The 134,801-nt window shown below is 36.8% G+C and overlaps 1 protein-coding gene across 3 annotated transcripts; it reads left to right on the forward strand.

The window, feature by feature from the left end:
• The first annotated feature begins 8,668 nt into the window (after window positions 1-8,668).
• Window positions 8,669-76,387, forward strand: BARD1 (BRCA1 associated RING domain 1). 3 transcript variants are annotated; one of them, XM_014558885.2, is made up of 11 exons: window positions 8,669-8,942; window positions 18,039-18,095; window positions 22,400-22,548; window positions 35,276-36,237; window positions 45,281-45,361; window positions 47,255-47,427; window positions 58,471-58,579; window positions 64,465-64,597; window positions 65,158-65,250; window positions 74,683-74,780; window positions 75,934-76,387. In XM_014558885.2, the coding sequence occupies exons 1-11, from the start codon at window positions 8,800-8,802 to the stop codon at window positions 76,264-76,266; spliced, it is 2,331 nt and encodes a 776-aa protein (XP_014414371.2). In that variant the 5' UTR covers window positions 8,669-8,799; the 3' UTR covers window positions 76,267-76,387. The 3 variants fall into 3 exon arrangements, with proteins under 3 accessions (XP_014414371.2, XP_032335817.1, XP_032335816.1); XM_032479925.1 differs by lacking the exon at window positions 22,400-22,548 and having other exon boundaries at window positions 8,862-8,942; XM_032479926.1 differs by lacking the exons at window positions 18,039-18,095; window positions 22,400-22,548 and having other exon boundaries at window positions 8,824-8,942.
• The last annotated feature ends 58,414 nt before the right edge of the window (window positions 76,388-134,801 follow it).

A 134,801-nucleotide genomic window follows, 5' to 3' on the forward strand; every position in this document is an offset into this window, starting at 1 on the left:
ATTATGTGCTCACTGTAATATATCAGCATGGTAATATCACTCCCCACAGGTGCCATGACAGTTCCCAGGCTAACCATAAAAAGTCAAAAAGTGGGCAATGGTCCAGTTCCTGGGAATCCCAGCCCATTCCCCAAAGTAGTTGGAATAATCCTCCAACTTGGATAAGAAATATGAAATATGAAATAAGCATATGAAATAACTGAGCTCATAAAAACTAACAACTCCGTACCTCGTGGCCTCTCTGACCTGAGAAGCCCGCACTCTATGGAGTATGTGTCTCTCTGAATAAATCTACATTCATTCTACTATGGCTCACTCTTCAGTTCTTTCCTGAGTGAAACCAAGGACCCTCACTTGATGGGGCACATCCCAGGGACTCCATCGAGACCTGGGATGCAGTCATCCTCTCACGTACCATTTCCCTGTGTCAGTTACAGACCATGTAGGGCATAAGTCATTTAGGAATCTCTGGGGGGAAAAAAAACCCAAAACTTATCTTAATTAACGAGAAAGGAGAGAAAGTTTTGTCCAGAAATAATAGCCCCAGCATTAAAATGCCAAACTGATTCTGACAGCTTAATAATTGTCATTTTGTTTTCATTCATTCATGTGATACCTGTTATGTCCCTGGTGCTGTCCTGAGTGCTGAGGATATAGCAATGAATAGACAAAAATCCCTGCTATCCTTGAGTATACGTTCCATAAGGAAATATGGATAAGTTAGATAAATAAGTGAACTATATAATGTATCAGCTAGTGATACCAGCTGGAAACAAATAGACAAGGTAAAGTGTTCCTCCATACCAGCCCCTAATAGACCTGTGATGTGACCATAAAAAGCACAGCAAAACCAAAGAGCCAATTTCATACGTCATTTTTGAGATACTGAAGGCATAAGGCAACACAATTAGTCAGAGCAGGTACAAGATTGGGGAAAAGAAAATCTCCCTATTTGTGGAGAGCAGAGTTGACACTTCCAAAGGCAGCAGTTAGAAACAATTCCAGACTTGTAGGATCTGCAAGCTCAGAGGAGTTGTGGGGTCCAAAGGAATGACGATCTTAAGACCTCAGAGCATTTCTAGGCAGCAGAAATCACTGTGAGGCTCAGAATCAGAGCCTGGGAAGAGGGGAAGTCTCGATGCCATATTGTAGCCAACAGCACTGTGTTTCTAAGTAAAAGTGAAATACGGCCTGAAGACTTCCAAGGGGGCAAGGCAGGGAAGACACCAGATCCAACACGGTGGGAAAGTGCACTGATGTGTTGGCAAATGTCACACAGCTGGCTTTCTGAGTGCAATTCTGACACGTGGAGGTTGGTATTCATGTTAAATTGATGAGTAAGACAAAAGTGAAACTTGTTCGTCCAGTGATGTGAGTGAATTGTTTACTGAATCAGCTTGAATACCAGAAGAATAAATCATCACTTTTTTGTGCCCCTTCGTAATATAAGAGCTACAGACATGACATATTAATCTGTCTTAGTAACATAGATTTCAAGCCACCAAAGTGATGTTACTGAACATCAATTTAGCAAGAAATGTGCAAGGACACATCATTACATACTATAGCATGTCTATTAGAAAGTTTTTAAAAATGTAATTCACTTCAAGAGGATTGATAATAAGAAAATATAGTAAAATATTTAGGAAAGGATGAGTTTTAAATACTTTTGCTTTAAGAAATAATTTATTTAATTCCAAGGTTACACAGTATAAGTTTTTAATAATGGTTATGCTTAACAAATAGCTACTAAAATTCCTACAAATTTAATGTTGGCTTTTGTGAGCCTGTAAAATCAGCTACCATACATCCCTGGTGGATGCCAAAAATATATAAATATGGGTTGTTATTATTAATAATGTGACTTAATTTTTATTCCCAGGCTCAAGTTGCCCTGAAAAGGCAAGTTAAAAAAAATTCAGTCCTTTAATTTTACTCTATTTGCTTTGATTGGCCTGGGGCTTTTCTTTGAATAGCTAAGCAACCTGTTTCCAAATCTCTCTTACAGTACATAAATGAGCAGATAATAATCTCAGCCATTATTTGTTGATTCCTGCTAGCTCCCCTCTCATGAAGGTGACTTTTCACTGATTCCTCCCCAAATTGCAGGAGTTCCTTATTGCATTCAGCTAGGTACTGTCTGTAATCACTACTGTCTAATATGCCTTAGGTTGAGCCAGATGAAATTGCTGTTATCTGACCATTTTTGACCTACAGAAACAGTAATTTCATATGCTTCAATCTAATATCTTTGCCCTTTTCAAACTACTGCTGATTTCCCCCCATCATTTGTCTCTGTGTTTATATAATTTTGCTCATCTGAAATAATCTTCCTCCTCCTTTCTACTCCTTCAAACCCTGTTTATCTTCCAAGACTTAACTCTCACTTTCATGTCTCCTACAAAGACATCCATGAACACTCCAGTCCTCTTAAGCAATATTTTTGTCTTTTTTTTAATTGAAGTATAGTCAATTCACAATGTTTGTTAGTTTCTTGTGTACACCATAGTGATTCAGTGATACATATATATTCCTTTTCATATTCTTTTTCATCATAGGTTATTACAAGATATTGAATATAGTTCCTTGTGCTATACATAGAACCTCTTTGTTTATTTTAAGCAATTTTAAGCATTCTCTCCTCTGACCATTTGTGATACTTATATGTGTACCACATAATCGAACACCTAATTATAAGCTGTCTCATATTATTTGTATTAGTTCTTGTATTAGTCTTGTCTGTAGACAGTAAATTCTCTGAGGGGAGAGACTGTAAGTTAAACTTCTTCTGTAATCTTACAATGCATAATTGTTCTGAAAACCAGTGTGCAATCTGGTATTTAAACTGATTTGGACTTAAAGTCCTTGGAAGTTAAATTTAATTAAAACTAAGTTATGCAGGTGCTTAAAATTTGGGCTTTGAAGTCAGGCAGACCTGGATCTATTTCCTTGCTTTGCCACTTATAAGCTGTGTGTCCTTGGGATGGTTACTAAGCAACCTGAAGACCCACTTCCTCTTCTGTCAAATGAAGAGATAATGATGTCTGTACCATAAGATGATTGTTAGGATTATATTAAGTCTATGGAAACTTAAAACCAATGGATACAGTTGACCTTTGAACAATAAGGTTTTAAACTGTGCAGGTTCATTTATAGGTGGAATGTTTTCAATTAATACACATACAGTTGGCCTTCAGTATCTGTGGGTTCCACATCTGTAGATTCAACCAACCCTGCATCACAAATTTAATACATGACTGGAAGTTGGCTGAATCCTCAGATATAGAACCTGTGGATACAGAGGGCCTACATGGGACTCGAGCACCTTGAATTTTGGTATCTGCGTGAGTCCTGGAACCAATACCCACCTCCCCACCCCATGCCAAGGAATGACTGTATAGTTTTCTTAGTAATTTGAGCAATTCAGGTAAAGGAAAGATTGTCATTGTGTACATTTGGCTGAAGAATGAAAAGTGTTTTTATAGTTAATTTTAAGCTAATGTTTTTTGGTCTGACACAACTTTCCAATCTCCTGATTAACACCTAAAAATGTCATATATGTATATATATGTATTTGGCATTTTGAGGCTTGCGGGAACAGATAATTTGAAACACACTGGATTCCTGTCTAGTTGAGTATCCAAGAAGATATTTTGGTTCTTACTACCTAAGAATAAATTTCTTATCATTTTATTATTCTTGAACCTAGAGTTTTTGTACAGTAATAAGTGATAGCATTTATTAAGAATTTACTCTGTACCAAAGACTTCGCTAAGGATATTAGCTTACTTTATCCATGCAACAGCAATGAGGTATTTTCTACTATCCCTCTTTCACCGATGAAAAAATATATAAGCTATCTTTTGAGATAGTGAGGAAAGCAATTAAATGAAGGCATTTGCAAAAATATTGAGGAGAGATTCAGTAAGCTTTCTTTCACAGAAAGTGACTTTATAACAGTAATTAAATTTTAATTCAGTGTTCTAAACTCGAAAATGTATTGCTAAAGGGCTATTAAGGCTTATTACCAATACTAGCAAACTGCATCCAATATGAACAAGGCATCATTTCCAAAATAGTAATATATGATAGGAAAAAAAAAAAGCTGAAATGCACTTTGCAATTGGTCATTGCTCTCAGGGACAATGGTAACAGTCATTTACTCATTTATTTCCCTGTTTATTGAGCATATACTGTGTCCAAGGCAGACTTACACATACTGGTTACCTCTCACTTATCTGTGGGAAGTAATTTAAATTATTGTATGAAATTTGATTAAGCTGATTACAAAATTGTGAAACACAATGGAACCCAAACTAGGGCCAATGCTCATTTCCTAAATGAACATTTTATGTGCAAACAAACAGCTGCTGGAATTCAACAGAATTTAAAGCAAGCTGTTTGTAAATTTTACTGACAGCTGGTTTTGGTGATTTTTGTCAACAGAATTTTCCTGCTTTGCATCACAACATTCTTTTTTTTTATAGTGTCCCCTCAAAGAATAACTTGCTTGCTTTAATCACGTTTACAGAGATTTATGACTTGATGCTCATTCAGTGGTAGAGCTTCTCAATACAAAATGTCAGTGAGCCTGTTATAAATTGCTTCTGGCATTCCTACTCTATCTTTTATTTGGCTGGGAGTGTTTCCACCTGAAAGTGATAAATTCCTGCTATAACTGCTTTATGTGCTTCAGTAATTACACTGTAGAGAAAAAGGGGGTTTCTACTGAGGTGTCTCCTTAAAAACAGCAGCAATAAAAGACAGTGGAATGGGCTGAACTCTGAAGTCTGTTGGACTAAAAAACAATGACCAGTGAAATATCTGTGTTAGACTGAATGTGATAAATGATCAGGAAATACAGAAGACACCAAAACCTTTAAAACCATGGCTGAAGGGACATATTAAAGTGACTATGTTCTTAGACTACGTATTTTTGATTCTGTGACAGAAATTTGACAGGTGCCGACAAGAATGGGGCTAACATCCTTTCAAAAACCATTTCAAAATATCTAGATGCTTCCAGAGATTTAGGTAATTTTTCAGTAAATGCCAAGATCAGCACGACATTGAGACTGTGTTTATAGGTGCAACTCAAGGAGACTGCAGCCACTAACTTGATCAATACATATATGTTCAACTGTACTGGTCAAGAAGGTATCCAGGCATCCATATTCATCATATGGCATCCATCAGTGGTGGGCACTGGTTAGTTTTGGCCATATTACTTAGTTTGCTTCATATAAGCAGTCTATAGTACACCAGACAAAATTACTATTTTTAATTAATGAGAGGTTTTTATTTGCTCTTAAAGGAGGAACAAAATGTTGTAAATAAAAGATCTCCAAGTTAATTGAACAAAAACTGTAAGAATTTTCATTATCAGGGTCCTAATATCATGCCAAGGGTGGTGTTGGGAATTCAGCAGATACTTCATTTCAGATGCTACTAAAGGAGATTATGATCATTAAACACAATTCAAGCTTCCTTTCAGAGTTATCGCATCACATTTGCAAAAGAATTGCTACAGCAAGTATCTCTGTTCCATCCTCACGGAATGAGCGGCTCCTTCTTGCTCGCAAGATGTTCTCTTTCATAAGAGAATTTTAAAGCAAGCGTAACTGGCTTAGTGAGACTCAACAATGCTAAAACCAGTTCTAAAAATGGGAAAATGTGTTAAGCACTAACTGTGAGTTAAGCTTTAACATATGTATTAAAGTTCAGTACAGCCCATTGTGAAGGGGTTTGCATTGGCTGTGCTGCGTTCCTGGTTTAGAACACTTTCATAGTTTGTAATTCCTTTCTCACACCAACTCGACAAGTGTGAGGTTGGTATACATTAATCCTACGTTTGCAAAAGATGAAACTAAGTTCCAAGATCAGTTAAACAGAGGGCCCATGGGCGCCGTTCTAGGAAGTGGCGGGGCTTGCTGTATAACCCAGTTCTGCTTGACTCCAGAGCTCTATGGCACTTAATCATTATGCCACACTGGGTGCCAGAAAAAAATGGCACAGTGCTTATGACTTTAACTGAGGTTAATGGCATTTTCACATATGAAGGCTAGCTCAGTCAAGTGTCGAGAGCAGACACCGCACTCCCAGATGCTGTGGAGGTTTGTTCCACTCCATCAATTACTATTTGATTGCTCTTTATCAATTGTTTTCAAACTGCATTTTCTGGGGGAGAACTCTAGGTTTCATAGAGGTCCTTGCAAATGAAATTTGTATCTGTCAAAGAGAATGCCCTCAAAAGAATTGAGGTGGTTGATTTCACTGCATGACACCGTAATTAAAAGCCAGAGAGGAATTGGCGCTCATGCCGAACTTGTAAGATAGCTCACTTTCCACTGGCTGAGTGTCTGGGTATTATGCTCGTTCCATTTTGCTTGTTATATGTGTGTATCCAAGTGAATATGAGGAAGATTTACTACTTGTAAAATACTTCACAATAGAAGACAAAAATTAGCATTTAGACTGTTTTCAACAAACTGTTATATTAAGCCTGAAGATTGGGAAAGAGAACCAGGCCAGAGATGCCTTGGGAGTACAGAATACAGATGGTAATCAAAGCAGTGGGGGGTGGGGGAGGGCGTGGAGAGAGGAGGACAGGTAAATAGGCTAAAACAAGCCAATTTGTATGCCTCAGAATCCCCCCTGGGACCAGAGTATTACATTGGGGTAGGATGAATAATTTTGGAAGAGTCGAAATTTCTGGGGAATACTGCTTAATTGGAAGAGGAGGAGGATAGGCTAGGAGTGAAATGGAGCAACAAACCTAAACTTTGATGAACTCAGAAGGTACCTGCAGGGAAACGGAAAGGGAAATAAGATACCATTTTTAGAGTGGAGAGAGGATATTGTTAATGCCTTAAACTAAGGCTTTACCAGGACCCTATAGATGGACTGGATTTCCCTGGGGAAATTTTCTCTGAAGTGAGAGTTCCAGGATTTCACACATTTTTGGTGTATCTCATTCTGGACAGATCACCCATCTTCTACTTGCACACAGAAATGGACATGGGAGAAAGAATCAGCTCTTGAAATTCAGGATCCAGAGCTGAGAGGAAGAGCTGCTTCCAAAACACGTATCTTTTATCTCCATGAAAAGCAGAGCATCATCCACCTGAGCTGTAGTAGAGAAGGCTGGGAGGAAGCAAATGGAAGGGGAAATTGCAGATGGGAGAGTAATCTTGCCTGTCCTCTTGACCAGTTTGCTATGGCCACCATTAAACAGCTACCAAGAATTTCATGAGCCTTGGGGAGAGGTAATGAGGCAACAGGGGAGGGAAGGAAAAGAGGAAACTAGTGGGAGAAAAAAAATCATTGCACCTGCGTCATAATTCAATTAATAGCACTGTACAAACAAGCCAGAAACAATTACTTGGTCCTCAAAGCATTTTACCAAAATGTGAAATTTTCCTTTACTCTAATCACAGTTAAATTATGCCCTAATTTTAAAAAATCTGATAAAAATAGTGAATGTTATTGTATGGTAAGTAAAGCAGTACTGAATATGTATTATATATGTTCATCTTCATATTAGTTTTGAGTGCTTATAGGTGATTTTACATTAGCTCATTTAACAGACCCCCAGATCTACAGGATAAATGTAATCCCCATTTTTTTTCAGATAAGGAAACAAATGCTCAGAGAACTTAAGACTTGATTGAAATTACAGAATTATTCAGTGGAGGAAGTGGGATTAGAAGTAGGACTAACTCCTGAAATTTCTGACTCTCTCCATTATACACTATAGCATCTCTTCAAGTTTATTTAACATTTTCAGTTTTCTAGAGTTTGATTTCTCTGTACAGAGTAAGCGATGGCTTAACAGGGTTAATAATCAAGGATTAACTTCTTGGCTAACTCTGAGTTTAAAAAATGTATATATATGTATTTGTGTGTGTATATAAACATATTTGGTTAGTTTAATTTGCTATGGTAGGCCAGTTAAAACTCTCGTTTTACTCGTTCTGCTTCTACTAACCAAAGGTTTATTTGGAAATGTTTTAGATGGCTGCGGTGAAGCCTAAAGATTGAAGAGGACCTAGGTGGACACCGGGATACCAGCTAGAAGACTAATGGGAACAATCCAGGTGAAGACGAGACATCTGGGCCTGTTGAGAAGACGGAGAGGGGTGGGGAAAAATTTGGCATTGAAGTGAATGGAGAGGGTGGAGGGGTGCGCGGTAGGTGTTATCTTTAAAAATGTCCATCAATGAAAAGCCTGAGGTGGGGGTGGGGAGAGAACAGAAAATTACTTTTTTAGGAATTAGAGTGGCACCTTCAGTGTCATGAGCAAAGCCCAACAGTAGTCAAAACAGCACTCCTTATTGATAACGTTCAACTGAAAGTTTCTTTTGTGATTTTCCATCAATTAAATTCAGCTAAGGGGCCACTGAACCGTTGCTCCAGGAAAGCAAGGACTTGCTCCAGTTCAGCAAGGACTTGCTCCAGTTCTTGCCTTTACCCCTCCAGGCGGACCCGCCCCCTTTCCCGCCAACAGCTATGGCAGCCGCCCCCCTCCCCGAGGCCTGCCCCGCCCCGAGGCCCCGCCCACCAGAGCTTAAGTATGCTTTCGGGGCCCCGCCCCCCCCCTTGGCCCGCGCGCCGGGACTTCTGGCGCCTTTCGGCCCCGCCCCGCCCACCCCGCGCGCCCCGCCCCTTAGACGTCCCGTGGTCCGAGACGCGGGAGCAGCTGGGGCTGGGGTCCCGGCGCAGGCCTGCGGTGTCTCGGTGATTGCTTTAGTCCGCCCTGCCTCCTGCTCTCCGAGGAGCCTTTCCCGCGAAGGCGGGGCGATGCCAGGGAACCGGCAGCTGAGGGTCCGCTCCGGGAACGAGCCTCGTCCCGCGCCTGCCATGGAGCCGGCGGGTCGCGAGGTCTGGGCCCACAGCCGCGCGGCGCTCGACCGGCTGGAGAAACTGCTGCGCTGCTCGCGCTGGTAAAGCCCGACCCTCGACTCGAGGGGGTTGCCGGGAGGGTCGCGGAGCGGGCGGGGGTCGTCCCAGTCTCGGGGGCGGGAGGTCTTTTCAGACTTCCGGTTTCTTCGGTTCATCCCCGCTCTGCAGCTGGGCTGGCTAGCTGATTTAGGACCTGCCCGGGGATCTGCGTTACTTAACTCCACTCTAACCCCTATTCACATCGTTTCTGGGAGGCCTTCTAGCCTTTCCTTGCACCAAACCCAACTAAGATGGTAGTTTTCGAACTTTGGCGGGCTTGAGAAGCGTCTGGAGGTGTGGCTAAAAATGTAGATCCCCATTCCCGCCACCAGAGTTTGAATCTGTAGGGCTGAGGCATCAGTCGTTCCAGAACCTTAGGCCGAGGGCTGTTAAGTTTAAAGAGGCGCGCTAAGTTTGCAGCAGCTGTCACTCTTTGCTTAGCTTGCCCTTTTAACCTTTTCTCCGTAGCAACTTTATGGAGGGAGAGTTTTGGGGACCCTCGTTGGGGATAGATTGAAGGTAATAGTGTGATGGGCACCACCAACTTCTCGTTCAATTTGACATTTCCTTGGTTTGATCAAAGACTGTGTGGCATGGGGTTCATTAGAGAGGCTATCATTTTTTGCTGCTTGTTTTCCTTCATGCTCTTACACCGTAGGAATCCTTTCAGTTCAAGGTTTTCATTCCATCTGAAGACATCATTTTTATGACTGGTACTCACCTTGCTTCTCCTTTTCCTGTAGCTTTTCCTAGTGTAGAAATCAAGAAGGTTTATAAAAACCCAAGAAGGGCTTGTCTCACTTTTCATTTCTTCCAAAAGCATTTATCGAGCACCTGCTGTGTGCACAGCTGCTTCTGCATCAGTATCACTCTGGCAGGTTTTCTCTGTAGCTGTTTCTTTGCGTATTTTAACATAGGACTTTGCAGACTTTTCTCTGTTAAAAGTCTACAGTGAATATTTTAGGCTTTGCTGGCCACAAAGAGTCTTAGTTTTTATTATTATTATTTTTTACAACTCTTAGAAACCTAAAAAAGTTCTTAGCCTCAAGGGCTGTACAGAAACAGGCTACTGGCTTGATTCGGTGCATAGGCAGTAGTTTGCCAAACTCTTGTTTTAACAGGTAAAATGACTTAAGGTTAAAAATTCTTTTTGGTGTAAAATTTTATATCACATGGGGTTTAATGTTTAGAAATGATTTGTGTTCCTCTCCCTGTCGCTGCACGTTTGTTACTGTCTGCAGTGAGTAAAACACGGCCAGTTGCTCTTTACCTATGGGAAGACAGCCATCCCATTCTTTCCACCTGTGCTCTGCCTAGTAGCTGCCTGACATCACTGCTCCAAAGGAGCAACTCAGAATGGTTGGCTTCTTGCTTTTGTTACCCATCATTCAGACAATTTCATATTATTTGAAATAGTGTGTCAGTATGTTCTTTTTACAGAGCTTCAAAGTTTTACCCAGTGGGTTAGTGATTACCCCAATTACCCTCACATTCAGCCTGCAGCTGTCATCCGTCTCTCGCTCCCAGCTGTCACCTGTCCTGTGTAGCGCGTTGGTTGTGTTTTGCAGCAAGCATTACTTGCAGGTGAGGGTGGATTGGCTGCATTATAGGGCATCCTTTTTTGACCTTTAACATAAGTATAACTCCAAGCTGAAGCTGACAAAATTGTTCAAGAAGCCAGATGTGGCTTTTGTGTTAGGTCCAAACCTCACCACCAAATAGAAGCTATTTAAAGATTTGGAAAAATAAGACAGGAAGACCGTATCATTTGAGATGCTGGCGGAAAGCATGGGAATAATGTGTTCCTGAAAGAAGCAGGGAATGATGATGGTAGGAGCTGTAGTCTAAAAAGCCCAGGTATCATATGACACTGTTTGTGAATAAAAATAATTTGGTACCTTGATATATTTGGGGGGGGGTTGGCATCTACTACAATTGTAATTTGGAGTTCTAGTGCCTTTAAATCAACTTTTCATAAAAAGTCAAAGTATTGTGACTTTTAAGGTAAGTGATTTTATTTTTCTAAATTACTTCTTGCCGTTTTAGTAAAGGTGATTAAGATTGTTTTCTCTTACATTTTAGACAGCATAGGTTAGTGGTTAAGAGAATGGATTTTGGACCCTGGCTTCAAATCCTGGCTCGTTGATTTTGGACAAACTGTTTCCTCTTTGTATGCTTCCTTTTCTTCATCTGCCAAATGAGCTGGTAGTAGTTTTTACCTTACAAGTTTGCTAGGGGAATTAATTGGGTTAATATTGATAAAGTACTTAGAGCAGCGCCTGTTGCGTTCTCACTGCTATATAGGTGCTTGTAAAATAAAGGATAGATTTCCTGACTCCAGCATATAGCTTTTGTCTTTCTCCATTAGTTTTCAATGTTCAGAGGCGTTCTTAGAGGCCATTGAGTCTTAAATGGGATGACTACTCCCTTCCATGTGCTCTGGTACAGCTGAATCGTTAGGACAAGCAATCACTGAGGCACTGCGTTAGTGGTGATGCAGTGAGACTTTCTACCCTTAGGAGCGTATGTTTAAGAGATAAAATTTACACATAGTTCAGGCTAAATTATGATGGAGGCCAAGGGGTTTCTGAGAAGAGTACTTGGGTAGGGTCAGTGGAGGAAAGCTTCCTGGATTTTTGAATTAGGGCATGGATAGATTTTTATAGATAGAACTTGGTGGAGGATTATAGCAAATAAAGATATGCTAAAAAGTATGCAGAATAAAGGTGGAGTGAATGAGTCAGGTGGGCAGAGAGTTAAGACAAAGTCAGATGCTAGCGATTAGAAGCCCAACAGAAGATTCAGTTGTTTCACATAGTTACTCCCTAAGGAGAGCATCTGTGTGGCTTTCCTGGGAAGCCTGTATCCTCATCTGTAAAGTGAGGAAAATAAATGGATGAATTGATTTTTAAGGCTGTCTCCAGTTTGCAGGTTCTGGAATTATTATTGTCTATTGGATGCAAAATATTGTTTAAAACTTTTTAGTGAAGTCTGACTTAAACACGGAAAAGGACACAGATTGTTGGTGTTCACGTCTCATATGTCCCTCCAAATTGTGGGATTTATTTACTTATGCGGTATTTTGATTCTCTGATTGACACCTGTCTCCTTCAGTTATACTACACATTTCATAATTTCACATTTGAAGCCACAGTGCTGGACACATCTTAGTGTTTGTTAAATTAATACATGAAAGAGTTTGGGTTAAATTAGGATCACAGTGCAAGTGGGAATTGCGGAGGACCTGGTTAATTCATTTGAATCTCCAAGAATCCTCCACAGGTTCCGGGGGACATTACCCACAGTAAACAGTGACTAAGGTTTCAGGGCAGTGGAGAAGGTGCAGCTCTTGCCCCTTTGGATTTGGAGCTACAACCGCGACATGTGCAGTCCTGTTACAGGCTACGCACACCTGCTGTTATGTAGGGCTTATGACTGCAGAGAAACTACCAGACACACTGAGCTCCCTTTAACCCTGCCCTCCACAGCCCAGCAGATGGTCTTACACGTGAGATTATTGTGCCCCAGGTTGGGGCTCAGAGGAGAGGTTTTAGGCTAAGAGTACAAATTTGATAGTCAACTGCATTACATGGTAATTGAAGACAGGTTTCTGGGATGACCAGGAAAGAGGGTATAAACGTGAATGTCTGTGTCTGAGGCTTGAAACTCATTTGAACGTCAGTTGGAAGACATGATAGTTTAAGGACAGAGGCATGTCAGCAGTTACTTAGTTTTGCTTTGGAGGAAAGAGAATAGAAGACAGAATAACCAAAACTATTTGAGTTGGGGATACATGATATTCTCTGTGGCTTATCTGTAATAGATTCTATTATGATTAGTCATTAATAGAATTCTATCGCCCCTTTACTTTTGGGATATTTGACTCATTGATTTATTCAATATTTATTGACACTAACCAGTTGACACACACATGATTTTTTATTTTTCCCATGTGATTTACTTGAATCGGGCATACAAAATAACTATGCAAAGTAAGATACTTTCATGTCATCATATCCCTTACTTGTTAACAATTTTATTTATTCTCCTCAAGATAAATCAAACAAATTGTTTAGTTGGCTTGAGGAGCCTCTGCATTTAGTATTAAAATGTGTTGGTCCACTCTTAAAAATAGCTTGGAGATTTTCTAAAATGCAAGAGCACTAGGGTAGCTATCTTGCCTAATATTGAATAGCATTTGATAACCTCACGGAAGCTTAGGGAGCCATTCAGTTAAGAAATAGGTCTTCCTCAGTATTGTAATCGCAACTGAATTTACTTTCCTTTTCTTCTTTGCAAAGAAAATTTTCTATCAATAGGACTTTTTTTTTTTTAAGTTTGTTTTCCTTGCTTAGTTCTTCCCTAAGTTGTAATCCTCTGACTGCAAAAACCTTTCCAAATCGACTACGTGTAAAGTAACAAGTATGACTGCAATGGGAAAAAGTAAAGCAGCTAAATTTTCAAGGTATGGAAATCCTGTTACCATGCAAATGTCTTATTCTTTTGGATTTTTTGTTTTTAATATATATGTATATCAAACAAAAAATAGCATAAGGATAAAATAGAATTGTTAATATAAATGCATTTTTGTGCGTCGTCTTCCACTTGGTTCATTCACTGAGGGTTTATTGAAATCCTGGTGCTCGTACAGCACCATGCTCGGTAGGTGATGGCGTGTTGGGGAGCTCAGGAAAAATGAAATTCAAAATCTCTTGTCTGTAGGGCTACAGTCTATCTGGAGACTTAAAAAAAAAAAAAGGAATCAGGCAGATAAAATACAAAATACTTAGTTTTCAACACTGATTTCCAGAGCCCCAGCTAGATGTCGTCTCTGGAACTTAAGAGTGTTTTGTACTTAAGTCAGACGTTAACTTGGCTTATGAAAACTACCCAGCTAGATTATAAGCCCCTTGGGAGGAAGTGGAACACAGTCATCTGGGAGTTCTGTGTATGTCTGCTGCAGGGACAGATTTTGCATGGAAACTAAATCCCCCAAATTTCTGTACTTCTTTGTTTAGTGTCATTTTTATTATATATCATCCTGGACAGGATTCAAAGAAGGTGTTGGGCTGGAATAGTTTTGGGGGAGGAGGAAGGGTATTCTATGCTGGGGACAGTCTGAGCAGTTGTGGCCTTGGAATTGGCTGTAAGGTGTTTGAGAGATTTTACAACAGACACTGGCCTGGTAAGAGCAGTTTTTTTTGAGCAGCAAGAGCAAAGGTTCCCTGGCTTCGGAGTAACCAGATTGTGAAGAACTTTGTAATAGTACGTTTTTGAAAAGTAATATATGCATATGCCAAAGAATTAAAACAATACGGTATATGGTCATTAAATATTTGTTAAATGAACGACAAGTAAGTCTGAATCTTCTTTAAGAGCCCACCACGATCAGTGTCTCGTGTGCCCTTTAAGAGCACTTTGTATCTTAGATGAGAGGATACCACTCATCAGGTCGATGTGTCACGGTTTATTTACCATTTCCTTGGTAGAAGTTTAGATTGTTTCCAGTCTTGCGCCTTAATAAACACAAGACTTGTGCTGGAGAGAATATCCTTGTCCATGTGCCTTTACATTTTAAAGTTTTTGTTAGAGTTATACATGAAAATAGTTGACAAAGTCAGTATGACAAAGACTGTAACGAGAACATTCTTTTGACTCATTCCTTGAGTTCTATACTCCAAATACAGCTTCTTTCATCTCTTTTAGTTCTGTAACTTTCACGTTGCCAAGTGTTTTTGTATTGCTAGTTCTTGATTTTTTTTTTCCATCTTAGACATTATTTGTTAACTTCCTAACATCCTGCTCTGGAAGATGAATTTTCTTATTACCAATTATCTGTTAACTTTCTGCTACTGAAGATGACTGGACATAGAATTCAGAGTACAAACCGATTTTCAGTCATTACTGTGAAGGCTAAACATTCCTTGTTTCCCTTGAGATGTCTTATACTGTTCTGAATCCTTTAAAAAATACATATACACACACACATACACACATATATATGACATTTTATTGTTTCTTAATCTCTGGAAGCTTTGGGTATCTTGTCTAGATAGATATCTTTAGAGTTTTGAATTTTCAATTTTGTAAGCATCTGAGATAATCTGAAGAATCATACTCTGTTCCTGGCAGTAGAATAGTTGAGTTCAAGTTCGGTACATTTGGAATTTTGATAGATATATCTGGTTGTAATAAGAATTCTTCCAGAGTGTCTTCTCAGCGAAGCTCTAGACATTGTCAGAAGGTCTGGCTTTGACGCAGTTCAGGGCCGCCCTCTGTGGAGTGCATCTGTTCTTTGAGCTCTTCCATTAAAATTCTTCTGAACTCGGCACTGCACTCTCCCAGCTTTGGCTGTGACATTGCTCTCCCTGCTCCTTCCCCAACACACACACAGGCACATACTTTTCATTCACTCTCCCAGTGTCTTGTCTCATCTATTAACAGCCATAAAAAAAAATTTCTAGGTCACTAATTAGAATAATTAGTCCAATTGATCAATTATTTGTAGCTACTGGAGTCATTGCTAATTATACTGTAGCATCTTGTTGCTACGGGGAAGGTTAAGAACTATAGATAAAGGGTTCAGAGTCACCTTAGGAAGGAAATTCAGTTTAGAAACACAATCGAGGCATTGAGTCAGGTATTGGGAGAGAAAGCCAGAAGTCTGGGGGCTGCATCTTGGGGGTAAACCTACATTGAGAGGTAGGAAACGAAGCAGCTAAGGAAGTGCTGAAATAGGCAAATAAATGTGCTATAAGAAAATTAAAACTGAATGGAAGGAAAGGGTTCAGGAGAGAAGGTGAGGTCAGTGTTATTTCAGACAGGTCAGGAAGAGTGAGGATCACAAAATGCTTTGATCACAAAATGCTGAGCAGATGGAGCAGAATGGTGAGTGTTAAAGCCAGAAAGGTGAGGAATTGGCGTCAGCTGGCACAGAGCACTTAGTTAACAATTTACATCTGCGAGAAAGGGAGGAGCTGGGGCAGACGGTAGAGTGGGAGGCAGGATCTAAAGGGACTTTTTAGGTTGAAGGAGACGTGACCTATGCACGTTTAGTTGCCGATGGGAGAAGACAGGTGACTCTAATGATGAGAACAGACTATTTCAGAAGGCAGAGAAGATAAGGGATCTACGGGCAAATAGAGCAGCACAGTTTGGGAAGGAAGAATGACTAGAGGAGATCTTTTCCTCTGAGCCTGGAAGGAGGGGTAAGATTATGGGTGAAGAGGTAGGAATGCGTCTAGTGGTGAAAAGCTCACCCTGTTTGGCTTCAGTAAGGTTAATGGGATTTCGAGCTTGGAGCTTGTTTTGAATAGCCGTCTATTCATTTGTTATTTTACTCACAGAATATCAAATACATCACTTTGGTAGAGATACAAAGGTGAGGACACTACCAAATGAGTTTATACACACAAGTCTGTGTATCATTCTGTCTTTTTATAATGGCTCTCATGGCCTGAGAGCAGGCACGGCAGGAGTGGGCTGTTGGTCTGTCTGGCATTACTGATTGACGCCCTTGATTGACTGGGAGGTTAGCAGAATTAACGTGGTGGCGGGGATGGCTGTGAACTAGTAAACTCTGTTCTGGGCTGGGTAGGGGATCCAAGGAGCTAATCCTGAACGGGAGTCTCCCCGGATGGAGAGCAACCTGAACACGGAGGTTTGGTCAGGGCGCTGGGATGAAAGAGGAGAGGGATATGCTAGGAGGAGGTGAGAGAGCACCATGTTTGAGGTCGCAGAGGCAGAGCTTGTACTGAAGTGGGGTTCAACACACTTGATTAGGAGGTCAGAGGCTAGGTTTGGGAGGCCAAATAATGAACCGAAGTTACAGGAGAAGCATGAGCTTTGTAGCAGAGATCGTCTTAATTGCCAGAATCACAGAAGTAGCTGGCACATCACAAGTCCTATTTTTTATCACTATATTCTCTGTAGTATGATAGAAAAATCAGATATTGCGAGTTTTTAAAAAGTGGTGGGTTTTATAATGTCAGTGAGCACCGTTTTCGGTATCTTGAGAATAACACTGTGGGTGTGCTCTGTTTTTAGCACTCTTCCTGAAAGCTCAATTTCACTTTAATGTTCATATCTATTAAAATGTGCAGTGTGATACATTTGATCTTTCAAGAAATGTGGAAAACAATTTTTATTGATATGTGGTATGTGTACAGAGGTAATTGGATAATAATGGTGTAAATACCTAAAGGTCCGGGGGTTAGGATAATAAACCAGGCACAAAAAGCGTTCATTTTTTAAAAGCTTTACTCCTCCTGTTTGCTCTTACCTCATTACGCCCTCTGAATATAGTGACTTGATATTTGTTTATTAGTAAGTACCATTACTTTCTTAGAATTATCTAACGTAGCAGGTGTTTTTAATGGACAATGCTGGAAGTACAATACGGAATTGTCTGCAGACTGCCAACCAGATTGATTCTTGTTTGCAGTTGTTTTAAATAAAAAAAAAATTAACTTCCTGTAAACTGAAAGAATGGCTGTATTTTTGATAAGACATCTGTGAAAATTAGATGGCTGCTTAACAGCAACCAGAAACTTCTTTTTTTTTTGTTTTTAAATGGGAAACCGTAAAATCTTATGGTCAAGGTGACCAGAGGTCCTATTTTCCTAGGGAAGTCCTGGTTTACACCTGCTATCTTATTCAGTTATCACTCCCCTTCACCCTCAGAAATGTTCTCATTTGGACAATACACTCTATCGTCATCCTACTTGTGGTCTCATTTTGAGATTTATGGTCTACACTTTGAATCATCAGTTGAAAGAAGCAGCCAAGGGTTGGTTTTGCCTGTCAGTGGTTCAGAGATACTGAGCAAGGTTGCTTCTTGCTGTGGTTTCAAAGAATATCCATTATAAAAAGTGTTATAATTTGTACTGAGTTTGGTAGGTGCTATTTGAATTTAGCAGGTGTGTGATCATACAGTATTTAATCACAGGGTAACAGCCTTTCAAATGAATACTTCCTTGATATCTTCTGTTTTGAGAATGAATTATGGTAGTTTTAGGCCTTGGATTTATGAAATGTTGGGTAAAAAATGTTTATCTAACAATGACCTAGGTCTTGATTGTTTTCTTTTCTTCAAACAGCACTAATATTCTGAGGGAGCCTGTGTGCTTAGGAGGATGTGAACACATCTTCTGTAGGTGAGTAATTATGGCTTGTGATAGATACACACACACACACACACACACACACACACACACGTTTAATGTAACTATATGTTTTACTAGGTGATAGTCACGTAATCATATTGATACTAATATTACCTTATGTCACGTCGTTCTTGTAGACTGTACGTTATCTCATTTCGATCCTTTTAACTATCTTAATTTCCAAATCAGAAAGCTCAAACCTCAAAGAGGGTGACTTGTTGAAAATTACAAAGCTTAGTAAGTAGCTTTACTAAGCTTGGGGAAAAAATTAATACCTATTTTACAATTCACATATGTCTCTTTTATTCTTCCAGTTTTGAGTCTAGACTTTCCACACTGTGAAAGTTTAGTTCTTGCTGTTACTGTTGTTGGTTTCCTCGGGCTGCCACAAGAGTACCAAACACGGGGTGGCTGAGAGCAACAGAAACTTACTGTGTCCCAGTTCTGGAGGCTGGAAGTCTGAGAGCGAGGTGTCAGTAGGGTTGGTTCCTCCTGAGAGCTGCGAAAGGGAGCATCTGTTCTGTGCTTCTCTCCTGCTTGCGGTGGAGAATCTTTGGTTTCTGGCGGTCTTGAGCATTTCTGGGCTTACAGTACACAGCTCTCACCTTAGCCTTCATGCTCACATGGCGTTCTCCCTTGTGTGCCTGTTTGTCTCTGTGTCTGGATTTCCTCTCCTAATAACAATACCAGCCATATTGGATTAGGGCTCACCCTGGTGATCTCATCTTAACTTGATTACCTTACAAAGACCCCATTTCCTAATAAGACCACATTCACAGGTCCTAAGGTTTAAGACTTAAGCATCTTTCTGGGGGACATAATTCAAGCCGTAACAGTTATTATGAAAGTATATCCATTAAAGCCCTGGCTTAGAGGTTAGAATATTAGATTTTCGTCTCATCTTATTTCTCATTCAGTAGAAATCAATTAGAGGAGTGAATGTCTTAGTTTAATTGTCTGGGAGACAGGGTTAATATATCCTCCTTTGAATCAATCTTTTAATTATTTCAAGTTATGACTGTGTGATTATCTGGGATGAGCAAACTGCAATATGAAGTTTAAGCACATATGAAAATAGTTTACTGTGTGGCTTCAGTGGGCTGGGGACGTGTGGGAGGCAGCTGCACTTGGGGTCCCAGTTTTGTTTCTAGAAACAGGTCTGTTACATGGGGCATATCCAGCAGGAGGCGAGGGTAGGAGGTAGTGTCTCTTGCCTTCCTGGTATCTCCGTTTGGATGAAAAAATGGGATTTCAGACTTGGAATGTTCAGAGCAGGTCTGATCATTCTCCCCTTTATGCCGTTTCTGCCTGGGTCATCTTCGTAGCTATAAACGGTGCACTGGAATAAGTGGTACCACAGTTGCTCAAAGTAAAAACCACTAGTCATACCTGGTTGCTATTTTTCTTTCTTATTCTACATCATTAAGTTCTAATGTGCCCTAAATCTTGAACTTTCCCTTTATTTCTCTCTACTTACTACTGTTTGTACTTTGGTCCAAGCCACCATCAAATTATCTCTTCTCAGACTATCATAGTAAGTTCATAGGTGGTCCCCTTCCCCATTTTCTACATTCTTGTGAGTGATCTTTTGAAAATGTAAATCACATTCGTATCATTGCCTCTCTAAATTAAAATCCTTCAGTAACTTCCTATTACAATTAGAATAAAGTCCACACTCTGCACTAAGGTCCATAAGACCCTGCACAGGGCTTTGTCCCTGCCTGCCTCTTGGACCACATGTCCTTCTGGTTCTCACTATTCAGCCACCTTCTCCCTTTAGTTCATTAAACACACCAAATTCACTCCTGCCCTAGGACTTTTGCACTTACTATTTCTTCCATCTGGAATGTACTTCTGCCATTTTTTTGTGAGGCTAGCTTTTCATCAGCTGTATTTCAGCTCAAATATTGTCTCTTCAGAAGGCCTCCCATTACCCTTGTATCAAATTTTGCTCACTTCTTGTCTCCACTCAGTAGCAAGCAGATTTTTGTTTCAGCGGATGTACTCACTGTATATAATAGATTAGCAACAAATCTGCTGGAGCATAATAAACTCCAGTAAATTGTAAAGCATGTGTAGTGTGTGTGTTCCATACCCTTAGTTGGATTCTCAAGGGGTCTGTGACTTAAAATGACCAATGAAAGATTAGGAAAGGCATGAGAACATCTTAAAAGAGCAAATGGTCATCTGTATATGACAGAGGAAAGAATTCAGTATGGTTTTGGTTCATTTTTATTATATGATGCCCAGAATTCGGGCAGCTGTTTGTATTCTTTGCAGATTTGTAGCTCTGTAAAGCTGCTGAGCAATGCTGTAAATACCAGGCACTCTTCAAAGATAGTTTTGATATGTGCCAGGGCAACGGAAGCATTAGAGTCGAGGGGAGGTTGGAGGGACACAGATTTTTTTCTTATTGACACATTCTGGTAGTTTTAGGATACTTTCATGCCAGTGCCTAACAAAAGGAGTCTATGAACTCTTACACATATCTGTAGTTGGAAAAAGGAGGAATATTTTAGTAGTCTTTTTAGATAATTATGGATATCCTTTGATACCACACCATTTGGCAAGTGTTAGTTTCTCTAGATTTGTTACAGTGTGGAATCTAAAACCCTATCAGTGAACTTTTGTACTTTGCTACATTTAATTTCATTGGTTTATCCTGTGCTTTGAAATGGATCTTTTACCCAGCATCATTTTATGACATTGTGCATTCATCATTTGGAAAATATTGGCTTATGCAGGTCTATTGAGAAATGACTTATTTCCCCAGAATTCTGGTTTAAGTATACAAAATAATTTGGGAACAAGACATATGTTACAGAAAATTTAAAATAGACTGATCTGCATACTAGTGTGGTCCTGGGTAAGTGTCTGAACTGGATCTCATATTCATCTGAAAATGAGGTAGTGGTTCCTGATGAGAAGATTTTGACTGTATTTCACTGGTGTTCCTCAAATAAATATTACATAGCCAGCAATGATTTAAATCCCCTGAGGAATCAGTTTACCTGTTCTGTACGTTGGGGTTCCAAGATAAGAGTTCTTAACTACAAGCAAGCAAAATCAAAGAATTCCTTTCTTTGCTAAAGAAGTTTGACATTTATAGAACCCAGTGATCTAGAAGACCTCTCCTGGCCCCACTACGGTTTACAATTTCTTTTACAACATATATTGAGTTACTTTGTGACAAGAATCATCCTAGGATCTGAGGATACAAGGACTAAAAATACCACAGGCTTTTTTTCTGAAGGGAGCTCCTACTTCAGTAATCCTTTGTGCCTACCAATGAGAGGGTCACATGAAAAGGGATGTAGTGTTTGGAGGAGATGTGGCTTTTACCACTGTTATATTACCCAGCCCTGCTGCAGCCCACCTGGTGAAGCTAAGGAGGCAGTGGATTTATAGGTCTCTTATTTCAGGATTCACAGATAGGCTTCAGGGGGGATTGTGACCAAAAGCTTGTGCACATCTTCATCAGATTCACAAAGGGTTTGTAACCCCCAAAGTTAGGAAAACCCTTCTAACTATGAGACTGTAACTCTTAGACAGATAACCCGAGGTCATTTAGTTGAGTCTACACATTATGAAAGTGTCTGAAAGAACCAAAGATCTTTTCTCAAAAACTGCTTTAAAGCCTTTAGATACTTTGCAAAAACAAAAGAAAAAATAGCTTCCACCATCTTTTTGTCATAATTTTAGGTATTTCCAAGAAGCACGGTGTTAGGTTCAGGGTAGGAAAGTTTGAGATGCATGGCTTGCATGCAATAGGTACTGAATACGTTTGTTTATATTTCCCTCTGTACTTTCACTCTTTAGAGACTATAGATTTAACTAAATATAAAAAATAGATAAGCGGCAAGTTTATACTGTATAGCACAGGGAACCATATTCAATATCTTATAACTTAATGGTGAAAGAGAATATGGAAATGAATATATGTGTGTTCATGTATGACTGAAGCATTGTGCTGTACACCAGAAATTAACTCAACATTGTAAACTGACTATACTTCAATAAAAATATTAAAAAAAGAAACTAAAGATTTATTTGCAGGGAAACATCATGCTATTGTCTGGCCAGGTATAGTCTCTTCATAGCGAATTATATAAGCAGCTTTAGATTTAGACTGTGTGTGTGTGTTGTACTCTTTCAAAAACACTGTTTAAACTAATATAACTGACCATTGTTGGAACAGCCTCTGCGTCATTTATTTCTGTTCAAACTGTTTATTTTTTTGAGTTCACATTCTGCTGAATCTATTGATATCCATATATTTTTCAATCTTTTTTAAGTAATTGTGTATGTGACTGCATTGGAAGCGGATGTCCAGTGTGTTATACCCCAGCCTGGATACAAGATGTGAAAATAAATAGACAATTGGACAGCATGATCCAGCTTTGTAGTAAGCTTCGAAACTTGCTACATGACACTGATTTTTCAGGTGAGAAATATCACTATCTCTCTTACTTAAATAACTGATAAATTCATACTGATCACATAAAGTATGTAAAATACAAATGGCATATTTCAGACTTTAATATTTAGAGTGTTAGGAATCATTTTGAGGGGTGACGGATACCTTAGAGATAGTAAGTCTGACTCGCTTATTTTATCGATGAGAACCAGTATCCAGAGAGGTTAAATGATCTTGCCTGAAGTCACATGTGCAGTGAGTACCAGGAGCAGGAGAAGTGGAGCCTGTTTCCTCTGATCGTCAGTCCAGAGACTTTCGCATCACTTATTTTACTTGCTTTTTACAGTTAAAATAATTTCTGTATAATATATGTGGAATAGTGATTTTTGTCCCTAATAATGGTGATTTTGTCCTTAAACTTACTTAAATACACTTTTACAAGATAGAATACAACTTTCTGTGGATCACTTTTCTATGAATTAATTAGATGTACGCATTTTGAAAGAGCAAAAATTTAATATTCAATTTCTTTTCTATTTAAATGGAGGTTAATGTTTTTCATATTGTTCTTATAGTCTGTGTGTTAATGTATCTTCCCATTGTGCTTTCTGCTCAGAACTGAATAGCTGAGGAAAGAAAGTAAAGTATTTTGAATCTTATAATCAGATATTGGGATTGTCTTTTTGTTGACCAGATAACATCATTTTAGCTTGTTTTTAATGGGAGAACTTTTCTTGACTGGCAGGATGCCATGAATATATGCGCATATAAAATGGTTGGATTTCTGTGTTTAAATCTTTTGATGTTAGGGGGGTGGGATAGCTCAGTGGTACAGTGCAGGCTTTGCATGCACAAAGTCTTTGGTTCAATCCCCAGTGCCTCCATTAAAAAAAATTAAATTAAAAAAAAAAACTTTTTTAAAAAAATTGAAGTTAATCATTTACAATGTGTCAATTTCTGGTGTACAGCACAATGTCCCAGTCATGCATATACATACATATATTCATTTAAAAAGAAACTTTTGCTCTTAAGAGTTCCAACATAATGTGTTATCGTCAACTACTAAAGGTAAAGTTGATTGGGCAAAAATAAAGAAATAAGGCAAATACTTTGAGTCTTACTGAGTAGGTCCATATTTTAACAAGAATTTAAATCGTAATTTACATATTGAAAAGTTTTCTTCATTTAGTTTTCTGATTATTAAGACTCCATTTATGGTAAAGTGTGCTACGGTGATAAAGTTTTACTTATTTGCAGATGTAATTATACACACACATATTTTTAAAAGTACTTACCTTTTTAAAAAATAATATATTGTAAACTTCTTTCAGAGCACAATGAGGAAAAGTTTCATTATTAGTTTATCTGTGTTCTCTTCCTTCTTTATCAAAGACAGTGCTGATAGTGTTTTATTTTCAAGTTAAAAAAGATTGGTGTTTGATCTGCTCCCCCCCCCACCTCCAGTACCATTGATTAAAGCAGGAATTCTTCATCAAGAGTCTGTGCATCTCTGGCAGTGTTGGGGTTAGTGGGGGAGGATTAGTGAGCCTACTGAGTTAAGTGTACAATATGAAGAATGTTCATGTCTATGTGAAAGCGGCTTTCATCAGATTCTTCAACAATGTTGGCCATGCGTTGAAATTTGGGGTGCTACTTTGTGGCTGTCATGATATTTTGATTAGATTCCTCTCTAGTTGTTGAATAGTAATATATTAGCTTGCTAGGGCTGCTGTAAGAAAGTACCACAGACTGGGTGGCTTAAACAACAGAAATTTATTGTCTCATGGTTCTGAAGGCTAGACGTTCTAAATCCAGGTGTAGGTGAGGTCAGTTACTTCGAGGTCTGCCAGGGAAGGATGTGTTCTAGGCCTCTCTTGTTACCTTGTAGAGAGCAGCCTTCATGTTCCTGTGGCGTTCCCCATGTATGCATGTTTGTGTCTGATTTCCCTTTTTTATAAGGGCACCACTCATACTGCATTAGAGTCCCACCTTATCTGCAATGACCCTGTTTCCAAATAAGGTCATATTCTGAGGTACTGGGATTAGGACTTCAAGATATGAATTTTGAGAGGGATACATTTTAACTCATAAAGAAATAATGTGACGTTTTTAGTGGTGATAAGTGGGGCAGAAGAGTAACCCTCAGTGGGTTGATTGTAGTCAGTTATGGTACCTGGGGTACTGGGTGCCGTGTGGTACAAAGCAGAATTAGATGACTCCTCGAGAAATTTTACTGTAGTTAGTAATGTCTGAATTAATCAGTACAGCTCTCATATTTGGGCCATGGAATATTAAATGCCTTAATATTTCATCATTAAAAAAAGAAACTTAGGAAAATTACTGAGTTCAGAACAAGTTTTTATGTGGGATCTGAGGCCTTTGGAATGCTGTCATCCTTCTCTCGGAGCAGAGATGGAGTTTGCGGAGAGAATTACAGTGATTCACTTTTCAAAGGCTATTTTCCTTATTATAATGAGTAATTGTATACTTTTGTTTTCCTTATTGTAGTAATAATTACATTAGTTCTTACCAGATTTTAGCTGGGCTGGCTTTAACATTTTACTTATTTTAAGATGAATTGGAATTTCACAGTTTGGCTAATCTGTAGTTAGAGCTTTAGGATCTTTATTCTGTAGGTGAGGAACTTGAGGGCCTAGGTTGGGCAGGGTGGTCATGTTGTCAGTTTCTTGCTTTTTTTTTTTTTTATCATTTAGCACAGTGCTTTGTTTTGGTACGGGTATTTGTTATATTTGTTGAATTGTATTGTATTGTAGTTTGAATTGATTTGGAGAAAAATTGACAGTGTTAAGACTAATTCATATCCCAGAGACTAAACTTAATTAAAACAATTTTAAAATAAATTTGTAGGTTTTGCTTTCAACAATCCATGTTATAATGGTAACATCCTCCTTTACTACATTAAGAGAAGCTAAAATAAGTCGAGTATAAACATTTTGAAATATAAATTTCTATCTGAATCTGTAATTTCCATGGTTCAAAGTTTTTTCTACTTATTCTTAGTTTCATTGTCATCAACTTTTCCTCCCAAGGTCACCCAAAAACAAACTAGCCTTGAAGGGCATTTGAAGTGTTTTCTTTTGGTATATCCCTTTGTTTCCTTATAGTTTATTCAGTGTATTTCATGCATGCATACCTTTATGTTAGTTTATTATCTAGCAAGTACTTCTAAAACTAAAGTGTTACAAGGCGCAGTAGGTGAATAGGTAGAGGGAACTAACAGTTGGGGACAGATAGTGGTTGGCCCTCTTTATACTGAGGAAATTGGAAAATGATCTCATTATAAAATAAAGATATTAGATTAAGTGTTCCCTAAGTTCTAGCTCAAAAACCATGAGGTTTTGTTAAACGGTCAAATGTTGAAGATGGTGAATTAAGTGGAATGGTTGGGCACCTCCCACGTCTTTTTTTAAACCTGTAGTTCACAGTTTATCTTCCAAATGAACCTTGTTATTTTCATTTACTATAAAATATATGATTACTGTAATTAAGGTGGGTAATTAGGAAGAACTTGCAAATCATGGACATAGTATATGGTATACTGGAGATAAAGAAGCCTGATTTATAGTAGTACTTTCTAAAATGAGCTTCTAAATACTTGAACAGATTTTTCTTGGTTCAGTGTACTTAGAAGAGATTGTCATAAATTTTTCTGACAACCATTTATGGATAATTTTACCTTATTCTTTAAAACATAATCTGCTTTCTACTAGTGGAGTTAAATTTAAAAGTTTTTATTTTCTCTTTCCCCCTCATCATATTAAATCAGACCTTGCAGGTGCTGGTCAGGTTCTGTGAAGCTTATGTTGGTGTTGGTGACATTTAAAAAAAAATTGCTTTGATTATGCTTTCATAGGATTCCAACTTTCTTTTCTGGTTTTGGGAGAGATGGAGGTCTTTCTGTAACAAATAACATAGTGTTTCGTATATGCCATGACTTTTTTATAATAGATGAAGATGAGCACTTGAATAGCTGTGTCGCTGTTGTTTTGTTTTAAATAGAACTGAATACTTAACTTACAAAATAATCATTCTTCAGTGAAGGTGTTAATGTTGCACAGATGGTAGCAAAGTACTCTCCTTTGATTTTTAATAAGGGACTAGTTTGTCAAAGGAATTTCTCAACTTCTGTTATGAAACCTATAATAGAGAATAATTTGAAAGGCACACAATGTACATCATTATAATCCTTTGATGTAGATTAATGATAGCTAAATCACATTTTCTAATTGCCTCCCTTTTCTGTAGCTTATTATTAAGTTTTAAGCAAAACACTTGGCCAGGTCACTCCTTCGCAACATGTGCGTCTCTGTTCCTCGATATTTTGTGGTGTGCTCAGAAATATTTAAATTCAGAGGATAGGAGTCTTTTAAATGTCATCATTAAGAAATTTACTATGTAGGGGAAGGACCAATATTTTTCTTCATGAAATGAATATGGTCATTTATCATGTTTAGAAGCAGTCACCCGGAAAGACTGTTGTAGCTGTTAATGGTATGATTTATGTTCCAGCAGTGGTGGTGGTTTTGCCTTTTCCAGTCTTAACTTAGTTATGCTGTGTAAAATCCAGAAGTTAAAATCGTGCTTGTGTGGTTCTTGCTCACTTAGGACAAGATACATAATTAAAATCTTGAGTAAATTTATTACTGGATGATTAGTGAAATTATTGTGTGCACATAAACTACATGAATAAATGCTCTCTGCATTTACTCCTTCATTAGCTAGGAAATACGTGCTCCTTCCTGAGTCTGAAATTTGGTTGTCTTTTTCAATTTAGATTTTTTAGTTGATTGTGTTGTTATTACCTACAAGCCTTAATTTTCCTTTAAAATGCCTCATTCTACGCTTTGTATGTTTTATAAGCATTGAGGACTTCAGAATTTGACTTGTTTTTAATTGAAAATGTCAGCTATTTTTAATAATCAGCTATGTTTAATAATAAATTTTAAAAAATCAAATACGAGCTTTTACAGCTACCTGAGGATTAACCTTTCAGTCTTTGTAATACTGCGTCTTTCTTAAAAAGTAATTCTCGTAACATTACATTTTGACCTTTTCTCCAGACTTGAGGTTGTATTGGAAATGGCTTGGTTTTGAAATCCACTTGTCAATGCAGAGAAAAGACCTTGTTGAATTTAGACATAAAGTCTCTGTAAATGGATCCTCATTCTGATTGTTTTAATTTCCAAGATCCTGTCCTGAGAGCACTCTTTGGAGCAGGTGATGTTCAGTTAGGATTAAAAAAGATGTCAGAGGGTCTGCTCTTACTCAGATGCCCATCCCTCCTCCCCACTGGGTTTAGCAGTTACTGTCTTTCCAATGCAACGCTTTCCTTTTCCACTTGCACGAGGAGGGGATAGCTGTTTTTTGGAGTAGAATGGAGTTTGACTGAATTCTTTTGCTTGACAGGGATCATATCTCTGAAATTTCTACAGAGGTAAATACTAATTGTTTCCCAAAATCCACTGTTTCATTTTTTTTAATCTTTCTAAAGTGCTGTCTTTTACTTGGCAGATCTATTTATAAAGACAGGACTTTTGTACTTAAGAAACATGAGGCGAAAGAGTAGACAGAAGAAGAGATTTTGAACTTGAGATGATTTGAGTTTATTAATCCTCTTGTGTATTAATAATTTTAAACTGATAAAACCACAAAGTGTTCTATGTGAATAAATAATCTAAAACAAATTAAAAATAGTATTTCATAACTTCCTTTTCTCTTGCTAATATTTTAAGACATGAGAAATGTTGAAAAGAAATGTATTCCCAGAAACAATTAAGAAAAATGAAATTAAAATTATGTTGTATCTCTTAAGTATTAAAGCTTCACAGGAATAACACACTTGACAATTTTATGTAACACCTCGGTAACATCAGACGTATTGTTTCCTACGTGGAGGATGTTACCAGTCCTTAGGAGTGAGATGCACTAGTTGCTGTTGATTTTCTTCTTTAAGTGACTTAGTTTTAGAATTTGGTTCGTTACAATTTTTCTCTGGATTCCGTAGTGTAAGAGAAATTTTATACAGAGTTCTCTTCAGTTTGAATGAGGAGTGACCTTTCAGGAGAAAAATGTAATTTAAATAGTTTCCTTTTTCTTTTTTAAAAATAGGAGAAATAAAACATAATCCAGTTGTCCTGGTTGGTTATAGGAGATTGTGTTAATTTGGAGGATGAGTATCAGGTGATAAGAAATTATTTGCTAGTCATGTTAATCCTGTCAGGTGGTGGTGGTGTTTTTCTGGTTTCCCTTTTCTTCTTGGTACCTGAAATGGCCTGATAATCGAGTTTGTGTGGAGAGAAGAGCCCTGGATTGGGAGTTAGGGAGACTCCCTTTCTTTTTAACTTTAATTCCTCATCTTTAAAATGATTGAATTAGATGAGTGATCATGTTTTCTTCTAGCCCTTAAAATGAATTCTAACCTCCCTTGTATAAATATTTGTCAAGATTTAAGAGAGGATAGGAAATCATTTATTCATCAGTTCATCTGTATTTTCTGAGCAACCGTTTATGTGCTCACCACTGTGCTGGGCTGACCTGGCTTGTTTTTACCTGTCTGTGTGGAGTGAGAGAAGAGAATGTTAAGGGAATTTTCTAAGGGAAAGTGAACGGGCTTTAAGGCAGAACAAAGTAAGAATTTGAAGAGGGGTCACTGCCAGAATCAGAACGTGGGGGCGGTGCAGGTCACGCACTAGCTCTGGAGCATCTGTTAACGGGAAACGTTGGTAGGGCTAAAAAAACTCAGTACGCACAAAGATTATACCGTATGTCATGTAAAGAAAAACCCACTTCTCCTTTGTGTCTCCTCTGCTCACACGACTGTGTTACCTACGGTGCTGCTTCACTTTTGATACCACGTGTGTGGGTTTTCCATGCATCGAGCCATTCTGTGACACCAGTTGGGTGGCCTACAGTTCACTCAGTTCTGAGACTGTCTAGCTGAGGGTAGCATCAGATCTGACGGGTTAAGAGTCCCACAAGACCACACAGCCTCCCTCCGGGCCTGCTGCCGTCAGATGTCAATCTCAAGTCTCAGTTGTACTTCTGACCGACTGGCTATAGATCGGAGGTTCAGATGAACTTTGAATAATTTGCTAGAGTGGCTCACAGAGCTCAGCAAAACATTTTACCAGATCACTGGTTCATTATAAAAGGATATGGCTCAGGAACAGCCCGATGGAAGAGATGCAGAGGGCAAGGTATGTGGGTATGTGGAAGGGGCAAGGAGCTTCCAAGCCCCTCTGGGTGTGCTGCTCTCCCAGCACCCTCACAGGTTCACCACCCTGGCAAGCTCTCCAGCCCTGGTTTCTCTGGGTTTTTACGGAGGCTTCATCACGTAGGTGCAATTGATTAAATCATTGGCCATTGGTGATTGGCTCAACCTCTGTCCTGTTTTCCTGGAGGTTGGAGTGGAACTGAAAGTTCTAACCCTTTAATCCAGGTTGGTTCATTTGGCAAACAACCTTCACCTTCACCATTAGGGGCTTTTCAGAAGTCACTGTATTAACGTAAACTCAAGTGTGGTTGAAAGGGGCTTGTTATGAATAGTAAGACACCTGGTTCACCTTTTCATTGAAACTATTTCAGAAACTAGAAACACAACTAAATAAAACAAAATATGCCCCTACGGTTCATATGGGAAATGACAAGGATTCTAGGAGCTATGTGCCAGAAACAGTGGACAAAGACCAAATACACATTTCTTGTAATCACAATGCCACATATAGTGTGTACTTAGTGAAAATTTTAATGCTTACTTAGTGAAAACAAATACGAATTCAAATGCAAGCCCCATCACCAACTAAGTATATAACCTTATACAAGTTTTATTTTCTACTTGTTTGATTTAGTAAAGAAATATAAGAGAACATTCTCTTAGCAATTGATTAAGCAGTGTAAAAGTGTGCAGAGTAAAATGTGTCCCCCCTACCCTTTATCCTCAACCAAAAAGCACAAAATCTTTTTCAGAGGTACTGTTTTATTGTTTAACCTCCCTAGTCTTTTATGAATTTATGAAAATATTTGGACATAAACACAATAGAATTTTTAAAACGTAGATGGGATTATGTTACACTTACAAGTGTCTCGAACAACTTTGCGTGCTAGTTGGTATATTTAATGGCTACGTAAGATTTTGTAGTATAAATGCTCCATAGTTAACTGATTTCTGATTGATAAACATTGACTTTTTTTCCTAAATTATGCTGTTACAAATATTGCTGAGATTAACACTTACACATCTGTGTTTGCAGGTACATGCATGAATATTTTGTGTATTTTGCAAGATAGATTGCGAGAGAAGGTGAAATTGCTCTGTGAAAGAGTGTGTGCATGTAAAATTGCAAATAATTTATCACCTTGCCTTTGAAATTGCTCAGTGCAGCTTTACACCTTTGATGATGATTGGCACAGGGCCCACGTGGACTCCTGCACATACAGGGGGTTGCGAAACAGGAAAGGAACACCGAGCTTGGGGAGTTGATCATTTTTATCGTAATTTGAAATAAGCCTGCTTACTTTCCATGGGGAGACACTACATCCCTCAGGGTTGCTTGCTGCAAACACAGCCCTGAGAAATGGCCTGGGTAAAAAGCAGCCAGGGCCTTGCCTTGTTGGTACACCCTGCAAGGGCGTGCAGGGGTGCTCAGGACCCCGGCAGATTGTCTCTCCCAACGTCAGTGTTTCTTCTCTAGATGCAGTCAGTGGTGTGAGCCGGAAACATGTGGACTATTTTTGTCACTTTCTCCTTTATTCATTTCATCACCAAGTCCTGTAAATTTTATCTCCTAAATATTTTTCAAGTAATTCTACTACTTTCTTTTCCTACTGTCACCTCCCCAGTCTGTTATCTTCTACTAACACTCTTAATTTTGGTAAGGTTATTCTTGCATCCACTCATGTGTTCTTCCAGTCTGTTCTTCCACCCTCCAGCCAGGAGAGATCTTTTAAAAATACAGATGTAGTCACAGATGCTACCTGGTTCATATAAAGCATTTTATTGATTTTCTGTTGCTCTTAGCATAGGTATCAAAGTGTTTAACACTGCGAGCAAGAAATTTTCATGGTCCGATTATTGCTTTATAGTCACGTCTTTGCACCACTTTCTTCCTTGGTCTCTCTGCAAGGCAAGTATACTGGCTGTCTTTTAGTTCCTTAAATATATGCCCACCTCTTACTGGGCCTTTAAGCATATTGTCATCTCCCCTGCCTATTTGTTTAGTTAATTAGCAGTCTTTTAGATTTTATATCTGATACTTTTTACCGTTTCTATTGCTACAGTGCTTGTCAAAGCCACTATGATCTTCCTCATGGATGATAGCTACATAATTGGTCACTGTGTCCATTCTTCTAAAGTTCCTCCTTCACATAGCAGCCAGAGTGGTCATTCTAAAGCATAAAACATCATGTTTCCTGAGTTGAGTCTGAATGAGATCCAGCTAGCTTTACCTGGATTATATAACCCCATTCATTTTATTCATTCAGCCAATATTAATTGAACATCTGCTGTGTGTTACACACTGCATAGGTATGGGGAATATGGTAGGGTGGAGACACAAGCTACTGCCTTCCTAGAGCTTATATTCTGATGGGAAGAGACAGACGAGACACACAAACAGAAGTAAAATAAGTAGGAGGTGGGGGTTTGTAAGTTTAAATAGAATGTCAGGGATGATCTCACAAAAAAAAGTGACATTTGGAGCCATGACCTGTAATTGGTGAGAGAGTGAGCCGTGCACATATTTGGGGGAAGAGGTCTCCAGGCAAAGGGGCAACAAATGTGAAGGCTTTGGGGCCAGAGGATGCCTTGTGTATTTGAGGAACAACCGGGAGGCCCAGTGGCTGGAACGGTGAGAAGGGAGAGAACAGGAGATGAGATCAGGAAGGAAATGGAAGGTCAGGTTGTTTCTGGTCTTGCAGACTAAAATTTTGACTTTTATTCAGAGTCAGATTGAAAGTCTCTGGAGGATTTTAGTGATAGGATCTAAACAATTATAAAAGGACCACTGGCTGCTGTGTTGAGCATTGACTTAGAGGGGAGGATGCAGACATATTTAGGGAGAGGCCATAGGAGGGTAAGGTAATAATGTAGTGATAAATGATGATACCATAGTGGCAGGAACGGAGGTTTAAAAAGTGGTCAGGTTTTGGATGTATTTTCCAGGTAGAACTGATGGCACTTGCATTTTGCTTACAGGATATGAGGGAGATAGCAGAGACAGTTAAGGTTTTTGTCCTGAGGCAACTGGACTGATGGATGTGCCATTTACTCAAATGACAAAAGCTATAGAGGAGCGGGTTTAGGAGGATGTGCTGTTCAGTGTGTAGTACTTACTAGGAGTAAACATGCAGGTACACTTGTTAAGTGAACAGTTGAATACTGGAACCTGGAGTTCAGGGGAGGGGTCTGGGCTGCACATAGACATTTGGAGTTGTCAGTGTATATATAAATAACTGTGTGTGTTATATATAACGCATTATTACATATATCGTATATGTACATATGTGTATATATGTGATTACTGAGGGAGTGACTGCAGGTAAAGCCCCGATCCCTCCCACTTCAGAGGTGGTGGAATGAGGAGTACCAGCAGAAAAACCCCTGAGACTGAGGTTTTTGTGGAATGCTGCTGCGTACCTGTCTGACTTCATTTCCTTCCATTTTCTGCTCTTTCTCCAGACTCCAGCCACACTGGTGTCCTGTCTATTGAATTTGCTAAACTTGTTGCCATCTTAGGACCTTGGCACTTGCTCCTCCTCCTACTTGGGAAACACTTTCCTAAATCCTTTCGTGTCTGCTTTCCTCTTGTCTTTTAGGTCTCAGCTCAAAAGTGAGCTCCTCAGAGGCCTTCCTTGATGACCTTCGCTCACAAAATGTTACACTTTGTTTACTTAGGGAAAATGATTCCTTTCTTTTTTTAAACTCTGCTGAATCTTTGTGTTTTTAAAATTCCTGATTATAAATATATATACATATTTTAAAAACTTTAAAGTATATAATATACTCATCAAAAGTGTATAGCTTGATGAATTTTCACAAACTAAAGTCACCCAGAAGAATGAACTGTAGGCTGGAAGCCCCTCTTGTTGCCTGTTTTCAGTCACTGCCTCCTTTCCCCACAGGGATGATCACTGTCCTGATTTAACACATTAGGTTAGTTCCAGCTGTTGCTGTGTACTCTTTTGTATCTGGCTTCTTTTGCTCAAGAGTGGACTTGAGTATGTAGCTCTGGTTCACTCATTCTCATTAGTTTTTGGTTTATATAGCTTGAGTTTATATTAGATGGTACCTATAGAATTGTCAATATTATCTTTAAATCCCTAGATTTGTTTTTTTGGAAGTAAGTTGAAGTCAGTAGTGTGAGTCCTTCAACTTTGTTCTTCTTCAGTATTATGTTGGCTGTTCCAGCCAGGTCTTTTGCCTTTTCACATTATAGTTCCTTTGCTATTCCATGTAAATTTTAGAAAATTTTAGAAATAGCTTATCTATTATTTAAAGAAAAAAAAGCATACTAGAATTTTCATTGGGAGTATGTTATAGTCTGTAAATCTGTTTGGGAGAATTAACATCATAACAATAATGAGTCTTCCAATTCATGAACATGGTATGTCTTTCCATTTGTATAGGACTTCTTTCATAAATATTTTGTAATCTTTAGCAAACAAAATTTGTACATATTTTGTGAGACTTACACAAGTATTTTGTGTATTTGGCACTATTATAAACTACCAAATTAAAAAAAATATGGTTTACGTTTGTTCGTTGTTAGTATACAGAAATACAGTTGCAGTTAAACTTCCTATAGTGGCCTTGTGTTCTATGATTTTGTTAAAGTCATTTGCTTTATTAATTTTTTAAAAAAGATTTTTTAGGATGTTCTATATAGTCAATCAAGTCAGCTGTGAATAGATACAGTTTTATTTCTTCCTTCACAATTTGCGTGCCTTTTATATCTTTTTCTTACTTAGTGTTCTGTCTAGGACTTTCAGTATGATGTCGAATAAGAATGATGAGAGCAGACATTCTTCGCCTTGCTCTTGATGATAAGAGCAGGACATTAGGAACAAAACAGCAGTTCAGTGTTTCCTCATTACGCGTTCTGCTAGCTGTGTGTATTTTTGCAAATGCCCTTCATTGGGTTGAAGAATTTTCCTTCTATCCCTAATGCTGAGTCATTTTTAAAATAATGAATGGATATTAGATTTTGTCAAGTTTTTTTTTTCTCTATCTGTTGAGAAAAATTCCATGGTTTTCTTTTAGTTTGTTGATTTAGTGAATTATATTGATTGATTTTTCAAGTCTTTTTTTAAAAAAATTAAGCATCAATTAACAAGTCTTAATTTTTTTGACTATTGCTTATTAAATCGCACATCTATCTGTCTCTTTTTTTATTTAGTATAGCTTTTCTCCATGACTCTTAATCACTACCATACAGGAGACTGTATGTTCTACTTATTTATTTGTATGTTTTGTGTTTCCAGTGGAGTATTTTGTTCCATGTTTTGTTCTCTGCTGTATCTCCAGCCCTGAGAATATTGTAACAAAGTAGGATTCTGTAAATATGTGTTGAATGAGGATATCTGCTGTCCAAGGAGTTCATAATCTAGGAGGGGAGGAAGAGGTACATGAATAAAAGGTGATACATCTTAGGAGAACTATCAACAGAAGCCTTTGAAAGCTCATGATGGGAGAGATCTTAAGTTCATGTAACAGATTTCTTTTCCTTTTTCCTATCAGATTTGAAAGAAGAAACATCTAGGAAGAATTTATTTAGTGATGCAGAATATAAGAAGAATTCAATAAAAATGTGGTTTAGTCCTCGAAGTAAGAAGGTCAGGTATGTTGTGAGTAAAGTTTCAGTGCAAACCCGTCCTCCTGTGATAAACAGTCAAACTGCTCAGCAGGCCTCCATGTATGAGTTTGTCTCTCCAAGCCCTCCGGTGGATGTTTCTGAGAGGGCTAAAAAGCCTTCCAGAAGATCTGGAAAAAAGCAGAAAAAGAAAACTTTAGCTGAAATCAACCAGAAGTGGAATTTAGAGACAGGAAAGGAAGATGGTGAACTTACCTCCAAAGAGGAATTTAAGGAAAAGCTGGTATCCTTCTGTAGCCAGCCGTCTGTCATTGCTAGTCCTCAGACAAACGGTGAAATAGACTTACTAGCGAGTGGCTCCCCAACAGAATCTGAGTGTTTTGGAAGTTTAACTGAAGTCTTTTTACCATTGGCTGAGCACATTGAGTCTCCAGAAACTGAGAGCAGGAATGAAGTAGTGACTCCTGAGAAGACTCTCTGTGAAAATCATCTTACAGCTGAGAAGTCCTTGCCATCAGGTCACAGCAGGAAACGTGGGCGTCACAACAGACTTTTCAGTCCTGTTTCTAAGAAATGTAGGAGCAGCGTTGTGAGCACCAGTGGAAATTCTGTTAAGGAAACGGCGCAGTCAGAAAACATGCCATTACCCGGATGTTCTTCACCACCTTCAAACAAACTTAAAGTTGGTGACACGTTAAAGAGGAAGAGCAGTAATATATTAGATGAATCCTTTAGCCTTTCACCAGGTACGCCCCCTTCTACGCTGAATAGTCCAAGTTACAGACGAATGATGTGTAGCCCCTCAGCAACGAAGCTGTCGCACAGTAGCCGTACAGCTGGGAAAAGAAATCACAGAGGAGAGACTTTGCTCCATGTTGCTTCCATTAAGGTAGGATGCTTACTCTGAAATACAGCTTTAGAATGAGACCCAGTACAGAATGATTTCTGTGGAGTTTGTGAAAAATGACGTAAGATTACTAGGATGATTGACCTAACCAGATGTGATACTTCCTTTGAACCAGAGAAGCAAAAATTCATAGGGACTGTATCCCTACCTCGGTTAGAGCAGTGGCCCCTGGGCCTGAGGAGCACGATCTTGCAGAAGAAAACCCATATATCAGGATTTCAGCTTCAGCTTTGCCTAGTGCTTTCACTTTTGTCTATTCCATAATGGTTTTTGCTCAGTTTTCACCATTTTGTGTACCCATTCTTCTCATGCTTTATGAATGTAGATGGACAGTTGCCAAGTGCTGCTGGCAACAAGTCTTTACCTCGCTTAAGAGCTAGGGGGTGACGTGAGAGGTGACAAGTGTCTGTATGGTTGACACTGCTCGTGGGCACCGCCAGACTCTAGAAGGTTAAAAGATGTGGTCTGTACATTTCTCCAATAACCTGGAAATTTGACTGTCAGAAATGGCTCCTATGGTTCACCACAAAGGGGCTTCTCTGGGCCCCTCCGCCAGCCATTCCTTTTACTAGCCTGTCCATTGAGTTAACGCTCCTTATTTTTTGACTCTATACTTGCGATGTGGCAGTGTTTGTTTTTTAGAACCTGGCTCACTTGCTGAGTGTGAGATGTACTTGCAGTGGTTAAACTGACACACGTGCTGCACATAGTGGGGAGCAGCTAGCACTGTAGCTTTATAGCCTTTGGTCTGTGAATTCATGCAAGTGTTGTGAAAATATCACGTGGGAGAGCTGAGTACTAAATTAGGACAGCTTTTAGGGTCTTTCTGGGAAGTCTGTGGGTCTTTTGCATGGATAGAGAACTTTGGGAGATCCAGAAAAGACCTCTTGGAGGCCCTTGAACATAGAACTGGCGAGCAACATAAAACTGGGAAGAACGTGGGGTAGGCAGGGAGTCCAGGGGTTCCTGCGTTTTACTGTGGAGAGAGGGAAAGGCACAAAAGTGAGTTTCTTCCAACTCTTTTTTTTTTTCTTCTTCTTTATCTTCCAATAAATGATGAATGTAGAATACATCTGATGCTAGCGAGGGGGTGACCAGCAACATGACTACTTTCTCAGCATTCAGTAGCCTTTGAACAACTTGAATTTTTGGAATTGGCTCTTGTTATGTTTTAGTCTGATATTTGCAAAGCATGAGTTTAAATATCAGAGTATATTTTTTGTCCTCTTTGTTTTATTTTTATATATATACACGTGTGTATTATGTATATAATATGTAAAGTATAATAACCTTAACATTATAATGTTACTAATGCTTCATAGACATAAGTAGCTAGCATAATAGTAAATATTTTTGTTCATTTTTCTGACCAATACATGAATGTAGACTGCTTTAGTTTCTACATTTTGCTTTCGGGAATTATTTTTAGATCACGAGGTAACCAGTTATATTGGTGAGAATTTTTCTTCAATCATTAGAATAATTTATCTTTATTAGTGAGGATCCCTAGGACCTAGAGTCTAGGCCATGGTTTGGCAAACTCTTTCTTAAAGAGGCAATGAGAGTAAATACTTTCAGCTTTATAGGACATATAGTCTTAACTATTCAACTCTGTTTTCTTCGTGCAAAAGTAACCGTAGACAATGTGTAAACCAAAAAAACCTTACACACAAAATCACGTGTGGGGCCTACAGGCCACAGTTTACTTATCCTTGGCCTAGGCTGTGGACAAAAGCCCAGTGGACTCTGAAGACAGGAAAAAATGGTGGCATAATGCCATCTTGGTGAATTTTCTCTATTGATGTGTTCAAGATGGCGTCAATACAAGTTTTGTCAGGTTGTCATTTTACTTAGAAAGTGTCTTGCCAGAATTAGAATTACTCATTTGATTCTCTTGAACTTATAAAATACTATATTGTCATTAGTTGGCAGATTCTGATATAGTACATTTAAGGAAAGTTAATTGATTTCTATTGTTTTTTAAATGCCTATTTAACAATAGTGTTCTCTTTTAAAAATTTATTGTAAGTTGAATGCATGCTCCCATCTCAGCTTGATTTTAATAGTCAAAACAAATACTTGAAGCAAAACCAAAGGATTTATCAGTATATTTATCTTTTTATAAATGGTATTCATTTTATTTTCTATCTTGATTTTTTTCACTTGCAGCTGAGAATGAATAATCTGTATACTTGGAAACCAAATGTTGCGATCCTACCGTCTTATTTATGTTTTGTACCCACCTACTTCAGAAAAGGATTTGAGGTGGCTCTAAAGTTAAAACTACAGTTGACCCTTGAACAAGGCGGGGTTTAAGGGTGCTGACCTCCCCACAGTTGAAATCTGCGTATAACTTGACTCTTTAAAAAGTTAGCTACTAATAGCCTACTATTGACTGGAAACCTTAACTAGTAATATAAACAGCCGATTAAGACATATTTCATATGTTATATGTATTGTACACTGTATTCTTACAATAAAGTAAGCTAGAGACAAAGTGTTCAGAAAATTATAAAGAAGAGAAAATGCATTTATAGTACTATACTGCGGGAAGGATATAAGTCAAGCGCTAGAGCACAAGCTTAGCATGCCCGAGGTCCTGGGTTCAATCCCCAGAACCTCCTCAAAAAATAAATAAATCAATCTAATCCACCCCCACCCCCTGCAAAAAAAGGTATAGTCCTGTACTGTATTTATAGATACTGTGTGTTTACATCATCTGTTTATAAGATGACTTGTCTGTCAGTACCTACCAGTGTATTGTCTTACATGATACAAAACACTGTGGTTTGTATACGTATTGCTAACAGTAGATGTCAAAAATGAAAAGATAATGTGAAAAAAATTTACATTAATTTACAGGTATAATGATTCATGCAGTGATAATGACGCAGCAGCAGTGTGATTACTGTGTGGTGGACTAGTGCCATGGATGCAGTCGCTTCAGGGCAACCTAGCCTATATACTTGAATCATTATCAAATTTTTGTGGTGTACAGTGTTACAGTCATATTCCTCATACAGTGTTGGAAGCATCGTTAATGTTTTTTTAAAAACCATTTACCTGTGGTGATAGGCTAATGTGTAGTTTCTCCAATTTCAAGAGAGAGGCATACTGTACAGTAATGTAATTCTTTGAGAGCAGAGTTCTAAAACAGAAGAGTAACATTATTAATTTAATATTAAACATCACTCACCTCATATCTATGTAAGGATAAACTATTATCTACATATATTTTATGCATTCATGACATACCTAACTTCTTAATTTTTTTCACTAGTTCTTTCCTACCTGGTTTGTTGGCAAGTTTTTTTTTAATTGTTGCTCATCTTGTAAAAATTTTCCAATATTCTTATTAAAAACAATTGTGTATAAGTGGACTTGTGTGGTTCAAATCCATGTTGTTCAAGGGTCAGCTGTACTATAACGTGGAACAAGGAGCAGGGAAAAGGAGTTACTGCAGCTGAATAAAGACGACAGATCTGATGACGGCAGGTAGCCAGAGCAAATGAAGTTTTTTGCTGTCAAAGACAGAGTTTGTTGTTGTGGTTGTTGTTTTTCCCTGAAGTACCCTGTAGACTTGCGGTTTCCACATTTCCCTCGTTTCCCTTGGATCCTAAGTGTGCACGGTTGCACTGTGTGTCCTTGGTGGATGCACTGAGGGCAGAGAACCCCACAGTGGTATTACTTCTCTGTCGGGCTGGTTAGCCTCCCTTGCTGCAGCAATGGCTTTGCACAATGATCTTTGAACTTGGTCACATCATTAATAAAACTGTTTAATCTCTCTCCTCTAATCGACTTCCGGACATCTTTGTCTTGGCTGTGACCTTTCATAGCTATCACCCTAGTGGAGGCTATTTGTGCATTCTCTGTCTTCAGAGTCCACTGGGCTTTTGTCCACAGCCTAGGCCAAGGATAGGTAAATTTAGTGAGTTCAAACAAGGCAGATTTATTTTCTTATAGTTTTGTAGTTCAGAAATCTGATGTGGTTCTCTCCAGACTAAAATCAGTTTGTAGGCTGTGGGAGAGAACCTGTTTCCTTGGTTTTTGGGGTTGTTGGCAGGAACTACATACTTCTTGTGGTTGTAGGACTGAGATCCTGTTTTCTTGCTGGCTTATTGCTGAGGGCTGTTCTCAGGGTTTAGAGACTGCCACATTCGTGGGTGCGTGGCCCTCTCCTTCTGTTTTCAAAGCTAACAGCGGGTGGAGTCCTCATCCTCTCCAGGAGAAGTTCACTGCTCTTAAGGACTCACACGATTAGATGGGAGCCACCTGGACAGTGCAGAATAATCCCCCCACCTCAAGAGTCATTGCAGAGTCCCTTCTGTTGTGTAAGGTGACATTCACAGGTTCAGGGGGTTAGGACGCGGACACTGGTGGTAGAGGTGTGGGGTCATTATTCTTCACTCACACCGCTGAATTTCTTGTTCTGTTTTCCCTTTATATGTCCTCCACTCAGTTCTCTACAGAACAGCCAAAGTCAGCTGACCAGAGTCGGAACTTGTCTTTTCTGTGCTGCCCTACCAATAACTTCCTGGCCTGCTTAAAATAAAATCCACAGTCCTCCTCATGGCCTGTGTGGCCCTACCTGATCCAGCCTTCTTCAGGCCTCTGCTCAGATGCCGCCTCCTCAGAGAGACTTTTCTTAACTCACATACAGTAGTAGTTTCTGCCAAAAGCTTAGCTTGTTTTGTTTTCCTCCTCTTACTATTTCTTGACATTATTACAGATCTCTTTGTTTCTTGTCTCACTCTTTAGAATGAGAGCAAGAGCTGTTTGTTCACTGTTCTGTCTTCAGTGTCTAGAACACTGTCTGGTGCTTAGTAGATTGCTCTGTTTGTTGAGTCAATGAGCGATTTTTTTCCATTCAGCTGTGGTCTGATTCCTACTCTCCTGACACACTGAACTTTGAACTTACGAGTTATTCAGGCGCATTCATTAATGCTGCTGGTGCTTTGCACATGTTCCTTTTTCTTTCTCTTATATCCTTTCCTCTGCCTCTTTCCCTTTTCCCTTGTGGTCCTTTGTATCTAACCTCAAAATCTAGCTTACATCCTACCTTCTTAGTAAGTCTTTTTCAGAATTCCCAGTTAGTTTCTTCTCTACGGTAACATTGTTTTGTTTGCATTCATATTCCTTTAACTTTCTGTTTATTATATGACTCCTCAATTAGACTTTGTGGTTATGTGGAGTATACTCCCTATTTAAAGTCTAATTTCAAAATGTGAATAATAACTTCACACTTCTAAAATAAGAATAAAAATATTTGTAATGGAAAGAAAGCCTCACTCCCATTTCTGTTCCCAGCTCTTGCTGTCAAACCCTTTCTTTCTTGTGTATCTTCTGTGAACTTTTTTACACAAATATAAGCAAATGCTTTCCATATTCGTACATACTTTTTGTACATTTTTATAGTAGCAGAGCATTCCATGAATTTTTATCATTTAACTGGCCCCCAACTGATGGATGCCTGTTTGTTTCCGTTCTTTTGGTTTTATGAACAGTGCGGCGGTCAGCAGTTTTTATTTCGTATGTGAGCAGGTATATCCTTTGAATAAATTCCCAGAAGTGGGGCTTATGGGTTAATGTAAAGCATCTGTTACCTTCTTTATCTTGAAAAACTCCATACTTGGCAATTGAAGACGCTTATTAAATGGCCAGACTGCCCAAATACTCAGGCTGCCTGAATGTAGACAGTTACTGTATCATCAGCAGATAATGTGTATGTTCTCAATTCTCAAATCCTTTTCCCCTCAGGATCATGGGCTTATAGGCCAGCCAGCTCATTTTTGGATTTTCAGTACCATTTGAATGCAAACCTTAGACAGGTTCATTTTTGAATTCCATATTTATACTTTTTCTTTTCTTACACTGTGGAATTTCAAGCAGAATATTTATTAATCCTATGTCTGGGATGTTGTGAATATTCTCATTTAGCCAGAACAGAAGTTGGAATCCATTATGTTCTCTTCACGCCCCGTGTTTGTACCTGAATATCTCCATCACCTCTGGTCAGGGTGATTTTGAGGACATTATGTTGTAAATGAGAGATTCTGTGAGAAAGTGTTATGCCTAAGTAGAAACTAAGGTAAACACTCATTGTTTATTCTTCTAATTTAATTTTAAAAATCTTACTATTTGACATTTCATTATACGCAGAGAAAATTTTGATTTTTTACTCTATTATTTTATTTTGGCTTAAAAATTTGTTGATTCTGGAATAAACCTCCCCAAAGTTCTCTAGCACAGATTCTTAAAATGGTAATGATTACTCATAATTCTTGCCATAGCAATGAACGTGTTGGAAATTGAAGAATGGCTTGAAGCTGGCATGCTATGATGTATTTATGGTACAGTCATGGTAGATAATATTTTGAAGGCAACTTATAAGGCATGGTATGTTTAACATAACAAAGGTGATAAGCTCTTGGGTAGAGAGAAAAATCTTTTGTGGGGAGTCTCCTTCAGAGTTTGACTTCGTAATTCATTATACTTGGAGGTAGTCATGTTATATGTATGTAAAGCCATGTTATTATGGATCCTCTATTCTAGCTTCCTGAGAAAATAGCAAAGGACTCGAAAGCAAACTGGCATCTGTGATATTTTCAAGATTTAACTTTCTAGAGAACCTGTTGGCTTCAGTATCTATCTTTCCCTTTGTCATCTACCATCTTTGTAATACCGGTAACTTACTGTCACGGTGTCTAGGTTGTCCGAATCATCTGTGAAATTATTTTATTCAGTAAATAACTAAAACACTGGGGAGGGTTAATATACTTTAGAGCTTCATTCCATATGAGTAAACTTTTTCTTTTTTTTTTTTTTAAACAATACCTAGTTGCTAAAAGAAGAAATTTCAGGTACCTAGTTAGTTCATTTATGTGGAAAAGCTTAACCATTTTGGTAAATCGTCATTATTGTACTTAATTGTAATGTCCTCCATTTTTATTATGATATTTATTCCTAATAATATTTTAGAAGAGCTAACCTTTATAAGGAAAAATAGTTCTGTGTATGTATTTGTTTTTAAAAAGTTAATTTATGTTGTTAATGTATACCCGAATGTGTGAAGAATATTTCCTTTGAATGAAAGGTTAGCAATAAGAAAATTCAGTGTGACTCACATGCTCCCTTATTTTTCAGACTTTAAGGTATTACTTGAAAACACCAAGTGTATTTAAAAATTTTTAAGCCTTAGTAAATACTTTTTCCTTAGATGATTTTTTTTCCTGTGGTTTAAGAGAATCTCAATTATTATTTTAAGTTGTGAGAAGCCTATAAGTGAGTGCTTATTACTCAGAAAATGTTCTGTTTGAGAATAAAGTAATTTAAAGAAATCAGAAGCAGAAGTTAATTTAATCCCAGAAACTCTGTATTGGTTCAAGCTTCTCCAGTTACTGTGGACCCTATCTAATTATCATAATTTTATTTATGTGCATGACATTAAATTTAAATAAACTGGAAGGTTGAAAATATGACAAACTTCTAAGTACTAGGGAGGAAAAAGCAGATTGAGTATGAAAAGCAAGTAATTTGCAAAGTCAGCTTACATCAGGCAACTCTAGGGGTAAAATGTTAACAGAAGACACCTTTGATAACATGAAGAGGTGGCATGAAAGAAAAATACCACTTAAAAGAGATTCTACTTGTACTTTCTAAATTGTCACTCATTGTCTCTGTGTGACGGTTCTGTGTGATTCTTCCACTCCACAGTTGTGTTTATATTATTTTATGGACTTCTTTAGGTTAATATACTTTTAGGTTAATATATTTGTGATTGCCATGTAGAATTAGATTGAGGACATTTTAGAGAAGGTGTTTGTGTATTTTTTGTGAATACCTTCATTTTGAAGGTTGGGAATGTGTGTGGTTCTGGCAGTTGATCTGCCCCAATATTCATGGGATTGTTTAAAAAAATTCAAATTTGTATCTTGACAGATGTTCCTGAGCTCATTTGGAGCTGACTTGAATATAGAGCAAAAGTTGCTAAATAGATGTTAACTTGCACTAGAGGTGTAGAACTTACACCTCTAAGGAACTACAGGAATTTTTTTTTTTAATTGGAAGTGGGGTAATTGATTTGAAATGTACAGAATCTTTTTAAGGCCTATTAAATATTTAAGGCCATTTTACTAACTTAGGAACAAAAAAGTATATGTTGCATGTGGATTTGTTTTCTTAGAAAACTGAGTAAGCTACCATATTAAGATTTACCCTATTTGAGAGGTAGTTCAAAAGAACCCGATAAAAGCAAATGTCACTGTTTCTAGGAGACTTAGTGACTTCTGCATTATCAAGCCAAAAGAGAAAAAACTCATTTCAGAAGAGTGTTGGAGAGTGGTAGGAGAGAGATTTTCTTCTCCTTAAAGAAGCTCTTCTCAAAATACAGCATTGGCATGTGTGAGTTTTGTTTTATGGAACCTTTGTTTATTCAGCCGTTTTCAGGGAAAGCTATCAGTTATTTTTGGAGAAAATAAGCTCTACTTTTGCTTTAAAAAAATCTGAGCAAATAGGGTGACTATACCCAAAATTAATATATTGTAGATAAGTGGAATAACTGCCAATTAGACAGTCGTTTTTGGCTCTTTAACATTGGTTTCACTGAGCAACCTTCTTTGCTTTAATTTTGTTTTAAACAATACTCAGAAAACATTTTTCACTTATGTTCAAAAAAGGTGTTTTTCACAAGTGGAATGATGACTTTAAAAACTTTCTTATGATCAGATGATCTTTGGCTTGTGTCCCTTATTTGGTATTTTGAAATGAATTTTGATGTAGGTTGGCTAATAGCAGAGGTTTTGTAATCTGTATTCAAGGTGGACCACGTGACTTTGATGACTTGATATCTCAGAACAGTTTGTGCATGTGTAACGTTATTTATTGACTCGTGATTAGTAGGCATGTAAGACAAAAGATTTAAATTTTATTCTATTTTGAAGAAGACAAAATCTTTAAAAAATCTTAATTTTTTTTTTCTTTCTTTGATGATTTTTAATTTCTTTTTATTTTTTTGTTGTTCTTCTAGGGTGACATACCTTCTGTTGAATACCTCTTGCAAAATGGAAGCGACCCAAATGTTAAAGACCATGCTGGATGGACACCACTGGTAGTTTTCTAGTTGTTTTTTTTTTTTTTTATCATCATTCTACTTATGTTTTATTGTTATTATAGTTTATAGTTATATAGTTGTCTATATGTCATCCTCTGTCGTATATACCCTCTCTTTTTAATCTGAACTTATATTTTCAACAAATAAGAGTAAATGGTTATTTTTCATCTAACTTTTCTATTGTGGCCAGCAAAAAACTGGCTACCTTTTGACTGACTACATTTAGATTTAGGAATCCAGTTATACCATATTGCTGAATGTAGCTCATTTGTGGAGAGGTAACTGCTACAGCTGACATCAGGCTTCGATGTGCAGCGTTGCATGTCATTGGAACCACATTTGGAACAAGGAGAGGTCAGAGGAACTGAGTATAGAACGAATCACAAGGCAGTGATTCTTACTGAGGATCTGTTTTATCCTCACTTATACTCTGTTCAATTGCAAACATATAGAGGCAGTAGAAATCTTTGCTCACATTAAACATTTTTTTTTAAAGCCTTTGCTTTTATTACTAAAAATATAGTGTGAAGGAGAGTCTGGAAAAAATATGGCACACATACATGGGAACAGGTGCTATACTGGCTAATCACATTAGGACAATAAACATGTGATTTGAATGCACACATAGAAGTGTCAGAAGGTGAGGTGGATACCCATATTCTGTAAACTGCAAATTCACAGAAATTGGGAGATTTGCATTAGGCCAGGGGCAAAAAGGTTTAAAGTTGTGATTTCTCCTTGCCAGTCTTTAAGCCGGGAGTGTTCAGTCTGGATCAGAGTCACTTTGTTGTTTGGACTCCACAGGCTGGCTAACCTTTTTGAAGAAAGGTTAATTTTTCTTTTTAAGCCACTAAGGTAAATTGTAGTAAAAGCTGATGAGTGATTTAGAGGACCTGATGCTTAATTTAGATTCCTTTCTCCTAGAAATAGACCTACAGACATTGAGTATGGTGATCGCCTATTAAGATTTGAATAGATGTACTTAAAAAGCACACTATACCAGAGATTTATTAGAATACAACACAGTGGCATTGTTAGCAGATCATTAGACATGAGGAAGGATTTGCATGTGAAGCATCTTTGAGCATTTCATTGTTACCAGTTATGTCATTCATTCAGTAAGCTCTTTTTGAGCACCTACTCTGTTATTTCTGTTGTCATTAGCACCAGCCAAACAGTATTCTGTAGTTTCAGCAAAAGCGAGAGGCTTTTCTTGCAAATACTCATTATGGGATATTTGCTTTATTGGGGTTATGTCAATGTGTGGGATGCACCACTTAGCTTAAGGCTAAGCACCTAAGATTTAGTGAATTCTTTTTTTTTTTTTTAATCAAAATATAGTTGATTTACAATGTTTCAGGTGTACAGCAAAGCAATTCAATTATACATATACATACATACATGTATATATTTCAGATTCTTTTCCATTATATGTTATTACAAGAAGTTGAATATAGTTCCTTGTGCTGTACCTGATTTAGTGAATTCTATTAAGCCTTGGAGAATTTCAGATTCTATGCATGATGTGGTGGTTAAATATTTTCTGCATTTTTTTCCTTATTTTTAAAAATTTCTTACTGTTGAACAATTTAGGGGCTATAATTGGTTTAAAGCTGTATTTTCTTCTAAAAAAAGAAGAGTGCTTGACCCAAGGCTCAAATGGAAAAAAATCTTTCTCCATGGATTGCATAAATCTTGATTACCATGTATCTTATCATAAAGACTATTAATAGTGGCTTTTACTCTGTCAACAACAGCTTATGGTCTGTATGAGTATTTAGGTAAGAAACAATTTACTGATGGAGGTTTATTTTTCTAAAATACAGTTTTGTTACAGTATCATCTGTTGCTCTTCATCATCTCTCTTCTCACCCTTTTTTCTTTACTTAGCATGAAGCCTGCAATCATGGGCACCTGAAGGTGGTGGAATTGTTGCTCCAGCACAAGGCGCTGGTGAACACCACTGGGTATCAGAATGACTCACCCCTTCACGATGCAGCCAAGAATGGGCACGTGGATATAGTCAAGCTGTTACTTTCCTATGGAGCCTCCAGAAGTGCTGTGTAAGTCGTTCAGCTTAAAACTGTTTCTTTTCTCTGATTTACCATTGAGTCAAGGTCTGATGAAGCAAAGACTTAACTACCCAGGTTGATGGCTCTGTTCTCTTTCATGACTAATGTTAGACGTGGCCATTCTATTCTGGATTTAAAATTAGCATTCATGCCCTTTTCCTTTATGATACTTTCATATTTGAGGGAGACTTAATCTTTTAATTCAGAAACAGTTGTCAAATTAATTTTAAAAGCTTTGACTTTCTGGAAAAATTCACTTAGTTTTTATATTCTGTAGATTGATTCATACTTATTAATGAGGCAAGAATTAGAAGTATATAAGTAACCATTCTATGTTTCTCAATACTTTAGAATTGTTTTTAACTATTCTGTTCCTTTTCTGCCTTTTCTGTATATTTTGTATAACAACAATTAAAATATGTAAGAATTCAGATCTTAGGCAAGTGTGGTCAAATTATTTCTTAGATTTTCTTACATCACTCAAATGAAGCTCTGGGTAAATTGTTTTGCAATGTTAGGGCACAGAGATGTATTAGTGAATGCTGGTGGCTGCCTTTTAAATTGCTGTTGTCAAGAGTGTCACAAGCAAATGCTATATGTGGATTTTGTAGCTTTAATCTGTAACTTGGTTCATGCCCCCCTCTTATTTTAACCCTTCTCAATTAATGAACTAGTTGAAATGAAAATGCAAGAATTGCCTCTCCATACCTCCATTACTTCTCCGGGTTTGGGAGGAGCACACAAAAGTTAGGACTTACTCTGATTACAGAGACAAATAAGGATTACAAAATGCAGAGCTTCTAGGTTGTAATTTTTTTTTATAGATAATCATATAACATAATTGAAAAACAAATCAATAATGCAGGAATATACCATACCTTGGTGTGCTTAATATTCCTTATTTCTCATCACATGTGATAATTGGGGCAAACTCAGGGAATACGTATCTTCTGTTTATGAATTTTTCTGTGTTTTACAGACACACACATACATGTATATTATACTAGATCTACACACGTACACCCCACACACACACTCCTCCCTAACATATGCCCCTCCTGTGGGTATAGCAAGACATTTGATAGAGCAAGTGCTTGCTTTGGTTGGGTGAAACAGAATAGTTGCTATTCATGGGTTCTTAAATCTGCTGTGACCACTCTAATGAATGGAGCAGTGGTCAGGGCATTAGGGATTCCAGCTTTTATTTGTGACTCCATTATTGACTTTATAGCCTCAGGCAGGTTAGTTTCTGTGCCTTGGTGTCCTCACCTATAAAACATGGGTGATGCCTGCTGCTTTTCTGTTTCCTCAGAGCATAGTGAGGATTAATGAGCCAAAACACAGGGCCTGTGTTATGGTTTGTACACCATGATTCTTCACGTCACTGTGAAGCTCATTAACACACAAGGTGTGGGCATCAGACAGCGAGTCCGCCTTCCCAGGTGCCTTCTCAGATAGCTGTGCTGTTTTCAGTAGGCTCGCAGAGTGGAGTGGTAGGTTCAGGTGTTCCTCTAGCCCAGCCCTGCCCAGTAGCTCCTTCTGCAGCGATGGAAGTGCTCCACTCAGTAGCCACCGGACATCTGTTACTCTTCAGCACTTGAAATGTATTGCTGCTGAGGAACTAAATCTTCAAATGTATTTTATGTAAATTAAGTAGTCACATATTGGAGAGCTGATTGATATAGCTAGGATAGTAGAGAAGGAAGGTTTATCTGGTGACAGAAGTTGGGAATGATGTTGGATGGAGGATAGTAAGGCAGCTAAAGGGCAAATGCAGGAGTCGATTGAATCCAGGGTATCACAGTGTGGGAGCTGTTTCTAAACATTGTTACTGCTTCTTTTCCAGACCCTAGGTCATCATACTTAAGTATTTTCTGTGTCTTCTGCTTTCTTTTTATTTTGTCGTAGTTGTTGTTGACCTGATTGGCTTCGCCATTTCCTAACTGGCCTCCTTTTCAGATTACTTTCCGTACAGCAGCCTAAGAGCTTTCAAAAAATACAATTCTGGCCAAAGCGCTCATTTGCTTAAAACCTTTCACTGGCAGCTCTTAATGTTTTTAAAATCAAAGTCAGACTTAACAGAACATGGTTCGTAGGCCCCAGAGGGTCTGGCGCTCCTCGCCTCCCTGGCCTGTCTCTCTGCAGTGCCTCTTGTCCCCTTCTTCTCCGGAACTTTTTGCACTAGCCTTTCTAAATTTTTATTTCCTTAAAATGTGCCAAGCTATTTTACTTCCTAGCCTTTAAATATACTTTCCCTTTGTCTGGAATATTCTTTTTTGGTGGTCCGTTTCTCATTCTTTGGGTTTCATCTTAGGTATCATTTCTTTTTGGCTGGCTTTCCTGAATCCTTGTCTTTACCCGGTGCTTCCTCCCAGTCGTAGAATAGAGGTGGTAGTGCAGCTGCTTGGCACTGTCTTCTCATTAGGTGGTGTGCGCTGTGTGCCAGGATCGTGCCTGTGGCCCCAGGCCCCGCCAAGTGCCTGTTGTAGTCAGTACCTACATTTATTTGTAGAATGAATTAGTGTTTGAATGCATAAAAAGATGATAAATTTTTTCCTCTCTTGATAAAGGGTCTGGTGAAATGAAAATAGGAATTGCCTTCTTCTGCTCCCAGTTTCATTGTAATTGTGAAAAGAATGTCTAAAACCAAGTTCCCATAAGCCGCACCTTTTCTGAGGGTGGTGGAACTGGCTCCCAGGTAGATGCTGGAGTGAGTGATGTGCACTCCCTGAGCAGAATTCTTAGCCTCCAGCCTATTGGACATCCACAGTATATTCCCTGTTGTGGGATCATGGCTGCCCGAAGTAATTCCTCTGGTCTTGCCATTTTAAGGTCTGTTTTTCTTTCTGCCGGCGTTCAATCTGTTGTCTTTATAGAGTTAAGTACTACAGGTAAGAATAGATGAAATCTGTTTCTGTCCCTTCCTCCATTTCTTAAGCAAAGCATGGAGGGGGGTGGTGCATGAGACTATATGGGGTTCTTACTTTTTTTTTGCCTGAAGTTTTTGTTCCTTTTAAGCCATTAATATCTCAGACTCTGGAATCTGAGTTGACAAGCATGCTTTCTTTTTTTCTCTGCTAACATCTCTTACTCTTAATGTACCTCTTCTCTCAGTAACTGGACTCTTTCCATCCCTGGAAGAAGGGTAGGGATCAGAAAGGGCAAAGGCTATTTTTCTATCCTTCTTTAGGGCTGGGCCAACTTTGACTAATTAAAGTTGTAGATAAGTAGGGTCCTTTTGCTTATTCTAAATTTCTCAGTGGCATTCTGTAGCTCTAGAACAGACGTTTCGGCAGTCTTCTTCATTATCTCAAGGGTGAAGTCTTCTTTCTGTTCAGATGCCTTTTACTGGGGCTCCAGTGAAATGCTGGTAGGTTTTCTCATACTCTTCTCCGTCACTTCCTTTACTTCTTCATCTCCCCTGGGTGTTTTATCTGCTACTTGTATTCTAGTAGGAGTGAACAGACAGTTCTCTCAGGGGTTTCAGAACAGTATGATACATGCCTCCGTAGCTCCATGCCCCAAGATTCTATGAAAACCTAGGGCTAGAAATCTGACTAGAGGAGGCCATGAAAGACTTTGTAGGCAAAGAGCACTTCACCTGAACTTGAAGAAAAAGGGTAGGAGGATGGGCTTTTCAGAAAGAGGAGATGGGTGCTAAGGTACTAAGGCCAGACAGTTTATTTGTTCACTTCTAGGAACTGATAGAAGACTGGAATGAAGGGAGGGAGGAGATGAGCTAAGAGGCCAGAGAAGGTAGGCAGAGGCAGTGAAAGGTCTTGTGTGCTGAAGAGGTCAAATTTTATGTTGAAAACTTTGACCTCCACACTGGGCAGGAAGCTCAGTGAAGACGTGTGTCCAATAATCTAGAGGAGTGATTAGGGTCTGAATTAAAGCAGTGACAGTAGCAGCGGGGGGTAGAGTGGGGAATTAGCTATTTTTATCAATTTATTCCTTCACAGGAAGTTTGATTTACTGTGTTAAGTTTCAAAAATATCCTATTATGGTTTTGATTAAAATTGGATAAGTGTATAAATTATAGTGGATTAATAAAGTTGATTTCTCTCTTGGGACCATGGTATGTCTCTTATTTGTTTAAAGCCTTCTGTTATACATTGTAGTAAAGTTTGCAGTCTGTTTTATGTATGTGTATGTAAACACATACAACTGTTAACTGAGATTTTTCTCCGTATTTGGCCCTTTTGGGGAACTGGATTTTCTGTTAATAAATAAAGATTTGATTTTAGTGCATTTCTCTTCTATCTAGCCAATACCTAATTCTGAGGATCTCTTTGTTGTTTATTAACTTTTATTTCTTAGCATATTTGTTGGTTTCGAGAACAAAATTACAAAATAATGGTGATAATTGGCTTGCTTGATTTATTCTCATTTTAAAAATATTGACTGTAGGTTTATAAGTTAATGGTAAAATCAATATTAAAAGTAAAAATCTTCCTTCCAGTTATTTTACTATTTTTAAACAAGACTTTTATTTTACTAAATGATTTTGAGATGGTCTTAGACTTTTTGCCTGTTATGTCATTCACACATTTTTAAATGTTACACCATGTTGGTGAAGTGTCTTATTCTTTAAACAAATACTTCGCATTAGTTTGCTAGGGTTTTAATGTAAGGCTTTTGCATCTATAGTTGTAAGTTAGAATGATCTGTTGTTTTATATTTCTTTTTTCTCTCAGATTTTGATATTAAGATCATACACCTTTTAAAAAGTAATCAGGATGCTTTCCACCTTCTCTGTCTCTGGGACACGAGTGGAATGTCACAGAAATAATTCTCGCTCCCGCCCCCAACCCCTGTACACAACCTGGTATAACAGTAGTTATTTTGGTAACTTTCACATTGTGTATTTGGAGATCTCTCTTAATTTTGTTACTAGTAGTTATCACTCTGAAATACTAACATATTAACAATAGAACACAGTTACTAAAGAGAAGATGGACTAATTCTTATCCCATTAAATTTATCCCTAAATCCTCCCCATGGAGTATAAAAATAAAGATTACTTATTTTGCCGTTGTATCTGAGGCTATATATCTACTTCAGACTTTATCTTTTGTTTTGACTTAATTTAAATATTCTAATACTTTACTGTTTTCTTAAAGTCACGTTGTACTTAGAATACTTTCTTATGTGCTTTGAGCTTTTGCTATGCAAACTTTGGCATTTTAAAAATTCATCTTGCATTTGAATACATTGTTAATTCACTTACTTCTGAATTTACTTATGTGTTTTGCATGAGAAATTTACCTGTTAAGGGCTAAAATAAGAGTCCATTACCCAAGAGGGAAAATTAGTTCTATTTTAATAACAGATGTGAGAATAAGGTTCATATCTTCTGTAATTCTTTGTTGCCTAATAATATTTATACTGATAACTTTTCAGAATCTCATTGGCTGTCCTTCCCCACTGCCTCTGGTGCATCCCAATGTGAACTTGAAACAAAAGCCCTTCCAGGCACATCAGAACCATTTTAAGTATCTGGAGCATATCATACATCTTTTTTTTTTTTTAAACAAATACGGAGTTTAGGATTTGAGACTTGGTCTGCTGTTAATGGAGTTTTCTTTGCAAGGATGTAGAATTCTTAATTAGAAAATAGTATATGGACCATTGGACCTATTAATTGTTCCACTGCCTAGTTAATTTTTAAAAAATTAATCTCCTATAACAGAGGTAGTTTATATTTTACAGCTTAAAAAAAAAAACATGTTGCTCTTTTGAATTTCTCTCCTTCACCACAAGCCAAATGACTTGAAAAGTTAAAATCTATGTGTTTGCAATTTCACATTTGTTCCAAAAGTTTTTCATCATGGACCGTCTTGGTATCCTGTCGTGCATTTAGCATTAATAAAAATGCTTTTTTACGTGTGTGTTTGGGATCAGATGATCTGTATGTACAGGTTTAAATTTGCCCATTTCTCCTTCTCCCTTCTTCCTAGTGGTGAAACTCATCTCAGGCACAGTTGTAAGCAGGTGTCTATCCTATCATTCTTGAGAGAAGGACAATGAAGGGTTATATTGTATTCTGATCTCTGTTTTTGGGGTAGAGCTAAAATGGTGAATACTTGAAAAAAAGCTGAAGTGTTAAACATACTTTAATCCTTTCTTTTTACTAGCCTTAGTGATCAAAAAGAATCTTAGTGAGGAAAAGAATTTTCAAAGTCATCTAGTTTATATACTTTTTATCTTTACATCGTATCATATATATTTTTTATCTTTATGTTGTACCGTGTAATGTCATGAAATACTCCAATTTTAATGCTGCTAAGAGCATTCTACTTTCCTTTAGTATACATCCAAATTGTTACTACAAAGCATACATAAGGTGTATCATAAAATTGGGGAAAATGAAGAGAAGAGGTCAATATTCCAGATGTAACTTATGTTCCCTCATCTTCATTTTGTATCTATTTCCCCAAAATGCAAATCTAATGATATTAATATCAAGCAACTATTGAGCTCTTACTATCTGCCAGGCACTGTTTTAAGTGCTTTTGATATATTAGTTTATTTGGTCCTTAGACAGTCCTGTGAAAACCCTATGAAGTGGGTTGTATTATTCTCATTTTACAGACAAGGAAACAGAGACACAGGAGATTAAGTATCTCTAAAGTCCTTCAATTATTGAGTGGCAGAGCTGGAATCTAAATTCAGGCAGTCTGATTCTGTAACCCCAGCTCTTAGCTCCCCTGCTGTCTTGATGCCATCCCTCCTGCTCACAGCCCTAGGGAGCTGTTGAGGGTTTCTTGTGCCTTAAGGAGGAAGTCCACCTCTTCAACACCACCCTTTTGTTCCTCCATTTCTGGCCACAGCTTATATTTCCAAAACAGCCCATTCCCCTGTGCATTCTCTCTTTCTCCCTCTTGTCTTTCTTGCTCTTCTCATTTTCTTTTCTTTGGTGTTTCTCGTCTGCCTCACTAGCTCACTTCAGGGCCTTTGCACAAGCTTTTCTCTCTGCTGGGAGACTCTTAGTCTAATTCTGTCCCCCTTTTATTCTTTCTCCTTTCTTGTCTGAGCAGCTTTACCAGGCTTTTAAGTTCTTCCTGTTTTCTTTCCTCTGTTTTTGCCCCACTGAGCTCTGTGTGGACCTTTTATCTCACTGGTTCTTCAGTGACTAAGAGAACCCTTAGAAGTATTTGAGTGAATGACTGTTTGCCAAACTGATTATCACGTGATGTTTGTAACTTTCCCCTGTGTGTACATAGTTGTCCCTTTGTATCCACAGAGGATTGGTTCCAGGGCCCTCCACAAATATCAAAACCTATAGATGCTCAACTCCCTTATATAAAATGGAATAGTGTTTGCATATAAGGTGCACATATCCTCCTATATACTTTAAGTCGTCCCTAAATTACCTATAATACCCAATGCAATGCTATGTAAATCATTGTCAGCATATGACAAATTCAAGTGTTACTTTTTTGGAACTTCCTGAAAAAAAATTTTTTTTAAATGTTTTTGATCTGCTGTTGGTTGAACCTGTGGTTGTGGAATCTGTGTATATGAAGGGCTGACTATATACATATATACTCATTCTGTGTATGTTAAATAAATAAATGATCATTACTAATTGTGATGTATGTATACTATGTATATGTGTATTAATACATATATACATTTTTGTGTGAATCTATTAACTTGTATCAGTAACAGTGATCCTTCAGTATTTCTTAGTAGCTTTTTGATAGTAAAAAGCAATAACTTATGGGCACTTAGGTCTTTGTCAAGTTTTTAAGGTAAATTTAAAATCTTTAGGCCTATCTTCAAAAATTTTATACTTTCAAAATTATTATTTAAAATCACAGCTGAAGGAGTAGAGCAAGAATATATTACAGAAAAAAAAATGGTAAAATTTGCCAATATACTGTGTTGTGAAGGAACCTCCAAAAAATTCAGAATCAAAAAGATAACCTTCTTGGTTAGTGAGTTAGTGAGTATATAAAATGTTTCAATTACTAATTTTTATCATTTAGTATTGATAAAGTATATTATCTATGTGTAATCATTTGGAATTCACTGAATTATAAAAAGCTTTCTTTGACAGGTAATACATGGAATAAAAGTCACAAGGACTATTGATGTGACTATTCACTAAAGACAGTGACAAATCAGTTATTCTCCATCACTACATAAGAAAGAAATGGGTTTTTTTGTTGTTGCTGTTTTAGATTTGCTGTAACAGCATGGACTCAGGATATCATATGGTGTTTGTCTTTCTCTCTCTGACTTACTTCACTTAGTATGATAATCTCTAGGTCTATCCATGTTGCTGCAAATGGCATTATTTCATTCTTTTTTATGGTTGAGTAACATTCCCTTGTATATACACACCACATCTTCTTTATCCATTTATCTGTTGGTGGACATTTAGGTTGCTTCCATGTCTTGGCTATTGTAAATGGTGCTGCTGTGAACATTGCGGTGCATGTATCTTTTCAAATTAGAGTTTTCTCTGGATATATGCCCAGGAGTGGGATTGCTGGATCATGTGGTAACTCTATTTTTAGATTTTTAAGGAACCTTCATACTGTTTTCCATAGTGGCTGCACCAATTTACATTCCCACTAGCAGTGTAGGAAGGTTCCCTTTTCGCCATACCCTCTCAGTGTTTATTACTTGTAGATTTTTTTTTTACTGATGGTCATTCTGACTGGTGTGAGGTGATACCTCATTGTAGTTTTGATTCACATATTTTCTGCTAACTAGTGATGTTGAGCATCTTTTCATGTGCCTCTTGGCCATCTCTATGTCTTTTTTGGAGAAATGTTTGTTTAGGTCTCCTAACTATTTTTTGATTGAGTTGTTTGTTTTTTGCTTTTTTGTTAGTGAGTTGTATGAGCTGTTTGTATATTTTGGAAATTAGTCCCTTGTCAATAGCATCATGTGCAGATATTTTCTCCCAGTTCCAGTAGGTTGTCTTTTCATTTTGTGTATGGTTTGCTTTGCTGTGCCAAAGGTTTTAAGTTTGATTAGGTCTCATTTGTTTATTTTTGCTTTTATTTTTTATTGCCTTGGGCAACTGACCTAAGAAAACATTGCTACAATTTATTTCAAAGTATTTTGTCTTTATTCTCTTCTAGGAGTCACTTAACATTTTTTAATGTTGCCACAGTCAACTTTTATTTGTATTTTTGTAAAATAACTATGCTATAGTTACTGTGCATTAATAGTGCACTTGATTGGGCTCTTAAATTTTATTTTCTTGGAGAAATCTATGTTTGTCTTTGTTAAAAAGTTCTCATAGGTGCATTGACTGATTTTTTGGATGGTATATAGTGTGGCTTTGTTGTTATTTATTCATTTTTTCACTTGATGGTTTAAGATCTAGAATATTGATTCTTTTTTGATTGTCATACTCATGTAGCATATGTATGTGAGGGAATTACGTATGTGGTACATGGGCATGATAGAGAATGAAATTGAGAAGTAGCAAGTGTAGTGAATGAGATCAGCTACCTTTTGAAATAATCTGAGCTCGTCTGCTTTAGATGTATGGGAATTTGGGAAGACCCAACTTCCAGTACGATGACTTGTGTCACTTTGTTGTAAATCAGAAAGTTGAAATACAGTTGATTGTGTTATACTTTGCTTCAAGGAAAACTATTGCCAGAAGGTTACCTGTTATAGGACCTGGGCATAAAGGGCAATCTGAGAATATAAACTTATCAGTGTTTACCTAGACTTTCCCAGGGAGAAAGAGTGAACCTGGTAGTTGTGAATAGCAGTCATTGGAGAAACATTTTCTGTGGTTCATTTCATTTCTTAATCCATTAGCTTTCTTCTCCTACGATGCTATCAACACAGCTTTCTCCAAAGTCTTTAATGACCTTGTCTCTAAACCTAGTAGATGCTCATATCCCTCATCTGTGTGCCCCCATGCAGTGCTGGAGTTGACACCTTCCTCCTTCCTCTCCTCCTTGTGTTTCCCACTGTTTACTTCCAGATCTTTTTCTATATACTTGATACAAATTTAAAAACTGGTATTGTACCAGGTTTATCATTTTATATCCTTTTTAACATGTTGCATTTTTTACGTGAACTTTAATGGCCATTGTACAAATATACCATAATCTTAAAAACCATGGAAGATTCTAAAAGAAATGTTCATTTTAGAAAACTTCCTGCCATGGTATAATATATTAAAGTCATCTTGAAACCATATGTAAGAAAGTAGAAGAGTAGACAAAAGTGCAATAGTTTTAATAGTTTACTTATGATTTAAAGACTAATGATGAGCCTTCTGGAATATTATTGGAATGAATGGGAGGCAAATGTGATCTTTGTCAAGTCATTGGAAACTTTCTCTCTCTGTTTTCTTGTCTATGAAATAACAATACCACGTCTCTGAAGTCTCTTCCAATGTAATATTCGGTGATTCACGAATTAGCACATGCCGGGAAGTCTGGATCAACATGTTCTCTGAACCACACCAGTTTGTTCTGTGATGGCTGTGATTATTATAGATTGTAGTGTACATACATATTAAAATTAACTTTAAAAATGCCCTGTTAACTACTTTATTAAATTATTGGTCATGTGGCATAGTTTCCCTTCTAGTGGATCTAAATGCCTACCTTGTGAATTTACCTAATTTCTGTATTTGCTTGTATAGACTGAAGAGTGTGTAATCGCTACACTAAATGATTATTTGCATTTGCAAGCATCTCACCCCATATGATTAATGATTATGAATTTCTGTTTTAAAATGTGAATATGAATACACAAGAATACAGAGCTGTGGAAAAATTCATGTGTAAGTAACAATACATTCAGCTGAAAATACTCCCCATAATAGCCTGGTGTCAAATTGAAATTTCACATCTTCTTTCTGTTGAATTCAGCAGCTTGTGGTACTTGATCCTCATGCCTTGGGTGAATTCTTGAGTCATTTATTTTAGTAAAAATTGTATATTATTAAGGAAATTGAAAAAAAGTTTCATTAGTGTATTCATTTAGTTAAGAATCAGATCGCACGTTGTATTTACTGAAGCCCACCTGCACTTATTCTACCAGGAACACATTTGGTCTGCGGCCTGTGGATTACGCAGACAGTGAAGAGGTGAAATCGCTGTTGCTGCTGCCAGAGAAGAATGCGTCGTCTTCAGTTAGCCACTGCTCAGCGGTGAGTATGGATTTAGCTTTGGGAAATTTATGTATTTTATTGAAATTGGTTACAAAATGAACGTAATGGAAAAATTTCCAGTTAACAAATTGCTTTCGTTCACCAGTTACTGAGCGCTTCCTTTGCATTAGCTGTTGTGAATTCAAAGACATAATCAGAATAAGTGAACAGGTGTTTAGTGACCTGCCCTCTCTATATTTTAGGCATCATTTATACAGCAATAAATATGACTGCTAGAATTCTTATTCTCAAGAAGCTTACATTCTTGTGAGAGAAAACAGACTGTGAATATGTAAAGTAGTATAAATAAAACAATTTCAGAAACTTAAACAATGGGTGCCTAATAAGATTTTATAGAGCATAATAGGGTAGAGGCTGCGGGCTCCAGAAAGGCGCCATTGTGGCTGAGTCGTTGAGGAGAGCCTTTAAAAATTGATACTGATCTGGAACTGGAGTGATGATGCAGAGGCATCCGGTGAATTCCTAGAGGACACGTGTCCAGGCAGAGGGGACAGCAAGCATGTAGGCCCCTCAGTGGATGAGCCTGGTGTGTCTGAAGGTTAGAGAGCAGGACATCAGTGCTGGTGATCAGCGATTGTCTAAGAGTAACGAGAAACCACTGGAAGGATTTAAAGGAAGGGATGGTATGATTTGATTTATACTTCAGAAAGTTCTCTCTGGCTGCTTTCTAGTAAAGAGACGTGGAGTGGTGACAGGAGTAGGGGCAATGAGATCACTTAGGACTGTTCCTTTGTGAGAGGAGAGAGATACCATGTTGACCTGGGTTAAGGTAATAGCAGTGGATGTTATGAGAAATAATGAGGATTAGTATATATTTTTGAGTTAATGCCAACTGAATTTTTGAATAGATTATATTTGAACTGTGGAGAAAGGGTAGAATTAATACAACTTTAGCAGTGGAGTAGATGGTTGTGCCATTTGCTGCGTTGTGGAAAGTGTTTGTTCCTTAGGAACCTATGATTCAGTGGGGAATGTGGATATAAAAAAAATTATTGCAAACTGTGTCATAAAAATGAACAGTAGAATCGTAAGGGAGAAGCTGGCCTCTGACGGGCTCAGAAGAGTCTCACAGAGAAGGTGACAGTACGGTATCTAATAGAGTGCTGTTGGTGGCAAGTAACAGGAAACGTTCACTCAAATGCTTAAAGACAGTGTATTATCTTATATATAAAGATAATCCCATATATGATGCTCTTAATTCGATTACTTTAGCAGTTATGTGGCTGCACCAAAGACCCAAATTTCTTTCTGTTGTTCTGCTTTGCCATCCTCAGCATGGTGGCTTTGTCCTCACTAATCTCCCTCCTAGTGTTTGCAGGATGATTGCCACAGTTCCAGATCTGGCAGTGTCCCATGTTGGAAGGACTAAAACCTATCCCAGAACCCTTCCAGTGGACTTCTTGTGTCTTATTAGTCAGAACTGGTGACACAGTTTGTTTTGACATACATCATGGCTGAAGATAGGGTCAGCCCTTGGATATCTGAATGAAATGAAGATTGTATTAGTGTGGAGAGAGTGAGGAATGGATTTTGATTGCCCACTGTAATCAGGTATACAAAGTGGGGTTGGAGGTCCAAATCTAAGGAACAGCTGCTCAGAGACAAGGAGGCATAAAGGACCTTAGAAATTTGAGAAACTATAGAGTTGAGTGTGAGAGGAGCAGGAGCAGGAGATGCTTGAAGAGGAATTGAAGGTAAAGAGATGGGTTGGGATCAGATTGTGAAAGACTGAGTTCCTTGTGGAGGAGTTGAGACTTTGTCTCCCCAGTTAGTGGGCTCCCCGCAGAGTATCTCTAAGTGGAATGGGACTCTGCAGGGCATGGTTGGGGTGGGCCAGGACTGAGGACTGGTTAGGAGGCTATTGTAGTGGAATCCAGATGTGAAGTGGACTGGAGCTGCAGGTTTGGGTTGGGGTGGGGTGGATGGAGAGAAGACGGAGGGGTTTGAGAGAGAGGGATGGTGGACTCACTGTCTAACTAAGCAACTGCTCAGGTCGGGGAAAATGAGAAAAAAGGATGAGTTGAGATCTAGGACCGTTCAAAGAAGACTTCTTGCCAGAAAGGGCAGTGGAATAGTGATTAATGCTGTTGTTAATGATAAGAAGGTAACCTAAGGTATTTACAGTTTGAGGTGGTCATAGGTGCTGTCAGGGCTAGTTACCCTTATATTTTGAAAACTCTTCATAGACTTAATCCTTCTAAATGTGTCCCAAACTATAGTTTTTGGTGGTGAACTGGAAGAAACAACCTAAAAAGCAGCAGTTTCATTTCCTCATTTTACAAATGAGAAAACTGAGACATGGTGTGAGTGTCCTGGGGTTAACTAGCCATTTAAAAAAATTTTTTTTTCAACGGATCAGTTAGAACTCAGATTTCTTAAATCTTAGGTCAGTATGCATTCAGTCCCACCATACTTAGTTGTAAATTGGCACTTATTTATTCATTTGGACTTGAACTTTCCTTGGAGGATGTCACATAACTAAGTTGTTTGCCAATTTTTTTTAATGTAAAAGTTGGAAAGGATTATTTTAGATGTATCAAAAATAAAGATATCTTTATGGTATTATTGGAATCTGAGAGTGGCAGTGCCTTGCAGAGGAGAGGAAAGTGAATATCCTCTTAATTCAACCAGTTACTACTGTGCTTTTATTAAACACGTCACATGGACGTGGCCTGTGAATATCATTATTTACTATCTTACTGGTGGATGCTTGGCTAAGGAAAAGATAATGATAACAAGTCCTTAAGTTGAAAGGGTTGTTTCTCTGTGTGCACTCATTACCATCAAAGCTCTGGGACCTGCTTCTCTGACCACTACCGAACTCCTTTTCACTCACTCTCTTTCAGCCTCATAGGCTGCTCTGCTGTTTCTTCAGTCCCCCAGACATGCTCACATTTCCAGTCCTTAGCACCAGCTGTTTTCTCCACCAGGAACAAATGTCCACACGGTGTGCTCCCCTCCCTTCAGCTCCACCTCCAGTGCAGTCCTATCAGAGGGGTCCCAGTGCTTACCCCACTTTGTTTGACCATACTGTTTACCACCTGACCTAATGGATTTTTATTTTATTGATTTTTTTTTCTTTCCCAACTAGAGTATAAGCTGTGTGAGGGCAGGGACTTGCCTCTCTTGTTTACTGTAGTAGCTCCGGCACTGAGAACAGGGTCTGGCAAATAGTGAGTGCTTATTAAGTGTGTGTTGACAGCATAATTAGTACTGGAGGGCCCTTCCTGATACATGCTGGCCCCGAAACCAGCACGGGGGCTTGGGAGCTGAGTCTGAAATTCTTCAAATTAGTGATTTCCAAGCTGCTTCAGGGAAAGCATCATGAAGAAGGGAAGGCTGATAAGTGGATGGAGTTTGAATTCCTCTACTTCCCATTTAGAAAGATTTTGTTGTTGTTGTTTATTTTGTTTTGTTTCAAGTAAAGTTTATTGGCTGTTGGAAAGCACTATGTTAAATTTCTAAGCAGTTTCTAAGCTTAAAGACTTAAAAAGCTGCTTGCCATGTTCATTTTGTGACTTTCCTGCTCATGATTCCTTCGAGCAGCATGTTTGTCCTTTTTATTCTTTCTGTAGTTTTTAAACCCTGTTTTTTGACAAACTTATTAATTTTGATAAAGTCAGAATAACTACTTTTTCTAAGAAAAAGTTTCATATCTAAATATTCCTTAAGTAAGAGTTTATTGGGGAGGGGAGGGTATATAGCTCGAACAGTAGAGCACATGCTTAGCATGCATGAGGGCCTGGGTTCAATCCCCAGTACCCCCTCTGAAAATAAATAAACAAACAAACAAACAAATAAGTAAATAAATAATCCTAATTACCTCCCCTGCCAAAAAAAAAGTTTGTTTCATGCCAATGTACATAGTATCTAATCTCTATAAAATCAGGGTGTTGAACTGTGGAATGTTTTCTGAGCATCTTTTGAACCTACTGGTTTTGAGACCTCTGCTTATTCAAATCAGATGCCTCTCCACTCCCACCCCAAATCAGACATACGGCTTTGGCAGCTGTTTGCTTTATTTTATTTATCTTTTTAAATAGCTTTTTTTTTTTTTTAACTATGAGAAATTAGTGCCAGTTTCTATTTTTTATTCAAATTTAAAAACGAGATAGGAAAATACTTGACCCACTTCGGTGCTTTCCTGGAGTTGGTGGAAATAGTATCATACACTATGTTTATATTTAGAATTGATATCTTTTCATTATTTGTTTTGTGCAGAGAACTAATTTAGCCCAAGTGGAGTTCTATAAATCGAAAAGCAATGTGTTCCATTTAGAGCTATTTTTATGGCACTTATTTATATAACTGACAAGAATATTTGAAATACTCCTTTTTAAATATCATTGAATAGTAATTGAATGATTGATGAAGTAGTCAGCTATTTTCATGTTAGAGTGTTTACAGTGTTTAGGTTAGACATGTTTACCTCATCTTATAATTTAGTGAATAGGGAAGATAAGTACACAGAAATACGATGTGCATAGCATGTCCAATAAAACCTATGCGGCTTGAACCTTAGGGAAGTAAGTAATTCAGGAAGCTGAGCTTTTAAGTGCTAAATATTGCCATTTAAACTTTACCTTTTGAAAACATATCTTGAATACATACTTGCTGAATACATAGTAGAATCTTATTTAATGTATTTTGAGTGAATGAATTATTGAGATCAGTCTGTTTATGGATTTAGCCACAATTTACATGTAATATTGTAGGGCATCAGACTGGATAAATTAAATTATCGCTACTCAGATATATGAAGGAAATATTTAAATATCAGTTTTCTCCAGTCTAGTTGCTGAATTATATTGGTGATTATACCTGCAGTGTTTCACTCATTCTCTTTGGAGCTTTTGAGAGCCCAGATGTCCAGAATACACGTATGCTCATATGTGTAGGTGGGCCCTATGTGTTGTATTTGAAAATTAAAGTATTGTATTTGGCTTTTTATCTTGTAATACAGTAATGCGATGTACCTTTTCTTCCTTATCTATTGGCTCATTTCTTTTCTTTTATCAGGTAGCTTTTGGCTCTCATTCCAATTCCACTTATTAAATTTCTGTTTGCTGCTATAGAAAACACTATCCCATTGTTTCTTTGAATCTTTCACTTCTAATCTTTAATGGTATCCATTGGTGCCTTCTTTTTATTCTTGTCTTTTTTGTCTCCTGTAAGTTCTAAGTCTTTCTATTAAAGTGAAAATGTTTGTCTTTGTTAGAGCGCTTTCCTTTTCATAAGCTGCATTAACTTGTTACTGTTGGTGGATCTGATCTAACTTTGGTATTCCCTTGTCTGCTTTCATTTTCTTGGTTTCTAGAGGTAACTGTATGTTAAAAAATTGTTTTCTGTCTTTGAAATCAGTGCTGTTCTATACGCCTTAGTGTTCTTTAATTTTTTACATAATCTCAGTTTAAATTAAACAGACCAAGTTGAGTTTAACTATTGGAATAAGTTAGTTGGAAGGGAGTAGAGAATTGATCATTTTGAGTGGATATTTTGGGTTCTTTTATTTATTTATTTATTTTTTAAAAAGGGCTTACTAGTGACAGAATGAAGTTGTAAAATCCTAAAGAGACCCAATTTAGAATCAAGAAAACAAAGATACCATGGGTATAGAGAGCTATCCCAAGTAGAGTGTTTTTAGGGGGTAGGGAGGGTAGGTGGATAAAGAAATAGAAAAACAATTGTTCAAATGCATTGAGCATTAAGTTTCTGAGTGGTGATTCAATGGAAAATTTTGGGAATTGCTAGATAAAGTAAGCTAAGAAATGAAATCAAGCTTGTATCAAGTGAAAGTCAGTTTCATATCTTTCTCTAGTCTTTAAATGTTTTTAATAATGTGGCATCTCTTCTTTCATTAACAGGTAAACACTGGTCAGCGTAGGGATGGACCCCTTGTACTTATAGGCAGTGGGCTTTCTTCAGAACAACAGAAAATGCTCAACGAGCTTGCAGCAATTCTAAAGGCTAAAAAATGTGCTGAGTTTGATAGTGCAGGTGAGGATTATTTATTTATTTTTGGTAGAAGAAATTTTTAAAGACATAATTCCATTGTAGAACCCCCTTCGATAATGCGTGTTTTAACCAGTGGGATATGACCTATGTGTTGAATCTAATAATAATTCTAAAGTGTTTTTACGGTTATAAACTACTTATAGTTTTTATTTAGTTAGGAAATACCAAGCTTAAAGCTTTGCAGCTATTTTAGGACAGAATAATATGTCAGAGGAGCAATATTATGAGTTTGCTAGTGACAGATAAATTACAGTAATGCTTTAATTTCTAAGTTATAATTTGAAAAATAAAAGAAAAGTTTGTGTTGGCTAATGTGGCTTTAATGTACATGGTTTATGATTGGATTTTTTTCATGTTGCTGGCAAGAATAGAGAATGAAACTAAATAAAAGAAGTTTTATACCTAAGTATAAGAATTGTTGCTTTTGAAGAAGAGTCAGGTGTACGTTTATAAAGTGTAGACTTGACTGGTTATAAAAAGCAGACCAGTTAAATCTTTTGGTTTATATCTCTGTTTCTCTTACTGCTTTTTTTGTATTGTAGTAACTCATGTCATTGTTCCTGGTGATACAGTTCAAAGCACCCTGAAGTGTATGCTTGGGATTCTCAGTGGATGCTGGATCCTAAAATTTGAATGTAAGTATTAGATTCGGGAGAATTACAAAAGGAGTTAAGTAGATGAATTTCATTTTTATAGTGCACTACTACCAATAATTATTTAGGGAACTTATGCTAATTTTTTAACCTCTGGTTAGTCACTGCATTTTGAAAAAGCTCATATTAATGAAATCATTTAGATGTTTTTAGTAAATATGCACAAGTATGTTGTGGTTTCAAAATCTTTTGTTCTACAATACCAACTAATTTAATAACGAGTATATGGATTATATAATAGACTTGTAAGCTTAAGCAATCTGTGTCACTGTTACATGATACATTTAACTTAATAAATGCATATTTTATTTTATTTATTTATTTTTTATTGAAGTGCCGTCAGTTAGTGTGTCAGTTTCTGGTGTGCAGCACAATGTCCCAGTCAATAAATGCATGTTTTAAATATACAACTGTGAAATGAAAGTAGTTTATTGCTTTCCCTTTATGTTCTAAAACTTACCTGTATAACACTCTTTTACTCTCTTAGCTAATACAGTGTATTTTAGGAAGCTGTTTGGAAATTTAGACTTCCTTGTACTACCTGGTTTGGGGCAATTACTTCGGCTGTTTTATAAACCTCTGATGGAAAGTTATCCCCGTTACCCGCTTCTTGTTTGTAGTCAAGCACCACCAGCTTTGGGGCTGCCTCTCACCTTCCCAACTCTCACTTGTTTGTTTTTCTTAACCTTGGTTTCACCTCAGATTTAAAATAAAAAGAAAGCTCATACAGGTTTATTTTCTACAATTTTATTCACTGAAATATCTATTTTTGATATGATGGCTAAAATATAGGACAATAAAATGACCTTTTTTGCTAACTGTTTATAAAAGAATAGTGGCTGTAAAGGGGGTACACAGGGTTATGATACAGCTGAGTATCTTGATCCCAGAGGTAGTTATGCTACACAAGTCTGCATATGTGATTGAATGTCATAGATCTACACCCGTGTACACAAATGAGTGCGTGTATAACTGGTGAAATCTGAAACAGTTCTCTGGATTGTATCAGTATCAGATTCTTGGTTTTGATATTGTCCTATTGTTGTGTAAGATGGTAATATTGTACACTAGAAGGAAGGGTATATAGGACCTCCCTGTACATTTCTTTGTGACCTGCGAATCTATAATTATTTCAGATTAAAAAGTAAAAAAAAATAGTATTTTTTAAGTGTGTTTTCATTTAAGTATAGACTGTTTTCTTTTAGAAACTAAGTTTTTTTTATTTATTTATTTATTTATTTATTTATTTATTTATTTATTTATTTATTTATTTAAGATTGAACCTAGGATCTCCCGCATGCTAAGCATTCACTCCACCACTGACCTACACCCACCCCCCTGAATAGTGAATATTTTTAATAAAACTTTCTTTTTAAGAAGAAAATGATGTATTAGAATTAGTTTGTTTTTTTTTTTAACTTTGTTTTATAGCTTTGTGCTTTGAAGGCTTTATGGTAGAAACACTTGATTTAATCAAAATCTTATTCATTTAACACGTTGATCGCCACATCACCCAAATCTGGGTGACAGTTTTGTTTCCTCAGTGGGCTATCAACATATGAATCTATTGTTTGAAATTAACTTGGTTCATAAAACAGTTTCTTTTTAGCGATTGATACCCATCCCTTTAAAATGCAGCTGCCACTTTTCTTGGGATGTTAGTCTGCACTAATTTGGTCTGATCCCACGATGGCTAACAATGCCGCTGTCTGTATCTGGTCTCATCAGTATCTGTTATTAGACTCTGCCAGTCATGACCAGTTTAAGAAGCACTATAAGCAAGTGGACTGATTGGCCATTTACATAGAGAAAAAGTTTCTTTTTATGTCTCACTCTTCTTTTTAAACCTTCATTTTTTGCAAATCTGTGGCAAATCTTATTAGGCCTCAGTATTTTAAAAATTGACTTAAAATGGTTCCTTGATTATAGATGTTTTTATACTGAAATTGTGCCAGAAACTTTGCCAGTGGTTATAGGAAGGAATAGATTTTCATAATAATAATGTCTCAGTAATAAAGAAGCCATGTGAAATTTTGAATAAGGCATTTACACTTACCCTTTAAGTCTAGTTCTTGTGAATTTGCTGAACTTGCATCTGGTTACATATACAGACTACGTGATTCATTTCCATATAATCTACCTTCTTTAAGAAATGGAAGTTTTGTCACTTTAATGGCTTGGCCATGTCATTTTTATAGAATCACTGATGGACTCAAGCTGACTTAATAGTGTGCTATTTGATGATTCTCACAGTAGTGAATAGCATACTCTTATATCAGTGGTTCCTTAAGGATGAAAGATGGATGGAATATCTTATTGAAGTTCATATCCTCACACTTTGTGATACAAATTCCAAAAAGAAATAGGTTCAGGGTTTTGAGACAATTACTTTAAATAGCCACTGGGTTTATAAAAAGAGAGCAGGAATCCTCACTTTCTATCCTAATATATTTTTCTGTGGTGTCTATGTTTTTCTTAATGTCAGACAACTTAGTGTGATTTAAACAAAAAGTGCAGAGCTATTCAAAACTAGTTGAAAACCATCTATAAAATGTCCACTAGCTTGCCTGGTAGACAGAACCTGGATGAACTATATAGAAAGTTCAGTGTTAACTTCTTACAGTGTTTTTCACAAAGTACATTAAAGAGGAAGTTTTACCTAAACTTTCTTTGTAGAGAATTGGCGTATTTAAAAAATTAAACAAATTTAAACAAATTAACAAAAAGAATTATTTAAAACAATTTGGATCCATTGGATCCAGATTTGGCTATTGGAAGTTTTCTGTTGAAACATGTACTGTCTTAATTGGTTAATATCTCTTACTTTTCTACATTATATATATATAAAACATCTTACAGTGTCATAGTTAATGAACTTGGTGTGAACATCCTGATTATTGCTATTGTACCAGCCATCCTGTCTCATCATATTTATTTTACAGGTATCTTATAGAATGGTATTTATTTTACAGAAATAGGCGATATAGATAGGAAAGTTCCTTCTTCAAGATTAAATTTGTGCCTGAGATTCTGCTTTAGTCCTTGTTTTGGTGCTAATTCCTTACAGGCAACTAATAACCATCCCTGTGCAGAGTGAATTTTGGTAATTAAGAGGTGACTAGAATGACAAGTAGAAGATATATAAATAAGCCATTTTATTCATTTCTTAGAGTATGCAAAAACTGAGCCTGCATCCTAAAGATGTAAACTAACCTTAAAGATGAAATATCTTTTACGGACCTGTTCTTTCAGTACACTGCTTTCAAAATTTCCTCTAGTCCAACCTTTTTAAAAAAACTTTAATTCTGCCTCTTCATTTCTCGTCTCATTGTGAAAGGGAGAGCAGATGGCTGTCATCTTTTCTTTCATAATCTCTTCCTCTTCCCCACTCTCATCTGAGTTTAAATAAAATTGCTGCTGTAGAAGTTATGAAAGTCCTTAGCACCTAAGGGAATTGCTGTGGGAATGTGCCAGACATTTTATGCTGGTCTTGTGTCTGTACGCAGGAGAGGAAGGGCCAGGTAGGGTGTTTCTTTGAAGGCACTCATATCATCATTTTATAAATAACTTCATAATTAGATTAGTAACCTTAGAGTTTTCTATTAAAATTTATTTCTTCAAATGGATATTGAGAGTGCTGTAGAATTTTGAAAATAAAGGTAATTTTTATTCTATTCAGATTTTGTTAATTATCAAAAAATAAATATACCAAAGCATTTTTATTCACTCGGGTTGATAAGGCAACTTCATGCTTACAAAAATCTTTTACCGAAAATGGTCTAGGAATAAAAAGTAAATATCCTTTGATATAATAGTGCTACTTCTGAGAATATACCCACATATACACAAGTAATGCAGAAAGAAAAAAAAAAACTATTTGCATTGTTATTTCTAATTGCAAGATGGGGAATAACCTGATTATGAAAGAAGTAAAAAAATTCTGAAGTGCTTAAAGATGTTTTCTTAAAGAGAATTATGTTTTTAAGTGATAATTATTAGGACTGAAATATGAAAAAACAAATGTTTAAATTTTTAAAAAAGCATAAAACAATTATACCTTCACTTTCAATAGCATAAACGTGTGAATATGTACAGGCAAAGAAGTAATCAAAGCGGTGGATTGGTAGATGGAGGCCTGTTTGTTTATAAAGTTTTAAAAACAATGTCTTCAATGAAATTCAAGTTCTTTAGAAGAAATTTAAACTCTCAAGTTCTAATAACAATTAGATCTTCTTTCTGGACTTTTCCAAAAATTAATTGGGTAGGTAAGAGTTTTGGTCTTAATCAGGGAAATAGAACCTGTGTGCGTATATTGCTCCAGTCTGATTCACCAGATTCATACCTGTTATGCAGATCTAGCAGATACATTTTAATATGTTTACTGTTCAATAAAGTATGGAAATCTTACATAAATATTTGAATTTTAAATATATGACTCAAAAAGAACACCAAGTATGAGTTTTTAATTAAAGAGGATTATTTTGATAATTATTCATAATGCAAAGTTCTAGAATTGATACCCAGATTTTGCCTTAGCAAATTTTATGATGTAGTAATATATTTTTGTAATAGAATTTGACCTGCTTCTCAATATGCATCAAGTAAAATAAATAAGTTTAGCATACTATTCTATGAGGAAATATGTTTTTATGTATAAATATGCTTTTAATTAAAATATTGGTTTAAAAAATAGCCAGAAATAAACAGTTGTTCAGTGGTATTTGTATGGACACACAAAGTCCAATGATCTGTAACAGCTGATATCCTAAATGCAAATGTTTATGATGGCATGACAGGAGCATTTGGCTTTTGTTTTACATTTTCGGCCTTCATTGTATTGTCCTTTCACTCTTCACTGTGGAATTTCATAATACTGGGCTTAGTTCTTTTACTTGCCATCCAGTTTTTTAAAAATGACAGAGTAAAAGTTGTTTTTCCATTTTTGTCATTGTTGTAGAAAGTTACCTCTTAAAAATGATTTCCTTTTGTCTAAAGTTTAGTGATATTATAGCCTATTTGACTAAAAAGCTGAATAGAAAAGCATTTTAAAAAAATCTTGTTTTTATAACTTGAGTGTTTATTTTTAATAGAATCAGAAGGGAAATTCTTTGATGTTTATTTTAATAATATGCAGTTTTCTTGACATCTTTAAGTGCTTAGTTTGGATCTAATGACATATTTATTAAGATTTTTTATTTTGACATGAAATGTTTGATTCAGTATTTTAATTTGTTTTATAGGATATTTAGTGTTGACTGAGAGTGATATTTAATTCTGATTTTCAGTGCTATTTTAGTTACAAATAGCCAGTAGCTCTAGAAGAATAATAGTTGTTTAAAATAAGAATGTATTTATTACTCTAGCTTTTGAAGAAAATGCACACATTCTGTGGTCTTCATGGGGGGATAATTCCCTATTTGGACATTTGGACTTTGGAGCATTTAACAGATCTTGATTTTGAAGCTTTATTCTGTCTTCATTGTATTCTATAATCATTTGTATGTAGCTGTGGATTCTGGAACCTTCCCATTTGTATAATCCTTTTTTTACCTTCTAAAACTAGGAAAAGTGACTAACCTTAATATAGATTAATGAACACCATCAGTGGTTTATGCAGCTAAAATGAAAATATACATCCATAGATATATGTGCTTTTATGAGGTAGGAAGCAAGAGTGGTTACTAGAGATTTAGAATAAAGGAATACATTTCTGAATGATACAAGCCTCTTTTAAAAAAAAAAAATTGTATCCCAGAATTCATAAGCTGCATTAGTGTGCAGATTCCAGGCTTTGCTTAGATGACCAGAGCTACCTTAATGACTTTGAGCTAACGACTTTGAGTTAAGCAGTACTTTGGGAATTGGCTGCTTACCTCTGTATAAGAAAGTAATAAAATCAGGGCAAAAGGAAAGCTAACTTGAAATGGTAGACATGATCAGGAGTACATCTGAGCAGAAAAGAATCTCTTAGTTTTAATAAGATAGGTAGTTCATTTCTATATTTCTGCAAAATGATAGCTTTAGTCAAAATCTTAAAATATAAAACATGTAAAAAGTAAGAAAGTTGGTATTAAACATACATTTTACAAGGATAGTCGCTTGACATATTTTAAAGTATGTGTTATTCTGGCATATGCAGAAACCTGTGTTTACATAAATAATACAACTTATTCATGTTGGTCATTTCAGTTTAAATATTACTAGCTGAGGAAGTTAACTAGTGGTCTTGCATATGCTTCTTATTTCTTCACAAGAATCCGTCTCTGCTGAACTGTTTTTTTTTTTTTGGCAGATGATGGAATAATAATAATATGGACTTTATTAAGTACAAATTAAAAATATAATTTGGCCAAGTTTTAAGAAGTGTCTTTAAATTGGTGGGAAATGGCCTGTTTTAACCTCTTTATAGAGAGTAAGGATTACAGTATGTATTGTACTTCAGATGAGTTTATGACTAGCAGTGTTACGAAAGTTCTGATAATTTAATATGGAAAATAGATTTAATAGTTCCTGATGTAGTTTGCCTAGCTAGCTAATGTTGAATAATTAAACCCTTAAAATATTATATATGTTTTAGGTTTGTTAATTAGTTAATAATTTGGCTGGTATATTCTTTCATTCCATCGATGAAGATATATCACCATTTAAGTTGCTCAAAGTTTAAAGTATTTCATTCTTTTTTTGTTATAGTAAATCAGTTCAATTGATTTATCTCAAAAGAAGTTTACTAGGAAGTTTACTAGAAAGTTGATGTGAATTTGTAATTATCGTCAATGTCTAATGAGAAGTATGAACATTCTGAAACTCGTAGGGTACAAATTAGAGAGTGGCAACTTTGGCATCAGTCAAATTACACAAACTCAGTGATTACTGAAGACAAAGCCAAATGCCTTGCTCCCTGCCCTAGGTAGTCAGCAGTTTTTGCTGTTTTTGGTATACTTTTTGGCTGATCTCTTAAAAATAAGGGTCCTTTTATTTAGTTATCTATTAAGTGGTTATGAGATTTATTGTAAAAGAGATACAATATATTAAACCTGAGTAGAGAGTACCTGGCATTTCCTAAGATGCTTTATTTTTTAATAAAATAAAGATTTTAAAAAATCTGATCTAAGGGGTTGGAAGATACCCGTGTTCTCATCTCACTAGTGTCACTGGGAGAACTGCTTAAATCCTTAGGATTTAAGTTTCCTTATCTATGAAATGAAGAGGTTGATTAGACAGAGCATCAGGAGTTTCAAACTGGCAATCTAAGGGCCAAAAGAGATATAATTCATGTGGTTTAGTTCAGCATAACCTTTGATTTTTGTGTCTTCAGGTATGATGTGCATTTTCGTATTTGTTAAAGTCTCCATAACTCTACCACTTAACTTAAGGTTCCTCACGTAATCTGTATGTAATCTGAATGGCCCTGGTAAGCATTCGAGTTACAATCTTTGGACTAGATGTCATGCCCAACTTTAAAAAAATTCTCCATGTTGTGTTTGCTATGACAGCAATTCTAACATGTTATAGACCTGCAAACTGTTCCTTAGTTTTTGGCAGGGCGGTGCTATATTTTCCTTCTTTAGTTGATATTAGGTAGCAGAGAGACTTGGCAAATTGTTACTTGGAATAAGAGAATATCAGAGGACTGCGTTCTTCATTCAGCTCAGGAAATTGTCATTAGAGCACTGGATTTTTCTTCCAGCCTTTGCAGAAGTTTACTGAACAAGTGTATAAAGCTGAAAGGTGTACGACTTGGGGGCATATTTATACTATAGGAGCATTGGCATCTTCCCCTGGAGGCACCATGCTGCCCTCTTGGTGTCTGCTGTCTCATTTCTCTCCATGTCATGCTTATCTCATTCTAGTATCTTTTAAGGCCACATTCTGTTGATTGACTAATGCCAGCACATTGCCAGGACCAATAAATACCATTTTAGTATGCTTTTTTTTTTAATGGTTTAAATAACCAACTAACTCCATAAAATGGATAAGCAGCCAGCATATGCACAGCTCATTTATTTATTTCTGTAATTAGACGTTAGCTGTTTACTTGTTACAGTAGATATCATAGGAGTATTCAGTGTTCAGTCCTTGGCTTGTATGCTGGTATATACCTTCATCTAAAGACAGAGGTATAAATGCTCTGCAGATATCTTCAGGAAAGGAGATTTAGAAAGGAGCTACGTGCTGAAGTGGTAAAAAGTGAAAGTAATAATTTATATGTAAAATAATGAGTGAGGTAAGTCAATGATTTGGCTAGACTGCTCATGTTTTTTGCATTGGTGTTTAACAGAGAACCAGTATATGAGGTAATAATGCAAGCACACTGTCAGTGTTTTCCTGTATGATTTTGACCTTTAGTCAGAAATTTTATTTTGAGATGCATTTTCAATATACAGTAAAGTTAATATTTTAGTATTAACTTCATTAGAAGGATAATCTTACCTAGTGAGTTGTTATTAAAACATATTTTAAAAATACAATTTTTAATGAACATTAAAGAACAGCTTTTATGAAACCATCATATTTCTGATCGGTTAGTGAGAAGAACAGGATTCAGCATAGCAAACGTGGCTAAATGTGATCCTTGTATTAAAAATAGTAGGGGGAAGGGACACCAAAGCACAGAAAATTAGGAATTACATGATAGGTTATTATAGATATGCCAAGGTTTAGTGTTAAATTGGAATATGCATTAATAGTCCCAAGTTAAGAAAAATTGTCTCTTGACAAAGCTCTGCTTTTGGAGAGATGGAGTATTCAGTCGTTAAAATATTCCAACTTTTATATATTAAGCAGCATCTTGGAACATCTCAATTGAAGCAGCTCTAAAAGCATTGAAAATACTGAGACCAAGTCATCTCTAGACTGGTGACTTCAGTGTGGACCTGTCAAATCCCAGACATGGCCCAGACTCTGCCTACTATTTATTTTAACAAGTGCTGTAGTGCCCTTTTTATGTGGCCAGCTTAGTGAGGTGCTCTGGACTCGAGTAGTTTGTTTAATGTCAGATCACTTTTAGTCTAACAGGAGGTTGGACATAGGATTACCAGAATGAGAGTGTGGATGACAAGCCCGCAGGGTCACATCATTGTGGGCTGAACTAAATGAGGGACTTTTTATTCACCTTAATTTTGATAATAGCTATTAAGAAAAATTTAATTTTTATTCTTGTACGTGAAATAGTGTGTTGAAGAAGAGAAACTAAATTAGTGTTCAATATTACTTCATTGCTCAATCCTTACATTTCTTTATGTGGAAAACCAGTTTTATTACATTTTGTTTTGGCACAGGTAAGGTTTCTATTTCAGAATAATATTTAACCATGAAGAAAAATCACTTAGGTAAAGTGCTTAATTTCAGTGTGAAGGAAATAATGCTTGCTTGATATTTACTTTGCTTTTTTCATTGTTTTTGTTTTTTTGCCAGGGGTGAAAGCGTGTCTACAAAGAAAAGAGTGGGAACAGGAAGAAAAGTATGAAATTCCTGAAGGACCACAGAGAAGCAGGCTCAACAGAGAACAGCTGGTATTTTCCTTTTGATACTACTTTCAGTGTTCTTATTGTAACTTAATATCATTATTACCGTCAGGAAAAACTTCTCCTGCCCTTTCAACAAGTACAGGTGACTGATTAAAATTTTAATTGTGTTTAGTTCAAGCACTTGATTCTGAGAGATGATCACAATGAGCAGTAAAATCCAGAAGGTAATAATTTCATACTCTTAATGGATTTTTGGCATCTTGAACATTCCCATAAACCTTTCAGAATCTGAGATAAGTCTCATATACAGGAAGGAGCTTGAAAGAGGACTTACAGCTGCTGCTTGGATTTAGTTAACCATGTCTTTATTGCCACATATTACAGTTTTAATGGATAATATTCCATTATCCTGTTGACAGATAAGTATATTAGAAATGTCAAAAGTTTTTGTAGAAGGGAATTGTGGAACTTTTCCTGTAAAGCACACAGAAGTGTGTTTCATAGCTAATTGGATCCCTAGCCATGGCTTTATAGTGTACTGTGTTCCGAGGAATACATCTGTGGAACCCTGGAGGCCACACTCCCACGTCGCTGCCCTGGAGATTTTAGGTTGGTAATATTTAGGAACCTGAATATGGATGGGCACAATTGGAAGGTTCCATGGAAAAGATGTTACTCTTACAGTCAAGTTGAGCTTAATTAGTACCCTGAAGTGTATTTCAGATACCCTAGGAAGGAATTCTTGGAGCTTTAAGTCCCACCAAATACGAATAAACATTCTGATAAAAGAAGATTGATAAACAGGTTGTGTGTGTGTGTGTGTGTGTACACATAGCACACCTAAAATGTGAGAAGAGTGAAAAGGATCAGAGTCGTAGGAAAAAAATTGTAAATAGGAAACCTTTATTTTCATAAGTATTTTTCTTGACCCAAATAGTTTACTTGAAATACAAGTTGTCCCAGAACCTCATTAAGTAGCTTTTTTTATATATATTTTTATTGAAGTATAGTCAGTTTACAACGTTGTGTCAATTTCTGGTGTGGAACATAATGCTTCTGTCATATGTGAACAAACGTATATTCATTTTCATATTAAGTAGCTTCTTAACTGCTCACTATTATTTTTATTTCTCATTCATATGCAGGTGTTTTAAAATATTCTGATCTGCTTTTAATGAGCTTTTTCTCGTTATTTCAGTTACCAAAGTTGTTTGATGGATGCTACTTCTATTTTGGTGGAACCTTCAAACACCATCCAAAGGACAACCTTACTAAGCTGGTCGCTGCAGCTGGGGGCCAGATCCTCAGCAGAAAGCCCAAGCCGGACAGTGACGTGACTCAGAGCATCAGCACAGTCGCGTACCATGCCAGACCTGATTCTGACCAGCGCTTCTGCACACAGTACATCATCTATGAAGATTTGTCTAATAATCGCCCAGAGAGAGTTCGGCAGGGCAAAGTCTGGATGGCTCCTTCCAGCTGGTTTATAGATTGTGTGATGTCCTTTGAGTTGCTCCCTCTTGACAGTTGAATACTACACCAGATGAACATTTCAGATTGAATGTGCACAGTGTGAGAACCCAGTGATTGCACTGTTTTGATCACATTTTTACAAATAGGTAGACTCATTCATATACTGTTTTTCCTTGAATTTAGAAAAAGAAAATTGTACTCCGGAGTAGGAATTCCTTCTATTTACCAGTTAGATGCCAAGATTTGCGTTAAAGACTTTTCTTTTTTAAATTGGCGTATGTATTGATTCATCATGTCTTTCTATTCACATTATTAGCTATCAAAGATTAATGAGAGGGTATCAGAACGTTGGTTCAATATACGAGTGGTATCATTATGTCTCAGCCTTTTAATATTTGATGAAAAAAATCCATACCTGCCATCAGCAGAAATACTTGCCTTCCTTTAGTAAGCAAATAATATTGTCAGATAATTTATTCTGACTTTATTATAATGAGAATAGGGTACCTGGTCTAAATGTGCCACCATAGGTGTTAAACTCTTCTCCTGTCTACGCTTGTGTTTATATAGCTACTTAGAATTTACTTGGATATCTGTTCCTGTATTTTTAGCCCCATTTTTAAAAAACTCTTATCTGTTAATCAGGAAATCATGATTTGAATCTTAACATTATTGTTCTTTGGTGCTAAAAATCAACACTGGGCTCATGGTACATGTTTTTATTGTATATACTTCCTTATTGTTAATAATCAATTTATAACTGCGTGCGCTCTCTGTACACACACACACACACGCATGCATTTTCTTTAGCGTATTATAATTTCACTATTTCTTAGGAGTTCTCATCAGACTAGCAAATTGTCACTCCATTGCAGATAAATTAGAAAGCAGTCTTTCTGGTAGACCTTACTATGTCTTGCTAAAATAATTTTTTGAAGGTTTTAATTTCTTTCTTCATAAATTTCTTTTCATTTTTAGATTGCTGGGGAGGCAGAAGTTGGCAGTTACTTGATTTAGGACAGATTTTCTCCAGATGCTACAAAAGGCTACGACAATAAGTCTAATGGTAGGAGTGAGAAGGACTTACTCGTAATACCAGGACCGTCAGGGCTGCAGAGTTGTGGGCAGGGCATCTCCCGAGAATGGGAAGACCTGGGCAGGTTACTCTGGTCTGAGTGTTCTTATCTGTGAATTGACAAGGTAGATTAGATCATTTTAAAACATTTTCTAAGAAGCAGAGTTCTTTAATAAGTCCTCCTAGAAATTGAATATACTTAAAATATTAAATACATGGAAAGGGAGTCACTGTTGAGACTTGCCAGTTTGGTCCTTTTTGACCCAAAGAGAGTAGTTTGATAACCATTAGACTGGCATGCTGAGAGTCTGAAGTTGATGAACATTTTTAGATCCATTTGTTTGAAGTTTGAGACTCAGCTGATTATTTCAAAATAAAATTTACTTTAATCCCTTCTTTGACATATTATTTTTCCATATGAATAAATATATTATGTGAGCACAATACTGCTGGCCTTGACCTTCACGGGTGAATTAGCTCTGAAACATTCTCCAACCAACTGGTAATGTGTTTGTCCCACATTTCATTCTAATGGAGACTGATGAACAGCACAGCACCAAACAAATCTGAGGGGTTAGATAATGTCTGGATTAAGTAATTTAAGACTCTCTGGGATTTGAGTTGTCATTTTTGACTTATAGCTGACTTGTAGTCACTTTCTATTGCCTCATTGGTCGTATTCCTAGACAGGTTTATGTTTGCTTTTCTGATCTGAATCCCTGTTTGTAAAAACACTTTCGGGAGTTGCTACTCGCTTTCCTTCGTTCATTTTCTTGGTTTGTCTCTGTCTCTTGTATTTTGTGTCTCACTAGTAAGCAGTGTTATTTTTTGTTTCTTTAAGTATTTTGACAGCAATTAATTAAGCAGTTAATTAAGAGCAGTTCAACTCTTGAAACGTCTTATATTTTCTATATAGATATACTTGTAATTATTTTAATTTTTCAATCATAGATTCAAGCTTCCTTTTTATTTACCATAAATCATTAAAGTTATTTGTGCTTCTGTATCTCTGTTTCTTCTGTAGAAGTGGCTTATTCTGCACTTTGCAGACTGAGACTGAAGGACTTGTGAGGAAATCTCAGCTGACAAAGCTCATCTTTTTAAGCAATATTTCTAAAGTATATTAGGTACTTTATTACTTAAATATTTTTGTTTTTTGAACACAGCGTAACCTTGGTAGTTTGGAATCAAGAGCGTCAGGTAGTACTCTTAATAATTTAAAAAATGTTTTTTAAATTAAAATATAATTGACATATATCATATTAGTTTCATGTGTACATCATGCTGATTCAATATTTGTATACATTTCAAAATGGCCACCTCGTTAACTCTGGTTACTGTTTATCACCATACAAAGTTATTACAGTATTATTGACTCTGTTCACTATGCTGTGCATTATATCCCCATGACTTAAATTTATTTTATAACTGGAAGTCTGTATCTCTTAATTCCCTTCACCAATTTGGCCTGTCCCCCCCAACCTCCCAATCCCTCTCCCCTCTGACAACTGCCAATTTGTTTTCTGTATCTATGAGTCTGTTTCTGTTTTGTTTTTTAGATTTCACATATAAATGAAATCGTACAGTAATTGTATTTCTCTGACTTATTTCACTTAGCATAATGCCCTCTAGGCTTCTCCATGTTGTCACAAATGGCAAGATTTCATTCTTTTTCATGTTGATACTGTATATATTCATTGTACATATATACCACATCTTCTTTATCTATTACCTTTTGATGGGCACTTAGGTTGTTTCTGTATCTTGGCTGTTGTAAATAATGCTGCAGTAAACTCTAGGGTAACATATCTTTTCAAGCTAGTATTTTTGTTTTCTTCAGATAAATACCCAGAAGTGAGACTGCTAGAGCAAATGGTAGTTTTATTTTTACCTTGAGGAATCTCCATACTGTTTTCCACACTGACCAATTTACATTCCCCTCAACAGTGCATGAGGGTTCCTTTTTCTCTACATCTTATTTTTGTCCTTTTTTTAAAAATTTGAGATATAGTCAATTTACAGTGTGTCAGTTTCTGGTGTACAGCACAATGCTTCAGTCATACATGAATACACACATATTTGTTTTCATATTCTTTTTCACCTTAAGCTACTACAAGATACTGAATATATTTCCCTGTGCTATATAGTATAAACTTGTTTATTTATTTTATATATATCAGTCAGTATCTGTAAATCTAACTCCCAATTTATCCCTTCCCACCCTTCCCCCAACTGGCAACCACAAATCTGTATTGTATGTTTGTGAGTCTGTTTCTGTTTTATATATAGTTCATTTGTCTTTTTTTTTTTTTTTTAAGATTCCACATATGAGTGATATCATATGGTATTTTTCTTTCTCTTTCTGGCTTACTTCCCTTAGAATGACATTCTCCAGGGCCATCCATGTTGCTGTAAATGGCATTATTTTATCATTTTTTATGGATGAGTAGTATTCCATTGTATAAATATACCACAGCTTCTTTATCCAGTCATCTGTTGATGGACATTTAGGTTTTTTCCATGTCTTGGTTATTGTAAATAGTGTTGCTATATGTCTTTTTGAATTAAGGTTCCCTCTGGATGTATGTACAGGAGTGGGATTGCTGGGTCATATGGTAAGTCTATTTTTAGTCTTTTGAGGAATCTCCATACATTTTTCCACAATGGCTGCACCAAACTGCATTCCCACCAACAATGTAGGAGGGTTCACTTTTCTCCGCAACCTCTCCAGCATTTCTCCCTTGTGGCCTTTTGAATGATGGCCATTCTGACTGGTATGAGGTGATACCTCATTGTAGTTTTGATTTGCATTTCTCTGATAATAAGTGATATTGAGCATTTTTTCATGTGCCTGTAGGTCATTCATATGTCTTCACTGGAGAATTTCTTGTTTAGGTCTTCTGCCCATTTTTGGATTGGGTTGTTTGTTTTTTCTTTTTAAGTCATGAGCTATTTATATATTCTGGAAATCAAGCCATTGTCAGTCTCATCTTTTGCAAGTGTTTTCTCCCATTCTGTAGGTTGTCATTTTGTTCTGCTTCTTGTTTGGGACCCTCTGTGCTTCCTATACTTGGATATCTGATTCCTTCGTTAGGTTTGGGGAGTTTTCAGTCATGATTTCTTCAAATACCTTTTCAATCCCTTTTACTCTTTCTTCTCTTTCTGGGATTCCTATTATGCATAGGTTGGCATGCTTTATATTATCCCATAGGTCCTTTATATTATTTTCATTAGTTTTTATTTGTTTTCCTCTCAGCTGTTCTGATGGGGTGACTTTTGTTGTCCTGTCTTCTAAGTCACTTACTTGTTCCTCTTCATTATCTAGCCTACTTTTTAGAGACTTTAGTGCAGTTCTTATCTCAGCAAATGAGTTTTCCATTTTTATTTAATTTCCATTTTAAATTTTCATTTTAATCACAGTCTCTTTTAGTTCCTTCAGTAGTTTGATCACTCCTTTTTTGAAATCATGATATAGTAGACTATCAAGGTATATTTCATTGATGATTCTTTCAGGGGATTTCTCTTGTTCTTTTAATTGGGAGTGTCCTCTGCTTCTTCATTTTATGTATAACTCTCTGGCACTATGGATTATAGAGTATCAGTTATCTACTGTGGTCCTGAAGGGGTTTATTTTATCTAAAACATGTGGAAATAAAATTAAAAAGAAGAAATAAACATTTGAAAACAGTATAATAACAGAAGAACAAAGTGAAGAGAAATAAAAATCAAGTTGAGACAAGTTTTTAAAAATTTCAAAGAAAACAAGATTTGAAAACTATAATCAATAACAGAAGAACAAAACAAATAAAAATCAAATTGAGACCAAAAAATTAATTTAAAAAATTTTAAAGAAAATTTTAAAAGGAATTTAAAAATTAAAAAATTAAAATTAAGAAAGAAAAATGAAAAAAAAAAAAGGTGTATGTGTTCCCATGGAGACCGCCTTAATAATTTTGTCGAGAGGTCTTTCTTGAGTATAGGTGGTTGCCAAGTCATCCTTCGAGCTTTTTTTCTGTTATCCCTTTGGTTGAGGGTGTGGCCAGTGTTGTGGCCAGAGCCTGCCCTGGCTATTGAGCGGGGCCTCCTTTGTGTTCTGTGGTTGTTGCTGCTCCTACCCTCGCCCTGCTGCGCAGACTCCGCTCGCAGGTTCTAGAGGCCTTCTGGTCACACTCCTGGTCTTTGCTGACCCCAGGACTAGCAGACGGGCAGGTCGCGCCCCCTCCCAACACCATATCCTGGAGCCCGCTGGTGCACGGTAGGTGGGCAGGTCGCTCCCCCATTCGGTGCCGCTCCCCGTGCTGTAGGGCCCGTGCTCTGTAGGCAGACCTGCAGGAAACAGCGGCACCAGCCCTTGCCCCCGCTGTGTGCCAGAACTGCTCCTTGTTCATTTGCCTTAGAGGTGCGTGTTCACAGAGGCACTGGGGCAGAACAGTCCCCTTGCCCGGGGCTGTAAACAAGTCTCAGTCCTGCCTATGAGGTTGCGGAGCCCCCAGGTAACGATTCAGGTTTCCACCCCACCTCTGCCTGGGAGCTGCGTCCTGGAGAATATGGCGGCCGTGGCTGCGCTGCGCCTCTCTCCTCCCCGGGAACGCGCCAGTAATGGCGCCGTGGGTCTGTGGAGACAAAGGCCATGCACCCCTACTCCTAGGGCACACCAGCTGTGTTGCTTTGCTTTTTTTTTTTTTGCAGTTTATGGGGGACCGAGGTTGATCTGCTCTGTATTCCCTCCCAGCCACTGCACGCAGCGCCCTGCAGTCCCCCAGGGCTGCCTCAGTGCGGCTGCCCCAGTCCTCTGCTCGGCTCGGGCGGCCTGTCCCGGCCTCCAGCTGCCAGCTCGCGTCTTGGGCTGGGTGTTGCAGGGACCCTTTGTGCCCGTTTAACTTAGTTCTGTCTGTCAAGGGCTGTTCTGTACAGATCCGAGCCTCAGAGGATCCCCCTCCGTCCCGCTGGCCTCTCCTTTGGAGACAGGGAGACCCAGCAAACGAATGCTATTCTGTCTTTGCTGGTCACTCCCCACGGGACTGGTCATGCACTGCTTTGCTTTTACGTCTTTCTTTTTTCCTTTTCTCCTACCAGATTTGTGGCGTATTTTGCCTTTTGAAGAAGGCGATGTTCTGTCAAAGTTCAGCAAGTGTTTTGATTGGATGGGTGGGTTCGTGGATGTCACTCTTGGTGTATTTGTGGGAGAGGGTGAGCAATGAGTGTCCTGCTCCGCCATCTTGGCCCTCCTCCCTTGACTTTTTAGTAAGTGCCATTCTGACAAGTGTAAGGTGATAACCTCATTGTGGTTTTGATTTGCATTTTCCTGATAATTAGTGATGTTGAGCATCTTTTCATGTGCCTGTTGGCCGTCTGTATGCCTTTGGAAGATGTCTCTTCAGGTCCTCTGTCCACTTTTAAATAGTGTGTGTGGTTTCTTTCTTTTTCTTTTTTTTTTTTTTTTGATACTAAGTTGCAAAAGTCCTTTATGTAGTTTGGATATTAACTCCTTATTGAATATATGATTTTTGAATACCTTCTCTCATTCAATAGGTTGCATTTTCATTTTGTTGATTTTGTTTCCTATACAAAAGCCTTTAAGTTTGATGTAGTCCTATTTGTTTATTTTTGCTTTTGTGTCCCTTAACCTGAAGAGTTAAGGTTCAAAAAGATATGAATAAGATTGATTTCAGAGAGCTTACTGCCCAAGTTTTCTTATAGGAGTTTTATGGTTTCTGATCTTACAAGTCTTTAATCTATTTTGAATTTATTTTTGTATATAGTATAAGAGAGTGGCCCAGTGTCATTCTTTTGCATATAGCTGTCTAGTTTTCCCAGTATCATTTACTGAAGAAACTCTCTTTTCTCCATTGTATATACATGCCTCTTTTGTCATAAATTAATTGACCATATATACACAGGTATTTCTGGACTCTATTCTGTTCCATTTACCTGTGTCTCTTTTCATGCCAGTACTATACTGTTTTGATCACTCTAACCTTGTAGTATATTTTGAAATGAGGTTTTGTGATGCCTCCAGCTTTGCTATTCCTTCTCAGGATTGTTTTGGCTACTTGAGTCTTTAGTAATTCCATACAAACTTTTGGATTCTTTGTTCTAGTTCTGTGAAAAATGCCATCATTTCTTCAAATAAATTTTCTGCTTCATTCTCTTTTCCTTCTGGAACCCTATAATGTGAATGTTAGTACACTTGATGTTAATCCAGAGATCCCTTAAGCTAGTCTCTTTTTTTTTCTTTTTGCTGTTCTGATTCTTTTTCTGATCTGTCTTCCAGATCACTGACCTGTTCTTTTGTATCATCTAATCTGTTGAATCCTTCTAGTGTATTTTTAATTTCACTTATGGTATTCTTCAAGCCTGATTGGTAGAAATCTCAGTTTTCCTATAGCACTTTGGGGCATTTGTATATCAGCCCCATTGGTTTCCCAAGCCAGACGTTTTGGGGCTGGTCTCTCTGGTGTAGATCCTAGGGGCTGGAGTGCCTGATGTGGGGCTCCAACCCCATGCTCCTCCAGGACAAGCTCCTGCCTGGTGAGATCCCTCCCTATTGTATGCCACCATGTGTGGAGTAGGATTTTTGGAGAGAGTGTTTCTCTGCCACTACTACCCATCTCAATGTCCTTTTCATCTTTTGTTGTGGAGCAGGTGTTCAGTTAGTTCTCAGATTTTACTCAGAGGGAATTGATACAAATGTAGTTGTACATTTGTGTTTATAGGAGGAGGTAAGGTCAGCCTCCTATGCTGCCATCTTGAACCACCTCCATCAGGGACTTCTCATGGTTCTGTTAAAGTCAGAGGGTTGGTAGCTCTTCTACAGCAACACACATGGCTGTTTTCTAGTTCTATTCCTCCCTGTATTTTGCAGTTTTCCCCCCTTTTCCCTTGACAGCTGCTACTCTGTAGCTACTTACCTATTTCTATTAACAGTTTACCCTATCTAATTTGTTAACTTTTTTTTGACTTGCTGACGCATGGAAACTAGATAGGAAGTATATTAGAATTATGAATGAAATAAGGATAAACAAATGATGTGTGAGAGTTTTAGTGATTCATCTGGGAGGTAGATACTTAAATTTTCATAGATAAGACTTACCATTTATTTCATCTGTCTTGATTTCTTTTGAGCCTTCTTTGTAAATTCAGCAATTAAGTGACCGCTGCATAGGTGAAGATTGCATTTTGGAAGGTTTAATGTTTCCCATGGAAATAAGAAGATGCAGAGAGGAGGACCACATTACATGTTAGCTCTTACTGCCGCCATAGGTTGGGATGGGAAAAAGGAGTGCTCTATGGTGTTCTAAAGTTTTGTGGACCTCACATAGTCACAAATGTCTGTTCTGTTCTCTCAACATGGCAGGAAATATTGCTGTTTTTATTTAATAACTATGTCACTATTTTGTTTGAGGATGGACTGAATTACAAGTTGTGAACTTAATGTATATCTTTATAAGTCAACCCTTTTCAAAGATATGCACATCGAATCACCTAATAAATGAAAACTAAACAGTTCTAATTTTTTTCCTAGTCAACTGATACATGTTATGTGTGGCTCCTTAGCTGCATACTCTCTTATGACTCGGGATTGTTGATGATCTGTGTAGCTTTCTAAGGCACAGAGTGCACCTTTTGATACCTGGAAGTTTCTATCAGAATAGCAACGTGGGAGAAGCGGGGAAAGCCCTCGACTGTTCCGACTTGGACCTGATGTGAAGGGTTTGTGACTAATACCCCGGCTAGGATAAGGACTCCTTTGGCCCCAGTGCTCCAGTTTGCCTGTGCTGCCGCTCTGAGAAGGTCAGTAAACTTAATGCCAGGCTTGGAAATTGGATTAAAGTCCCCAGGAGGGCATAACTCCTTCACGGGCCTTGAAGTCACTTGGACCCGAGTTGTTTATATCTCTTTACTAGTTCAGTTAACCTGGGTCCACAGTTATAAAGTCGGGAAAATACTGTCCATCTTACATGGACATAAAGATGGATAAAAGCACTGAGCACCGGCAGGCACTCACAGGATCCCCCTCTAAAACCTGTGTGAGAAGACGGATCAGACAGAGACATCTCGAATAGTAGCTTGTTGAAAGTTGGCCTTTGGTAGCACAACCACCTCCATCCTGAGAAGACCTGGATATTGTCCCCAACCCCAGCTCAACTGCTGGCCTTCCTGTGGTCACTTTACTATTGTTGATCTTAACAACATCCAGGACATGGCCTGTCTGGCTAACTTCTTCCCTCTGATTCCTCAGCTATGAGTGAAGTTTCCCCAGCTATGTAGCCTGCATTGCCCATTCAGCTAAGATTTTGTTTAGCTTTCGTCCTCTGAATGCATTTACTTTGGGTACCAAGACTACTTATGGCTCCATACTTACTATATGCACATTAGAAAGCAAACTTCTGTGAGTGTTGTGTCACAATCCCTTTTGGGCACCTCAGCTCTTCTGCTATATGACTTTGAGATAACCTTGTTTTACACATCTCTTTTTTAAAAAAAAAAAAGGAAGTTAATTTTTTTTCTACCTTTAGTTCATAATTTGTGAAACTTACATTTTAATTATTAACACTTTAAACTTTTCAAACTCACTCCTTATTACCTGCTGGCTAAAATAATATTACCAAAATATTCTTCCATCAATGAAATATGTAGGTCTTTTTTTGAATTTTATCAGTGTGGCTACCTTTGAGTTTTTAAATAACTCTTCTTACAGAAGTATTACATAATTACTGTAGAATATTTGCAAAGTGCAAAAACACAAGCAAGAAAATCATCTCCAAATTCAGGGACCATAAACTGACAGATTGTTTTTTAGCCTTCATAATGTAAAAAAATAGACTGCATGTTCTTGAAAGGGCATGTGTGCTTCAACTTTCCACAGCCCCCACCACTCCTGCTGTCTTACCCTCCTTCCACTTTATTCATTTACTTGGGCCTTGGAAATACTGAGTTAATCCACAACTCAGAATAACACTCTTGTCTTTTTTTCTATTCAAGCACACACACATATAGCTTTTATGATTAAGGATTTAAACCCTGAAAAATACTTTCCATATTTTTCCATGTAATTAAATATTCTTATATATGATTTCCTATGCTTGTATAGTAGCCTATCAACAACATGTATTATAATTTATCAGATTCTTGCTATTGAATATTTGGGTTATTTCCATTACAGATAAAGCTCTATAAACTTCTTTGTAATACATTCTGGTGCTGGGGGAAGGGAGAGATTTTCTTTAAAATGTCAAGCTAAGTCACCATCTATCATTACCATCTCTATAAAATGCAGCTCACACCCTACATATTTAAATTAAGATCTATAGTTATGCTTGAAATATAAAAATTAGAAAATGAGCCTTAGTTGATTGCCATGATTTTCATGAGTTGATGAGGCTTTACATGTAAGGTTCAGAACACTCCAGCTCTTAGAGGCTAGAGACTAATTAGAAAAAGAAGGGGGAAAAAAAGGAATTTTAGGCCTCTTGGTAGAGACCTGAGAGATCATCATGGCAGTGAGGAGCTCTTGTGTTAGGATGAGGACACAGGCCCAGAGAACGTCCAATCACATCGCTCATTAAAGGCAGGGCCCAGGTTAAAAGCACGTGTTCTTTTGTTTCTGCTGCATCACCTTCCAGGGTGCACTGCTTCTTTTAAGAAAACCAAAGCACTTGCTTTCACAGAGACTGCAATCAGACTTTGACTTGAATGAATTTATTACGTTGGTCTAGAACATCTAGAAAAGAAGATGGCATCTCTCCCTCATGTACTGCAGCCCCCACCTCTAACCCATTGCTAATCACTGCATCTGTTTTATTTTTTTTAAATTTTTATTGAAGTGTAGTTGATTCACAGTGTTAGTTTCAGGTGTTCAGTTATATGTGCATTTTTTTCAGATTCTTTTCCATTATAAATTATTAGAAAATGAATATAGTTCCCCATGTTACACAGTAGTTCCTTGTTTGTCTAATAGTCATGTGTATCCATCAAGACCAAAAAGGGTCTTAAAATCTTTCTCGACTTTTATTTTAGGCAGCTACAACCAACTGGTCAAGTTGGTTTATCAGCTAAGACGTACTTATCATCACTCACCCATGCTTAAAAACTTAAGTAATCTTAATACGTGTGTTGCTTTCCCCACAGCGTACGGGAAGTAGAGGACCTATTCTGGTCAGTAATTACGGCTCGGCTCGGGGTAGAAGTGATTCACAACTGGGAGGCCATGACCTCCTAACTGGGAGTTGAAGGGGGTGGGGAAGCTCAAAGACAAGGGAAGAGTGGGAAAGAGGAATAGGGTTTGAAAAATCTCCCTAGGTGACTTATGCCTGTACTTCCCACAGTTGCAAGTTACTGCTTTGGCACCACTTTTTGTTGTAAATTTGTGATGTGGTTGCACCACTTAGAGACTGTACTTCTGGTTCAGGCGCCTATTGCAATACAAAATGTGCATGTATGCATTTGACCTAATGTAACCATGTGTTATGTATATAATATATCTGATTCCTCAAGACTCGCATTTCTAAAGCTAGGGTATGTGGAATTTGCCATAGAATATGGCTGATGCATGTGCCTTAAAATCACCATTGCTTTCACCATAATAATTATTTCCTTTTTCTGTGAGTTCTGAAGTTCTGACACCTGGTGGTAAGTTCATATTACTTTTCTGGGCTGTGGAAGTAATAATTAACAAGGATGATGTTTAATTTATTTTTAAAGGGAATTAAGACACCCTGAAAAGTTAATAAAGTCTGAAGGCATTTTCTATTGACCTTTCTTTTGCTGATCTGTGACAGAGGCACAAAGGGCAGGAAATTGACTTTTTCAGGAAGTATCCTCTTATTTGAAATGCTATGCAAAGTTTCACTCACAATGATACCTATGTGTTTTAGCCTTTTTCCTTTTGAAAAATATAGATCTGGTTTCCATTTTCAAAGGAGGTTGAACAAGAATCTGATACTGATTCACTCACTGATTTGTATATTATTTCATCAAATATTTACTGAGAAACTATTGAATATCAGACTTTGTTGCTCACTTAGAGCCACTAAGGTGCGTAAAAACAGCCCTCGAGGGGCTTAAACTCCAGTAGGAGAGTCAAACAAGTAAACAGATGGTTGCACAGGTACTGTTTCCAGCAAGGCAAGCCTGTTACCAGTGCAGGAAGATTGGTGGAGACCTGTACCCTCGTGGGCATTTCTATGTCAGGACATCAAGAAGGCTACCTAGCCACATAGCCACACATGACTTACTTGGCAGAAGAGCCAACTCAGCGTTTGCTCTGGACATGAAGGTTATTTATTTTTGTTTGTTTTGTGTGTATATGTATTCATTGATGTATAGTCAGTTTACAGCATTGTGTCAATTTCTGGTGCACAGTATAATGTTTCAATCATATGTATACATACATATATCTGTTTTCATATTTTTCATTATAGGTTACTATAATATATTGAATCTAGTTCCCAGTGCTATACAGAAGAAACTTGTTGTATGTCTATTTTATATATACTAGTTAGTATCTGCAAATCTGGAACCCTCAATTTATCCCTTCCTGCCCCCTTTCCCTCCTTGCAGCCAAAAGTTTGTTTTCTATGTCTTAGTTTTTGAAAAGTTTTCTAGAACTCATTCTTCTGATCAGATGAATTAATATTCACCATGGTATTCACTTTGATTCCCCTTGAGTGATACTTCTAGTCTTTTGCAGAAGAGAATGACACTTTATCAATATTTTATTAGAAGCTTTTTTTCTTTAATTAGAAAGTCAAGTCAGAAATAGGAAACGCAGCTTTCTGAAGTCATGAATAGGAAATGAGGGTTTTTTTTTTTTGGCTATCAGTGTTTAATTTGCTAAGTTAGCAAATTTAATATCAAGATAATTTAAACAGTAGTTAAAGCTATCCAGATTTATTTCATCTACCTTTTTTAAAAAAAGCATATTTTTAATATTCATGCCAGTTTTCTATGAATTCAGATGTAGTCATTAAGAAGAGTTTTTTTTTAATGTAAGAAAGGTTTTTAAAATGGATTGTTGGTGTTTAAAATATTTCCATTTTGTAGCAAAGTAATTTGTGTAAGTAGTTTAAAAAGTCAAATAGTACTAAAAGATTTAGACGAAAAAGGATCGGTCGTACTTCTCTCTCAGTCCCTCCTCAAAAACAATCACTTGGCACTCTGAGCAGTTTACTCTGGTATCAGCCTTGTGTATTAGTGAGTAATGAATCTCTTGATTCATCCATCCTGGACATCTATTGGTTTCCTCTCATAGTAGTTGATCATCTCCGCACTCCGAGCTTCTGTCTCCTTGCTTCTCCAAATCCTTCTAATAGGTAACTTAAATCTCTTTCTGGATTTTCACCGTGATGGTTGTGAATAGGTCCCTGCTCCTCCAAATTACTTGCAGTGATTTTGTTTCCTTTTTGTGAACCTTTTTGGTTTTCTTGAATTTTTCTTAGTTTTCAGAATTTATGTCTAAATGTTCAAACCTGTGTCTACATCTTCCACTACTTTCTGACATCTTTGAAAAACGTCTCACAATATAATTTTTCTCCAAGATGAACCTATTTGGTATCAAACTAGTTTCAGTGTCTTCTGGACACTTCCCTCTTGAAGCCCTCTGTCTTCCCCTCTCCAGTGTGGACTGCTTGCCAGTACGATCTGCTGCATAGCTTTCATCCTGCGACTTCCCATCTCTCCCAGATCCTGGGAAACCTCTTTGCTTCCCTTCTCTATTGGAGTCCCTGTTTTCTGTGTGTGTGTGGCATTTAATTTCATTTTTTTAAATCACAGTGTAGTTGATTTACAATGTTTCAGGTGTAGAGCTAAGTGATTCAGTTGTACATAGATATATCTATTCTTTTTCATATTCTCTTCCATTATAGGTTATTACAAGATATTGAATATAGTTCCCTGTGCTATACAGTGGGGCCTTGCTATTTATCTGTTTTATATATAGTAATGTGTATCTGTTAACCCCAAATTTCTAATTTATCTCTCCCCGCCCCTTACCCTTTGGTAACCATAAGTTTGTTTTCTATGATGTGGGTCTGTTTCTGCTTTGTAAGTTCATTAGTATCTTTTTTTTTCAGATTTCACATATAAGTGATATCATATGATAATTGTCTTTCTCTGTCTGACTTATTTCACTTAGTAAGAAAAACTCGAGGCCCAGCCATGTTGCTACAAATGGCATGGTTTCATTCTTTTTTATGGCTGAGTAATATTACACACACACACACACACACACACACACCCCTATTCAGATACACACACACACACACACACACACACACACACACACACACACACACACATCACATCTATCCAGTCATCTGTTGATGAACATTCAGGTTGCTTCCCTGTCTTGGCTATGGTAAATAGTGCTGCTGTTAACACTGGGGTGCATGTATCATTTTGAGTTAGAGTTTCTGTTGAATATATGCCCAGGAGTGAGTTTGCTGGATCATATGATAACTCTTATTTTAGTTTTTTAAGGAACCTCCATACTGCCCTCCATGGTGGCTGCACCAAATTACATTCCCATGAACAGTGTAGGAAGGTTCCCCTTTCTCCACCCCATCTCCAGCATTTGTTATTTGTAGACTTTTGGCTGATGGCCATTGTGACCGGTGTGTACAATAGTATTTTGATGGAAGGTATCCTCCAGTAGTTTCATGAGAAAGAATACAATCTCTTATATATTTTGTCTGAAAAATGTTTTTATTCTGCTCTCACCCCTGACATTTTGCTTAGTAGATAATTTTTAGGTGACAATTGTTTTCCCTTTTAAGGGATGAATCAGCTTCTTACTTCTTGCCTGTGTTCCCTTTGTAGGCGCTGGGGTTTAAACTTGCTCCCATATACAAAGTCATTTGCATCCACTGTATATTGTTTTGAGAGTTACATGGATTATTCAGTGTGTTTTTGAGGCAGAAAAAGTGGCAGGCAATGGAGCAGTGTCTTTAACGTCTGTACTCACTCTTCTGAAAGCCAGAAATGTTTACCTTTTCTATGTAGTTAATAAAATGGTGTTTTGGACTACTTCTGCCATTTGGAAATCACTGAGCATACTCTTGTTTAAAACGGTGTAATCTGGCCCTTTTAGAGTAATGTTTAACAAAATAAGGCAGGTTAGTCATATGGGGCTTGGAGCAACTTGCTAACTTACCTTAGTTAAATAGTTTCTTCTCTGAATGAGATTTGGGCCCTTGAATGATGATTTTATACCATTCTTTGCCCAGAAAGCACACTGATTCCACGTGTAACATTCTGTATACAAACTCTCATGATATTCATGGTTAATCTTGTTAGCAGTAAGCCTTCCTATCTACTGTTTCTTGGCCTGGCACATTTTTCTTTAGGTAGTACTATTGAGGTTTATAAATCTTATAGCCTAAAAGTAAAGGCTGTATTCACAAGAGGTCTGCTGAAATGAAATGAAAGTCATTTAGGTGTAGGAAGGTGGTGGGGATTTTAAAAGAGCATAAGAAGAGAAAGCTATCAGTTAACAGTGACCCAAAAAATAAAGCCAGTTAATGATGATGAATTGGACATTTTGGGGAGTGGAATATTAAGTAGAAAGTCTATCTATCTCCTCTAACCATGGTTGAGGAAAGAGGAAGAAAGAATAAATAAAATGAAGTATACCTAATGAAGCTTCATGACATTTTATATTATAATATAATTTCTTAAGGATTGGCAGGTAAGCTATGCCTCTTTATTGAAAGGTAAGCCTGTGGCATTATGGCTGTTCATCTGCAAGGAAATATAGTCATTCTATTTTCAATGTCTCTCTACATTGTGTGAGTTAAGGACAACCTTTTGAGCCTGCTTTAGGTGATACATGATCCAGAGAACTATCATATTCAGGTGGTTATCTCTGGAGAATATATTAATCCTATACAATAATTTTTGAAGGAGAAGAATCCTTAGAACAAAAAAGAATTTGAGAGATAAACACGTCCTTGGTGGGATCATCCCTGGTCATGTCGTCAGCTGTGCCGAGTGTCAGGAAATTAAGAATTAGCATCTTGATCCTGAGCCATTTCCTTCTCTTATTTTGAACTTTTTCTAAAATTGTGTTCCCTTATAAATCATTTCCACTTGAAGGTGATCATAAGGATCACGAAAAACAGCATACTGTTTCAGGTATCTTCTGGTTGAAGTGTTACAGCCCATGTAAACTAAATGAACTGGCTTCAGAACTGGACCTCAGGTTTTCTTTTTTTTTTTTTTTCCTTTTTTCCTCTATCTTATATTTGAGTGTTTTCTTCTTGCCAAGTCTGTCACCAGATTTTTTTAATAGATTCTTCCTTAGTAGACAGGTCTCTACTTCCATTCCTGTCCTACATCTTACACAGACTAACTGCATTGTCTTTGGCTTGCCTTTTTGTTTTGCTTCTTCTAGACTGCCATTCCCCCTGTATCATCACCCTCCTGCTTTCCCTGTTTTTACCCCTTGTTAACTGTTCAATGGCATTCAGTCTCAAAATTTCAAGCTTTGATGCTCTCCAGTTATTTTCTAGCTTTGTTATCCAAGAGGAAAAAAGGTTCCACAGGATTCCTGGCATTGTCTACTTTTATAAAAACATCAGAGGTTCACCCACTTTAGTAAATGAAACACTACTTTAAAAAAAAATTCACCCTATGAATGATTAGCTTTTTTTTTCTTTCTCTCTTTTTTTCTCCCCAGAATTTGGCTTTTACTTCAACATTTAATCAGTGTAGCTATCAGAAAATTACCAAAACATGTATTTCTAGTTACTAGTGAAAGTCAGTGGTCCCTTGGCTCTTATTAAAGAAACCATTACCTAATTTGTATAAGCTCCTTAAAGTCAGGACTCTGTACTAACCATAGCAGGGAATGCTTTCCTGTCGTGTGCCCATCACGATGAGACATTGTTTTCATTGGTTTATATTTGTGTTAAATAATTCTTGCAACAGCCTTTATATCCTCAGTACTATTTTTGTCTTATTTTAAGATAAGAAAACAATACTCAATAAAAAATGTTTAAAAAAAAATAAGATAAGAAAACAAGCTTTAAAAGTTTAAGTTCCTTGACCAAAGTCATATAGATAGCTTTAGTCCAGCTGAAGGTTGACTCCAGATAGTTGGACTCAAGGCTGTGAATTATGAACTACTACCTCAGCCCTCCACAACATCTCTGAACCCAGAAGTGACTCCAGAAAAGTTTTTGGTGCAAAGAATCAAACCCTGAGCCCACTGAAGGGACAATTCTAAAGAGAATGAACTTTGAAAAGCAGTGTGAAAGAGGCAGTGTAGTATAGCAGTTAATAATGAGCTAACTTTAAATTATAAAAGTTAACCTGAATGATTCATGTCTGACACTCAGTTTTCCTCATCTGTAAAATGGGGACAAAAATGTCTTGAAAGGGCATGAAGATTAAATGAATACATATAAAGTGCTTGGCATGAATAGTATAATAATTATACCTGGGATCTGTCTCAGGAATAGATCAGTCACATGGATCTGAAAGCCAGCAGTCTAAAACAGGGATGAACTTGTTTTTATCTTAGAAATCTAGAGGCAAGTGGTCCTAGGCTGATAGAGTGAGTCCCATTCTCCTCTTTGCAGCCTTGTTAAGGGTGTTCATGTTCACAGAAGCACTATTTACAATAGCCAAGACATGGAAGCAACCTAAAGGTCCATCAACAGTTGACTGGATAAAGAAGTTGTGGTATATATATACACAATAGAATACTACTCAGCCATAAAAAAGAATAAAATAATACCATTTGCAACAACATGAATGGACCTGCATATTGTCATACTAAGTAAGCCAAAAAAAAAGAAAGAAAAATACCATATGATATCATTCTTATGTGGAATCTAAAAAAACAATGACATGAATGAAGTTATTTATAAAACAGAGACAGACTCACAGACATAGAAAACAAAATTATGGTTACCAGGGGGGAGAAAGTGTGGTGGGTAGAAGGATAAACTAGGAGTTTGGGATTATCAGATATATATTACTATATATAAAATAGGTAAACAGCAAGGTCCTACTGTACAGCACAGGGAACTATATTCAATACCTTGTAATAGCCTATAATGAAAAAGAATGTGAAAAGGAATATATATATATGTATGAATGAATCACTATGCTGTACACCAGAAATTAACATGAGATTGTAAACCAACTATACTTCAATTAAAAAAAAAAAAAGCATTCACTTTAGCTCTGGCCATCATTTTAGACTGAAAGGTAAGAGCAAAAGAACCCCCCTGCCCTGCCAACCACACCCAAAATCTGCTTCTTCTGTCTCATTGACCAGAAAGTCACATGATCACCCCATCTGCAGAGTGTTGACTCTAACAACAACAGAATAAAATGGGACTGTTAGCGAAGAAGAAAGGGCTAGCCAACACAGGTGTGTGCGTGTGTGTTTGTGTGCGTGTGTGTTTTTACATGGCGATTACATGTGTGTACTATGTACGAGAAGCTATACAGAAAGAACCGTCACAGATCAGTAGTTTTCCTGGCCAGCAGCAAGCCTGAGGAGCAGCAGCAGCTAGGAGAAGCCAGAGAGAAGTTGGACAGGGAATGAAAAGGTGCTCCTGCTACAAACAGTAAAATACGAAGACAGAAAAAATGAACTTGACCCTTGCAAAAGAATGGCATGCAAATGCCATTTTATATATGTAAAAAAGGTCACATTCAGGTCTTAAGAAGTTCCCTTAATTGGTTAGGCAGAGTCATAACAAAGCCTCTGTATTGGGCTTGAACTCCACAGAGATTAATTTATCGCCTGTCCTTGGCCAACCTTCTCATAAGGGATGTAGTCCAGACAATAATGGATGTAGGTTTTTTCAGCAGATCCTCACTCCCCTGGGAAAAGCAAACCAAAACCACAAAACATTCCCTTAATAGATAATGAACTGACAGCATCATCTTTGCTCTAAAGGACAAGTGGTGGTCTGTGGTGACAGATGGCACATGGTCGGTTTGGGGCTTTGTGGCCACCAGAAAAGGCTCATTTGTCATCAGCCCACTGTACACTGGATTCTTTTCTGGAGTGAACTTTTCACATCAGAGTTCTCCTTACCAAGACAATCCAGTGGATTATTTGACCTTTGCCCTGCAAATGGTTGATTTCATGAGCCTTATTGACCTGTAATGAAAAATAAAGACTTTCAATGCCCAGGCTCTATCGCTCAAACAATTATGTAATCAAAGGTTAATTTAGCATTGGATACACGATCAGATTATATTTAGATAGCATTTTGGTGTCTTTGTTTGACAAAGCTTGAGTTCATCTGAGGATAAACGCAGATAGGTTTGCCAAGCACATTTCTGAGTTTGCTTTAAAACAAGGAAATGGTAACCATAAAACAGGGTAATTTCAATGATACTGAGTTTCACTCAAAAATTCAGCTGGTCAGGGAAGGATGTAGCTCAGTGGTAGAGGGCATGCTTATCATACACATGGCCCTGGGTTCAATCCCCAGTATCTCCATCAGTCAATCAATCAATAAACCTAATCCCTCCCAACAAAAAAAAAAAAAAAAAAGGAAAAAATTCAATTGGCAATATTCACTAGCTAAGATGATAAACAACAGGGACATACATTTTTTAGCCATATAATTAAGGGGTTAAATCACAGAATCTTCAAGAGTGGCAGTGCAAGATGGATGGAACAGATAGAAATATAACCCATGAAGAGTAATGTCCAGGTGCACAGCTAATGGTAAATTTCTTATAATGCTAGGAAACTGCCTGGCTGAACAAGGTAACTATGATTTTTCTCTCTCTGCTTTAAAAATGATTTTAATATGCCTGCATTTGAGAGAGGACAGTGACCTGTATACATTTCTTTTGCCTCTGATCTGATAAAATTCATTTTTACCTTCTCCTCACATAGGCCATTTCACAGAAGATTCTTGCTCGGTAGGCAGAATGTCCTAGCAACAAAAGAATGCATTGAAGAGGCAAACTTTGTCCCATCTAGTGAAAAAGGAACATTAGAAAAATGGGAGAAATATTTACATGCTGGTCTGTCTTTGGATTTTACCCCCAGATCCAGAATTGAGCCTTTGATGTTGCAGGTTTGAGAGTTGTCATTGCCCTGAGGAAGATAGGCCTATTTGTGTCCTGCAGTTATGAGTCGAGCAAGTTTCACTGTGGCATTGATGGAGTGTTCTGGCCTCCGCGGCTGGGGTATTGCCATTATAGAGATAAGGGCTGATGCAATCCCAGAAGCCCCTGATTTTATGTAGATGGGCTCTCTGTGGCTTGAAGGATTCTGCTTTACCTAATTTCAAGTCACAGTGAGGCATGATTGGGCCAGTACAATGTTTCTCAATTTCTTGGAGCTTTGCTACATATTTCTGCCACATAAAAGTCAAGGACTGAATGAAATTAAATCACCATCTCCTGATAATGAGATCTGTGACTGGGAGCATACTCTCACGTCCATGACTTACGACGTCAAGCATTTCTGTTTCTTTCAGAACAAATTCAAGTATTTCTGAAACAGAGTTCAGATATAACATTTTGCCAAGTATTTGTTTTTATTTTATATATTGAGAATATAGCACTGAAACCTTTTTTTTTTTTTTTAACAAAGAAAGTTTCCTGTGGCTTATATCTCATTGCCAATGATGGTGGCTCTGAAATCAGAATTTAGGCAGCTATGTTTTTGATTTATGAGGCAGAATAGCATGCATTTTGCTCTTCTGTAGCAATATTGGTTCCGCAGAGGAGGCAGTAGTAAAAAATTTATTTTTTCTGAGTAAGCTAAGCAGATGTGAATCAGAAGACACACAGGAGGGAAATATATGTTCTTCTGAGGCGCTGTTTTCGCAAAGGCTCTTTTTGACAATAACCACACTTTATGTCCTGTCCTTTACAATATTCTGTAATTCCTAATACAACATAAAATAAATGTACACTTCTCTTTTTAAGTCAGCAGCCGTAGGTTCTGCTATCAATCCCTCAAGCTAGAGTATATCGCGTGGTGGGAAACAGCGTGATAAAGCAGCCAGTGCATTAGGCCAGGAGTCGGATGTACTGGACTGAGTTCCCACTGGGCCATTTACTAACTGTCGACTCGGACAAGGCTTTTCACAGCCTCCTTTTATTGACCTGGATCACAAAAATAATAAACTTTGGCTCTCCCGTGGGGTTGCTTTGCACATTAAGTAGTAACGCATGCGTAAATTGTTAGGTCCTTTATAGGTATGAGGAATCGCAATTTAGGAGGCTTTTAACACCACACTAGCCTTTCTAAATTCAGGGTTTATCCTATCGAGGGAAGAAAATCGCTGAGGGATGTAGTTGATCAAAGCAGACAAAGTTATTGGCTGTCAAGAGAAATGGGAAGTTTTTTTGACATCAAATAGGTATGATGTTTGAGAGATGGATAACATCTCCAGAAGCTCTCTAGTTTCAACATACAGGATTACAGGAATTATAATAGTACTGTCAGAATATTAGCCACCTATCTAAATTAGAACTATTTTATAGATGTCATGTAATTAAAGGTAAATAAAATCAATGATATTTTAAATAAATGCTTTACACTCTTATCAAAATCATGGGTACTTTTTTGTATTCCAAGATACAACTATTATGCAATTCTGATAATAATTCAGATTATTTATTGTCCTTCCTTCGTATGAGTTTAAGGTGGTGAGTTGTTTATTGAAAGAGGTTATTTACATTCTTCAGTAAGGAGATACTCTGACATGAAAACATTTTATTCCTAATCCTCATGTATTTTTTTAACCTCACAGAGTATAAAGAGTATCTTCTTGAGCTATTCTTCATAATTACATACTCTCACTGGTATCAGAGAATCATAAATTGCAATCAAGATTAATCTTTACATTGAATTCTCAGTCATGCATATATTCAATATCACCTTCAAGAATTAAAAACGGGGACTTTGATGGCTTAGACTACAGAATTCCCAAAGTAATCACATGAGAGGAATCTAAAAAACTACATGTATTTTTGTTCTTTACAGTGTATTAAAAATACGAGAATTTGAAATTTGGCTCTAAACTTATAAACTTGCAAAACTACATAATAGTACAGGAAATACGTTCTCAAGAGTAGTCAGAAATTGAAGGTCAATTCAATATGACTAACAGAGAGATTACTAAAAGTTATTTCCTTTTTTCCTTCCTTCTCTTTTTTTTTAGGTTGGTTTTTTTTTAAAGGAAAGCATTCCCTGTGTAAATGTCATTCTCAAAATGCTCAAAATAATTTCCAAAAGAATATCTTTGATAGAGATTTTTAAGCTGCTTATCAAAAAGTCTTCAATTTTTACACTCTGTTTACTTTTGACATTATAAATGTATATCTTTTGAAAAGCATCATTTCTTAAATAAATATTTACACGATGACCAGGTCTTCTACAGGTCAAGGCATATGGATTTAAAGATGAAATGACATAGTTTTTGATTCACAAGGAGAAATTGGCTTTTTCTGATGATTTGACAAGTTTAAGAATTGTTTTAAAAAGAACAAATATTTTCAGTCTAAGTCAGATGAAAACAAATTGTATTTTATCACTAATCTGACATGGGAGGGTGTGTGTGTTAATTGTATATTACTATGTAACAACATTGGTGGCTTGAAAAAAATTGAACATACTTCATCAACCTGTGGCTTGATTGGACTCACTGGATGTTCTGTTCTAATGGTAATCAGATGCAACTGCAGGCATCTATAGATTTGACTGGGTTGGGCCATTCACTATGTGTCACTCACATGACAGGTGGTCAGTATTGGCTGCACAACATCTTTGTGTCTTGGTTCTTCTCCACGTGGCCTCTCAACTTAGACTTGGCTTAGACTTCTAAGAATATGTCAACTGGGTTCCAATGAGAGTAGTATTTCAAGCAGTGAAGGAAGAGACTGCAAATCTCTTGAGGTCTAGCCTCAGAAGTTACACCATCACTTGTGCTGCCTTCTACTGATCAAAGCACATCCCAGGCCCAGCCCAGGTGCAGGGGAGGGGAAACAGAGCCCACATCTCAAAGGAAGGAGGGACTGGACGGTTTGCAATCATCTTCAGTCTGTGGCAGGGGAAAAAGTCTCCATGTCTGGTGAGAAATTGTCATGGCATCCTGTAAATTATTTCAGATTCTGCCATTACTTAGATGATTACTTGCTTTTTCTAAACATCCTTCCTCATTGCTTAATGATTCATAACAGAGCTCATTGGCTTATGGAACATTGTGACTTTTTGATCCAGCAGACAGCTTTGGAAAAATATATGTTTGTAAATGACTGCAGGATAATTACCATCAGCACATAAAAACAGAAGAAAAAACAGCCTGTTTATGTTTGTTGTTTGGTGAGACTTTGCAAGCTGACGAATTTTGATCATTGTTATACATACTTTTCCTAGCAGAGATTTCCAGTTGTTGCCTCCTTTTATTTATTCTCCCTTCTTTTCTTGGTATAGATTTATAATCTTTTAGCCTAAACAAAAGACTACATTTCCAAGTGTCCATTGCAGTTCATTGTGTGATTAAATGCCAACGATCAGTCACGAAATGTATTGGATGAACGCTTCTTGTCTTCTTTCATTTTACTGTTGAAAGTGGATAGATCTGGACAAGGACCACACCCAGATATCACGGCATGGGATGCTGGAAAGAGTCGGCTTCCCTGATGACATCTTGGGGAGCCTCTACCCGTCCAGGGTGACAACCTTAGGATTTCTTGTATGTGGGAGATAAACTTGTACCCTGTAGTAGTTACTTCTCTTTGGGATTTTTTTTTTTTTTTTTTGGTTATAAGGAGCGAAGCTTAACTTAACTTCCTTTACCTGCTGAGCTAGTCCCCCATCCTGGACTTAAAAACTTAGTGAAAATGTAGTCAGATATCTTCTGTGTGTGTAATGTGTTCAACGTGATTCTTGTTTTTTTGTTTTTTGGCCTGGCACTTGTTTGGTGGCTTCAATGAAAGAAGCATTGTGTATTCATACATGGTCATTTACATGCAAGGAAAATTCAGGAAACTTTAAAGCTGGCCTCTGATAATATTCTGATTGTTGTTTGCCAAGCCATAATCGGCCAAAGACTACACCAAAGAAAGCTGACTCTTCCATGGTTGTTCCTTTGGTTATCAGAGCACTACTGAGAATCCCAAATAGAAAACGGGTAAGTCTAATTAAAATCAAGTAGAAACCTCAATATTTTAATATCAGCATGACTAATATATAATCAATACAAAATCAATACAAAGAAAATTATGCAAAATTTTTATGTAGATAGAGATATTTAAACATAGCTCTGACAATTTTCTTCATTGGAACTGTGGCCTTACGCCTATGGTACTATTTTAAAAAAATAACAGATTTATTGGGAGATAATTTGCATACTATAAAATTTACCCTTTAAACTATATGATTCAGTGGGCTTTAGTATATCCAATGAGTTATGTAACCATCATCATCACAGTCTAATTTCAAAACATTTTCGTCACTCTAGAAGGAAACTTCATACTCATGAGCAGTCATCCCCCTTTTAGTACTACCCCCTGCCCCTTGGCAAACACTGACCTATTTTCTGTTTCTGTGGATTTGCTTATTCTGATCATTTCCTACAAGTAGAATCATACAATACGTGCCCTTTTGTGACTGGCTTCTTTCACTTAGCATAGTGCTTTCAAGGTTCATCTGTACTGCAGCATTTATCAGTACTTCATTCCTTTCAATGGTTGAATAATTTTTGTCGTGTGGATATACCATATTTTGTTTACCCGTTCATCAGTAAATGGGTAACTGAGTTATTTTCACCTTTTGGCTATTATGAATAGTGCTGCTGTTGGCTAGTAAGAATAACTTTTGTGTACAAGATTTTGTGTGGGCACGTCTTCATTTCTCTTGCACTGGGAGTGCAATTGCTGGGTTGCACAGTAGCTATGTTTAAGCGTTTTTGGAACTACCAGACTGTTTCCCAAAGAGGCTGCACCCTTTTACATCACCAGCAGCAGTGTATTTGGGCTCTGATTACTCCACATCCTCCACAACCCTTGTTGTTATCTGAGTTTTTGGTTCAAGACATCCTAGTGGGTGTGAGCTGTCATCTCATTTGGGTTTTGATTTACATTTCCCTGATGACTAATGATGTGAAACATCTTTTAATGTGCTTACTGGCTATTTGTATATCATCCTTGGAGAAATGTCTGTTCATCTTCTTTGTCCATTTTTAATTGGGTTATTTGTCTTTTTATTATTGAGCAGTAAGAGTTATTTACGTATTCTAGATATAAGTCCCTTATCAAATATATAATTTGCAAACATTTTCTCCCATTCTGTGAGCTGGCTTTCTCTTTCATCTGCTGTCTTTTGAAAGAAATCCTTTTTAATTTTGATGATATCTGGTTTATATATTTTTTCTTCTATCAGTTGTGCTTTTAGTGTCATATCTGATAAACCCTTGCCTACTCCTAGGTCATGAAGATTAATTCGTATGTTACCATTTAAATATTTCATCGTTTTGCTGTTACATTTAGTTGGGTCCATGATCCATTTTTAGTTAATTTTTACATGTGGTGTTAGGTAAGCATCCTACTTGATTCTTTTGCATGTGAATATACAGTTTTCCCAGCACCATTTGTTAGAAAGATTATTTTGTTCCTGTTGAATTGTTGGTACCCTTGCCAAAAAGCAATTGATCATAAACAGTAAAAATTTATTTCTGAACTCTCAATTTTATTGTTAATCTAAAAGACTAGCTTTATGCCAGTACCACACTGTCTTGATTTACTGTAAAGTTGTGGTTAAGTTTTGAAATTGGGAAGTGTGAGGGCTCCAGTATTTTTCTTTTTCAAGATTACTTTGGCTATTCTGTATTTTTCTGCATTTCCTACTGAGTTTTAGGATCAGCTGGTCTATGTAAAAGAGGCAGCTGAAATTTTGGTTAAGTATTCTATTAAATCTGTGAATAAATTTGGGGAGTCTTGCCATCTTTACAGGATTAAGTCTTCCAATTCATTAACATGGGATGCGTGTCTTTCATTTATTTAGTTCTTCATTAACTTATTTCAATGCTATTTTGTAGTTTTTTCAGTGTACAAGCTTCATATATCTTTTGCTAAATTTATTTCTAAGTATTTTATCTTTTGATGCTGTCATAAATGGCATTTTCTTAACCTTATTTTGTGATTTTTAAAAATCATTAGTTACAAAAATACAACAGATTTCTGTATATTGATCTTATATTCCTGCAACCTTGCTGAATGGTTATTAGCCTTAATAATTTTTCTGTGCATTTCTTATGATGTTCTATATACAAGATAATATATGTGAACAGAGGTAGTTTTATTTATACCATTCCATCTGGATGTTTTTTATTTTTTATTTGCCTAATTTCCTTGGCTCGAACCTCCAGTACAGTGTTGAAGTGGTGAGAGTGGACATCCTTATCTTGATCTTGGAGAGAAGCATTCATTCTTTCACCATAAGGTATGATGTTAGTGGTGGGGTTTTTGTAGATATTCTTTATCAAGTTGAAGAAATTTACATCTATGCCTAGTTTGCTCAGTGTTTTCTTAATGAAAGGACTTTGTATTTTGTCATATTTTTTTCTTTATCTATTGAGATGATCATGTGATTTGTGTCTTTTATTCAGTTAATATTGTGCATTACATTGATAAGATTTTAATTTATTGCAAGAGCCTTTCATTCCTGGAATAAATCCCACTTAGTCACGGTAAATAATCCTTTTTATATATTACTGGATTATTTTTGCTAGTGTTGCATTGATGAATTTTGTGGCTCCATATGTAGAGGATATTGGCCTATAATTTTCTTTTCTTGTGATATCTTTGTCTGGATTTGGCATCAGGGATATTCTGGACTCAAAGAATGAGTTGGAAAATTTTCCTTCCTCTTCTATTTTTTGGGAAGGGTTGGTGAAAGATTGATGTTGAGCCTTCTTTAAATATTTGGTCGAATTCACTGGTAAAATCATCAGGGCCTGGGTTCTTTGTGGGAAATATTTTAATTACTAATTTAATCTCTTTCCTGGCTATGGATATGTTCAGATTTTTAAAAATTCTTCTTTAGTTTCAGTAGTTTCTGTTTTTCTAGAAATCTGTCCATTTCATTTATTATATAGTTTTTGGCATACAGTTGTTCCTAGTAGTCATTTAAAATTCTTTTTATTTCTGTAAACTCAGTTCTAATATCTGCTTTCTTATTCTTGACTTTAATAATTTCAGTCTTCTCTCTCTCTCTCTCTCTTTTTTCTTTTGGTCAGTCTAAGCAAAGGTTTCTCAATTCTGTTGACCTTTTCAAAAAAACCAATGTTTAGCTTTATTAGTTTTGTCTCTTATGTTTCAACTCTTTCACTTATACTCAGTCTATCTTATTATTTCTTTTCTTCTGATTGCTTGGTTTAGTTTGTTCCTCTCTTTTTCTGTTTTTTCAAGGTGTAAGAGTACATTATTGATTCAAAATTTTTCTTTTTGTAATACAGAAATTTACAGCTATAAATTTTCCTCTAAGCACTGATTTTGTTGCATCCCATAAAATTTGGTACATTGTGTCTTCATTTCCATTAATATCAAAATATTGTCTACTTTTTTTTGTGATTGCTTCATTAATCCATTGCTTATTAGGAATATATTTACCCTGATGTCAAAGTATAGAATAAGAAGGGGAAAATAAATATTGAAAGAAAATTTAATAATTTATAGTATGAAGCAGATCCTACTCTAAAAGCATGTAACTTGCACTTAACAGAACACACCATTGTTCACTTCATTTTACACCTGTATATATGGATAGATCCTCCCATGGTTTTATTGTGTTTTCACCACTTACAATACTCCATATTTTTCTTAATTTGATCTCAGTTTTCCTGATTGATCAGCAATCAGCAAAACAAAATAGTTTTTCTCCCTCCTCCTCTTGAGGGGTTATGTGGGCAGCAAAGAAAGTCAAGTGTGTAGTACATCTTTTACTTTCAGCATAACTAGAGTTCCAGCAGAAAATAACTGAAATTTAATAGGCCAGTATGTTTTTATGTGTTATTTTAATTAATTATTACAATGCCATGTTGTAAGGAGAATTGTTCTCATTTTTCATATATGACTCAGGAAAATTAAGTAATTTTGCATAAAGTCACTATGATAAGTGATGTATCAGGGGTTTGAAAGCAGTTCTGTCTATGTCGGAGCCCATGGTCTTTCCACTGCATTTTCTTCCCAAGAGGCATTGGGAAAGGCTCATCCTGACCACATTTTGGGATTTTTTTGTAATAAGTAGTAGAGATATATTAGCCATAGCCAGTCTGTACAATCTATCTTCTACTTTCTCACAGCTCTCACTTGGTTTTCCTTAATTCTCACCTAAAAGTTGTCCATCCCACTTTCAAATGTGTTGATTTTTAAAGTGTTTAGATACCTTCTTTACATATAGTTCTTTTCTCTTTCTATTTGATTTGATTGTTAGCATTTATCTACATTCAAGCCGCAATTTCCATATTACCAAATCTTGGAGGTACCTAAGATAATATCCGTAATTTTCTGTACAATTTTATCTCCCTTTTTTCATGCTGTGTCCCAGTGCACTTGAAGTTAAAATGATTATTTTTATCATTCATCTTCTTCTTTTTTAACTCTTAATCTTCTTGTCACAGTTGTTGACCTCCCATCATCTCATTGTTATATTGTTATGATATTTTCTCCATTTCCATTGTTGTCTTAAAGTTTATAAGTTTACTGGTTAAGAAGACAGATTCTGAAGTCAAACTGTTAGATTCAAATCCTTGCTCTGCCTCTGATCCCAGCTGCAAGAACTTGGGAAAATAACTTCACCTCTTAAAACCTACCTCTTAGTGTTATTATGGGCTTAAATAAATAGATACTTGTAAAGTGCTTGGACAGTGCCCAGCATAAAGTGTTCAATAACATTAACTATTATTTTTGTTATTAATGTTATTTATTGTCAGCCACTACTGATCTATATATACATAGAGCAGAGTATATGTATAGATCAGGGGTCTGCCGGGGTCTGACCCTTGATCTCCTGAATCAGAATCTCTTGAGTATGAGGTTGTACACATAAGTATTTTGAAAAATAACAGCCTGTATATATACATTTTCAGTATTTTTTTCTTTTTCTTGATATGCCTATCTGTGTATGTGTGTATATATAATTTTTTTCAATAAAAGCATATGCTGGAACCTAGCATTCTAATTTTTTAAAAGAATTTCTACATGGTTAGCCATTAACTTCCCACAAATCCTTCACTTTTTCATGATTGCAGCCTTAGCTTTTCTTGAAGAAATTTAAAAAAAAATTCCAGGTGGCATCATGTCATAACGGAAGAAGCTACAGTTTGAAAGGTTTTAGCAACTTGATAGAGCTTGATTCCTCCTCATCTGTCAAGCACAAGGCAGTTAGTGATCCTTCAGAAGATTTGGGTTACTTTTACGGGAAAGGATGAATCCTTATACAGTTCTAGGAGGGCCCATTTCCTTCTCTCTTGCCCCAAACCAACCTCTTCCCAATATTTTGAAGATCTTATAATTAAACAAAGCATAAATACTACAGGATATTAGACAACCTCTGTTCAGCCTTAAGGTGAAATATGCTTTTGTTTCCTCACAGGTACAACTTTGTAGCATTTAAGAATGGAGGATGGCAGAAATGCTTTTGGCAAGAGTACTTACTAGTTTTTCCGGTTCATCAATCTTCCTTTTTTTTGTATGTTTACTTCTGCCCAACCTTCCAGTTGAAGATAATTCCAAATAGTGATAGCCTTTGTTTTTTTAGCAATTGCACTAAAATGAAAATCATTTGAAACACTTGTAAAATTATAGTTGCCAGAGTCTGACCGTTAATCTCCTGAATCGGAATCTCTTGAGTATGAGGTTGTATACATAAGTATTTTTAAAAATAATAGCCAGTATATATACATTTTCAGTATTTTTTTTCTTTTTCTTGATATGCCTATCCGTTCAAATTTAAACTTCTGGATCCTTCCTTCCTTCCTTCCTCCTCCCCTCCCTCCCTCTAAACCCCTCCTTTCTTTCTTTCTTTCTATAATTTCTTCCTTTGTCTCTTTCTTTCTTACTTGCTTGCTTTATTTTATTTGATTTTTTTGCTGAAAAATTTCATATCTTTATCTTTTAGTCTACCTTCTGGGAGATTTCATTGCATTTTCAATTTACTGAAAAATTTATTTCAAAATCATATTAATTTTTAAGTGCTCTTGTTTTCTAAATATAAATTTCTCTTATTTTATTTTCTTGATATCATCTCAAGTAATACCATAGATTGATTTGGAATTAACACGGAGATATGTTTATCTAGATCTAAGAATATTTCCAAGAAGTTGTAGGATATTGAAAACAGTGATAAGAAAAAAATACATAAATTTGAAACCCTAAAGAATGTTTCTGACTTCAAAATTGTAGTGAAAAATTTCCTTATAGCTTTATTTCTAAAAATGCTAAGACTTTAAAAAGTCATCACACCAGTTTTGTTCCTGTTTGCATGCTGTATCCTCTTCAGTACCTTTGAAGATACAAAATAGCTGTCATTTTATCTGGGGTTGCTTTTCTTGGTATTCATCTTCAATGTTTTCGATTTTTCTCCGCTTTTGGTGACATTGGATATTAAGTCAAATTCTAGAAAGGGGGACTGATGGGTAGGAAGCTCTATGTATAAGGGCAGTGTTTGTACCATTGGGCTTTTTTTTTTTGTCTCCCATAGTGAGTGTTGAGGGAGCAATGTATTATTATTGCCAAGTGTCAGAATCAGGAAGGCTATCCTCAAGGGCATGAACACACTCACTAGCTATGCTCATTGTCCCCAGATCTCAGAAAAATAATATCTAAGAATGATCTCTGCTTTTCCTTTTCTCTCTTGGAGGTAATACCAGCTATCCACACTCTCCGTGCAAGCATGGCGATTTGGGCGTAGAGTGGGAAGTGAATCAGCTTTTCTGTGCTGTACGGAGACTGGCAACAGTAACCCTATTTTTTACCTCCTCTCTCTTTCCTGTCCTTTTTCCTTCCTGCTCTTGGTCTTAAGTCTGGAGACTTGATTATCTCTCTACTGCACTGCATCCCACTTCGTTTAAACTCTAGACTACAGCTTTGACAATTTTGTCTCATTTGTCAACGCTCTTCCATCTCCCTTTTCTCTTCTAGGAATATGTTGAAATAGCTCATCTGCTGATGGCCTCCATCTCGTCTTAGAGGACTTTTATCCTTTACCATCTTTTGAATGGGGTTCAGTAAAGAGAGGTGACAAAGTCAAACCACAGTCTCATACAGCTGATCTATTGCTGCTCTGCAGTGTCAAAGTGATGTTTTTCATCTCTCCCTAGGTTCAGCCGTGAATTAATTTCTGATTCCTCTAGATTATATTGATAATTAGCTTTATAATGTGATGCTCCAAGATCCTCTGTACTCTTGAGGTGCTCTTTCACTGGTAAGAGGTGCAGGTAGCATCTCAGTGTCTCCTTTCGCTCTGACCCATGTGCATTATATCTCCCTCAGATTTCCTAGTTTCTGACATAGCTACACAACTTTTTCCTCTTTTGATTATTTGAATAGAAATCTGTGTGATGTGGAGTGAAATGCCCACCTCGGTTGCCATTTAACTTGGAAGTCTTTTCCAAGCCCTTGATTCACAGATGAGGGCATTAAAGTACATTAAAGTATGTTAAGATAGTAACAGCTAATAAGGACAAAGGTGGACTTACACTTAGATCTTCTGACTCCTTCCCCAAGGCTCTTTCATACTACATCATTGCTACTAACTGGTTCCTGGGGCATGAATTATTCCAGAGTCACTAATATCATGGACCATAAGTATCAATAATTTATTCTGTCCGTCTTACATTTTGACTGTTGAATTATTCTTATTTAAGCTGAGCTAAAATTTGTAGCGCAGTAGCTAGTATCAGTTTGTGCTGGCTTTTTCTGAAAATCACAGGAATAAGTTTTTTTTTTTTTTTTGATTTCCTATGGAGTGACTCTTCATTAACAGATTTGCCCTCTTCCTTCTATCTTTTGACCCTGAATCTTTGTCTTTTCCTGATTAAACAATCTTAGTTCTTTCAGCAGATTTATTTTTAAGTTTTTAATTGTGGTTAAATACACATAACATAAAATTGACCATCTTAACTCTTTTTAAGTCAGCTGTTCAGTAGTATTAAGTCCAGGCACATTGTTATGCAACCAGTCTCCAGAGCTCTTTTCATTTTACAGAATTGAAACTCCATGAGCATTAAAATGATAACTCCTGGGGGGAGGCTATAACTCAGTGGTAGAGCATGTGCTTAGCATGCACAAGGTCCTGGGTTAAATCCCCAGTACCTCCTTGAAAAGTAAATACATAAACCTAATTACACTGCCCCCCCAAAACAGAATGACACCTCCCTATGTCCCCTTCCCCTGAGCCCCTGTCTCAACAAATTTGACTACTCTATAGGTACCTCATACAAGTGGAATCATGCAATATTTGTCTTTGTTTTCGTGACTGACATATCTCACCGCGTATGCCCTCAAGTAGTTCTTTTTGTTGTTGTTGTTATATTTTATATATATATATATATATATATATATATATATATATATATATATATATAGTTTAATTGAAATATAGTCAGTTTACAATGTTGTGTCAATTTCTGGTGTACAGCACAATACTTCAATCATATAGTAACATGCATAAATTCATTTTCATAGTCTTCTTAACCATACATTACTATAAGATGTTAAATATAGTTCCCTGTGCTATACAGTATAAACTTGTTGTTTGTCAAGTAGTTCTTTTATAACAGGATTTCAAGGCATCCCAGTCACTGTTCTCTGAACTCTTTCTTGTTTTTCCCTATCCCATTCAAGAAGCTGAGGTCCAAATAGCATATAGTAATCTAGGCATAGTCTGCGAGGTGGGGAAGAGAGCTCATTCCGAATATTACATTTCTAATAAAGAATGTGTGAGATTTTTTGATTACCTCCTGCTACTGTTGCCTTGTATTGAGCTTTACTGTCAACTCAGAGTTCTAAATACTTGAAGCCACTTCTTTCCTGCCGCCCCTCCCTCACTATTGTATCTCACCAGGCGCAAGGAATATTAGAAATTGCATATTAAGTTCATAATGAAATTTTGAAAATCTGCATAGGATCTGCATGATGAATGAATTTTCCTATGCAGTTTCTTCTATAATAACATTTCATATTTTCATTAAACTCTGGTCAATTGGTAGAATGAATGCAATGACTTTGGAAGATAGAAAATAATAAAAATTACTAATATGCACTGACCCTACTCTCCAAATTCATGCTCTATAAAGATGCAGAAGTGTTATGCTGAGCACGTCTTTTTCCCTCCCCCCATGAAGGCACAAACATATGAAATTGAATTTTTTTTATTTCCAAACACTTTAGTTTGCATTTAACAGGCTAGCAATTCTCGAAACTCATATCAAGTCACACTAACACATCTGTGATAAAATGGGTTGTGAACTCAAGGTATAGGTCATCTGCTACTTAGAAGAGTACCAATGTTTATAAATGATTTACTGTTTGTTAGAAATTAAGATGTATCCAAGATTGTCTCTCTCACCTGCTTTCTGATATGGGAGAAAAGGGGTTGAGTTGTAATTCATTAGCTTGGTGGGAAGTGTACATATTGCACAGCTTTGTCCTTGAAATGCAGCTGCTATTAACTTACTGATAATTGCGAGATTATCAGAGAGATTATAAATCATTTAAATCCTTGTAGATTGCAATTATTATTATTATTATTATTATTATTATTATTATTATTATTATTATTATTATTATTATTATTATTATGTTTTTACCCATAATAGGAAAGAAATAAGGATAAAGAAAGTATGAATAAAAATGTGAATTATAACTTTCTATTACATCCATAGGACTATTTAAAAATGCTTTAGGTCCCAGCTATTTCTTTCTTTGTTTCAGCAAAATCTCCATAACCAAGAGAATGGAACGTGTGAACGTTGTCCATTATATGTGTTAAAGCTGAAAAAAAAATATTGAGAACCATTAATGTAGGCAATTAGGATAATACATATCTGGGGATATAAGTATAATTTTTACTTTATAAAACAAGTATATTTGCATAAATTTGTATTTTATGAGACACTCCAAGCCTTGGTATTTAGGCAAGCAATTACCTGGTACTGGTGAAATTCCCTAAGACTATAATTCACTGGCCCCTGATAGGGTAGGATTTTTATAGAGTAGTCCTTAAATACTTTGCATTTCAACCTGTGAAGTGTATTAAATATTACTGATATTTATAAATATTAACATTTATTTTGAATTTGGAAAATTGTTCAGCAGTTATAGTCTGCTGACCCCCCCTCCTTTAAAATACATGTAGCTTCTTATAGCTGTATTGGATTTTCAAACAATATCACCTTGAGAAAATTCATATGACTCAGAGATAACACATTTACTAATACAAATTAATTTACATATTCATTTATCCAAAATCAAGGACAGAAAATTACTCTATACATTTTTACTGAGATTTTTGTATAAAAAAATGTAGTTAAGTTGCTCAAATTGTGTTTCTAACAGAGTATTTCTTTTTTATTTTATTTTTTAATTTTGTTTTTTATTGATGTGTAATTGATTTACAACGTTCGTTTCAGGCATACAGCAAAGTGGTTTACTTATATATATGTATACATATATTTTTTTTGGATTCTTCTCCATTATATGTTATTACAAGAAGTTGAATATAGTTCCCTGTGCCATACAGTAGGTCCTTGTTTATTTTATATAATATACTGTGTATCTGTTAATCCAAAACTCCTAATTTATCCCTCCCTGCCCTTTCCCTTTTGGTAACCATAGTTTGTTTTCCATGTCTGTGAGTCTATATCTGGTTTGTAAATAAAACTTGTATAATTATTTTTTAGATTCCACATAAAAATGATATCATATTTGTCTTTCTCTGTCTGACTTTCTTCACTTAGTATGATAATTTCTCAGTCCATGTATGTTGCTGCAAATGGCATTATTTCATTCTTTTTTATGGCCAAGTAATATTCCATTGTATATGTATACCACATCGTTATCCATTCCTCTAACAGTATTTCTTATTCATTTTACTTGACCATAATTGTCTTAATTTTTATAGGTTTATAATTTTCAAAAGTCTAACTAGCTTTTATTTTCTGATATTTAGTTTGTACTTCCATAGAGTCATATTTTATTGATTAATTTTTTCTAATTAAATTACTCTATTTAAATTGCATGGCCATCTCATATTTCTCCTTTAGGATAAATATAGCTTTTTCTGCTTCTCTCTGTCTTCATTGTTTTGCTTCCTTTGCTTTGCACATTCACTAGTACACTGTTTTGTCCCCACTGTCTTATCATTTACCTTATCATTGCCTATGCCTACTTTGGCCCCTGTTATCTCAGTTATTTCCATTTGAGTTGATAGAATTTAGTTTGCTACTAAAAGAGTAGAAATTAACTTGTCCATTCACTGTCCCCAGGTTTTGTGTACTGTGTAGCCCGGTTTCAGAGTGGTACCATTTGAGGTTCTTTAGGCAGTTATTAAAATTTTTCTTTAAAAATTATTTGACTTTTCACTAAATACTCGCCAGATTGCTAGGCTGGCTGAACCCCCACACACTTAGGGATGCCTTCAGGGCCCCTGAAGTTGGTGTAGCTCATCCCGTTCCCTGCTGCTGTGCTTGGTATCTTCCTGCTGTCACTGGATTATTATTTCCTGGAATCTCTACAATCAGTTCCCTTAACTGCTCCCTTGACACTTCACTGTGCTCATCTGTTCTCTTCCTTCTCACTTTTCATGTTCTTCTTCTCACCCATCTGGCTTGGGTGTTGAAAGGCCTGATTTTAACCATTGCTATTAAAGTACGTGCATTTCTTTCCTTATGGTTCTTGAACCAATTAGACACACGTCACCTTTTGTAATGTTCCCATGTTTAGGTTTAGCAGCTAATATCACCACTGATACTGGTCCATGCCGTCTTTTGGCCTTGCCATTTTCAGCATATTAAATCTTGCTTCCTGCTTGCCACAGCATGGATATAAGATGGCTGCAGCAACTCCAGACATCACACAGCAATCTCCCTGGAAAAGAGTCTGGAAGAGTGTCTGTGCCTTTATAAGAGCAAAGAAGACTCCCCTACAAGTTACATCAGCAGAATTGCTTCCCCCATCTCAATGGTCATAACTGTGTTATTGGACCAATTCTGGAAGCCAGTCACTAGGAAGGGGATGGAATAGCCATAACTGGCTTATACAAAACAAGATTTTCCTCCGGAACTGGGGAGGGGCCCAGCTCCCTCTAAACACAAGGATACAGATTCTTGCACAGAATCATTGTACACATAATAACGAGGGCTAAATAACTGAGATCAGACTTGAGGAAATATTCTATTCAAAAGGCTTTCTGTCAGGCCAAACTATCAGTGTCCCTTTTGATTCCTGTAGCAGTTGTTGGCATAATACTCACTGACACTTAGCATATCTGACCTTTTGGAGTTAATTATCCTCTCATGTCTATGTTGTTTCCCCAACTAGATAATAGTGGTGGATAACATTTTGGCGTCTGGAAATCAGCAAAAGGACAATTTAGGGATTAAGATTATGACCTTGTTCCTAATCTCAGTCACACTTCCACGAGTTCCAGAGTGGAGACTCACCCTGAGCACTGAATGACTCCTTTCACTTTCCTCTCATTCAGAGGCTGTAAACTGCCAGCTCTGGGTATGTCAAGTCCACAGATAGGCTTTGTTTCAATATTATAATCTTTTTGAAAAAAATGCTTGCATGGTTATTAATATTTACAAATTGAGGGATGTTATATAAAATCCTGATTTCTCATTTCTTTCAATAAATTTGATGCTATGACACCACTGGGTCTGTATCCTTTGGGGCTGCAGTTGGCTAGGGCTGCCCAGTGCTGGCCTTTTTAGGATGGAGCCTGTGTTCTCCCATCCTCTCAAGACTGTTCTCTTGACCCTACGAGCATTTCATTCATTTAAGGTTGGCCCCCTAGAGCATTTATATTTGAGACTCCTAAGTCATTCTGTACAATACTGTCATATTAATTTTTGAAAACACACTTCTATTCTGCACTTTTGATTGCTTCTAGTTGTCTTTGAACAGTTTTCAGCCTCCTTAATATTATTTTCTCCTACCACATATAATGGAATTTCTGACCTCCATGGCATAAACTCTTACCTTGCGATTGCTCAAATGGTGAGACCCCCACCTGCTTCCATGCCTTTCATCAGAAGACTTCTGTGGTCTGGAACACCTTTTTGGTAGTCTGAATAGTGTCTCCCCTTCCCCAAAGATGTCCATGTCCTTAACTCTGGAACCTGTGAATATGCTACCTTATATGGAAAAGGAAACTTCACAGAGGTGGTTTGGTTAAGAATCTTGAGATGGGGAGATTATTCTGTATTACCCAGGTGGGCCCCACGTATTCACAGGACCCTTAGATGAGAGACACCGGAGATGAGATCAGGAGATGGTGATATGAAGACAGAAGCAGATATTGGAATGATGCTATCGTGAGTTAAAAAATGCCAAGGTAGCCTTTACAAGCTGGATTTTACAACAAGGATTTGTCAGCAAGAATTGGATTCTCCTATGGAGCCTGGGAGAGGACCCAGCCCTGCTGACACCTTGATTTTAGCTCTCTAATACTGCATTAAATTTCTGACCTCCAGACCGATACTTACTGTAAGAGAGTAAATTTGTTTTGTTTTAAGCCACTACATTTGTGGGAATTTGTTACAGCAGCAACTAGAAAGTCACTATAACCTCCTTTTCTATCTTTGCTTATAACTGTTACCTTCTTGAAACACTTCTGGGTCATCAAAACAATGCATAGTCTATCACTGATTTTGTGTGTCTGTGTTTCTTAGTTCCCATAGTGGTTCTAAGCTCATTGTCCACAGGCCCTTGGTGATTGAAGGTTGTGTTTTTCCCAGGACTTATTGAGTGTTTGAACACAGTGAATAGTCAAGAGCTCTTTGCTGAGTGAAAGGGAAGACTAAGGATGCCTGTGGCTAAAATGACCATGAGGAGCAATTGTTAGTGAGCATGTCTATTAAGATGCTTGAATAATAAGACTTTACATGCTTTGCTATCTTGGAAGGTGAGTACATCTAGGTTACTTGCATTGGGCTGATGAACCTGATGGAGAGGAGAACAGAGGAGGAGGAAGAAGAGAACGTGATTAAAATGGGAAGAGCGGATGTCCCCTTCAGTTTGGGTGTGGTACGAACCATGAAAATCCTACATTGCCTATTGGATTCCAGCAGGAGCAATTTTACTCAGTGAGTTTTAAATTCAACTTCTCTTGAGGGCTCCTCCTGGATGACATGGATGATGGATTTCAAAAGCATTTTTTCCTTCTGGGACCTTTGGTCTGGAAGCCTACTCCACACTAGAAATTGTGGATTCCCTTAGCAAATGAGATCACGATAATTTTTCTTTGTTCTCCTGACACATTAGAGTCAGTTACAGCTGTCTGAGTGGACAATATGTTATTTCCGTTAAAGGTCGACAATGCCATCCAGGGAGAACGTCTCCTGGGAAGGTTAAACATTTGCATAATGTCACCGAAGTCTTGTGTTCCTATATTAACTGACAGAGACGGGCAATGACAGGATGCCAGACAGCTGCATTGATGACAGAGCCTCTGAAAATAGAGACTGTGTGTTCTTTCCAGATGACATCAGCCTTCAATTATAGGAAGATGGAGGACACCCAAAGGAAGGAGGGAGGGAAAGGTGGGAAAAGAGCTGCCGAGGCGTTTAGAGGGTGGAGAGTAGGGTTTGGTCACTGAAGGAAGAAGGGAAGCAAATGCTTGAATTATGTTAGATTTTTGATAACAGAATGAGAAACTTGGCACAGATGGGGTAAGCATTTTATATAACTAAAAGTTAATGAAAGAGGAGAGCAAATAGATTAGGCTAATAATACATTGCTGTTGTTTTTAACATTCCATTTGTTGATTTCAGCTTAAAATCTTGTTTTTTTATATGCATAACCAGAGTGAAATGCACCCTAGTTTTGTGGCCCTGTGTAGATTCACAAGAGTAGTTTCTGAATTTGCTTTTTGCCCATCTGAGTGAAGACCTCAGCCTGTGGTCCAGTTCTTCAGAAGAATACACTTGTGTGTGTGAACATCTAAGTGTGTGATGTAGACATACATGGTATTTTATAGAGGGGATGATTTGACTATGTGTGTGTGTGGTGGTGGGGAGAGTAGTTATATCACACAAACACCAGCTCTGTCTCAGCTAAAGTTAAATTCTCAAAATCCATGGAAACAAAGGGCTCTCTGATTAATAGGCTCTACCAATTTTAGAGGGCGAATAGCAGTTGCCTTTTGGTGCATCCTTTTGGTGTTGCAGCCAACACTGAGGTGGCTCATTGTCTTAGGTTGGGTTCTCAAAAGCAAACTCTGAGATGAGAATTCAAGTGCAAGTGGTTTATTTAAGATGCTCCCAGGAGAAACCAGAGAAGTGAGGGAAGCAGAACATAGAAGAGGAAGAAGCCAAGCAGAGGTGTAACCTCAGGTGAAGTCCTAGGCTTCCTGCCACGTGGTATAAATTACACCTCGTAATTTGTGACTTGGGGTGAGAAGACTAGGCGTCCATGCTCTGGCACCATCATTGGCCAAAAACCAACCTGAGCATAATAAACTCTCATGTATTTGAGGCTCTCTGTATGTGCAGGCAAAGAACTCCAGGGGTCCAACTGTAGTCCCTCAAAGAAGAGGTACCACCATGGTCCCCGAGAGGCAAGTGCACATTGAAGCTGGGGTGAAGAGGCACAAAGAAACAGAGTGAGAGATTTAAAAAGATGTAGGCTGGACACTGACAGTGTCTGCTACTCTTATCGAAGTATTCTTTCCAAATAGTGACTGCCCTTCCAAGGGGAATTCTTGATGACATCTTTCCCTCCTGTTTTATCCTATTGCCCCTCACTCAAAGATTTCCCTGTTCTTGAATTTTATAATGGGAATTGATCAAGGCAAATTAACCTTTAAAAATGGTGTAGAAAAGAGGGAGGGTATAGCCCAGTGGAAGAGCATATGCTTAGCATGCGTGAGATCCTAGGTTCAATCCCCAGTGCTGCTGTTAAAATAAATAAGTAAATAAATAAATCTAATTATGCCCCCTCCCAATTTTTTTTAAATGGCATAGAGAATGGGATGCCTTATATAGGTCAAAAATTTTCTCTCTTCATGAGCTCTTCATCCTCTTGACTTCATTTGAGTACTTTGCCTAAACTGACTTTTTGGGTTCTAGTCCAGCAGTCCCTAGGAACTTAGTTGTGGTATTTCTGGTGGTTTTCTAAGTAATCTACAGTTTCACTGGCTTTGGAGTGACATCTTGACAAAACGCTTTCCACTCTCCATCATCTCATCTTGTAAACCTTCTCCGAAGAACGGAGATTCATTCCTCCCTTTTTAATAATTATAGTAATAAAGGTGATAGCTACTACTGATGGTTTCTGTGCTACCATTTATTGAATATTTCTCAGGCAATTTAGATATAAATTCTAACTAAATTCTCACATTGGTCTTGAGAATGGATATTATTATCTTCCTTCTATGGATGAAGATGCTGAGACTAATAGGAAAAACAAAAACAAAAACAAAATACAACCGTCCTGAGGACCTTTCTACTCTTTCCACATGGTGCATTGGGCTTATTGTATCTAATAACTCTACACAGTGCTACTCGGGGTTCTCTCCTGGGCAAGTGACTTGAATTTTATATCCTTGAGGTAAATTAAAGGCAAATATGTGTTTGTTTTCTTCAAGGTCAGTAGTAGGTTGTCTTCTTTAGATGAATGACAGTCTATTGTTCAACCCCTATGTGTGGACTGTCAACTAACAGTAAAAAGGATAGTTAGCTGTTCTTTTTGAAGCCTAATGTTTTTCTTGAATTGATGGTTTCTGTCCTCATTAGAGGCTCTTAGCATAAAAAAAAGATGTTTTAAAAATCACTCTGAGAATCTAAAGAGCAAACATAAGCACACTTTGATGTATTCATAATGAGGCTAGCTACTTCAGTTAATAAACAGGCCACAGCACTATGAACAGAAGTGCCCCCCAAATGGTCCACACAGATGAAACTAGTGATGTGAAAGGCCCCTGAGAGCTTGACACTTCTGCCCTCCTGTGTCCCCTGTGACACCACTGAGAGATGAGAGCAGGGAAAAGACCATCTGCATTAGGACCAGTCTGGGCAGCTTTTATTTTCCTTTTAAAGTCCAGATTAAGCCAGTTTTAGGTTATTTTTATTTTCTTTTCAAAATCTTGCAACTTCATTTACTACCATCTCATGACGATCTGGTTGTCAATTGTTCTGTAGTGAACTGGGCCAAAATTAGTGGCATCTTTAAGAAAAATATTTATTATATCTCACAATTTTGTGTGTCAGGGATTAGGTCAGAGCCCACCCAAGTGATTCTTTTACACCATGTAGCATCAGTGAGGGGACTCAGGTCTTCAGTTAACATTTGAGCTGTTGAAATAACTCAGTGGATAGGTTGAGGTGAAGAATGAATGCAACTAAGGTAGGAATTAGTTCATTGGAAGATCAGATTGCGAGACCGTCTCGTAAGGCATCAGAAAGGGTTTAAAAAAATGGAAAGAAGGAAGGAAAAATTAAGATATATGATGGCTAGAGGTAGAAATGCCAACATTTCTTTGATATTAATCACAGAAAGAAAAAAAATTAACGTAAGGGAAATGATACCTAAGTAAATAATGATTGAAACAAGTTCCACATACAAAAGTCAATAGCATTCTTCTGCAAAAGATAGTCAAAACTAAGTAGAAAATATAAGAAAATAAAATGGCTTTCTTAAGAGCAGCAGAAACTATGAAATGTTGTGGAATAAAACTAGCAGATTGCACAAGATCTTCCAGTAGAAAAATTTTTTAAAGTTCTTTAAGTTAGTAAAAGAAGACAAATTAAGTCAAAAGATATAATGTATTCAAAGATGAGATTATATAATATAGTAAAGATCACATTTCTCCCCCAAATTAATCTTAAATTCAATGCAATTCCAATTAGAATTCCTTGAGGATTCTTTGAAGAATCAATTGGAGAAAATAACTTTCTAAAATTTACATGGAAAAATAAAAGCCTACTAATAAACAAGCTCTCTTTAAGAACAAAATCAAGGACTATGTGTTATCAGTCCTTGGGATCTAGGGGAAAGAAATAACAAGATGGTACTGACTCAGGAAGAGAATTGACAAATGAAAGAGTATAAAATTCCTAGAGACAGAGCTATGTGTTATGTAGGAATTTGGTATATGACCATCATGGAAAAGTCAGTATAGGATGGAGTATTAATAGGTGATCTTGGAGAAACTTTCCTTCAATGGAGAGAAAAAATAAACTTGAATTACTAAATACCATATGAACCTCAAATGAGTTAAAGATTTAAGCTTGTAAAGGTCATTTTTTTCTATGCATCAAGTTCCAATCCTTATTGCAATTAATAGCTTTTTTATTTTTATTTTTAATGTATTTTTTCTTCCAGTTTTATTGAGATAAAATTGATAGCACTATGTAAGGTATACAGCATAATGATTTGACTCACGAATATCATGAAATGATGATCACAATAAGTTTAGTGAACATCTATTATCTTTTTGATACAAAATTAAAGAAACAGAAAAAAATTGTCTTCTCTTAGAGAACTCTTAGGATTTACTCTCTTAACAACTTTAATATATGACACATGTATTGGTTTTAATTAAATTTACCATATTATATATTACATTCCTAGTATTCATTTATCTTACAAGTGGAAGTTTGTACCTTTTAACTACCTTCATCCAATTCCCCCTTGCCCCACTCACTGTCTCTGGGAACCAAAAATCTTATCTTTTTTCTTTGAGTTTGTTTGTCTGTTTTTGAAGTATAGTTGACCTACAACACTATGTTAGTTCCTGGTGCGTAACATAGTCATTTCATACTTCTATACACTTCAAAATTATCGCCTTGGTAAGTCTAATTATGATATGTCACCATATAAAGACATTACATAGTTATTGACTGTATTCTGCACATTGTACATTTTACACCCTGACTCATTTATTTTGCAACTGGCAGTCTGTACCTCTTAATTTTCCTCACCTATTTCTTTGCTCTCCCCACTGCCCTCCCCAGTGGCAACCACCTGTTTATTCTGTGTATCTATGACTGTTTCTGTTTTGTTTGTTCATTTGTTTTTCAGATTCCACATGTAAGTGAAATCATTCAGTATTTGTCTTTCTCTGTCTGACTTATTTCAGTTAGTGTAATACCCTCTAGGTTATTTCAAACAGCAAGATTTCATTCTTTTTTACGGCTGAGCAATATTCCTTTATGTATATATTACATCTCCTTTGTCCATTCATTTATTGATGAATGCTTAGGTTGCTTCCATATCTTGGTTTTTGTAAATAATGCTGCAATGAATGTATGTATCTTTTCTAATTAGTGTTTTCATTTTCTTAGGATAACTACTCAAGAGTGGGATTGCTGGATCATATGGTGGTTCTATTTTTAATTTTTTGAGGAACCTCCATTCTGTTTTCCATAGTGACTGCACCAATTTACATTCCCACCAGCAGTGCATGAGGGTTCTCTTTTCTTTGCATCCTTGCCAACACCTGTTATTCTTTGTCTTTTTGATAATAGCTATTCTGGCAGATGTGAGGCGATATATCTCATTGTAGTTTTGATTTGCATTTCCCTGATGATTAGCGATGCTGAACATCTTTTCATGTGCCTGTTGACCATCCATGTCTTTTTTTTGAAAAATGTCTGTTCAGATCCTCTGCCCAGTTTTTAATCAGGTAGTTTTTTTTTTCTTTTTTTTTTTTTGATGTTGAGTTGTATGAGTTCTTTGTATATTTTGGATATTAACCCATTGGATATATCATTTGCAAATATCTTCTTCCATTCAATAGGTGGCCTTTTCATTTTGTTGATCATTTCCTTTGCTATAAAGACAAAATTTTTTAAAGCTAAATAAGAAAAAACATAATGAGAATATCTTTATGACTTTAGATTATGGAAAGATTTTTTAAAAAATCAGATTTCCTAAAGCATAAACCATCAGAAAAACTTCATGTGTTTGACATTTACCACAAATTAACTTTTTTTGTTTAACAAGTTTACCAGAACCAAGTGAAAAATCTGATGGTAGATTCAGAGAAGATATTTGCAATTTCTAAAATATAAGAAGGGATTAATACCCAGAACAAAGAGGAAAGGTTTGCAAATTAACAAATAAAAGAAGGGAAACCAACAGAAAATTGGGCAAAGACAATGAATAGGTAATTCAGAGAAAAAGAAACCAAATGGCTAAGAAGTGTACAGAGAGATGTTTATTTTTTAGAAATTAGATGCAGATTATATTTATGACTAACATTAATTTTGCCAAACATCAAAAGTGGAAAGTCATGGTGAAGGTAGGGAGGCTACGTGGAGGGAATAGTCATACAGAGTCATTTGGGGACTGTTCTGGCAGTGCTTAGTGATGCTAAGTATGGATGTACTCATAGACCCAACCAGCCCGTTGCAGTGCATATACTGCAGAGAAACTCTGGCACAAACACATAAGGCGATGTGTTTGATGAAGCTCACAGCTGCATTTTTATTGGGCAAAATTTGTTCCTTGATAGAAGATGGTCTCTTGGGAAATCAGACTCAAACTGTGGTATAACTTCATGAAGCAATACTATACTGCTGCCAGAATCAATCAACTGGATTAACCAGTAACAATGTGGTGAGAGCTCGAGAAAAGTGTAACTAAAAAAAGTTAATAAATAATAAGATTTAAACCTACTATCACATATGAAATTTTATACACGAACATGTTTTAAGGACACATGTTTAAGATGCATAAAGATGGTAATTTAGGGGATATATTTTAAACACAGTAAAGTAGGGGACTTGAGATGAGGAAAGGGAATGGAATGGGGACCGAGACAAAGCAGAGAATAAAATAAAACGAAGTGAATAAGCTAGTGATGATGATGTGCCATGAGTAGAGCACCATTAACTTAAGGTAGACAAAATATAGACAAAAAAGGGACAATAAAAAAGCAGAGGAGCAGGAGAGAGAGTGAAATAGCACGAAGGGACCTTGTGGAGTGGGGAGGCTTGAGTCAAAATCCGGCCACTGCACGGACGGGCGGAGCAAATCCCGTTTATAATTCCTGAAAATTTTTTATAGTCCTTTTAATTAATTAATTAATTAATTAATTAATTAATTAATTAATTCAGTCCATAAGAAAGTTCCCTTCAAGGTTGCTGATGACAATGGGGAAAATGACAGTAACTCCACTTGGTACAAACATTATTAGAAATATTGACAAACAGAAAATAAACCCAATACCCCTTTTACTAAAGCCTCCAAAAAATCATGTAACTCTATCAACCACGTCCCAGATTTTATTAAAAGTAAACTGTTTTTGAATTAAAAAAAAAAAGTCAAGGGCAGAAGATTCTATTTTCTAAAAACTGTTCTTAATCTTACTGTTAATTTAATCATGGGCACTAAGGATTGAGTGCTTTATTTTCTCTGTGTTGCACATCTTCACTTTTCACTGTCTTTAATATACTGTCAAAAGAGAAACTGAAAAGCTACTCGAGTGTGAAGCCACACCAAGTATATATTTTCTCCTAATGACTCTGCCGTCACCTTGCATTTGGAAGCTTGGGTGTTGACTGACGTGCACTCAGAACCTCTTCTGATGAAAGCCCATTGGCAACTGTTTTGGGAAATGTGAGATGACAGATTTCTCTCCAGACAGGAAATAGACAAAGAGCATCATTTGGAAATATTTGAGATTTTCATAAACTTGAAAACTACATGCCAAAAATCTGATGATATTTTTTATGGCAATTGTTTGGCTTCAAGTTCTAGAGTCTAAGGAAGTCAGCCCAAAATAGAACATGGTGAGAAGTCTAGTCATATTTACTTATTTCATGAGATTATAATGCCAGAAACTTCATACTCTCCTGTAGCAAATTTCTTTCGGGGATAGTCACATATAAAGAGGGAGCTTTGGGGACTGGGTACATAGAGTGCAGACACCTGAAGACACTTAATGTAGCTCCTGCTTTCAGAGCCCTTTAAATAGCTCCCTTATTCCCAGCTTTCATCTCTGCCTTGTTGGGTTCTGGGAATGTATTGATGTCTGTGGTTTTCTTACTGTGCCTAATAATGAATTGGATTCCATAAGAAAGGCAAATAATGCAAGTAATAGAATTACTCTTCCTAAAAAAAAGTTCCTCATATTGTTCTTGGGTTTCTGTCTTTTCAGTGCAAAATGACACTAAAAACATGTCTTAAATTATTCCCCCAAAGACTGCATATCTGAAATAATTATCAAGTTACTAAAAAAAACCCCAAACAAAAAAACCTCAGCAGTAGATTTTATTTTTGAAAAACTGAATTACATGTATATGTCTGTTCAGGTATACACTTGCATACACACATGCATACATACACATCTATTTATACATATACCTAAAGCAGTTTGAATTAATATATGTGTATAGGCACACATGCACATATACATATCTACAAGTGTGTATACACAAATATATGTATATACACACATGTACACATGTATACAATACAGATACATACATGCATACCTATATATGTATATACAGGTATATATGTTCATCTGTATATGTAAGTATGTATACATTTATATGTATTTACACATACACATATACACTTGAGCTATCACTAAATGACAAAAGCCCTTTTATGAAAGCTACCTGTAGTTAGGAAGTAAGGGGTTTTTGGTTTAGGTTGCCTGGACCAGATTCCATTAGTGTCTGTTATTCTAGAGTCCATTCAGTTTAGTAGCTTAGCACTCTTATAAGTGTCCTGCTTGGATGATAAATTATATGGTTACAGTGCTTTGGTCTCCTCCCAGCAACCTCCTTACTGGGTAGTATATTACATTGGAAACAAGTCTTAGACCCAATTCTGTCACATATAAAAACTTTTATTAGCAAGCAGGCACAAAAACTGTCATATAGCCTGTTCTGAAATCTTGATGGAAAGCCATCTGTTTGTTCTTAAAGGCCCTTGAGCAGCACCTTGCCTGAAGGTCTTACGTAGCCTAAAGCTGAAATAAGTCTGAGAGTTCTCTTTAAGAAAAAAATAGTACAAAATTCCAAATATAAAACTTGAGAAGAAAATGAGTATTTATTTAGAAAGAGAAAAGAAATCACAAAAAATTATGCATTTTTGTGGAACTGATGGATGTCCCAACACAAAATTCAGATAAATAATATAATATCCTTCCCAACTCTTTGGACATTTCTTCATATGTTGTATAAGTTTATATGTTAATATATAAATTATAAAAATTATTTACTAGTATAAATTATTTAAATTATATAGTATTTAGCTTTTTAGATTTATGTCTGCTGAATTTTTTATTGGCTATTGTAGAATTTATGATATATATTTATAATTTATCAGAATCTAACTTAAAATAATAGTATACCACTTTATAAGCCAGAAAGAGAAAGAAAATTATGTATGGTGTCATACATGATGTCACACTGTATGATACCACTTATATGCGGAATCTAAAAAAAGACACAGATGAACCCATTTACAAAACCAAAACAGACTCACAGACATAGAAAACAAACTTACGGCTAAAAGGCAAAATTGGCAGTGGGGAGGGATAAATTTGGGATTAGCAGATACACACTACTATATATTAAATAGATCAACAAGGACTTACTGTATAGCACAGGGAACTGTATTCAATTATCTTGTAGTAACCTGTAATGACAAAGAATATGAAAAGGAATATATGTATGTATATGTTTGACTAAAACATTATGCTATACACCAGAAATTGACACAACATTGTAAACTGACTATACTTCAATAAAAATAAATAAAATAAAATGCAAAAAATATTACTCCACTTCACACATAAGAGCCTTAAACACCTTATGTCCATTTCTCTCTCCTGTCCCTTTTAGTATTGTTTCATTATATTTATTCATCTGTTATAAACCCCACAATGTTTCATTATTATTTTTAAAAAGTTAAAATTTGGGAAATACAAGTCAGATATTATCTATATATTAACCATGTCCAGCTCTCTTCATTCCAGTCTGTACATTTGAGTTTCCATGAAAGAGCCTTTCATCTAAATCTGAAGAACTTCCTTTAGTATTTCTTGTGCACAAGTCTGATAGTGACAATTTTCTTTTCTGTTGTTTTCTGATAAAAGCCTTTATTTTCCCTTCATCTTTAAAGTATAATTTCACTGACCATAGAATTTGAGGTGGATAGTTTTTTCCCTATCTCTTTAAAGCTGTCATTCTATTGTCTTTTGGAATGTTTTCCTTCAAGTGATGTGTCTTTTTTCTCTGGTTGCTTTTAAGACTGGCTTTTTATCACTGTTTTTCAGCAGTTTAATTATGATGTACCTGCTTGGGTTTGCTGAGCATATTGGATCTCTGCAGATTTATGTTTTTCAACAAATTTGAAAAATTTTGGCCATTAATTCTTTAATTTCTCTTCCTTTGCCCCCTGATGATTCTTGAATTTCAATATTTTAATTTCATATATATTTAAATTCTTGATACTCTCCCATAACTAACTGTTTGCTAATTTATAGTTTTTTTCCTTTCTGTAATTCAGTTTGGATGGTTTCCTTTGCCGTATCTCCAAGTCTGTCTTGTGTGTAATCTGATAATAAGCACATGCAGTGAGTTTATCAGTTCACATACTGTACTTTTTATTTCTAGAAGTTCTTATTACTTTTTTAGTTCCATTTTCTTCTTCATTTTGTTCTGTTTTCCATTAAAATCTAGAACATATTTATAGTAGCTGTTTTGTGTCTAGTTTCATTGTCTCTGACATTCTGACTTTTCTTCCTGATTGATTTTTTCCTTGGTTACGGATCACATTTTTCTGCTTCTTTGCATGCATAGTAATTTTTGATTGGATGCCAGACATTATAATGTTAAATTTTTGAGAATCAAGATTTTGTTGTCTTTTTTAGAAAGGTTGAATTTTGTTTTGTCAGGCAGTTGAGAGAGTGTGGTAATTTTGAGGCTTGTTCTTAAGTGTTGTTTGAGTGAGTCTTGTGTAGCCTCTACAGTAGCACTAGTTTAGCCCCATTACTAACGCATGGCCCTTCTGGGGTCTCTATCAAATGTGCAGGTGCTTCGATGATGTCTCCACTTTGGCTCATTGCAACTTGGATGTCTCCCAGCCCTGTGAGAGCACTGAAAGTTACTCAGCGTACAGCTTATAGTTTTTCTGACTCAAGAGGATGCTTATGCAGGTTTCTTGGGTTCTTCCTCTGTGTAGAATCCTTCTCTCCAGTATTCTGCCCTGCAGATTTCAGCTACCTCTGTGACTCTGATCTTTGTCTCTCCTCCAGCCAGTAAGACCCCTGTGGTTTATTTGGGGTCCCCATTTCTGGGCTACTGTCTGGAAAGTGACTGTAGGCAGAAAGCAAGGGAAACACATCAGGTTCATCTTATTTGTTTACTTTCTCTTAGGGTTCTTGTCCTAGGCTCCCTGCTTTACAGTGTCTGTAACATTTATTTCTATTTTTTAATTTTCTAATTGTGCTGGGGGTGGAGGAGGAGGGAGTCAGGTATTATTTAATCTATCATGGCTGGAATCAGAAGTCAAACCCACTAATTTTATCAAAAAAAAAACTTTTAAAACTATATTTTAAATTCTTACATGAGTGTAAGTCTTTTTTTGGTTGTTGTTCACTGATTTGGGCCAAGTGATGAAAATGCCTGTTATCATGTAGTTGCTCAGTAAATATTTCTTAAATATGTGAATAAATCAATAGAACCTAATTTTTTAAACTAACATGATTTTTGCTACTAATCAGATAGCAAGACTGATGATGTGATTATATTAGCCTCTTTGTGAAATATGGACTTTTGATTAGTACTTTTAAATGCTAGTTATTATTAATAATAATAGTTACTATTATTCAATAATTATTTAAGTGTGTATTCCTGATTAAGGCACTTCAAATACTAGCTAACCCTCCAGGGTACAGGAATAAGTTTAAAATATTGAATGTGCACACATATACTACACTATGTTAGTCTTTTAAAGAAAGGTACAGATACCATTCAACCCAGAAAAGGCGAAAATTCTCCTTCCTGTCCCTCTTTCTTACTCTCTCAATCCTTTTCTGCATGAGTATGATTTTTTATTATCACCTTGTGCATATACAAGTTATATATACATGTCTAATCCCACTTTTGTCCCACAAATGATTGCATATTATATATACTAAACTGCACCTTTCTAATTTCATGTAACCATCTGTTAAGGAGAATTTCAGAAATCACTTCACTGTTTTAACATTTGCCTAGTTTTCATTACATAGATATATCATCATTTATTTAAAATATCTCCTGTTGATGGATATTTAGTTTACCCCCAGTCATTTGCAGTTATAAACAGTGCTTTAATCAAAAGCCTTGCTTATTGTGCTTTCTTGTGTCACAGTAGCCACCAAGCAATTGCACAAAGCACAATAAAAATGTACTCCAAACCAAGTAATGAACGAGTAAGCCTTCCATACAATAGTCCTTTATTGCTGCATAATAATTGCATCTCCCCATTTCAAATTATTATAATAAGGAACTGCAGGCACACAAAAATTGCCCCAAAACACTAACACTGCTTTGTAAGACACCCCCGTCTCTTCTCAATGGACTCTGGGTAATAATATGTGGTATTACTATGGTAAAAGTCTTTTTTAATAAGAAAAAAATCACATCCTTTCATGTCCTTGGTCTCTGGATTGGAAAGAAAAAGAAACTTGAAACTTTGAGCCTTGTGTGTGTATGTGTGTTTGTGTGTGTGTGTGTGTGTGTGTGTGTGTGCACGCGCGCGCAAAAGAAAGAGAGAATTAAAAATTAAATTAAAAATGAGAATCTTGTTTGCATTTTCCTCAGGTTTTTTTTTTTTTTGTCTATTGTGTAATTCATTAAATTAGCTATTTGTATCCACAAGAGAACTGTACTTTTCTTGCTTTATTTTCTCGTTAAGTTGTCTTGGGATGCTATTTTTGACAGAGAAAACTCTTGTTCTCAATTCTAAAACACTACAGCCTAGTGCTGATAGAATTATGGCCACAAGTTATGGCCACAATTATGGCCTGAGAAGATAATGCAGAGCTGTTCTTTCATATGATAAGAAAGCCAACTCTCCCCCCAAATCATTGTAGGGCAGGAAGTCCTTCAAATACTTTTCTTGTTCACCAATTAACATCTTTGTGTATTGAAAAAATTCTCAGTGGAAGCCTAAAGACATTATTAAAACAAAGCAGAAGCTTGGATTTTGTAATGTAAAGATTCTAGATAGACACATGAGAGTCTGAACGTGGAATAATTCTTAACTATTCACAATGAAAGGTCATTTGCTATGACATTGGAAATGTAATTTTCTTAAGGCTTTGATCCTTAATTGTTTTTTCCTTATCAACACCTGGAGGGTTCCCCAGGCCTGGCATACTTTAGAGTCTTCCTTTTGCAACAGCTACCCAAAATGTTCACAGCAGGTGATCTTAGAAATGTTAAGAGGGAGAAGAGCCAGAGGGCCTTTTCTCTGGGAGACAGTCGGCTGGGTTATGGGTTCAGGTCACAGCATGTCTTAGCAATGGGAAGGGATACAGGATGACTGCAAGGTGAGAGAGCAGAGATAGAGACCCAGATTTTCTTGAAAGCCAGTGGAGCCATGTAGCTATTGGAAAAATAAGATGACACTCCAGGAACGGCTTCTGTTGACACTCCATTTGTACCTTCACTGCCCTAAGGTCCATGGTAAACTCTGTGATGTCCAAATAATTGGAATTTGCTGAACAAAGCCTCTCCCCTGATACCCAGCTTCACAGTAACAGCAACTATTTAAAAAAAAAAAAAACAAAACTGACAGCAAACCTTGTTATTATTTAAGACTTTAACAGGATGTCAACAGCATGCTTGGTGCTGTGAAAAATGAGGACTACAGTACTGCGATTGCTTGATGAGTTAATGTTGTCAAGTAAACAGTGACAGTCACAGCCTTTAGGTTATCCCCATGAAAGGGACAGGACAAATTTGCTGAATTTAGTGACTTGTTTTGCTTTGTCTCTGCTCTTTCAGTGTTCTTCTCAGATGTCTCATATCTCACAGCTCAGTGTTTGTCAGACTTGGCTGTATATTGGAATCATATCCAGTAAGCTTTTAAAAATAACATGACTCTTGCTTCTCATGCTCAAAGACACTGAGCTAATATAGATCTAGGGTGTATTTTGGACAGCAGAATTTTTAAAATCCCCCTACATAATTCCCATTTGCTGCTAAGGTTTTGGGCCACTTTTGTGAATTTGTTATTATTGTTTGTTTATTTTAAAATCAACTGCCTCTGACAGCACCACAGTTAAAACAACCTTGGTCCCTAGTCTCATTTTTCTCCCCTTCTCTTTGTGTCTTTGGCAGAACAAAACAAAACAAGGAAATTAACCTTAATATCCAACCCCACTTCTGCCATAATATTAATGGAAGAGAGTTCTTACTACTCTCTCATGTGGCATGTGCATTTTAACTGATGTCTTCTGTTGACAATGTCTGATTTCTATTCAATGCTGGGAGTCTAATGATACAGATTTTAACTGAATTACTTAGTAATAAGTCTCTACTTGTGAGTCATATTCCAGCCCTCGGTCTGTCTGCTTAGAACAGATAGATAAGAAAGACCTCTGTTAAAGTCTGCATGTTACGCTTCTCAACCAGCTTCAGGTACTTGTTCTGGATTAGAGGGATCTCCTTCCTGTACCCAGATCCTTTATACAGACCCAGAGAGTCTGGGTGGAGTTGTATCTTCTCCTTTGCCCACCCTGTATCCCTCTTCCATTTCTTCTATCATCCAAAGAGCATACTGGATCATGTGTAGGCTCTGGGATGCCATCCTGTAAGTAGCTCTCATGTTGGGGTGTGGATATCCTAAGACCGTATACATACCAAATGTAGACTAAGTCTAACTCATGTTTCAAGAGTAGGTTAGTGTTTTAGTTGTCTATTGCTGTATAACAAATTATCCCACAACTTAGCAGCTTAAAACAACAGACATTTATTATTATTTTACTCAATTTCTGAGGGTCAGAAATTCAGAAGTGGCTTAGCTGAGTGGTTGTGGCTCAGGATCTGAGGTTGCAGATACATCGTCGTCTGAAGGCTTGACTGGGGCTGGAGGATCCTCATCACATAGCTGTTGGCAGCCTCAGTTTCTCCTGGCCATTGGTCAGCAGTCTCATTTTCTTACCACATGGGGTTCTCCATAGGGCTGGTCATAATGTGGTAGCTGGCTTATCCCAGAGTGCCTGTCAGAGTGAGAAAGAGAAACAGAGAGACCAAGATATAAACAGAAGTACTTTTTATAATTAACCTTGGAAAAGACATACCATAATTTCTACTGTAGATTATTGTTCATCCAGACTAACACCAGTACAATATGGGATAAAACTGTATAACAACATCAATATGAGGAGGTGGGATCATTGAATGCCATCTTAGAATCTCGCTACCACAGATGGGCTGGACCAAATACAAGAGAACTGTATGAATTTTGATGAGATTCTCTACCTATTCTTATTAAGCATTCTACCCAGCTGTCTGACTATACCAGTCCTCACCAACTATAGGGGACAGAAAAAAGCCAGTACTCTTACCACTGGGCATTTCTTGGAGTGGGCATATCCTCTAGGATACACAAAACTCATTCACACTGATGGGCACTTACAAGGTCCTTAGTTTGAACAGCAGACTTTTCCTCCAATGACAGATGGACAGTGTTTATGATCATCATCTCTGTTCTGCTTTGGACTGTTTGAAACGTAAAGAAACACCTTGTGCCTTGTATCAAACCCTCACTAACAACTTGGACTCTGAATCTTCCATATAATTCTATTATATTATTTTCTGTCTGAAGTAGTAACAGATCATGCCTTGCCAGGGATTATGCTTGGAAAGGACATGTTGATTATCAAAGAGATCATGATGGCATCCTAAAGCTACATTATGATTCCTCCAATAAGAGAGGATTTTTGAGACCTTTGTCTCATACCACAGGGACTTTTTTGGGTCATTGTTGTTTTTCTATCATTTAATTTTTAAACTACTTAAAAAAAGAGCTTTATTGGGGCATAATGGACAAGTAATAAACTGCACATTTTAAAATTTACAAACATTATTTTTGACATATGTTTATATCCATCAACTGATCACTAAAATCAACAGAGTGCATGTATCCATCATCCTTACAAGTTTTCTGGTGGTCTTTTGTAATCGCTTCCTCTCATCCTTCCTTGGCCACCCCATCCCTAAGCAACAACTGATCTCCTTTCAGTCACTATAGATTAGTTTGCATTTTCTACAGCAGAGTTTCTCAACCTCAGCACTATTGACATTTTGGACAAGATAATTCTTTGTTGAGAGGGCTGTTATCTGCACTGCAGGCGGTTGGTCAGCATCCCTGGTCTCTCCACACCAGCTGTGTGTGTAGTACCCCTGCCCCAGTTACAACTACCAGAAATGTAACCAGACATTGCCTAATGTCTCCTAGGGGCAAAACTGGCCCTGATTGAGAACCACTGTTCTAGGGTTTTATATGAATGAAATCCCATGGTATATACATACACTTTCTTGTCTGGCTTCATTCCCTCAGCATCATTATTTTGATACTTATCCCATAGGGATCTTTTTCATCAGGCCCCTGATCAGAAGAGTCTCTGAGAGTGAATGTTTTGTTGTCAAAGCGGGTGGTATGTGGAGTACTAGTCAATGCAGGGGTCAAAAGTCTTGGGTTGGAGCCTAGCATTTTTACTCACTAGCTGTTCTATATTAATGACATGAAAATATTTGTATATTTCAGTTTGCAAGATTACCATGAGCATCAAGTCTGAGCTGTCTAGCATTAAAGTACCAGTATTTGCATTCATTTTGCAGAGTCTATGAAAATATAAAGTACATGTTTATCAAATTATCTAAACCGTGTCATCCAATTTACATTTTTTATAGAGTCCTTGTGTCTACAGAGTGTTCTATGTACTGTTGACACACAAATTAGTTTGTTTCCAAAGAGCCCACAAGACATTGTGGTTAAAGGAAACAGTAGAGATAGAGAAATATGGATGAGGGTCAGAGGCGGCAGAGAGGACAGTGACGGAGTCATTCAGGGAAGCATTGGTGCAAAAAAGATTCCCAGGAGTAGGTAAAATCTGGGCTGGGATTTGAAGAATGAGTGGGATCTTCTTGAGCGGACACTGGAGAAGGGAATTCCATTAGAATGATAAACATGCAAGCAAGGAGGGATAAAATAGCATGGTATATTTGGAGAATCTAAGTAGCATGGCATCACAATAGTATGAAACAAGAGATTGAATCCGAATGGTGGGATATGAGCAAAAGCAAGAGTAAACCGAGGAGGCAACATTTTTTCTTACTGATGACTTTATTTTATAAATGATGGGAAGCTCGTAAAGTGCTTTAAGCAAGAAACACAAACTGGTTAGTATTTTGGAAAGATCGCTTTGCTACTGGTGTGGAGAATTGATTTAATGCCTGTTCTCATTACTGAAGTGAAGGGATTTCTATTTCATCAATATTTTATTGTTTCATTGTCATAAATTAACATTGATTTGTGCAATGATGTTTCATTACTAAGTGGCAAAAAAATGACTTCTTAGAGAAGGAATTCCTTAACATAATTTCAATGTAAAGAGCCAGATAAATATGAACTTTTTTTTTCTTTTTCTTAATGGGGATTTAGTTTAGTAATGACACTTTGAAACTACTCTCTGCCCACATGAAAACATTAAAAGTTCCCAGTGGCTGAGGGGGCAGCGGGAGCAGGAGACACGATGAGCAAGACAGCTCCAGATGTGGCGAGCAATGGGCAGCCTCCTCTAGGGAGACGGAAGGGGACACGTTGCCCTTTAGAAATGAGACTCACAGCCTGTTCTGTACCAAAGAAGGAAACAGGATTCACAAGCCACAAAACTCTGTGTCAGTTTCCAAAAGAGAATATTCTCAACTAATGGAGATCATTGATATTTTCTCCTGCAGGCCAGATACTGAGATCCTTTTATAAATCTGCAATGTTTTGTTGTCCTGGAGAAACGCTGTGACCCTTTATGGATCCTAAATGTCCTCTTGTACAATCCTGTGACCTCCTTCTGAGGTTTGTTACTGGTACCCTTTTCATAAAGCCTTTGTCTACTGTGCTAACTTGAATACACACTGCAAAATTTCCTTTCCTATTGGATGCCATGATTTCTCATTTTTTTAACTGAATATCATGTCACCCCCCCATCTGATAGCCACAAAGCAAATCTTGAAGGATCTTAGATTGTGTTCATGTACCAACCAAAGTCTTTTATGTTGATGTGTTAGGGAACTGGATATGTTGGTTGGTTCGTTCATTGAGTGTCCTTACTTCATGCAGGGCAGTTCTTACACACAGCAGAGTCCTGTTTTTATAGTCTGAGCCTGAACTGGTTTTTTTCTACAGTGGTACTGATTGGGCATAGTGTGAGTGGAGACCTTCATTCTCCTGGAATGGAAGACTGGTTATTGGAAAACTTAAGACCAGGGGATGGAAATTAGGATGTGAGGAAAAGAAAAAAAAGCACCCTGGGTATGAAGGAATGAAACGTAGCCAGGCTGGAGTCCTAGGCTTGCTGAGGAATGTTCTGGGGAACTTGACTTTTTAAAAGTCAGTCTCCCTGACAGTAAACACTTAGTAAACACAGAAAATACCTACGCTCATGTTGCATTATTTCTTTGCACCTGTTGAGTGTATAAACCAAGATTCTACCATAGGCAGGTTGAGAAGAGGCCATGAGGATATAAAATTTCCCCAAGAAAATGCAAAAGTGAGCTTATATGCCCGGCAGGATGCTCGCTCTAGGAAGATGGGTAGGTGGTATTTCCATCTATTATTCCCGTGGAGGAACTTTGGAGATTCTCCATTCAGGAGCCCATAATTTTGTCTATATATTTTGGAATATGTGCTGTTAAAGGACCTCTCAAGCCTCTAACCATGATTACAGCTACCTTCTATTAATCATGTCACCATTCTGTTGAAACACACATGCACATGTCATATGAAGTCTACAGGAAAAAATGGTGCTCAGGGAAAATGGAAAAGATAGGGGAGTGCAAACAAGAAAACGTGATAAATGTCTTCAAATATTTGATAGGTTATTATGAGCTATGAGGATTAGATTGTTCTCTGTAGTTTCCAGTAGTAGAACTAGGACCAGAGGCAGAACCTGGGTCAAGATCTTTTGGGAAAAAGGAAGACTTTCGTATATTAAGCAATTAAAGCTGATCACAGGCACTTTTCACCATTGGGTGTATCCAGGTGGAGGCTTAAGGACATCCTGTTAGGTACCAGGGAGCTTTCAGAATTGAGTCAGACTAGGTATCTTGTATGTCTCTTGGAAAACGAATATTCTAGCTTTCAAATGATATGATAAGCTCAATGTCAAGATTGTGAACTATCATCTTCATACAACTTTTGTATTATTGGAGGTAATTGAGGCACCACTCATATTTGTTTGCATAATGAGATGTCCTCATTTCTTTTCTGTGACTAATTTTTTTTGTTCAGTAGCTATTTTAATTTGTTCTTTTGTTTATTTCTTCATTCAATCACATATTCAACAAATACTGTTGAGTTTCTCATCTGTAGTGTTAGAGACTGTGCTAAGGACCTAAGGATGAAAAAGACAGTGCACCTGCTTTGTCCTCATGGCGATATGAGTCTACGCTCAGCTGCTATCCAGTTTGGAGTTTTACACTTAAATGTATGTGATGCTTTTAGGTTTTTTAATTGGTTGTTTAGACACTTAAAATACAGTGTTATCCATTCAACCTGATGGTTTCAAGCAAGGATGAACTGAAAATAAATGTTCCAAGACTTAAGTGAGAAGGCATTTGAGAGACATTGTTCAGTGGCATATTTAAATACTTTCTCCTTAACCATGACTGGTGGTGGTTGAACTTGATGGTCAGTGCTTAAGGGCACAGGCTCTGGGTTCAAACAGCGGGGTTCAAATTCTGCTTGTTTGATTTATTGGCTGTGAAACTCTGCTACCTAATCTTCCTGTGTCTTGATCTTTCATCTGGAAAAGGAAATTATAATAGAACCTACCAATGAGGATTCTTATGCACAACAGAAATAATGTGTGTAAACTGCTACCACAAGTCTTCAGGGAAAATCAATAGAAACAGAAAGCAGTTTGGCGGTTATCTGGGTCTGGAGGGAGGGAGAATGGTGAGTGACTGATAATAGGCTTTTTTTTTTTTTTTTTAAATGAAACTATTCTATAATAGGATTATGGTGATAGGTGTACAACTTTGTAAATATACTGAAAATCATGGTATTGTACAATTTATATAGATAAGCTTATGGCATGCAAATTATATCTCAAAAAAGTTGTT

The sequence above is a fragment of the Camelus ferus genome, chromosome 5 (assembly GCF_009834535.1).
Source record: "Camelus ferus isolate YT-003-E chromosome 5, BCGSAC_Cfer_1.0, whole genome shotgun sequence".
Lineage (NCBI taxonomy): Eukaryota > Metazoa > Chordata > Mammalia > Artiodactyla > Camelidae > Camelus > Camelus ferus.

What these genes read in the sequence shown, in the direction of transcription:
- BARD1 (XM_014558885.2), top strand. Translation starts at nt 8,800, where the DNA reads ATGCCAGGGAACCGGCAGCTGAGGGTCCGCTCCGGGAACGAGCCTCGT. An exon ending in TCCATGTTGCTTCCATTAAG is followed by an intron (nt 36,238 to 45,280) that starts GTAGGATGCTTA and finishes TTGTTCTTCTAG; the next exon opens with GGTGACATACCTTCTGTTGA. An exon ending in GGCTCAACAGAGAACAGCTG is followed by an intron (nt 74,781 to 75,933) that starts GTATTTTCCTTT and finishes TCGTTATTTCAG; the next exon opens with TTACCAAAGTTGTTTGATGG.